General features: G+C 48.2%; 1 protein-coding gene, 2 long non-coding RNA genes and 2 pseudogenes across 5 annotated transcripts; 3 read left to right on the top strand and 2 right to left on the bottom strand.

Moving 5' to 3' along the window:
- The first annotated feature begins 19,886 nt into the window (after positions 1–19,886).
- LOC119236619 (60S ribosomal protein L12-like) lies at positions 19,887–20,419 on the top strand (annotated as a pseudogene).
- A 5,013-nt stretch (positions 20,420–25,432) lies between these two features.
- LOC129145125 (uncharacterized) lies at positions 25,433–31,361 on the bottom strand. Its single transcript, XR_008550219.1, has 4 exons — positions 31,033–31,361; positions 30,861–30,933; positions 28,752–28,855; positions 25,433–25,587 (listed from the first exon to the last, which is right to left on the bottom strand). It is a non-coding gene; the product is annotated as an uncharacterized LOC129145125 (long non-coding RNA).
- Positions 31,362–34,784: 3,423 nt separating this feature from the next.
- On the top strand, positions 34,785–41,952 carry LOC119236095 (10 kDa heat shock protein, mitochondrial-like; annotated as a pseudogene).
- A 23,589-nt stretch (positions 41,953–65,541) lies between these two features.
- On the top strand, positions 65,542–67,418 carry LOC129145124 (uncharacterized). Its single transcript, XR_008550215.1, has 3 exons — positions 65,542–65,609; positions 66,074–66,157; positions 67,348–67,418. It is a non-coding gene; the product is annotated as an uncharacterized LOC129145124 (long non-coding RNA).
- Positions 67,419–72,952: 5,534 nt separating this feature from the next.
- On the bottom strand, positions 72,953–106,343 carry RPS6KA1 (ribosomal protein S6 kinase A1). 3 transcript variants are annotated; one of them, XM_037499030.2, is made up of 22 exons: positions 106,120–106,343; positions 100,130–100,174; positions 91,616–91,732; positions 91,279–91,360; positions 89,555–89,635; positions 89,310–89,389; positions 88,210–88,316; positions 87,500–87,537; positions 87,014–87,156; positions 86,552–86,622; positions 86,172–86,260; positions 85,140–85,204; positions 84,849–84,951; positions 83,295–83,425; positions 82,140–82,265; positions 81,885–81,974; positions 81,365–81,523; positions 75,957–76,118; positions 75,713–75,789; positions 75,339–75,456; positions 74,245–74,382; positions 72,953–73,892 (listed from the first exon to the last, which is right to left on the bottom strand). In XM_037499030.2, the coding sequence occupies exons 1-22, from the start codon at positions 106,180–106,182 to the stop codon at positions 73,770–73,772; spliced, it is 2,208 nt and encodes a 735-aa protein (XP_037354927.1). In that variant the 5' UTR covers positions 106,183–106,343; the 3' UTR covers positions 72,953–73,769. The 3 variants fall into 3 exon arrangements, with proteins under 3 accessions (XP_037354927.1, XP_037354928.1, XP_037354926.1); XM_037499031.1 differs by lacking the exons at positions 100,130–100,174; positions 106,120–106,343 and adding an exon at positions 94,352–94,510; XM_037499029.1 differs by lacking the exons at positions 100,130–100,174; positions 106,120–106,343 and adding an exon at positions 92,552–92,782.
- Between the last annotated feature and the right edge of the window lie 18,118 nt (positions 106,344–124,461).

Raw genomic sequence — 124,461 nt, 5'->3', positions numbered from 1 at the left:
TCAATAACAGCTGCCAAAAAATATAGACTCTGTCCAGCAAAAACTGGAATACATGGTTGATGTTATGCTTCCCCTTTATCCCAGCTAAAATTGAAAGTCCAAAATGTTCCTGAAAAGGATTCTAGTTGACTCCACACCTACCCTCTGTTTTTTTTTTTTTGTTTTTTTTTTTAAGTAATTGCCAGTGCTTCCAAGATGGAATTATAGAAAAGCTAACGTACCTTACCGGCTTGCCTTCAAAACCAAGATAAGATATTCTCTAAAAAGAAGCGTAGAGGTAAGGAGTTCACAACCTGATTGGCTACTGAGGAGCTTTAGTAACTCATATTATTAACACAATTTATAACTAATTATGGAGAGCATAAACAGAAATCATTTTATAAACTTAACCAAATACTGTAGACCTAAGGCATGGCATGCAGTCTCCATCTTGAATATTCACCTTTTGTGTTGAAGCAGCTTTAGCCTACACACCTGCCCTTCTTCAGCAATCCTTGAGTTGCATGTGCTGTTCTTATCCAAGTTCCATCAAAAAGGGGTTCTACTGAGGCTCAGAAATCTCTTGAGCATGTTATTCCTTCAACAATTGCTATTAGTAAGATCATTCCTAAGTCAGATCTATAAAGTTCATTAAGTATCTTGTTCCTTATTTTACCTATAACCTAGAATACTTTTTTTCCCCGAGATTTTTTTATTTATTTATGCATACAAAAACTGGGGTGTAGGCCAAAGATGGGAGGAGTGAGAGGATTCACCAGAGACAGAGTGGGGAGCAGAACAGGCAGAGCCACTGTAATACGCTGCTGAGGGGAGCAACAGGCAAGACGGGAGAGGTCCGCTGCACCATGTGGGTCAACTTCCTGGCTGGTGATCGAACTCATGCGACAGTGGCTGGTGATAACTTGATGGCGCTGAGGCTTTAACGCCAGTGCCACCAGGGAGGTCCCAGAATACTTATTAGTGCTATTTTTGGCAGTAGGCATTTCTAACGTCTCAGAATAAAATGCACAGGCTATTCCTGCAATAGCAGTAGTGTTAGGACTAAATGCAATTGCAACAGAAGCAGTAACACTGAGCTATAACCGTTCACTGACATCACCTTTTCATAGCCTTTGAGTGATTCACATCTTTAGTGATCTGATAATTGAAGATTAATTAATTTAGTAAGTCCTTCACCGCTGCACATATGTTATCTGACCTAGACTCTCTCTCACCTTTTACACACACTTAAGCACACATACACACACACATTTGACATCATGTTTTGCTGTGTGATGCCAAGATATGAGAAACAGTTAAGAGGAATGACAGGAGAAACATTTTCTAAATAGTGAAAAGGGCCTCCCTGGTGGCTTAAGGGGTTCAGTCTCAGCACTACGAAGCTATTGGCAGCCATTGCAACAAAAGTCTGATTCCTTGGAGCTGACGCACATGGCACAGTAGACCTCTCCTGTCTCACCTGCAGCTCCCCTCAGCAGCATATTTCAGTCAATCCGCCTGTTCTGCTCCCTACTCTGTCTCTGGTAAGTTCCTTTCACAAACGCATACCCCCTTCCAACCCCCACACCTCTGGCCTATACCCCAGCTCTTGTATGCATAAATAAATCTAAAAATATATATATTTTAAAAAATGAAAAAATATAGAGTGAACTTAGATAACAAGGAGTGTGTGTTTTCTATTTTTTTTTCAAGGTTTTTACTTCTTCAAACCCAGAACACATACACTCACATATAAATAAAAAAAAATTTAAGGGACCACAGATACTGGACAAGAGTATGCTTACATCAAACATGTATTCTACATTGCCTTTTTTCAAACTAAATGCAACTGAACAAAAACATGGAGAAGAAATTCACAGGGATGGAAAACTACACATAGAGATAAAATTCTGTTAAAGGTATTCTTCGAAGTGTGTGGAGATGAGGAATGAGAAAAGGGAGGCCAAGGGTTAAGGGAGGATGACCTAGCTAACCTTTCAGGGAGAAAGCTACCAAGCTACCGTTTAGAGCCAGCTCAACAGCTGAGATGCCCAGACTTTCATTTTCAGTCATGTTTCCAAGTGCCTGTTTCAATTTTTAAGCGGTAATGACCAAGATTTCAAATAGACAAAAATCTAATCATGTGGACAACATGCGTCGTGAGGCGGTAAAGCAGAGGTGTTCCCCAATGAGTCAAATGACATCTCTTTGCTTGTCACACTTCAATGTTTGAAACTGTTATGGAATTTTCCACGTTTTGCTTTCATATGTCAATTCTGTCACCCAGGTATAAGTGGGAAACCCTCTGACAATTACCCTGCAATGATATACAATGTTGTGCACAGACTACCTTCATCCTCAGGGTTACCAGAAGGTACACTTATGACTCCCCCCTCCCCAAATAGTACAGGCCTTTTTCATTAAACACTTAAGACTCAGATGAAACTCCTTCATTTCCCAAGAAAGTTGATGAACAAAGAGAAAAACAAAAAGAAACTTAAGACATGGCAATTCCCAGTCTATGGGACTTTAAAGAGATTTTGTAAGTAGAAAGAAAAGAATTAATGTTAAACCTGAGATCACTGGCATAATTATTAAAGGGATTGTGATTGTGATTGTGTGTGTAAACTATACAGCAAGGGTATATTATTATTATTATTAATGTTTATTATTATTAATGTATATTATTACTATTATTATTATTATTAATGCTTTTACTTAAGAAAATGACATTTTAGTCATCCCCCTGCCCGCCCACCTTTCCCCACCCCCAGGAGAAGAGAAAGGTAACTTCCCCTCTCATCCTGCATCCTCTCATTTTTCCTCTGGGTAACTTAGGCTGTCACATTGGGTAATGGTGCTTGGATGAAATGGCACAAAAATGCCCACAATGTTCAATTTATGCCACCCTGGTTGCTCTCAGAACTCAAGCTCTTGTACACAGCAGTGTTCCTGCCAGGGCTTCCTGTGTGGATCAGAACCCAGTGCTGTAAAGGCTGCTGTGTGGAATGGAGGTGTTTGTTCTACCTATTTGGCTGACTCTGGGTATAGAATGGTCTTTGGTCTTTGTAATAAGAGAAACGACTGTCCGCCAAAATGAATGTCAAAGATGCACCAAATTAAATAATGTCCTTAATTGGGCAAATGAGAAAGAAAAGAGCAAGTCTGACTTAAAGTCCATTTCACTGAACTCACCAACAGATTCCTGGTGCTAGGTGAAGAAACAGAATAAGGTCTTCCAGGCTTTTGGTGTTTGCTATCGAAGATTAGAATTTGATCTTTAGATCAATGTTTGGGGGGTTTCAAAATTAGTGACCTGGGAAGTCCCCACCAACCGCTAGTACTTCCTCACTTCCATGAAGGTGTGCCCTTCCTTTATAGGGGAGGGGTGTGGGTGCCTCCAATTCAACTTTTTGAGCACCTGAGCCAGGGGGACACAAAAAACCGTCAACAGAAGCAATCCTAAATATTCAAAGCTGCACTAAACAGGCGAAAGCCCTTGTTTTCTTTTTCAAAGACACACATTTGAAAATTTGTATTCACCAGAATGCTCTATAAAGCAGTTTTTTTTTTCTTTTAATGGTGTCTCCAAATCAGTTTTTTGTTATAGTACTTATAGAAGTTGGAGTGATGTTTACCTAAACTCTAAACATTTACCATTGACTGCATTAGAGACTTGTATAATTTAAAAAACAAATAGAGAAGAAAACATGTTCTTCAATCTCCCTCCTGCTTAGATCTTCATATAGGTAATGCTGAGCACACAGTGATAGTAAAGGGTGAGGAAGAGGTTAAATTTGTAAGTGTTAAAAAATAAAAAAGAGGAAGAATGATTTAACCAAAAGGAAGAAGCAAATCTTACTAGCACTGCATGCCAGGAACTTGCCAGTGACATTTAATATTTGTCACGTTTTCTTTCAGAGACCAGGGAAACCCAAGAGATAAAGTTGACCTAAAAGTGGAAAGAATATAAAAACAAAAGGATGCAAACACCTTAGGCAGACTCTTGCATCTCTGTTACATTCATACACCAGCCCGAGTATACATATATGAAGAGGAAAGCAAAGGCGCCTGGGTGCAGCCCAAGAATAATGCTGAGCCCTGGGTCTCCCCCACCCCTCCCCCGCCCTCCCACCTCGGGTGTCAGGGTGCCTAGAGGCACGAGCAGCAGCCCTCACTCCAGCCCAAGCAGTGTGCCTGTGATGTCATGTCATTTGCAGCAGCAGGAGGAATCCCTCTTCCTTGGGGAGCTATTGAGGAGCAACTCTGTTCCAAAACAGGGTTTTCCAAATTGCCTCTCTCTGTAGGCTTCCTCCAGGGCCAGGCAGTAGGAGAACTTGCCTGCTATACCTATAAAGGAAAAAGAAAACCGACCGAGAGCCATTTAATGAAATGAAATGACACCATTTGAAAAAATTTGTCAACAAAAATTAAAATTGTTGTTGTTTAATATTTCAATTTCACATTTAAGAATCAGAGAACAAAATCGCTTATTCTGAACTTTTACTTTGGATTCCTTAGTAGCAGGTCCAAATAAAAATACACACCTGTGTGTTAAAAATTATATTTCATATGGATCTTACTAGAGCTCTAAACAATGCCCTCTTCAAAAGGACAGGGAAAAAGAATCTTAGAGAAGCATCTCTTAGACAACCAAAATATCAGTGTTTTAAAGAAAATATGGAGTGATATAGACACAAAAATAAAGTGTGGTAGGTCCATGCATCTCACACAAATTTAGCAATGAGTGATTATTATGTGTGTGCCAGAGAGTCTCTAGTACTCACAAAAACACCCTAAGATAGGTATTGTTACCTCCATCCTATAAAGGAAGAAAGGGGTAGATTAAATCATGTAATGCCAAGATATACGTAAATGATAGGATTCCAGTGCAACTCTCTTACAAATTCTAAACCCTGAGCTTGTTCATAAAAAATAGACGATAAATCCCATAATGTTAGCAATGTAGTTTTTCCAAATGTCAGTATTAACTGTTGTTAGAAGCATAATAATATATATATATATACAACATATAGATGTGCAAAAGTATATATTATGCCACATGATACATAAGTCTACAGAATGCTACTGGCAAATGTGAGCGGTTCAAAACAAAAATATTTCATTGGTATATTAATTTTAGTATGAGACTGATGTAATTCTGAATATAATTTTATTGGGTCTTAGAGTGTCTCCATTCAAAATGTGATTTCAGGACTAGTGGCTTCAAGATCATCCAGAAGCTTTATAGATAAAAATGCACAATCTCAGGCCCCGCTTCAGACCCTCTGAAACTGTCTCATTTTGACCAGATCCCTACGTGATCTGTAAACCACTTAAAGTTTGAGAGGCACCATTTTAGAAATGGATGATCCAGGAAAAGGATGCCCCTCGCCGCTGTCACTGAGCCATCCACAGTCGTAGGACAGGGAGGGACAGGAATGGTGAGTATGCACTAACATTATAAACTTTTCTCTCTGATTTTTATTTTTATTTTATTTATTTATTTATTTTTTATAGAGGCATGTTATTTATTTATTTATTTGTTTGTTTGTTTTTGTTTATACAAGCACTGGGTACAGTCAGAAGCACGGGAGGGTGAGAGAATTCACCAGAGCCAGATCGGGGAGCAGAACAGGCAGAAGGACCGAAGTACACTGCTGAGGGGAGCAGCGGGCGGCAGGAGAGGTCTGCGCGCCATGCGGGACCCTCCTCTGGTGGCCGGGGAGCAGCCGGGGATCGAACCAGTGCTGCAGAGGCCGCGGGCAGCTTCGCAACCCAGCGCTCAACCGCTGCGCCACCGGGGAGGCCCTTCTCTCTGATTTTTAACCACATGTTGATGAGTCATTTTTTAAAAGATTTATTATTTATGTATACAAGAGCTGGGGTGTAGGCCAGTGATATGGGGGGTGAGAGGATTCACCAGAAACAGAGTGGGGAGCAGAACAGAGAGATCTGCTGAAATACACTGTTGAGGGGAGCAGCAGGCGAGTCAGGAGAGGTCTGCTGTGCCATGTGGGTCACCTCCCTGGCAGGGAATCGAACTCATGTTTACAGGAGCTGCAGATTGCTTCATAGTGCTGATGCTCAACCCCTTGTGCCACCAGGGAGGCTCCGATTAGTCATTTTTTAAGTAACAGCTTTACTGAGATATAATTACAATTCACCCATTGAAGTGTGCAATTCAATGTTTTTTTTAGCTTATTTGCAGCTGTGCAACCATCAACACAATCAATTTTGGAACATTTCATCACCTGCAAACGAAACCCCATATTCTTTGGCAGTCACCACCATTCTGCCCAGCCCAAGGCCTGGGCAACCGCTCATCTCTACTTTCTGTCTCTATTGAGTTGCCTATTCTGGACATTTCATAGAAATGAAATGATACAATTTATGGTCTTTTGTCATTGACTTCTTTCACTTACCTTGTTTTCAAGGTTCATCCATGAGAACCCTTCCTCCTAAGTGGCGGTATGCGTCGACAGATGTGTGGGTACCAGGCAATGTGAAGCCATCACCCACTCCTCCCAATGGAGCTCCTGAGTGCCACCGCTCCTCTAAGAGAAGCTTGTCTCCTCCCTTAACTTACTACCCTAATAAGGAGGTCTTTAACAGAATTCTCTTCTTTTCCATCTTCTCCCTGGGACTTAGCAGCTCAAGTATAGCTGGCCCTTGGCCAAGTTTCTCTCCACAACACCTGCTGATACTGCCAGTGCTGCCACCTTATGCCCATTTCTTGAAGTAGTGGACACCGGGTCAGACACTGTCGTTCTCCCCAGAGCCCTGCTCTTCGCTGCTGTCAAGAAATCGAGGTTGTGACTCATGACTGCATGTGACCAGGAGAGGTCGAGGGTGTGCTGTGTGGGAACTCAAGCCTGGTCCCTTCAAACAATCAAGAGACAGGGAGAGAAGCAAATGCAGATTGCAGTTAGGGCTAAGAAGAGCCTGGTTTTGCAACCTCTCTTTCTGGTTCTCTTAGCTGTTTCTGCAGCTCCCGTTTCTTTCTCTCCTCAGCTCACTTTCATTTCCCCATCTATTCTTCACAAAATAGAGAACCTGCACATGTCTCCTGCTCATTTCTACCTGGACTGTTTTCTCTTGGCAGGTCTCTTAGCAGCACAACAGTTGTGTACTTAGACAATTTGGGTATGCTGAGTTACTTCTGTAAAAAAAAAAAAAAAAAGGAAAGAAAAAGAGTCAGTCTAAACATTCTGCCCCAGTGAACAGCAAACGAAGGAAAAGATTTTCTTTTCTCTAAAATCAAGATGTTCTTTAATAAGTCAAACTACCCAAAACCAAATTTTTGTTATGAGACATAAATGATCTATCCCAAAGAAAAACTAAGGTTTCCATGAAGTACCCAAAATACTTTCCCAACATGCTGATGCCTGGATTTGGGACCTTGTGTGAGTCATTTGGGGGCAGGTGACTCCTTTGCAGACGATTGCTCCTACTTTGTACTCCCACCATATATCCCCCAGTCACCTCTCATTCCTAGGAAAGGCTTTCCAAATTAAGGCCACAGGTACTTCAAATTCTTCCTGACACTCAATCCTATTTATTCCAGAAATGTCTGGGTACTGCAGCGTGACAGCCCTTTGTCAGACACAAGGTAGTAGACAGTTTTAACTCTCATGGAGTTTTGCTCATGGGAGGTGGGGGGAAGAATATAAATAAATGGTCCACCACGGCCCCGATAGCTCTGTCATGGGCTCGGCTGATTCCCTCAGTGTGTCGTGATGAACCCTGGTCCTCCTGAGTGAGGTGGAAAGGAAGACCTTGCCATCTTAACATGGAAGAAAAATCAGATAGACTTGTGTTTGTCTTGGGTGGTAGCCTTGCAGGACATTCTGCCTTCAACTTACTTTGACCGTTGGCATACCCTCTGAGAGCCACAGGGATACCAGGCTGAGCACCACAGCATTAGTGGACTTTATGACATTATCAAATTCTTAAATAATTGTGTATGTGTATAGTAGGCACTGCTTAGAAATTGTTCTTTTTTTTTTTAAAGATTTATTTATTTATGCAAACATGAAATGGGGAAAAGGCCAGGAGTGCAGGGGGTGAGAGGATTCACCAGAGACAGAGCAGGGAACAGAACAGGCAGGTTGACCAAAATACACTGCTAAGGGGAGCAGCGGGCGAGGCAGGAGAGGTCTTCTGCACCATGTGGGTAGCTCCCTGGCCAGGGATAGAACTCGTGCTGCAGAGGCTGCGGATAGTTTCACAGTGCTGTGCTTAACCCCTTGCGCCACCAGGGAGGCCCTCGAAATTATTCTTGTACACAATCTTTGTTAATTTAGATAGCTCTGTATTACTTAGCTGTATAAATAATTCACATTGTGAGTTTGTCTATAATCATCCTTTAATCCAAAGGAACTCAGAACAAGGTGTTACCTACCTTTCCTATTTTCTTCTCTTTTTGTCTTCACAAGGCTGAGTATACCAATGGGAACTTGTTAAACTTTCACTGTTAGTCAGTTTGTAGAGGAATGTATTATTTATCCTTTCTTGCTTGGGGGTCAGAGCAACCAACCAACAGATCTAAAGACACGCTTAGAAGACCTGTCAATATAAACAGGTGTGTATTTACTCTGACATTGCTATTACAATTTAATCGAGCTTCATTTATCTAACACCTTTGGAGAATGTGAAAAGTCTGAATTAGTTTTCTAAATAATTGAACCTAATTCCTTTAAGAATAAACTGTTTAAAATCTGCCTTTAATGAAACATTATTTAAAATAAAATAGATTCCTCACTTCTTGAAATGTATAGCAATTATATTTTCTTACTCATTATTAGCTTACCAAAACTTGATTGCAAAGTAATGCATCTCTCTTTAATATTAAAATATGCTAGACTCTATGCTTTACCCAAAAAGATACAAGGCTAGTGTGCTTTTTAGTTCTTCTATGTCCTTCTAATAATTGTCTTTCTGTTTGTTTTTCCCTCCTTTGTCAAGCTATTAGACAGTAACTCTCACTATTTCTTAGGTAGCTGACTTTAGCAGTCCTTGTCTTAATTTCTGTCTTGGGAAAAAGGAGAGCCCAGTGTATTAGCACTGTGTATAAAATAAGAGCAAATAGGTTTTGAATGTGAGTCTCTCCGAGAAGTGAGTAGTACTGGTTTTTCAAAGGCAGTTCAATGTTCTTTTTCACTTGTTGCAGTATGCTCTATTTCCCTACAGATGCCCCAGATTGTTGGATAAATTACTTTCTGTAGAAAGCTGAGATGTTACCATAGTACTTTTTTTTTAAGATTTTTTTATTTATTTATACAAGAACTGGGGTACAGGCCAGATGTTCGGGAGGGTGAGAGGATTCACCAGAGACAGAGCTGGGAGCAGAACAGGCAGATGGACTGAAGACACTGCTGAGGGGAGCAGCGGACAACATAGGAGAGGTCTGCCACGCCATATGGGTTTCTCCCTGGCCAGCCGGGAATCGAACCCATGCTGCAGAGGCTGCGGAGAGCTTCACAGTGCGGCACTCAACCCGCTGCTCCACTGGGGAGGCCCATTACCATAGTACTTTTCTTTTCTTTTCAAAGATTTAGTTTATGTATTTATGCATACAAGAGCTGGGGTGTAGGCCAGAGTTCCAGGGGTGAGGAGGTGAGAGGATTCACAAGAGACAGTGGGGAGAACAGGCAGATCTACTGAAATGCATTGCTGAGGGGAACAGCAGGTGATTCAGGAGAGGTCTGCTGTGCCATGTGGGTTAGCTCCCTGGCCTGGGATTGAACTCATGTCCACAGTGGCTGGGGATAATTTGATAGACCTGAGACTTAACCCTTGCACCACCAGGGAGGTCCTACATCCTATCTTTTTTTTTTTTTTTAAGATTTGTTTATTTATATAAGAGCTGGGCACAGGCCAGAGGTGTAGGAGGGTGAGAGACCTCACCAGAGAGAGCGGAGAGCAGAACAGGCAGATGGACCGAAGACAGTGCTGAGGGGAGCAGCAGGCGAGGCAGAAGAGGTCTGCCATGCCATGTGGATTTCTCCCTGACCAGCTGGGAATCAAACCAGCACTGCAGAGGCTGTGGACAGCTTCACAGCGCTGCGCTCAACCCACTGCGCCACCGGGGAGGCCCCCTACAGCCTATCTTTAAGTCAAATTGCCCCCCTTACACTATTGTTGAGAGGTAAGAGGGTGTTCAGCATACATTCTGGTAATTGTGGGCAACTTGACCTAAGGGTAATAAATGTAGCCAACCAGCTGTGTCTATGATGCAATTATTATTAGAGCAGTTCTTCCTTGCTATTAGAATCTCCCGCTGAGGAAGCGGGTGCGAGTGACTTGGATTAACTCAGATGGGGCCAAAGGCCAAATGATTTAAAGGCCAGGAATAAGTTCCATAAGAGAAGATCTGAAGTCATCTGATGAAAACCAAATATTAGGCCATCCGGGGTATGAACACCCCCATCCAGAATGTAAGGCATTAGGTTGACAGAATATGGAGTGTAGACTTTGGTGAGAACAAGTACAGAATAGTTCAATAAGAAGTCTTAGGCAATTTCCTAAAATGATTGAAAGCTATGTAGAGGGGTCAAACTGACTTAAAGAGGACAGGGTCTGGGCCTCCCCGGTGGTGCAGCAGTTGAGTGCTGGGTTGTGAAGCTGCCCGCAGCCTTTGCAGTGCCAGTTCGATCCCCGGCCACCGGCGAGAGTCCCACATGGCGCACAGACCTCTCCTGCCTCACCCACTGCTCCCCTCAGCAGTGTATTTCACCAGTCTGCCTGTTCTGTTCCCCGCTCTGGCTCTGGTGAATTCTCTCACCCTCCCGCGCTTCTGACTGTACCCAGTGCTTGTATGAATAAATAAATAAATCTTTAAAAAATAAAAAAAAAAGGACAGGGTCTTCTGTGAAGATGCATGAAATGACCTCAGTCATAGGATCCATTCACAAGTTCCACTAGTCAGTGACATGGTCGCCCAATAAATAAATGACAATGAAAATTACACTTTTCTGAGTTCTTATTTTGTATATATGGTAGCCTTTCAGATTTTCTTACTTTTTCCCTTTAATTGTGACAAACATTAATTCTGGTTTGTTTCAATCACTTCATGTTCTTTCTACCACTTTCTGCTTCTACTTTAGATTAGCTTGTGCTATAGTTAGAGAGAGAGATAATAAATATATGTAGAAATATATAGATAACAAATATAGAGAGATATATATGCTTATATATATATACACACACACACACACACACACACACACACACACACACATACATACATATATTAGAGTTTCGGTGCAAATTTCTACCCAGTTAGCTATACTCATCCACAATTCTCTGGCCAACTCCATCTTTCATGGTTTCTTTATGGCTCTTTTTTATTTAGATTTTCAGGTTTACGGTTTTGTCACTTGGTCTGTGCACCTACTAACTTTTTACCTAGAAGATAGGAAACATCTAATTTTTCTTGAAAACAAGTTGAAATTCTAACGGTTCTTCTTTCTTCAGAACTTCTACTCCACCAAAGTTGTGGTCAAAACCCAGTTTCAGGGCCTCCCTGGTGGGGCAAGGGGTTAAGCACAGCACTGTGAAGCAATCCGCAGCCACAGCAGCATGAGTTCAATCCCTGCCAGGCAGGGAACAACCCACATGGCGCAGCAGACCTCTCCTATCTCGCTGCTGCTCCCCTCAGCAGTGTATTTCAGTAGATCTGCCTGTTCTGCTCCCCACTCTCTCTGGTGAATCCTCTCACCCTCCCACACCTCTGGCTTACACCCCAGTTCTTGTGTGCATAAATAAATCTTTTAAAATGAATGAATGAATGAATGAATGAATAAATAAATAAATAAATAAAGAGGAAGGCACAATAATGCCAGTGACGAACCACATCCACCTTTAAAGAGGCCCGCCTCACAAAGTCAGAGCAGTCTTCAACGCACATGTCGTGTTTGAGTGGAACACTGAAGCACAATGTCTATGACAGGGCTATTTATATGATGGTGATATAGAGAGCACCTCAGCTCCACCTGTGGCTGACTCACCACGGGTCTTTCACTGCAATGATCATGAGGGAAGCAGCTCCATTAACTGATAATGCAGACAAAGCTATTAATTAATAGTTCCTAAGAACTCACCATGAAGGCCTGAATTCTAACTTTCACAAAAGTAGCCAATTTTACTATTTCCCAGTTTAAGGTATCCAATTTCATTATAAATTCTCAAGCTATAATAGCAATCATTCATTCAGTATATATATATATATATATATATATATATATATATATATATACACACACACACACACACACCAAACCCTATAATTCTCCTGGTACTATTTTAGGTGTTAGGGATACAGAGGTAAACAAAGTGGACAAAGGTCATTTCATTTAAAAGCTTACATTTCAGTGGTGGGAGACAGACCAAAAATAATTAAAAGATGGGTAGAATTTTATGTCAGATGATTCTCTCGAGAATCATCATCATCCCTGGTGGCTCAAGGTGTTAAATCTCAGCACTATGAAGCTATTGGCAGCCACTGCAGCATGATTTTGATCTCCAGCCAGGGAGATACCCACATGACACAGCCAACCTTTCCTGCTTCGCCCACTGCTCCCCTCAGCAGTGTATTTCAGTGGGCGTGCCTGTTCTGCTCCCCACTCTGTCTCTGGTGATTCCTCTCCCTCCCCCAGCACCTGTAGCCTATACCCCAGTTCTTCTATACAATAATAAATGAGTAAAATCTTAAAAAAAATTAAAACTCTTTGCTGCAAATACTATCAAGAAATGGAAAAGACAGTTTATGATACAGAAGAAATTATTTACACATCTGAAAAAGGACTTGTATTAGAAGATATATTTTTTAAATTCTTATAATTCAACAATAAAAAAGCAAATAACCTAATATTTTCAAATATGGAAAGGACTTAAATAGACATTTACCCAAAGAAGACATGTAAATGGACAATAAGCACATGAAAAGATGCTTGATAACATTAGCATTAGAGAAAAGCAAATCAAAACCACAATGACATATCACTTTATCCCCACTGAGATGGCTATAATAATAAGTTTTTATGAGGCTGTGGGGAAATTGGAACCCCCACATATTGCTGGTGAGAATAGAAAATGGTACAGCATATTGGGAAACAATTTGGTAGCTCCTCAAAATGTTAAACATTAGGGTTACTTATGACTTAGCAATTCCACTTCTAGGTCTATATCCAAGAGAGAGGAAAATATATGTCCACACAAAAACTGTGTGTAAAAAGGTTTACTTGAATGGTCACAGCAGCATTATTCGTAGCAGACAAAAAGTAGAAACAATTACAATGTTTATCAACTAATGAATGCATAAATGAAAGTGATATATTCTGTCCTGGATGAGAGGAATTAGAAGGCTAACATGCAGCAGCTACAACAAAAAACTGAGCTCACTTAATAAATGGTGCTAAATTAAAAAAGATAGGAAAAATTAGTATATCCAAACAATGGAATTATTATTCAGCAGAAAATAGGAATCAAGTACTGATCTAAACTACAACTCAGATGAAAGAATCCAGTCACTAAAAAACCACATGTTGTATGATTCCATTATATGGAAAAGCCCAGAATAGATAAATCCATCAAGACAAAAAGTTAAGTGATTGTGTAGGGTTCCATAGAATGGGGAGTGACTAATGGTTGTGGGGTGGGGGAGATCACATTTGAGGGTGAAGGAAATATTCAAAATTGATTGTGGTGATGCTTACATAACTGTGAATCTTACTAAATTTTTCACTTTATTTTTTAAAATTTATTTATTTATGGGCCTCCCCGGTGGCGCAGCAATTGAGCGCTGGGTTGTGAAGCTGCCCGCAGCCTCTGCAGTGCCGGTTCGATCCCCGGCTGCTCCCCGGCCACCGGAGGAGGGTCCCACATGGCGCACAGACCTCTCCTCTCCTGCCGCCCGCTGCTCCCCTCAGCAGTGTACTTCGGTCCTTCTGCCTGTTCTGCTCCCCGATCTGGCTCTGGTGAATTCTCTCACCCTCCTGCGCTTCTGACTATACCCAGTGCTTGTATAAATAAAAATAAATCTTAAAAAAAATTATTTATTTATGCATACAAGAACTGGGATACAGGCCAGAGGTGGAGGGGGGATGAGAGGATTCACCAGAGACAGAGTGGGAAACAGAACCGGCAGATTGACTGAAATACCTGCTGAGGGGAACAGCTGGCAATGCAGGAGAAGTTTGCTGCACCATGTGGGTCACCTCCCTGGCCTGGCATCAAACTTGTGCTGCAGTACAGGTAGCTTCATAGTTCTGACACTTAACCCCTTGCACCACCAGGGAGGCCCCAAATGGTTCGCTTTTTTTAAATTTTTTAGAAAGATTTATTTATTTATGCATATAAGAACTGGGGTACAGGCCAGAGGTGTTGGGGGGTGAAAGGATTCACCAGAGACAGAGTGGGGAACAGAACAGGCAGATTGGCTGAAGTACACTGATGGGAGCAGCGGGCGAACCAGGAGAGGTCTGCTGCACCAAGTGGGTGGCTCCCTGGCCGGGAATCAAACTCATGCTGTAGTGGCTATGGATAGCTTCATAGGTTATGCCTAACTCCTTGCGCCACCAGGGAGGCCCCAAATGGTTTCACTTTAAATGAGTGAATTTTAGGTATGTGAATTGTATCCTAATGATGTTTCTTAAAAATTGCATAGTGATGACTTAAGGGGCAGAGAAATTAAACATTAGTATATACTTTTTCAGCATCTGAGTAAGTTTGGGATTCAATGCTAAGTAAGTCTGACTTCAAAGCCTGTATGTTCTTAACCACTCTGCTATACTGCCTCCTAAGAATTATTTCTTTAAGTTAGATTCCCAGAAGTGGAATTAATTACTGAGACAAAGGATGTGAACAATTGACTGGAAAGATGAAAAAGACCATGCAGCCATCTGGGCTTGCCAGGTACATGGACCCCTTCTAGGCAAAGTGATCCAAACTGTTCTTTCTGCTATGACTCATACAACCTGTTCTGAATGAAACAAACTCTGCCTATCACAGCTGATTAACCAGGAGTTAAGACACAAGCCAGCGGAAACTACATGCAAGTTAGCCAAACGCCACCAAGGCAGGAGCAGCAGCTTGCTTAGTGCTCAAAAGCAGCACTCAGTAGTGAATAATGGCAAATCAACCCAACCAAATGCTCTTTTGAGACATATAAATACCAGAAGAACAAAGAGAAGGCAAGTAACTCAAGCCCTTGTTGAACTTTCAGCAGCTGTGTGGTAAGTATAGAAAATGAATTATTTATGGAGAAGCTTTTGATTGTCATCCAAAGAGTCATCCAAACACCTTGAAAACAAGTTCATCCTTCTAGGAACTCATGTATAGTACATGGAGGCCGAGTCCTTTATACTCATCTATTCTAATAAGTTCTGATCATATGACACATTTTCCAAGGATAAAGGCATTTTCAAAGGGTATCCAAGGCATTGCTTGATCTAATTATCAGATCTAATCATTATAGCAATAAAATTTTAAAATAAATTATTTTCTGTTCCTAGAAGGGGAAAACAAACAGAAGTTAGACCATCTTATCCAACAAGATCTCTAAATCTTCATTTCTCCTCAAACCTTAATACCCTCCTTCCAGTCTTATGCTCAGATAATGAATTTGTTTTTTCCATCACTGGAAAAATAAAGGCAATCAGGTAAGGTTTTTATCCTCTCACCACCAAATCTACCAACCTATCCGCATCAGCATCCATGCTGCTTTCTTTCTTGTGATAAAGGGAGATGTATCCCTGTTTCTATTAAAGATCAGTCATGCCTTCCATGCTCTGTGTCTCACCCTATAGCCTGATGATGGGTTTGCTCCTGAAATTTCCCCTTATCTCTCTTGAATCATCAGTTCTCCCTTTCTATTGAAAACATGTAAGCGTGGTCTAGTATCTCCTTCCTCATACTTAAAGAAAATTCTGGGAAATTTAAAAAATAATTTCTAAGTAGAGGAAATTTTTTGTATCTTTTTTTTTCCTTTGGTATCTTCTGGAGTGAAGAAAGGTTTTTTTAAGTGTGACACAAAATTCTGATCAATTCAACCATGTAAAAATTTTAAATTTCTGTAGGAAAAAAATAACCCAAAAAACAAAGTGAAAAGACATATTTGCAACTTATTTTACAGAGGGCAACTATGCCTGATATAGTAAAATTCCTACAAGTAAATAAGGGAAAGACCAATAACCCATTAGAAAAATGAGCAAAAGATGGCCTCCTCTGGTGGCACAGCGGTTGAATGCTGGGCTGCGAGACTGCTCACAGCCTCTGTAGCACCAGTTCGTTCCCTGACAACCCCAGCAAGGGTCCCACACACACAAAAAAAAGAGCAAAAGACAGCAAGAGATAATTCAAAGAAAAAAAATATAAATTTTAAGGTTTTGAGAATATATTCACTATTACTCAAAAGAAATTAAAATTAAAAGGACATCAGACAACCATTTTTAATTTTCTAGAATGGCAAAGATTAAAAACTCTGAAAGCTGGGCCTCCCCAGTGGCACAGTGGTTGAGTGCTGGGTTGCAAAGCTGCCCACAGCCTCTGCGGCGCTGGTTTGATCCCGGCTGCTCCCCGGCCACTGGAGGAGGGTCCCCACCCGCTGCTCCCCTCAGCAGTGTACTTTGGTCCTCCTGCCTGCTCTGCTCCCTGCTCTGGCTCTGGTGAATTCTCTCACCCTCCCGCGCTTCTGACTGTACCCAGTGCATGTACAAACAAATAAATAAATAATACATGCCTCTTTAAAAAAAAATAAATAAAAACTCTGAAAGCACACTGTATGGGGAAACAGATATTTTCATCCTTGCTAGTGGGAGAGATATTGGTACAAATTATACAGAAGCATTTTGGCACCAGACCAATGAAACTCACAAAGGTACTAACCTTTTACTCAGCAACTCTTTTTTCCCTCCTCCTCCCTCCCTTCTTCCCCTACTCGGAAATTCTTTTAAATAACTTTATCCTACAGTTATATTGCCATACATATGAAAAGACCTATGTACAAAATTATTCATAGTAGTTTTGCTTGTAATAGGAAAAGATTGGAACCAACCTAAATATTCATCAATAGAGATCACTAGGGGATTGAGTGAAGAAATTACAGCAAACCAACACAATACAGCCATAAATAAAGAACACGGAAAACCTTTCTGTACACCTGTATCAAACAATGTCCAGGATATGTTAATAAACGGAAAAGCAAAGGGGAGAAACAGTGTGTATAGTGAGATACTGTTTGTGTATTTGTTTAGAAGGAAAGATGGAAGGATGTAGGTATAGAAATATTTCCAGAAGGATCCATAAAAGCCTGAAAATATTGAAATGGGGGAGAAAAAATACTGTGGCTAGGGGAGGGCATGGGAATGAGGTTTTTCATTGAATACCTTTTTGCATCTTTACAGCTTTGTACCATGCAATGGTACAAAAAAAATATTCAAAACTTTGTTTTTATTAAAAAACACATTTAATGTTTTCCCTGAACTCCCTCCTCTTCCAGCTATCTTCCTATATCTTTATAAAACTACTCAAAAGCTTTGTCTCTATTTGTTGTCTCTACTTTCTCATCTCCAATCTCTTTTGAACCCAACCCATTCAAACCTAGTTTTAGTATATGTGCTGCCGAAGCGAGCACCATTCAAACCTAGTTTTGTCCCCATCTTTCTACTGAAATTGTCTTGTCCAGGTCATTCTATACTTTATCTTGCCAAATCCATATCTCTACCTTCATTTTAACCTCTCAGTAGTATATGACACTCAGTAATATTTTACTATTTTCTTCTCCTTTTTTTGTAAAGATTTATTTATTCATACATACAAAACCTGGGGTACAGGCCAGAGTTGGGGGGTGAGAGGATTCACCAGAGACAGAGTGGGGAACAAAACAGGCAGACTAACTGAAACACACTGCTGAGGGGAGCAGTGGGCGAGACAGGGGAGGTCTCCTGCACCACGTGGGTAGCTCCCTGGGCGGGGATCGAACTCCTGCCACTGTGGCTGTGGACAGCTTCATAGGTTGCATCTTAACCCCTTGGACCACCAGGAGGCCCCTTGATTACTTCCTTCTTTTTTTTTTTTTTTAATAGAGGCATGTTTTATTTATTTATTTATTTGTTTGTTTGTTTGTTTTTGTTTATACATGCACTGGGTACAGTCAGAAGCGCGGGAGGGTGAGAGAATTCACCAGAGCCAGAGCGGGGAGCAGAGCAGGCAGAAGGACCGAAGTACACTGCTGAGGGGAGCAGCGGGCGGCAGGAGAGGTCTGTGCGCCATGTGGGACCCTCCTCTGGTGGCAGGGGAGCAGCCGGGGATGGAACCAGCGCCGCAGAGGCCGCGGGCAGCTTCGCAACCCAGCGCTCAACCGCTGCGCCACCGGGGAGGCCGAACTACTTCCTTCTTGAGGTAATTTCTTTTCTTGGCTTCTCAGACACTTAATTCTGATAGTTCTTCTTGACTTCTTGGCCACTTGGCAATCCTGTGGCTATCTTGGTTGGCTCCACCTCTCCCTCTACCTAACTTCTAAAGATTGGCTCCTTCCCCCGCCCCCAAATATTCACTTTTTTTTCCTATTTTATTATAATTATTTTTAAAATTTTATATATTTTTTACATCATTTTTCATTTTTGCACAATGTATGCATTTTCATCTTGGTTATAGTCCCCATACAATTCCCACCCCTCCCCTTGTTTTGATCCTACTCCCTCTCCCCACCCCCCATAGTGTGTCTCTGGTTTGTAGTTGCTTGTTGATTTTGATTTTTACTTTATTATAATTAGTCTTTTTCCTGATCCCTTATTTAGGTTTTCTAAATTCCTGCTATGAGTGAGACCAAATATTCACACTTTGACCTGGGTGAGCCCATAACTTTACTGCCACTAAGTACCTAACTTACAGTCCAGCTCACATCTCTTCCCTGAGTTTCCAGTCTCATCTGTTAAATATGAACTTGACAAGTCCATTGAGATATCTAGCAGGCATCTCAAATTTAACATTTCTAAAATAGAATTCTTGATTTTGCTCCCTCCAACCTCTGTCTACCTCAGTCTTCTGCAGCTCAATAAGATTCTTCTGGAACCTCCCTGGTGGCGTAGGGTTAAGTCTCAGCACTATAACAGCTGCTGCCTGAGTATGATCCCCAGTCAGGGAGCTGACCCACATGGTGCAGCAGACCTCTCCTGTCTCACCCACTGCTCCCCTTAGCAGTATATTTCAGTAGATCCACCTGTTCTGCTCCCTACTCTGGTGGGCCTACACCCCAGCTCTTCTATGCAAAAATAAGTATTTTTTAAAAAACACTCTTCTGTATATTCACAGTTGATCAGGTCAAATTCTCATAATCATCATTTTTATTATCTTTTTTTATTATAACCAAGATCTCCCATTGGTTTTGAGGCTGAATTGGAAAATAGTCAGGTAGCTACTCTCTTTGCATCTTTCTCTTCTTGGGATCATATGCCTTCTTATCTCTTTTCTTCTCTGTATTTCTTCTTGAACATGCAGGTGGATCAACAAGGTCACCGGAGTTGAGTCTTTTCTGATCTTACAAATTTCAGTGCTTACCATTTTCTTAATCTAGAATTTATATTCTGCTCATTTGCAAATTGGCTATTTCTTTTACCACATTTCTTTCTTTCTTTATGTCACTTTTTATAATTTCTAGCTCTCTGCCAAACTTTTCAAGTTGGTTTTACTTCCTCAAACACAGTACACAGAATTGTTTTATAGTCTGTTCCAAACATTGCACACATGTCCTATGGACCTGTTTTTGGTTATCTTATTTTTCCTCTATACTCATGGTGTCTTCTCTTCTCATATGCCTGGTTATCTTTGTGCCGGGCACTGTATTTTTTATAGAAATTTTTATATAAATAATTTCAGGCAGCTTTTGGCTTTTAGCTTGGAGGAGGCCAAGGTACAACTTCCCTTGGTCGTCCTAAGTCCAGGTTCATCCAACGGCAGCTGCCTTCACCATGCCGCCTAAGTTCAATCCCAGTGAGGTTAAAGTCATATGCCTGAGGTACACTGGTGGGGAAGCTGATGCCATGTCTGCCCTGGGTCCCCTGGGCCTGCCTCCCCAAAAAGTTGGCGATGGCATTGCCAAGGCAACTGATGATTGGAAGGGTCTGAAGATTACAGTGAAACTGACCATTCCAAACAGACAGGCCCAGAGTGAGGTGGTAGCTTCAGCCTCTGACCTCATCATTAAAGCCCTCAAGGAACCACCAAGAGACCAAAAGATGTAGACAAACATTAAGTACAGTGGAAATATCACTTTTGATGAGATTGTCAGCATAGCCCAACAGATGCGGCACTGATCTTTAGCTAGAGAACTCTCTGGCACCATTAAAGAGATCCTGGGTACTGCTCAGTTGGTGGACTGCAATGTTCATGACATCATAGATGACATCAGCATGGTGTGGTGGAGTGCCTAGCCAGTTAAGAGCTGCAAAGGAAAATTCCAATAAAGGATCATTTGACAATGGAAATAATAATAATAATTTCAGGCAAAAGAGGATGCTATTTTCTCCAAAGGGGATTTTTATTTGTTCTTGCCACTAGTAATTAGGGTTAATTTAATACACATTCAAGCCTTGAGCTCTTTCTGGGTCACTTAGATGATATGATGTCAGCCTGCAGTCTGAATGAGGGTTAGTTACTTTTAGAGCTCCATTACACCTACAGTGCAGTGTTTTAAAATCCTGGGCCAAAGTAGGAGGTGATGTGTCAGGATTACAGCTTTTATAAGTCCTGGATTCCAACATATCCCCATCAACTCTTAAAGCTGCCAAGTAACTTCTGAAGCTTCTGAAGCTTCCCAGTCATTTCTGAATCAGTCAATTCCTTCTGACAAAAGTAGCCTCTGTGTCAGGTTCATCACTCCAAATTCCTTACCTATCCAAGATCTTGCTCCAGTAATTCCTCACTATCTTGACAGTCATCACATGATTTCAGAGGACGCTTTTTATTTTACCCAGCTTGTTGAGCTTTCTTCAGTAGGAGGGTTGACTTGAATTATAAAATCTACTAACAATAAAAGTTCATTACGTTATTCCTGAAAGAAAATCTCATTAGCTCCAGTGAAGGGCCCATTCCTGGTCTTGTGGTCAGGGGTACAGGGTCATTCAATAGAGTACTCAATATATATTAACTTTGAGAAGGGCAGGTTCTAAGACAGGAATGTGCACATAGGAGAAATGATTGACATCTCTAATATACCAAGTTACTTTCTGTTCTCTAAAGGTACCCTGTGCTTCATATATCATACACTTGTGCTTTTTCATATGCTATCTTTTTAGCCAGGATTTCTTCTCTTCCTGTTCACTGGGAAACTCCTTGTTTCTTTGTCAAGACTTAAATCAAACTAATGTTATCTCAAAAAAAAAAAAAGTTAAAAAAATTTTTTTAAACCAAAACTCAAGTATTGTTACTTCATCTAAAAATTAGCAAGTAAGCAAGCAAACAAAAAACCAAACATTTCTTCTTTTGTATGCTCTTTGTAACATGCATGATGCTTTCCATAACAATTACTCTATGCTTTGGGATAGGATTTTTTTTCACCTTTGTGACCTGACATTGTACCAGGCACATTCAACAAATATTTGCTGAATAAATAAATGAATGCAAATAAAGAACAATTCTCTCTAATTTTCCTTGGGTCTTATGTTTCACAATTGTATACCATTGAGACTTCAAAAAAATACCTCCCTTCAGAGGTTTTTCATATAATGGATCTTTACACTTGCAAAAAACTTTCCTTCTTCCTTCTAAGAATATATAATTCAGGTATGTTTGAGGAAGAGTAGACAATGATATCATGTTAGAGGTAGTTTTCTAACTTCCTGTACTCTATATGATTTGGTACCAATTCCAACTCTTTATTTTCATGCCTGAAAGACAAACACATTAGTGTTCTAACTCATTAGTAGGCTTTCTGGCTACTTCTCCCTTTCCCTCCTCTCTTTCCATACCCATAAACCATTTTTCCCCCTCCCACATTTTCATCCCTCTCCTTTCTAATTTTCCATTTCTTCTTCATACAAAGAATCAAATGCAGGGCCTCCCCTGGTGGCGCAGCGGTTGAGCGCTGGGTTGCGAGGCTGCCCGCAGCCTCTGCAGCGCCGGTTCAATCCCTGGCCACCGGCGAGGGTCCCACCAAAAAACAAAAACAAAGAATCAAATGCAACAACAGAAACACACAACTTAACATCTACACAGTTCTGTAACTTTTTTGAAAAGCAGAAACCTAAACCATATGTGAAAGTTAATCAAGAATTAAAACTAGGCCTCCCTGGTTAGGACACAACCTATGAAGAGATCCGCTCCCAGGGTTGACTATGTTTGACTTAAACCTAGTACAGCCTATCTCCATGGGCAGGTGGCCTTCATTCAGACCAATGAGATATGTAAAGACTTTTCTGGGGCTTCTGGACAAGATGCTTCCTTGCCATTCTGAAGGAGATTCCTTGAGAGATGTTCTCTTCCTACTAGAAATGAGGGAAGCACATGTCACCTCTTAGAAACTATGTAGTCACACTGAGATCACAAAGGAACAAACTTTAGAAAATGAAATATTTTAGAAGAAATGGAAAGAAACTGGTAATGAGTTTGTCATATTTCAACTTTACTATATAAATGTGAATTAAATAAATAATGAAATTAATACTAATTAATTTCAGCTCTGCCTACCAGGAACAATTAATAGTTGGAAAAAAGTCCACAAGTCCAAGATAATAAAATCAGAGAAATTAAGGGTTATTACTTTATTAAGACAAAAATCATTAAATCTCTAAAACTCGGGCCTCACCCCTGGTGGCGCAGCAGTTGAGCGCTGGGTTGCAAAGCTGCCCACAGCCTCTGCAGTGCCGGTTCGATCCCCGGCTTCTTCCTGGCCACCAGAGGAGGGTCCCACATGGCGCGCAGACCTCTTCTGCTGCTCATTCGGTCCTTCTGCCTGCTCTGGTCCCCGCTCTGGCTCTGGTGAATTCTCTCACCCTCCCGCGCTTCTGACTGTACCCAGTGCTCATATAAATAAATGGATAATAAATAAATAAATAAATAAATAAATAAATAAATAAATCTTTAAAAAAAATCTCTAAAACTCATTTACAATTTTTTTAAAGATTTATTTATGCATACAAGCTGGAGTACAGGCCAGAGATGTGGGGGGTGAGAGGATTCACCAGAGACAGAGTGGGGAACAGAAAAGGCAGACTGACCGAAGTACACTGCTTAAAACTCATTTACAATTGATGGTAGTTCCATTTACTCAAAATAAAGAGGTTTTTCTCTTCTATGTCTTTTCCAAATCAAGTCTATGAATAGCAGGACAATTAAAGTTTGAAAAGGCAGAGAGACCAGAAACACATGTATATCTATCTTTCATTTTCCCAAGAAAATTATACAACTTTACCATTAACTGTTTTCAATAATACTAAGTTTGCACATAAAAAGATGGTGAGGAAGGGCCTTCCCGGTGGTGCATCAGTTGAGCACTGGGCTGCGTGTGAAGCTGCCACTGCCTCTGCAGCACCAGTTTGATCAGCTAGGGTCCCACATGGCTCGCAGACCTCTCCTGCCACGCCTGCTGCTCCTATCAGCAATGCACTCGTCCGTCTGCCTGCTCTCTCCCCGCTCTGGCTCTGGTGAATTCTCTTACCCTCCCATGCTTCTGACTGTACACAGTGCTTGTATAAACACATAAATCCTAAAAAAAAAAAAAAAAAAAAGATGGTAGGGAAGTGGGGGTGGAAGGCAAACTAATGAAAGAAACCCAAAGGCAATTTCCAGAAAAATAACATGATAAAAGGAAGAAGACAGAAAAAGATAAGGGGAGGAAAGAGGTTGACCCATATTGGGCTACAGAAAATATAAGGTCCAGATAGAACATGGATGCCAAGATAGAAAGACTATTGTAGTGGGTCATGATGTTACATTCTTGCCACATGTCTGAGATATCAGCTTTATGATGCTAGATGGTTTCTCAATCTGAAGTATAAGGAGATTGAACAAATTGCCTCTGATACTCCATTTCTAATTTTCTTTTTTTATATATACAATTTTTTTTTAAAGATTTATTTGTTTATTTATTTATACAAGCACTGGGTACAGTCAGACACGCAGGAGGGTGAGAGAATTCACCAGAGCCAGAGAGGGGAACAGAACAGGCAGAAGGACGAAATACTCTGCGGAGGGGAGCACTGGGCGCGGCAGGAGAGGTCTGCGCGTCATGTGGGACCCTAGTCAGTGACTGGGGAGATCGAACCGGTGCTGTAGAGGCTGCAGGCAGCTTCGCAACCCAGCGCTCAACCGCTGCGCCACCAGGGAGGCCCACCATTTCTAATTTTCTGATACTTAGAAGATGCTAGGTAGAGAAGCTAATAAAAGCCAAGATGGAAATCTGGAGGAATGTAAAATCTAAGCAAGAATCTCACAGTGATTATCAGGACAGAGTAAAAGCTGGGGTAGGAAAAGAAAACTGAGAAGGTGAAGAGTCAAAAGCAGTTGCCATATCGACTATTTCCATTTTTCTACCATTACCATAAGAAAGATATATATCGGGGCCTCCCCTGGTGGCGCAGCGGTTGAGTGCTGGGCTGCGAAGCTGCGCGCAACCTCAGCAGCACCGGTTCGATCCCCGGCCGCCGGGCAAGGGTCCCACATGGTGTGCAGACCTCTCCTGCCGCCCGCTGCCCCCTTCAGCAGTGTACTTCGTCACTCTGCCTGTTCTGCTCCCCGCTCTGGCTCTGGTGAATTTTCTCACCCTCCTGCGCTTCTGACTGTACCCAGTGCTTGTATGAATAAATAAATAAATCTTTAAAAAAAAAAAAAAAAAAAAAAAAAAAGAAAGATATATATCACTACCTGATAATATTCTTATTGCTATTAGGTTAAACCATATGAAGTTATTGAAATTCAATTGTTACGATAACAGCAATTTCATACAGTTTGACAAAATATTTTACATTATATGATTTGGAGACAAGGAGTCTTCACACTGGACAATTAGCTATTAGTGGATTTATATGGAAAATGATGGGTTTGATTTCTTAAATTTTTTATACAGCTGATATCACTCAGTAACTAACTAGTAAAATTAATGGCTCCTATTCTCTATTACTGTGATTAGATTATTTCCATTACTTTAATACTACAATTCTGAAATGCTTTATTCCTCTTTTCCCCCAGTATATTATGCCTTAATTTTTCACCAGGTAAAGAAACTGAGTCCTAGGACCACAGAAATGCAAACATAGTTTTCTTTAGAGTAGAAATACCAAAAAGTCTAATAACTGATGTCATTAATTCATAATACTGAAATGGAGTGGCTTAAAGAAAGAAGTTTAGGGCCTCCCCGGTGGCGCAGCGGTTGAGCGCTGGGTTGCGAAGCTGCCCGCAGCCTCTGAAGAGCCGGTTCAGTCCCCGGCTGCTCCCCGGCCACCAGGGGAGGGTCCCACATGGCGCGCGGACCTCTCCTGCCGCCCGCTGCTCCCCTCGGCAGTGTAGTTCGGTCCTTCTGCCTGCTCTGCTCCCCGGTCTGGCTCTGGTGAATTCTCTCACCCTCCTGTGCTTCTGACTGTATCCAGTGCTTGTATGTATAAATAAATAAATCTTTAAAAAGAAAAAAGAAAGAAGTTTAAACAATATCATATCATCATCAGGAAAAGGTTGGCAATTAGAAAGATGTTGAAAAAAAGAAAAAGATGTTGAATCTGGGGCCTCCTTAGTGGCACAAGGGGTTGGGATGCAACCTATGAAGCTGTCTGCAGCCTCTGCAGCATGAGTTCGATTCCCTGGCCTTGCCAGGGAGCAGCCCACATGGTGCAGCAGACCTCTCCTGACTCACCCGCTGCTCTCCTCAGCAGTGTACTTCAGTCAATCTGCCTGTTCTGTTCCCCACTCTGTCTCTGGTGAATCCTCTCACCATCCCCTGCACCTCTGGCCTGTACCCCAGCACTTGTGTGCATAAATGAATGATTTTTTTTTTTTTTTTTTTTTTTTTTGTGGAACCCTCACGGGCGGCCAGGGAACAAACTGGCGCTGCAGAGGCTGTGGTCCGTCCCGCAGCCCAGCGCTCAACCGCTGCGCCACCAGGGGAGGCCCAAATGAATGAATTTTTTTTTTTTTTTTAATTTTTTTTTTATAGAGGCATGTTTTTATTTATTTATTTGTTTGTTTGTTTGTTCGTTTTTGTTTATACATGCACTGGGTACAGTCAGAAGCGCGGGAGGGTGAGAGAATTCACCAGAGCCAGAGCAGGGAGCAGAGCAGGCAGAAGGACTGAAGTACACTGCTGAGGGGAGCAGCGGGCGGCAGGAGAGGTCTGCGCGCCATGTGGGACCCTCCTCCGGTGGCCGGGGAGCAGCCGGGGATCGAACCGGCGCCGCAGAGGTCGCCGGCAGCTTTGCAACCCAGCGCTCAACCGCTGCGCCACCGGGGAGGCCCTGAATTTTTTTTTTTTTTTTTTTTTTTTTTTAAAAAAAGGAAAGATGTTGAATCTGCAAGAGGAAAGGATATCCTTCCACTGTACAACTCAAAAACTTCAAATTCATCCTTACCTAACTACGAAGGAACTGAAAGAGGCATTTAGTTATGTTACTCTGATTCTCTATTAAAAGGAACTAGCCCTAAGGAACCAAGAAACTAAAAAGAGAAGTAAAAATGGTGGCTCAACCTTTGCCATCCAACACAAACACTGACAGATTCCACTGGTATTATTAAAAAATGACCAATAGGACCTCCCTAGTAACGCAAGGGGTTAAGCACATCACTGTGAAGCTATCCACAGCCTCTGCAGCACGAGTTTGGTCCCCAGCAGCCAGGGAGCAACCCACATGGCACAGCAGACCTCTCCTGTCTCACCCACTGCTCCCTCAGCAGTGTATTTCAGTCAGTCTGCCTGTTCTGTTCCCCACTCTGTCTTGAGTAGATCCTCTCACCCCCTCGCACCTCTGGCCTGTACTCCAGTTCTTATATGAATAAATAAATCTTTTTTATAAAAAAATGACCAACATCTGGAGATCTAAGTTTGACCCTAATTTGTCACTAACTTGTGTGATCTTGAGCAAATCTTCATCTTCCAAAATCTGAATTTTCACCTCTTCAAGGTGAGGAGGAGGAACAAATGATGTAAATGAACAAATGATCTAAAGCAATATAACTTCAAACTTAGAGAAAATTTAAAGAACAGTACAAGGAACTCTTTTTTTTTTTTTTTGAAGATTTTATTTATTTTTGTGTAGAAGAGCTGGGGTGTAGGCCAGAGGTATGGTGCAGGGGGCATGGAGAGAGGATTCACCAGAGTAGGGAGCAGTACAGGCAGATCGACTGAAATACACTGCTGAGGGGAGCAGCGGGCGAGACAGGAGAGGTCTGCTGCGCCATGTGGGTTAGGTCCCTGACTGGGGATCCAACTCAGGCTATAGCAGGGATAGCCCTGAGACTTAACCCCTAGGCCACCAACTCTTGTTAAGGCTTTCATTTGAATTTAAAAATTATTTATATTTTGCTCCACTTGCTTTTTTATTTTCTTTATATATATGTGTGTATGTGTTCATGTGTGTATGTGTGTGTATATATATATGTATGTATGTATATATATATACTTTCAAACATGTACACATTTTTTTCTGAACCATTTGAGACTTAAAAATACCATACTCTTTTACCCCTATTTCAGTGTGTCATTTACTAAGAACAAGACAATTATCTTACATAACCACAATATAGATATAAAAATTAAGACCTAATTCACAATTCATATCAAATTGTGTCAATTGTTCTGAAAACATTACTAGGGCTATTTTTTCTCCTTGTCCAGGATTAAGTCTAAGATCATACACTACATTTAGCTGTGATGTTTCTTTTGCCTCTTCAATCTAGATCAGCTGCTTGGACTTCCTTTCTGTCTCCTGACTTTGACACTTTTGACAAGTACAGGCGAGTTAGTTTATAAAATGGCTCTCATTTTTAATTTGCCTGACATTTTCTCACGATTAGATTCAGTTTGTGCACTTTGGGCAGGATTACCATTAAAGTGATAATGTGTCCTCAGTTTCACATTAGGAGGTACATAGTGTCGGGCCTCCCTGGTGGCCTGAGTTAGAAGCCAGGCCAGGGAGCTGACCCACATGGCACAGCAGACCTCTCCTGTCTCACCTGCTGCTCCCCTCAGCAGTGTATTTCAGTAGATCTGCCTGTTGTGTTCCCCACTCTGTCTCTGGTGAATCCCATTACCCCCTGCTCCTCTGGCCTGCACCCCAGTTCTTCTATGCAAAAATAAGTAAAGATTTTTCAAAATCTTAAAAAAAAAAAGAAAAGAAAACATTCTTGGATCCTTACAATTTAACTTCTGAATTTAAATGTTAGAGGTAAAATAGGAAAAAAAGGGCCTCCCCGGTGGCGCAGCGGTTGAGCGCTGGGTTGCGAAGCTGCCCGCAGCCTCTGCAGCACCGGTTCAATCCCCGGCTGCTCCCCTGCAGCACCGGTTCAATCCCCGGCTGCTCCCCTGCCACCGGAGGAGGGTCCCACATGGCGCGCAGACCTCTCCTGCCACCCGCTGCTCCCCTCAGCAGTGGACTTTGGTCCTTCTGCCTCTTCTGCTCCCTGCTCTGGCTCTGGTGAATTCTCTCACCCTCCCGTGCTTCTGACTGTACCCAGTGCTTGTATAAATAAATAAAATTAAATCTTTAAATAAATAAATAAAATAGGAAAAAAAAAAAGAAGTAAAATAGGATTGCGCTAAAAATCTCGTTACATTATCTAATAGCACCAACCTCATAAGAGGCATCACTTTGCAGACCAGGTTGTAACAGCAAGGTTGAAGTTGCAATGAACTCTGGAAGCAGAAGCAGGAGCCTAATAGAAACATTTAGAAAAGCTGAAAGAAGCAGAGTTTATAATTTGAATAATACAGTTCAAATGCAATGCATTCTAAATTGGCCAAAAATATTTAGATGTAAGTTAGGTGTTCAGAATCACTGTTTTTCATTTTCTAATTTTTTTTTAAGATTTATTTTCATTTATTTATACATACAAGAACTGGGATCTAGGCCAGAGGAAGGGAGGGAGGTGAGAGGATTCACCAGAAACGGAATGGAGAGCTGAACAGGCAGATCTATTGAAATATACTGTGGCTGGCAAAAGCTTGATAGCACTGAGACTTTAACCCCTACGCCACCAGGGAGGCCCAATAAGTGATTTTCTTAAGAATTTTGGGTCTGGGGGCCTCCCTGGTGATGCAGGGGTTAAAGACAGCACTATCAAGCTACTGCTAGCCACTATAACACAAGTTGGAGAGTTGTTCCCTAGCCTGGGAGCTGACCCACATAGCATAGCAGACCTCTCCTGTCTTGCCCACTTCTCCCCTCAGCAGTGTATTTCAGTAAATCTGCCCGTTCAGCTCCCCACTCTGTCTCTGGTGAATCCTCTCTGCCCCTGCACCTCTGGCTTATATGCATAAATAAATCTTTTTAAAAAAAACAACAGGGCCTCCCCTGGAGCCACAGGCAGTTGAATGCTGCGCTGTGAAGCTGTCCACAGCCTCTGCAGCACCTGTTAGATCCCAGCCAGCCCAAGAGGGTCCCACTTGGCACTGCAGACCTCTCCTGTAATGCCATTTGCTCCCCTCAGCAGTGTATTTCATCAGTCTGCCTGTTCTGTTCCCCACTCTGTCTCTGGTGACTCCTCTCACCCTCCCGCGCATTTGGCCTGTACCCCGATTCTTGTATAAATAAATAAATAAATCTTTAAAAAAAAAAGAATTTTGGGTGTGTATAGCCTAAATCAAGGGTTTCTCTCCTCCTCCTACCTTAGGAAATTTGAATTCCACTGCAAACTAGATTCTACCACTGGTCCTCCTTCAATTCCTCACCATTTCTATGTATGGAGGCAAGCGCTTAAATACAAGACTACTTCATCCTTCCTGAAATAAAAGCTGTTTGTGAATACTCACGGAAAGTTACATAGTGCTAAATAGTGCATAATTCTTAAGACTTTGCCATCTTTTTAAAATCTGAAGATCTGAACATCTGTACACTTAAATTTCTCTTTCCTGCCATTCCTACAGCCTAATTTTTCAATATTAGACTGTGTCATCATTCATTTCGCCATTCAATCACTGCCCACTTCTTCTTTCTGTTAATATGCTTAGCTATTCACTGCTCCCCTCTCTTAATCAACATGTTCAGAATCTGAGAAATGCACATGAAAAAGGGAGAAAAACATTTTGGAAATTAATATACAACTAAGCGATAAAAAAGAATCTAGAAATGACAGAATATTTTACTGTGGTGGCAGTGGTGAGTAACAGATTGCTGCTTAAAAAGAGAGCCCTGTCTTGTTCAGCTTTATGTCCCACAAAAGATCGAACATAACGCTATGTACATAGAAAACATTCATTCACTGAACCAACCAATGCTCAGAAAGTGTTAGTACGCAACATTCTCAGGGTACTTAACAAAAAAATTGTAACAAATCATAACTAGTTCTTCACACCAGTAGGTTTATAGAGGACATCAGCCCAATAAGTAATTCGAAATATTTGCATAGAAGGAAATTAAAAACGGTCACTTCGAACAAAACTGAGATGAGCAGATCCATATTTACAATAGAGGGAATGAGACTAAAAATTGTGAATCCGAAATTATGAATCCCTAAAAAACATAAAATTACGTCTTCTATTTCCTTTAATTCCCTATAGCTTTTAAATTCGTACTCCGCAGTTTATAGAGGCAATGTTTCAAGATTCTGTTACCTCTTGCAAGCCTCTAATGGACTCGAGACAACTTTAATCAGAGCTGAATCCCAAACTGACTCTGGGGTGAGGATGGGAGTGGGGAATTTAGGATAATACTACCAACTATATTAACAAAAAGGAAAAGTACCTTTTGAAATAAAATGGCAGCGTTTTGAGTTGAGGGGAAAAATTCCATCAAAATATTTTGAGAACCGAATGATCTGGAATGGGGGGAAATTTAAGAAAATTGTAAAATCTAAGACAAAACACCACACATCCTGTTAAAGAAACTTTACATAAAACAAAATAAGCTGCATCACCGCTAAAAGCCTCTGTGCCTGCTAAGCTCGCAAAGTGGCCCTTCTAGTAATCGCTGCAGTTGAGTTGTATAAATTGTTCCCAGGGCTTTTTTGCTAAGTGGGCTGGTTTGGCCGGCAGGACTGAGGGTCCCAACAGGAAAGGCTTGGGCACCGGCTTCCCCAGGTTGCTTAACTTGTAGGAAGCCGAGGGTTGACCTTCCCAGGACCGGTTAGGGTGCTGGACTTAGGCAACCACTCGAGGAGCCTTTTAGGGTCTGGCCGGGCCGCGACCTGCCCCTTAACTTCCCCGTCTGTAAAATGGAGCAGCTTATCGCTCCACCGAGGGCGGCACAATACAGGACTGCAACTCGAGGCCCCGCCAACGCGGAACAGCCAACCAGTTCGGGCGAGGAGGCCGCGGCCGCTGAAAGGAGAGAACAGGGCAGTTTGCAGGAAGTGCTTTAGGGTTGGGAGGGGAGATGCAGGGCGGAGGCGGGAATGTGAAAGCCGAGCCCAAGCTGCGGAGTTTGTACCGAAGCTCGGGAGGGCGGGGCGAAGCTGGGGTGAAGGGGTTAGTCAGTGGATGGGCCAGCCGGGCCACCTCCCCCGAAAGGGGAGGGCTGGGTGCGGGGGAGGCTCTGAGGTGGCGGCCGGAAACGTGGGGGAGGGGGACGCGCTCAGGAAAGGGGCGGGAAGCGCGCGCGCTCACCGCGCATGCGCGCGCCCAGCTCCTCCAGCTCCCGCCTGGGCTTCTGATCGCGCGCCCAGCGCCGACGGTGCGGACGTTCCGGGAGGAGCCACGCGGCCCCGCCCGCCCCGCCCCGCCGGGATCAGAGCGTCCTGCCCCGCGTGCCTCGAGGTGGCGGGTCGCCACTTGTTTCTTCAGTGGGGAGCTGGGCAGCAGGGAAAGGGAACACGTTTCCATCCCTTGCTCTTGTCTTTCCCCTCCCCCGCGAAGAATGGGGCGGGAGGGGCTGGCGTGTCCGGGAGAGTCCGCTCCGGGTTTTCCCGCCCACTTTAACTCTGTGAGCGCTTCGACCGCGCGGCGCTTCACTCCACCGGGCGCGCCCGAACCCCTCCGCCGGAACTCGTGCCGCCTCCCCTCCGCCCTTCTCCACGAATGAAAAGTGGGAGCTCAGGCCTCTTCCCCTGAGCGCCGCGGGCCGCGTTGCCACTCCCTGCCTCTCTGGGGCCCAACTCCCGCCATCCCTGGCAGCTAGAATTCTCTCATGAGGGCGCTCTGAGGGACTACTTGATGTCTCCGTGCGCTCGGTGGTGCGGCCGCGCGTTGAGCTCTTCCTGGAAACTCCCGCCTGGGGGAGCCAGGAGAGCCCGGCCGGGGGGAGGGGAGCGGGCCGCGCGCACACGCCCCCTGTCCCGGGGGAGGGCTCCGCGCCCCCGCCCTCCTCCCCGCGGGGAGGGAGAGAAGGCGCGATGGGGGGAGGGGTGGAGGGAGTGGGGCGCGGAAACGGGGTGGGGGGCGCTTCCCGCCCCACCCCCCACCTCGAGAACAACGGGTTCCCGCTGCTGCCCCCTGCCGCCCACAGCGCCCCGCACCCCGCGGCCCGGAGAGGGGCGTCGGGGGCGCAGCAGCCGCTGGGGCCGTGGGAACCGGAGCCGAGACTTAGAAGAACTGACGGGTTTCCTGTCAGAAAACTTCCAATTACTTCAGAGGAGCCCGTTGGGCCAAGTTGGTCCCAGGCGCAGTTGGCCACATTTCACTGCAGCCTAGTGACCTCCCTTCTACTTTAAAACAACGGGGAATAATCTTAGGGGAAGCAGTCGGTTGATAAAACCAAGAGCAACACCATGTCGCCCCGCTCTGACTCAAAGGAATTAAACAGAATACTGATTGTGGCGGATTTTTAAAGGGCTCCCCACAGAAGGAACTCGAGTTTTTCAAGTAAAAAAGCTTTTTCCCCCCCCGTATGTACACAAAGATTTAAGTCATGAGAGTTTATTACAGCAGTACATCTGCTTGTAAGCTCACTTGAGCTTGTGGTTTAAAAAAACCCCCGTGAACTTTTTAAAAGAGGCATTTGTTTCTGAATCCAACTGGAAAAAAAACAATTCGAAAGAGCCTGAAAAAGTTCAATTAGAATAGCAGCCACATTTCAACATTTCCCAGATTTTGCAATATTAAACTGTGAGGGTTTGTGCCAGATTTTAAGGCAAGAATTCTTACTGCCAAATTACAAATTTCTCAAAATGAGGGGTGTTCAACCAAATTGCTGCCAGACCCCATAAACAGGCACTAACAGCACTGCTATAATTACACCTTATTATCTCCCTCGCAGCCTTATTTGATTCACTGCCGGATAAAATCCTCTTCCCGGGTGTCACTAGCTGGCCTTTTTCTGGGGCTGAACAATCACACACCTCCCAAGCCAGTCTCGGTTCCTCCAGCCCCTCTTGTGTAGAACCAACCGATCGCCCTCTATTCCATGATTCACAGCCCGTCTCGTCCTAAAATCCAACCGAATCAGTTAAGTTTTCACCTCAACTTTCCTAGGGGCTAAGAAATGAAGACGATGACAACAAATTGATCAGAATCACAAGAAATATTTCTTCTCTGGGGGAAAAAAAAAAGGAATTAGAACAAGAAGCCAAATTTGTTGTTTAACTCGAGCCCCCTACGGGGATTTAGCAAAGAGAGTTGAATGCAGTTAAACCAGCTTAATCACTTTCTTTGTTCTGGACTCTGCATTTATTTAATGTTGTATTTTAACACGATTTGACACAACCTAAACTAATTTCCTCTGTTAGTGTAGAGTCTACACTGTAGACTATACAACATAACCAAACATAAGTTTCTCCGGACCCCTTGACATTTTGTGGAATTATGTACTAAATTGTTATGTAGAACCAAGAAGGGGTGGGGGGCGGGCAAAGAAAAAAAATTTTAATTCACAGATTTTGAAAGCACAAAAGATTGGTCATTGTAGACTACCAATTCTTGGAAAGATTTGTGGCTTCATAGCCATCACCAAGGAACATTTACTCATTTTTACCTGAAAGTTGTTGTTGTTTTTTCAGTAAGGGAGAAAAGGAAGAAATAATGTTGGATCATATACCCCATGGTTTCTAATTCTTTCAGTCTTTACTCCCCCTTCCTAAAGAGTTCTACTCTGCTCCTTTCAGTCCCAGATTGAGAGGCGGCATTCATTCACAAATGACTCTTAGGCTTCCTTCTGAATGTCTGCTTCCTTACAAAGCCAAAACCACAACATTAAGGCTCAATGAACTAAGACTTGTAAAGATGCAGACAGGAAACCTAAGTGCCTGGGAGAAATCATCTCTTTTCCATTATACCTTTAAATTCTCTTCCGATGTTCAGGAATAATAAAGATGATAATAATAGTAATAATAACAACAAGGTCTATCATTTAGTATTGGTGAGGCAGACACTGTTCTAAGTTCTTTATATGAATCAGTTCTTCACAACAGACCTAAGAAGCAGGTACAATTGTTGCCAGTAGTTTACAGATGAGGAAATAAAAATGCAGAGATGTTATATAACTGTATAAGATCACCCAGGCTGGACCCTACAGAGCCAGGATTTGAACCTAGGTCGTTTCTATTCTGCTTCTTGAAAGGTTCGGCACGGTAAAGAAAAGGAGGGCCAGGCTACATTTCTTAAAGGGAGGGAAAGTTTATTGCGCCCCGGGCGGACCTCACAGACCCAAGGCGGGGGTCAGTGGAGTCGCGCACGTTGTTAGGGGGAAGCAGGGTTTTACAGGGCGAGGAGAGGTCAGGTGGGTAGTTGGGCTCCTATGGCGGGAAAAGTTTGGCATTCCGGCCTGCTGCATGGACCTTTCACTTCTCACCATCCAAACTGGTTATCACCCTAAATGCCCATAGAGTGAAGTGTCACCATTAGTTTACCACCTTTTGCATTCAGAATGTCCCCTGTATGACCAAGTGCTAGGCCATGTTCCCCCCATCCCACCCCCCCTCCGCTGGAACTCCAGTACAGTGAAATCTGTTGAGATCTGCTTAGGAAAAGCATTCTTAAATCAGATTACTCTCTTGGAAACCAGCCTTGAGCTGTTAACATATGCTTTGTAAGCGCTAACCAGGATAGATCCAACCAAATTCAGAGCATTAGGATAGATCCAACCAAATTCAGAGCCTTCCTACCTCACATTATAGGGAAGCAAGATCATTAAAAAGCAATTTGGAGTCTCTGATGTTCAACAAGGTAGAAACCAGGTGAAGTGGGAAGAGATAAGTGATGGAAATTGAGAGAAAATAAATATGACATTTGTGCACATAGAGAAATCAGTACTATACTGCAAAGATTGAGGATCAAGGTCATGTGCAAGTGAAGCGTGTGGGCATGGTATGCCAGAACTAGAAAAGAAACATAAACATGGGCCTCCCAGGTGGCGCAGCGGTTGAGCGCTGGGCTGTGAAGCTGCCCGCAGCCTCCGCGGCGCCGGTTCGATCCCCGGCTGCTCCCTGGCCACCAGAGGAGGGTCCCACATGGCGCGCAGACCTCTCCTGCCGCCCGCTGCTCCCCTCAGCAGTGTACTTCGGTCCTTCTGCCTGCTCTGCTCCCCGCTCTGGCTCTGGTGAATTCTCTCACCCTCCCGCGCTTCTGACTGTACCCAGTGCTTGTATAAATAAATAAATAAAAATAAATCTTTAAAAAAAAAAAAAAAAAGAAACATAAACATGAAAACCAAGTACATGGCAAGGGAGGTGGTGGCCAGTCAAGTGGGTATACCCTCCCAACCTCCCATAAGGAGCTTCAAATACATTAAATACAATTTTAGGCTACGTTAATAGAAACCGCGTATGGAACAAGGAAAGAAAGAACTCCGCTTAATTCTACTGAAAGTAACGTGTTCACTTTTAGAAGGATATAATAAAGGGAGCGATCAACCAAGATGGTAAAGAGACTAGAAATGCTGCTTTATAAGAAAGAATTCATGAGCCATCTTGAAATACCTGAAGGGCTGTTGTGTAAAAAAGGAATTAAACTTGTCCTGAGGAGCTTTAAGACTCTAGAACTGGGCCTCCCCGGTGGCGCAGCGGTTGAGCGCTGGGTTGCGAAGCTGCCTGCAGCCTCTGCAGCACCGGTTCGATCCCCAGCTGCTCCCCGGCCACTGGAGGAGGGTCCCACATGGTGCGCAGACCCTTCCTGCTGCCCGCTGCTCCCCTCAGCAGTGTACTTTGGTCCTTCTGCCTGCTCTGCTCCCCGCTCTGGCTCTGGTGAATTCTCTCACCCTCCTGCGCTTCTGACTGTACCCAGTGCTTGTATGTATAAATAAATAAATAAATCTTTAAAAAAAAAAAAAAAGACTCTAGAACTGATGGTTAGAAGCTTCAGAGACCACATACGTGTTATCTCAGCTATGGAAGAAATCGTGTAAATATGAAATTGTCTTAGAATGTAACAAACTCCACATATGTCACTGGAACCATTCAAAATACACATGGTAGCTGGACTGTTTGCTTCAGGTGCCTTTCATATTCGCTGTACTTCAGGAGTTCTCTTGATCAGCTGGATTTTGTAAAAAGGGGGAAACAATATAACCTGTCTCATTAGATTGTTGAAAAACTAAAAGTCTACTGATAATAACATGTTTTAATTTTCAGTATTTCTAAATTGATCGATGAATAAAATTATCCTGTGTTTTTTTAAAAATATTTATTTGTTTATGCATACAAGAACTGGGGTGTAGGCCAGAGGTGCAGCAGGTGAGGGGATCTACCAGAGACAGTGGAGAGCAGAACAGGCAGATCTACTAAAATACACTGCTGAGGGGAGCAGCGGGCGAGACAGGAGAGGTCTGCTGTGCCATGTGGGTCATCTCCCTGGCTGGGATGGAACTAGTGCTGCAGTGGCTGGTGACAGCTTGATAGCCCTGTGTCTTTAACCTCTGCGCCACCAGGGAGTTCCTATCTTGTGTTTTAGGTCACTTGTGAGCATTATCAAAATCTTGAATGGTGGCTTGGCATCCTGAGGCTATCCTGGTGCAACTAAAACTTTAGTAGCACCCAGAACAAGCAACTTTAGAAATCTATCCCACCAACCAGCTTCTTAATCTATACCACATTGCAATTCCAAAGACAAACAACACGGTAAAATGGTGTGCAGTGAGTATAGACAGGATGAAGAAAGTAAACAATAAAATCCAGCTGCTGATCAAGGGTCTCCCTGGTGGTGCAAAGGGTTAAGATGCAACCTATGAAGCTATCTGCAGCCATTGCAGCATGAGTTTGATCCCTGGCCAGGGAGCTACCCACATGGTGCAGCAGACCTCTCCAGTCTCACCCACTACTCCCCTCAGCAGTGTATTCCGGTTAATTTGCCTGTTCTGTTCCCCACTCTGTCTCTGGTGAATCCTCTCACCCCCTGCACCTCTGGCCTGTACCCCAGTTCTTATATGCATAAATAAATCTTAAAAAAAAAAAATCCAGCTGATCAAGAGAACTCCTGAAGTACAGCTTCATGTTGGTGGTTGAAGAGCAACCACATACAAGGTTCAGATGTGGTGGCTCATAAGCAAAAGGCGTCTTGAAGCTCATGAAACCAATGGGGAAAGTTGGGAATGGAGACAAAGACAAGCTAACCAGGGCCTCCCTGGTGGCGCAGCGGTTGAGCGCTGGGTTGCGAAGCTGCCCGCGGCCTCTGCGGCGCTGGTTCGATCCCCGGCTGCTCCCCGGCCACCGGAGGAGGGTCCCACATGGCGCGCAGACCTCTCCTGCCGCCCGCTGCTCCCCTCAGCAGTGTACTTCGGTCCTTCTGCCTGCTCTGCTCCCCGCTCTGGCTCTGGTGAATTCTCTCACTCTCCTGCACCTCTGACTGTACCCAGTGCTTGTATAAACAAACAAAACAAACAAACAAACAAATAAATAAATAAACAAACATGCCTCTATAAAAAAAAAAAAAAAAAGACAAGCTAACCAGTGAGCTGGTTACTTGCTCACCAGAGAAACTAGTTCTGTAAAGACTTGGCTATTTCATGGAGAATAAGGCTGACCTCAGCAGCATCTTAAACAAAAAGAAAGCAGGGATGACTGTTCAAAGGGACACTGAAGTTGTTATAGCAGTCAGACTTACTTAAACTCTTGGTTTCCCCAACCTAAAACAGAAAATGGAAAGGAGGCAGTGGGTTGTGGAATAGATCAAACCTGGGACTAAGTTTGATCCTCCTGCTAGATGAGTGACTAGAACAAATGACATTACCTCTTCGAGCTTCAATTTTTTCACCTGTGGAATGGAAATTATAATAACGTCCTCCTCGTAGCATTTTTACAGGAATAGAAAATCTATTGTTACGTGTAAAGTATAACCTAGAGCACAGTCTAACACAATACCAAATAGATCATCAGAGTAAAGTTTTCCTAGGGAAGAGGGGAAGGAAGTATGGCCATATTAGTACTAGGAACATATTAGGATAGAGATTCTGCCACATAGAAATAGCAACAGGGCCTCCCTGGTGGCACAAGTCTTAGCACTATGAAGATATCGGCAGCCACTGCAGCACGAGTTCGATCCCCAGCCAGGGAGGTGACCCACATGGCGCAGCAGACCTCTCCTGTCTCGCCCACTGCTCCTCTCAGCAGTGTATTTCAGTCCGTCCACCTGTTCTGCTCCCCACTCTGTATCTGGTGAATCCTTTCACCACCACCCCCCCGCACCTCTGGCCTGTACCCCAGTTCTTGTATGCATATTTAAAAATTATATAGGGCCTCCCTGGTGGCACAAGGGGTTAAGATGCAACCTATGAAGCTATCCACAGCCACTGCAGCACGAGTTCGATCCCCAGCCAGGGAGGTGACCCACATGGCGCAGCAGACCTCTCCTGACTCACCTGCTGCTCCCCTCAGCAGTGTATTTCAGTCAATCCACCTGTTCTGTTCCCCATTCTGTCTCTGGTGAATCCTCTCACCCACCCCCTGCACCTCTGGCCTGTACCCCAGTTCTTTTTTATTTTTTAAAAAAGATTTATTTCACTTATTCATACAAGAGCTTTATATAAAGTGATAGCGACAGTATATAATGGGAATGGAGAGCCATGACCACCACACAAGCCTCTCATCTTGGGTGGTCACTAAAGGGCCTAAAGCTTAGACCCTCCAAACTTACAGGAAGAGAGCCAGCTGAAACGGAACTTCCAGTGTCCTTTCTCCAAAGGCAAGGTAAATGATTTCCCTTCTCTCTCCTTTGGTTCTGTTTTTCTCTTCATGCTTTAATCATTTTGACACCAAGCTGTACAAAAGTAATTTAAAATTAACATGTCTGACACTTGGTAGCTAGCAGAACCTGATTCTGAACCCTGCCCCCTCTCCAGGGCAGTCAAAAGTCTTCTTTGATTGGCTACTGGTCCTGCAGCAGCTGATGAAGGGCCCAGGAAAACACATCCAACAATTAATTTGCTAATTTAGTTTTCTGTTTAATTTGAAACCAGAAAATCCTCAATCGCCCAGGAGCTTGGCTTTCGGGCTCAGCATTGGCTTCTGAAACTTCCTGTTCAGTAGTGAGCAGAGAAGCAGAAGAGAAAGGGAGAAAGCCAAAATTCTTAGGAAATACCATACTCATTTCCCTTCTATCCTCAAAATGGTTTTCTTCAGGATCATAGTTCACAAGTCTTTGCACCAAGATAATTGGGAACAAAACTTTCATATTCACCATAGGTAAACTACTTCCTGACTTATGGGAATTTCCAGACCATGTGTGTTTGGGATTTAGAAAACGACTTAGGGTTAAAGGTTTCTAGTCCTGAAATAGGCATTGCTCTAAATTGTAAAGTAGTTTCAGGGTCTCAAGGAACTTTTCTGCTGATTTTAAAAGGAAAAGGCAAAGGGAATTTGTGTCCGAGTCAGAAAAGATTTGTATTAGAAAGGTGGACGAGAGGATACACACAATTGTCTTCCCACTGGGCCTTCTGATAGTTCCCTTGCTGGATAGTTTCAGAATTTAAGAGAAGTGGGTAGACCTGACCCTAAAGTGTGCATCAGACCCCTGCCTTTTTAGCTGTTCTGAGTGGCTTTTGCTTAGTTAATATTATTTTACTCCCCGTTTTCTTATCTGAGTCAGGTTAAACTCTTCCACCTGACTTCTAAGACCTTCTATAATTTGGCCCCAAAATTTGGCCCAAACTTATTATCAATCCCAATTCCTAACTCTTCATCAAATTATATATTGTAACTTGACCAGACTGTTGTAGAGAACACACTGCTATGTTTCTCCTTCCTGTTTCAGAACTTTGTTCGTTTCCCTGATTTCCCCCTACATGTGTCTCTCATCTTTATTCAAATCCTATCTGCACCTCGGTGCCCACCAACATCTGATCTTCCCCATTGACTTTCCCCCTCTGTCTTTGAATTGGTAACGTTTATGAATGCATGTCATGTTGACCGCTGTGATGAAACCATGTTCTTTATTGCCTTTCCTGCTTTCTTTCCCTTTCTTTCTTTCTTTCTTTCTTTCTTTCTTTCTTTCTTTCTTTCTTTTCTTCTTTCTTCTTTCTTTCTTTCTTTCTTTCTTCTTTCTTTCTTTCTTTCTTTCTTTTCTTCTTTCTTTTTCTTCTTTCTTCTTTCTTTCTTTTCTTTCTTTTTTTTCTTTTTCTTCTTTCTTTCTTTCTCTTTCTTCTTTCTTTCTTTCTTTCTTTCTTTCTTTCTTTCTTTTCTTTCTTTTCTTTCTCTCTTTCTCTCTTCTCTCTTTCTCTCTCTCTCTCTCTCTCTTTCTCTCTCTTTTCTCTCTCTCTCTCTCTCTCTCTCTTTCTCTCTCTCTCTCTCTCTCTCTCTCTCTCTCTCTCTCTCTTTCTGATTTATTTATTTATTTATTCAAGCACTGGGTACACTCAGAAGCGCAGGAGGGTGAGAGAATTCACCAGAGCCAGAGCGGGGAGCAGAGCAGGCAGAAGGACCGAAGTACACTGCTGAGGGGAGCAGCGGGCGGCAGGAGAGGTCTGTGCGCCATGTGGGATCCTTGCCGGCACCCAGGGATCAAACCATCGCTGCAGAGGCTGCAGGCAGCTTCGTAGCCCAGCGCTCAACCGCTGCACCACCAGAGGAGATCCTCTTTCCTTCCTTCCTTCCTTCCTTCCTTCCTTCCTTCCTTCCTTCCTTCCTTCCTTCTTCCTTCCTTCCTTCTTCCTTCCTCCCTCCCTCCCTCCCTCCTCCCTTCCTTCCTTCTTCCTTCCTTCCTTCCTTCTTTCTTTCATATATTTAAAGGGCAAGTTTATTAGGGAAAGGGACAAAACGGTAAAAGACACTTGCATAGACACAAATGGGCAGGAAGAACTGCCCTGAAAGGGACAGGTTTGCTAAGAGAGGCCTGCATGGTGCAGGCGGGAGGCCTTGAGGAGAGCTGCCTCCACTGAGAGAGGTCAGTGAGAAGTCCCAGCATGGTAGAGGTCGCGGGTAGCCAGAAAGCAGCTACCCTGCAGAGGGAGAGAGTTGGTGAAAAGAGGCACCTACATAGGCACAGGTGGGCAGACAGAGTGCTGCCCATGTGCATTATTTCTCATCTCAATTCTAACTTGCCAAGTAAACGATAAAGAGTTCCTACAGTTAGTGTCCGGTATCTTACACTTCCTGTGGTGGTCCTCACAGGGGCTCCCCAACCCGACCACTCATGGTAATCACGGTGCTTGTTATTCAGCTCATCTAGCAGAGCACCAGCTTCGGCAGCAGGCAGCAAGGGTCATGGCAGAAGACATTTAGAAAGTTTCGTCCCCTCCCTGACTGAGTTGAACGGAGTGCAGCTGAAACTGTAACCAAAGGGGGTATTATGCTTCCAGAAAAATCTCAAGGAAAAGTATTGGAAGCAATAGTAACAGCTGTTGAATCAGGCTCGAAAGGGTGGTCAACCAGTTAGTGTGAAAATTGGAGATTGAAGATCTCCTAGAATATGGAGCTCTAGAAAACAAGGATTAATTCTTATTTAGAGATGGTGACACCCTTGGAAAGTATGCAGGCTGAAATAAACCACGATTGAAATGGTATCATGTGAAGCTGCCATTTCCACTGAAATTCTGAAATATCTCATCGTGTAAATAATTTCCTTGTCTCTTCTAGAATAAATGAGTGCTATCTAAATCACAAAACAGGGCCTCCCCTGGTGGTGCAGCGTTGAGCGCTGGGTTGTGAGGCTGCCTGCAGCCTCTGCAGCACCAGTTCAATCCCCGGCCAACAGTGAGGGTCCCACCAAAAAAAAAAAAAAAACACAAAAAAACAACAGTCCACACACACACACAAAAAAAAACACAGATTATCAGGCTGTACCTTCCTTGGGATTCTGTTTTGGTAGTGCTAAGATGGAACACAAGCATCTGTATTTTTTGCAAGCGCCCCAGGTGTAGCCCCAGGATCTGGAAAATCACTGCTCAAAGCAGTGGCAGCGTGGGAACCATTCAAACTGAGTAAGAACATTTGGGTATAAACTGCAATATAATATACTTATTTAGAATCACCCAGTAACCTCATCAGTGGGCACCACCACTCTGAAATCTATACCTCAGGACACAAGTTGGGAGGCAAATAACCTGGTTTACCTTTTGTTGCAACAGTTTGGTATGTTTGGAATCCAAATCGCTCTACCTCATGGTCTCTTTGTAATTACAATTGCAGAGATTTGATGGAATTCTTTTTCCTTCTATCAGTGGCAATTCATAGAAGTTGTGGGGGGAATGATATTTAGAGGATAGGGGACTTTGGCTTGTGAAAAAAAATTGGTAATAGGTAAAGTGTGTCTTCCTGGTCAGTCTTCACCCCATATCCTAAATCCAACTCAAGTGTTAAGTGAAGGCTTAAGCTGTGATTCCTCTCTTGGGGTAGCTGTGTTTCAGAGCCAATCCTCTGGAAGTGAGAGGAGAGGATTATCTTAATGACTTCCAACCTTACATGATAGGCAGGCTGCCAGAGCCCAAAATTTGGGAAACATTCTCTTAGATGACCCTTAGGCACCTCTCTGCTTCTTCCTGTATTCTACCCTCCGCAGAAAACAGTGACCAAAAATTTCCATTGTTCTCAGAACCTAGAGAATGGTACCCTCTCAGTCGAAATGTGGTTATGTTTTTCTATTGTGGCTGGTGTTAGAAGCAGCTGAGTCACAGTTCCATCATTGCTTTGAGAAATGCCATATTCTGGATTTTCCATGTGAATACCCTACTAAATTCAAAGAGAAAACGCATGAAAGTATTTGAGTGTTTATTACTTCCCAATTACCACCCTGTATGCTAGAGGTGTAACGAGGAACAGATACACTTCATCGATTACTTCCATTACAGTAATTCCTACATTACAATGGGGAGCGTAACAAAATAAAATAAATAATTATATAACATGTTATAAGCGTATTCTATGATATGCTAAATGTAAGTATTGTGGAGAAAAAAAAAAAAGCAGAACGGAAATGAGGAGGAGAGAGAGAAGATTTTACATTTAAAAGTGAATGGGCAGGGCTTCCCCCGTGGCGCAGCGGTTGAGCGCTGGGTTGCGAAGCTGCCCACAGCCTCTGCAGCGCCGGTTTGATCCCCGGCTGCTCCCCGGCCACCGGAGGAGGGTCCCACATGGCGCGCAGACCTCTCCTGCCGCCCGCTGCTCCCCTCAGCAGTGTACTTCGGTCCTTCTGCCTGCTCTGCTCCCCGCTCTGGCTCTGGTGAATTCTCTCACCCTCCTGCGCTTCTGACTGTACCCAGTGCTTGCATAAACAAATAAATCTTTAAAAATAAATAAATAAATAAATAAAACTGAATGGGCAGGAAGATCTTACAGAGAAGGTGTCACTGAATAAGGATGAAGAAGGTATGGAAGCAAGCATTCTATGTAGTTATCTGTCTGGGGAAAGAGAATTCCTGATAATTGGTGTAATACCTCTCAGATCAGGGGCCTCCCAGGTGCTGCAAGGGGTTAAGTGTCAGCACTATGAGGGCCTCCCTGGTGGCTCAGGTGGTTGAGCCTAGTGCTGTGAAGCTGTCCGCAGCCTCTGCAGTGCCGGTTCTATCCCCACTGGCCTTGGAGCAACCCACATGGCGAGCAGACCTCTCCTGTCTCGCCTGCTGCTCCCCTCAGCAGTGTATTTCATCAGTCTGCCTGTTCTGTTCCCCACTTTGTCTCTGGTGAATCCTCTCACCCTCCCGCGCACCTGACCTGTACCCCAGTTCTTGTACAAATAAAATAAATCATTAAAAAAAAAAAAAAAGCATGTGCACTATGAAGCTTTCCACAGTCACTACCAAACGAGTTCCATCCCTGGTCAGGGAAGAGCCCCATATGGAGTAGCAGACCTCTCCTGTCTCGCCTGCTGCTCTCCTTAGCAATGTATTTCAGTGCCTGTTCTGTTCCCCACTCTGTCTCTGGTGAATCCTCTTACCCCCCGCACCTCTGGCCTGTACCCCAGCTCTTGTATGCATAAATAAATAAATCTTGAAAAAAAAAGTTTAGCTGAACATTTTATATCCAAATGCAAATCTTATCTTTCCGCTTGAAAGCCAAATAGCACTACCATAGTCATTTAGAGTTATGAAAGTCTACCCCCACCAGACCAAGTAAATAAAATTTCTTATAGTTTTCAACTGTAAGATAGTCATTTATGTTAAGCAATTACTTTACAAATTTTATTCACAGGAATAATTAGACATTGAATTTTCAACAAACTATTTGTTTAAATAATGAGAAATAGTGTCTCTCATTTGGTTCTCAGGTTGTGAAATATGCAAAGCTGGTATTACATTCAGTTTATACACAAGGATGCCAAGGCTCAGGAGATTAAGTGCCTTGCTTTAGGTCACACAACTAATCAGTGGTTGAGCTGGTGTTAAAACTCAGATCTTTTGACTCTAAATCCATGTCTCCCCTCTATCATAGCTGCCATTTTATTTCCCAGATTAGGAAAACAGCTATACCACAGTTTTACTTATAGAATTTAAGCAACCTCTAGATGCCCTGTGAAACCACATGTTATCTAGAAAAGAGAAATACTAACAGTATACTGGAAAAGCTAGTTGTGAAGTTAAATTTAAAACCAAAAGGACAGACAGCTGGCATCAGTTCCTAAGCCCAAGTTTTAAAAGCTGGATCTAAATCACAACAGAAAAATTATACCTTTCTGGGCTCTGATACAAGGAATGCTTTCTACCTCAGGCAGAGTAGATGCTGAGAAGTAACACAATGATCCATTAAGTACAAAAATTTATCAATACCCAGTTTAGGCAAAAGTAGACATAGACAAAAAGAAGTGGTTATATTCCTGGAATCTGGTTCTTTCCTCCTGTTTCCAAAACTACTCTAGTCAGGGTTTTTGACATTTATTTCTCATGTTTCTGCAAAAATCAACTATCTGGTTCTCCTAACTCTATTTCTCCCCCTTTCCTGATGTCTTTCCCAAACCCTTATTGTACATTCTCCAGACTAACCTTCCTGAATTGCTGTTACTATTTTACATAAAAATCTTTAATGACTTCAAAAGGCAGCTCATTTTAAGAAAATGAGTTTCAAACTAGCATTCAATACCTTATCTAATACAACATACTAAAACTGACACAAGATGAAGTAGAAAATGTGAATTGTCCTATATCTATTAGAGAAATTAAAATTGTTATCAAAAATTTTCCCTAAATTGGTCCTCCCTGGTGGTGCTGGGGTTAAAGTCTCAGCACTCTCAAGCCAATGTGGTGTGAGTTAGATCCCCAGCCAAGGAGCTAGCCCACATGGTACAGCAGACCTCTCCTGTCTTGCCTGCTGCTCCCCTCAACAGTGTATTTCAGTAGATCCACCTGTCCTGCTCCCCACTGTGTCTCTGGTGAATCTTCTCACACACACACACCCACATCCCTGGCCTAGACCCCAGTTATTCTACAAATAAATATAAATCTTTTTTTTTTTTTTTTTAAATAGAGGCATGTTTTATTTATTTATTTGTTTGTTTGTTTGTTTTGTTTATACATGCACTGGGTACAGTCAGAAGCGCGGGAGGGTGAGAGAATTCACCAGAGCCAGAGCGGGGAGCAGAGCAGGCAGAAGGACCGAAGTACACTGCTGAGGGGAGCAGCGGGCGGCAGGAGAGGTCTGTGCGCCATGTGGGACCCTCCTCTGGTGGCCGGGAAGCAGCTGGGGATCGAACCGGCGCCGCAGAGGCCGCGGGCAGCTTCGCAACCCAGCGCTCAACCGCTGCGCCACCGGGGAGGCCCCAAATAAATATAAATCTTAAAAAAAAGTCTTTCCTAAAGAAAGTTATAGACTCATATAGTTTCCCTGGTAAGTGCTATCAAGTATTCAGAGAAGTAAATCTAATCTTACACAAATTCTTTTAGAAAATTGAGGAGGGAACATTTACAATTCATTAGACCTTATCTAGCCAACCGGGTCTTTGATACTCTTTCCCCAACTGCCAAAAACAATACATGTTTCCTAATTATCCCCCATACAACATTGCTGCATGCCTTTGCTGACACTTTCTCCTTTCAAGTACTTTGTGTTTTATTTTATTTTATTTATTTTTAAAAAAGATTTATTTATTTATGTATACAAGAGCTGGGATACAGGCTAGAGGTGCGGGGTGGGAGGGTGAGAGGATTCACCAGAGACAGAGTGGGAACAGAACAGGCAGGTCCACTGAAATACACTGCCGAGGGGAGCAGCAGGTGAGACAAGAGAGGTCTGGTACACCATGTGGGTCAGCTCCCTGGCGGGGGATCAAACTCGTTCAGTAGTTGCTGCGGACAGCTTGATAGTGCTGAGATTTTAACCCCTGTGCCACCAGGAAGACCCCACCTTTCAAGTACTTTGGATGAATAAGAGTAAGAATTCTTAAATGATCTAAGCTTAGGTTCCACTCACCTGTATCTAAAGACAAGAACAGTCCTGAGATGCGAACACTAAAAATAGAAGAAATCAGTGTACTTAGTGTACAAGGAAAGTAAATCCAACATAGGGTACACAAAAGAAGAATCAAGGGCTTTTCTGATTGAACAGAGAGAAGTGTTTCCATTTAGCAATGAAATGCAATATGAATTGTAAAAGCTCCAGTGTGAAAGTGCAATTAAGAAAGAAAAAGAGGGGCCTCCCTGGTGGTGCAAGGGATAAAGATGCAACCTATGAAGCTATTCGCAGCCACTGCAGCATGAGTTCGATCCCTGGCCAGGTAGCTACCCACATGGCGCAGCAAACCTCTCCTGACTCGCCCGCTGCTCCCCTCAGCAGTGTATTTCACTCAGTCTGCCTGTTCTGCTCCCCACTCTGTTTCTGGTGACTCCTCTCACCCCCTACACCTCTGGCTTGTACCCCAGTTCTTGTATGAATAAATGAATAAATAAATATTTAAAAAAATAAAGTATACAAAAGAAAAGAAAAAGAACAGCAGCAGAATACTAATAAGAGCCTTATATGTCACTCAGCCTTTCAACAAACATTTATTAATGATCTACTCTGAGACAAGCACTGTGCCAGGCATTGAGTATAAACTTGGTGGTCCATGTCATCATGGAATCTAGAACCTTGTGGAAGACACAGACAGGTGAATGAATAGAATTATAAGTTGTTATTAACTGGTAGAAACCAACTTTATTTATTTATTATTATATTTTAAAAAAGATTTATTTATTTATGTATTTATTTATCCAAGGACTGGGTACAGTCAGAAGCACGGGAGGGTGAGAGAATTCACCAGAGCCAGAGCGGGGAGCAGAGCAGGCAGAAGGACCAAAGTACACTGCTGAGGGGAGCAGCGGGCGGCAGGAGAGGTCTGCGCGCCATGTGGGACCCTCCTGCGGTGGCTGGGGAGCAGCCGGGGATCGAACCGGCACTGCAAAGGCTGCGGGCAGCTTCGCAACCGAGCACTCAACTGCTGCGCCACCGCGAAGGCCTAACTTTATTTATTTTTAAAGATTTATTTATTTATGCATGGAAGAGCTGGGATACAGGCCAGAGATGTGGGGGGTGAGAGGATTCACCAGAGGGGAACAGAACAGGCAGGTTGACCTAAATACACTGCTGAGGGGAGCAGCGGGCGAGACAGGAGAGGTCTGCTATGCCATGTGGGTCACCTCCCTGGCTGGGGATCAAATTCCTTCTGCAGTGGCTGCTGACAGCTTCATAATGCGGAGACTTAACCCCTTGTGCCACCAAGGAGGCCCTCAGGGTGTCTTTCTTACCTCTTTTTTACAAACTAAAAAACTGCCCAAACCATAATCTCCATTTCCTTTAATTCTGTTCTGTGATTCTGCATAAGCCTATTATTATCATTTGATTCACTATGTTTACTTATGTGTTCATTGTTTAAAATGTAAGTCCTGGACCCTCCCTGGGTTAAGTCTCAGCACTATGAAGCTATCAGCAGCCAGTGCAGCAGGAGTTAGAGCCGAGGCCAGGGAGCTACCCACATGGTGCAGCAGACCTCTCCTGTCTGGCCCGCTGCTCCCCTCAGCAGTGTATTTCAGTACATCTGTCTGTCTTGCTCCTCACTCTGTCTCTGGTGAATCTTCTCACCCCCCACACCTCTGGCCTACACCCCAGTTCTTGTATGCAGAAATAAATAAAAAACAAATGGTTAAAAACAAATAAATAAAATAAACAAAAATCTTATGATAAAGGAATAATTTAAAAAAAATATAAGTTCCCTGAGGACAGGAACTTTATTTTTATGTTCTTAGAACACTGTTTTCAGCTCCTAGAACACTGCCTGGCATGTAGTAGGTGCTTAATGAATAGAAAACAGGTGACTGAAGAACAGAGCCTATTTGTTCAATGACTGAATGAACAGAAAGATAAAGTCATTCTGAGGATGGGAAAGCGTTTTGTAACTAGGAAGTGGTGGAGAGGTTTTTTTTTTTTTTTTTTCCAGTTGGTTCTTTGGTTTCTACACCTTAAGAACCACTTCTGAACATCTTAACTAAATTGAGTAGATCTAAATGATCTGGGTTTACGCAGTGCTGACTTTAGTAGGCCACCAACTACATAACTGGGTATTGCCAAAGAACCCAGTCTTTCCATACTTGCCTTCTCCAGTTCATTGTCAAAGCCAGTGAGGACCCCTTCTCTTTTCTAAGGAATCCTTGCATGGCTCTGAAATGAAATCCTTATCATTTTTTATTCGGGGCAATGAAAGTGATGGTGGGTGCCCGATCTGTGGTTGGGATTCTATACAGGGAAAATCATTCCATTAAATCAAGCAGTATTGAATTCTTAATTGACACAAATGAGACAGACAGACAGCTGGGGGAGTGGGGGGGAGACAGGGAGCAGGTGCTCTGCATAATGGAGAAAGAAGAGGGGCAGAATGTAAATTCAAACTGACGGTGGAGAAGAGCCCTCGTAAGTCTAGGTCTGTACCACAGAACGGGTGAGCTTTGCCACCGCTTACATACAGTGGGAAGGATCCAGCGCTGCCTTTGCCAAAGATAAGGCAACAGGTTCCAAAAGCTTGTGCCATTTTGGCTGCCCTTATGGCCAAGTCTGCCTCTTTCCAAGTACTGTCATTTGTGAGAATCATTTTGTGAGGTCCAGGTTTTTCAAGATAACCTTATCAGATAAGCTTTGAATAAAAGAAGGCACTTCTAAAATTCCATTTCTCAAACAAAAGGATTCTTAACACAAAAGTGAGGAAGGTGAAGGAAAGTATATTTCCAGATCTCCAAATGCCAGATACAGGGGCCATGCCTATGGAGAAGGCATGTCCTTGACAACTCAGGAATTTCCTCTGAGAATGTTGGGACATTTTTCCTCGCTGCCCCCTCCTGATCTGAGCTTCGACTCCCCAGCTCAGACAATTCTTCTCTGTATCCATGGGAATTGCTCCCATAATTAGCAGTGTCTCCTGCCTGGAACACAGACGAGTAAATGTTCAAACCTGGCAGCTGATCCTGGGAAGGAGAGCTGATTAAATCTTTCCTGTTGAGAAGCACCTCTTTGATTTGAATGTGACACCTACATACTCCACCTCAGGTCTGTCTGAGAGAAGCGGTCTCACCCATGCCTTCACAGGAAGCCCTAAGATTTAAGGCCATGTTGAATCTTAAGTCCACTGGGGTCCTGAGTCCAATGACTTAGAAGCACGGGCTTCGCCCCTTGTCTCCTGCCCTCTTCTCCAGTAAACACTGCCCTGCACTTGGTGTGGCAAAAGCTCCTGGGGCACAGGTATCATCAATGCCAGAGACCTTGAGAAATAAAGGCATTCAAACAGCACTAAGTACACATATGTATTAACTACCCTTGGAGCAGTTAAAGAGCAGCAAACCTTTTCTTTAGAAACTGCGATAAGACAAGCTGGAACCATCAATCCCCAAAGTGAAAATATTTGGTGATATTCCATTCCAGGAAAGCTTTCTATGGGAGGAGGTGTATTCTTATCTGGATATTCCTGGGATTAGGTACTACCATTCAAACACATTTGGGAGAGACAATATCCGTTTTCCCTCTGACATCAAGGCAGTCTTTTTAAGTTGATCCAGATTTATTTTGGTTAGCGAAACAGAAAAATCAGGTTGGAGAATTATGTCTAACAAAAATAAAGCCATTGTAAGCCTAAAGTTTCTCATTGAAAGCCTGTCTGGGGCCTTCCTGATGGTGCAAGAGGTTAAGTCGCAGCACTGTGAAGCTACCCACAGCCACTGCAGCATAAGTTCGATCCCCGGCCAGGGAGGAGCCTCACATGGCATGACAGACCTCTCCTGGCTCGCCTGCTGCTACCCTCAGCAGTGTATTTCAGTCAATCCACTTGTTCTGCTCCCCACTCTGTCTCTGTCTCTCTCACCCCCCGCACTTCTGGCCGGTACCCCAGTTCTTGTATGCATAAATAAATAAATCTTTAAAAAAAAAAAATCTGCCTGGGCCTCCCCGGTGGCTCAGCGGTTGAGCGCTGGGTTGCGAAGCTGCCCGCAGTCTCTGCAGTGCCGGTTCGATCCCCGGCTGCTCCCGGGCCACCAGAGGAGGATCCCACATGGCGCGCGGACCTCTCCTGCCGCCCGCTGCCCAGTGCATGTATAAACAAAACAAATAAATAAATAAAAAATGCCTCTATTTAAAAAAAAAAAAAATCTGCCTGTAAGGCAGTTTCCTCTCTTTGGGCACCTCACGATACTTGCAGGCAGGCAGGTTGCCTGTGAACAAAGCAAATTTGCTTTACACACAAGTAACAGCCCTAAATCTACACCCTCAGCATGAAAGTTTCCTTTAGCCATGTTTTCTACATGGCTCTGGTTAAGGGCCATTCACTTACCTCCAACCTTTCTCTTGGGAAACAAAGGCACCTTTGGGCTGAAGTGACAAGAGAGAGTTACAATCAGATTTGTTATCGACATTGCAGCCTTCAATTTCAGTAAGAGGCTAAATCTGTCTATTCCAGCTACAGGAAGGCAGTCTTTATAACCCCTGGAGCACTTGGCCAATTATGCACCTGCAAATATACCATACAGGACATTTCAGACTTCTAAGCACTTTGAAAACCGATACTTAAACAGTCTCGAGGGATCCTATCACCCACCTCGGATAATAGCTGCTTTGGAATTTGTTGTTGGCACCAGAAAAAGAAAGAGTCCTCTGAAGTCATTCTAAAGCCATTTTTATTGTACGTTTTCAAACAAAGAACCCCACCAAAAGAACTTGTTACAAAATCAGGGTAGAAAGTCAAACTCATCTCATCCAAGAGTCAATTACCCTGGCAATTTTGTGAAGGGATGGGAATAGGGGTGGGGGGCTGGGGTGGGGGAGGGCTTTGGGGAGCGGTGGGATTGGCTTTTAAAATCCCCTGGGTGAGGAGGGTGTTCTCACTGACTCTGACTGCTAACAATACAACAGAAGGGCCTCTGTGACTTTCTGGCTATAAACTTTATGATTATTAACTGGGGAAATCTAGAATATGTGGCATTTTCACAATTGGCTTTCAATCTCCATTTGCTTCTTTCTGAAAAATTTGTTTTTGCACTATGTTAACCTAAGATTCAATTTACGTTGGTTACCTTGCCGAAAAGCCACCTTCTTGCATATCTTACTTCCAATAAAGAGGCAGATGCCCTACATGCTGTTTATCACACTAAGGAAATACATGTGGGAAAAGAAGCAATTTTCTTCTCATTGCAATTAAATTAAGTCATGACCACCTGTTGTGGGATTATCCTGCCATCTGCTGTTCAAAGGAGGAACTACATCAGAATAACCTGACGGAAGTGGTGAAATGTTGGAAAGCGGAACTCAGGCTAGTCCCCTAGTTGAAGAAGGGTTTTGGTACAGTTAAAATCTTCATTCTTTTAAGGGTCTCTCTCTCTCTCTCTTTATTAAAGTGAGGTAGAGCAAATGTGATTAAAGACCAAGAGTGCTGCTCGAGTATCCAAGTAATGTGGGTACAATATTTTTTGAAAAAAATTGGCAATATTTCATCAAAAGTCAGGGAATGTTCTTTGCCTTGACCTAGTCATTCTACTCCTGGAAACTTGATTAATGAATGCATTAAAATTTTAGAAAAAGCGGGCCTCCATAGTGGCTGAGGGGTTAAAGACACAGCACTATCAAGCTATCACCAGCCACTGTGGCATGAGTTCAATCCCTGGCCAGGGAGCTGACCCACATGGCAAAACAGACCTCTCCTGTCTTGCCCTATGCTCCCCTCAGCAGTGTATTTCAGTGGATCTGCCTGTTCTGTTCCCCACTGTCTCTGGTGAATCTTCTCACCCCCCCCCATACCTCTGGCTTACACCCCAGTTCTTGTATGCATAATAAATGTTTTAAAAAAATTTTAGAAAAAACTACATGTGCGAAAATGTTCTTCGTAATAATCATCTTCTGTTAAAAAATTTGAAAGAAGCAACTCAAATGTCCACCAATTAGTAAATGGTCAAAACCAACTACTTAGTAGAATATTCTCAAACTATTAAAAAATAATCATATTAAAATTTTGTGACTACAAGATGAAATGTTTACATTATAATGCTACCTGAAAATTAAATAAATTGAAAGAGCAGATTAAAATCTAAGCATAGGCCCTCCCTGGTGGCAAGGCACTTGAGTGCAGCTCTGTGAAGCTGTCCGTAGCCTCTGCAGTTTCGGTTCAATCCCCACTGGCTGTAGAGCAACCCACATGGTGAGAGAGACCTCTCCTGACTCTCCCACTGCTCCCCTCAGCAGTGTATTTCGGCCAGTCTGCCTGTTCTGTTCCCCACTCTGTCTCTGGTGAATCCTCTCACCCCACCCCCTGCACCTCTGGCCTGTATCCCAGTTCTTGTATGCATAAATAAATAAATCTTTAAAAAAAAACCCTAAGCATAGAAAACAAACAAAAGCCCTACAAAATATTACTAGTAGTTCCTTTGTGAGGCTATGAAACGTTTTTTCCTAGTTTGTTTTTTTTTTAAGATTTATTTATTTATACAAGAGCTGGAGTATAGGCCAGAGGTGTGGGAGGGTGAGAGGATTCACCAGAGACAGAGCGGGGAGCAGAACAGGCAGACTGATTGAAAACACTGCTGAGGGGAGCAGCAGGCGAGACAGGAAAGGTCTGCCGTGCCATGTGGGACCCTCACCGGCAGGCCGGAATTGAACCCATGCTGCAGAGGCTGTGGCCAGCTTCACTGTGCTGTGCTCAACCGCCTGAGCCAATGGGGAGGCCCTTTTCCTACTTTTTTAGTCCCGTTTCAAATCGTCTCTACAAGCATATGTTAACTGTGTAATGGAGGAAAAACATATTTCCCTTAAAAGATGCCTGGATTCTAATTCCCTATATGTCAAAACAAACAAACAAAAAGACAAGAAAAACCCCCACCAAAACAAAAACAAAAACACATCAAAAAAACAAATCACTTCAGCTCTCTGGGGTTTAAGCCTTTCATCCATCAGTTGCTCCCCTCTGCCACCCAGGGTTGGTGAGGAGCAAGTCAATAATGGCTGTGAAAATGCTTTGAAAACTTATTACATATGACTTATTTATCATTTCTTTTGCCCATGGGTCTCCCCAGTCTTAGTCCCATCTCTGGTTTCTTGCCTGAATCAATGGAAAATATAAAAACTTTTATTTCTCCTCTCTTTTGGCAAAATGCTAATTTATAATTTTGGTAGAAGATTCTACTTCTATTCGGTAATCCAAGTGTTATGGGTGCCTCCTTTGAGCTTTTTTTTTTTTTAAAGATATGTTTTATTTATTTATGCATACAAGAGCCGTGGTACAGGCCAAGGGAGGGGTGGTGGTGAGAGGACTCACCAGAGACAGAGAGGGGAGCAGAACAGACGGATCTACTGAAATACACTGCTGAGGGGAGCAGCAGCGAGACAGGAGAGGTCTGCTGTGCCATACCAGTCCGCTCCCTGGCTAGGGATTGAACTCGTGCTGCGACATAACCCCTTGTACCACTAAGGAGGCCCTCCTTTGAGCTTTTGATTGGCCACTCTAATTCTCTCCCGACTGGACTCTCCCTAGGGCATTGACTCCACTCCTGCCAGCCGCAGCATCACTGGTGCCCGTGATGGTTCTCACATGCTGGCTGGCCTGGCCGTTCTCCCGCCCAGACCCTTTCGATGACTCCAACTGTTTGATGGGAGTCTGGGCACCTGGTCTTGCCACCAAGGTCTCTGTGCTGACCTTTCAGGCCCCCTGGGGTCAGGCTGTTGCACACCTCTGTAATTTTGCTCCTGTGTTTCCTCTGCCGGCACTGCCTTTTCTGACAGTCTGCTGGCAAAGCCCGCCCCATCTTTTGACACTCAGTTTAGGTGTCAGGTGCTCTTGAAACCTTCCCTGACCCCCTGCTCCTTGATAAGACTGGACAATCTCTTCCGTGTCACTGCTGCCCGCCACCCCCGCCCCCACTTTAACAATATCGCATTTATCACTCAGGACAGTAATTTTCTATTTCCTTATCTGACTCCTGCACTAGATTAAAAGTCCCTTAACAGTTTAGAATTTGCCTTAAGGTGTGTCTCCCATCACCTAGTACCGTGCCCAGTGTATCAGTCTAGAAACGCGGTAAATGCTTGTTGAACAAAGAAAAGAATTTATCGGACATTTTAACTTCCAGAAGGCTTTTGTTCTATTGTTCCATAGGATCCTGGTAAAGTGTGGACTCAGCTTTTCTAAGAGGGAAAAAACCTAAACCCTGTAGCAGATACTATTTTTGCCTGGCCCAGATTCTCTCAGATCTACCAGTTCCTTCTGCCTTTCCTTGGTGACTGTTTGTTTCCAATAACCAGGACCTGAGGCTCTCTGAGGAGGATGGTCCTCAGGCTACCAGAGTGGCTTTGATCCTTCCCACTTTTCTAGTCTCCAGCAAATGCCTAATTGGATGTGGGAGTTTGAGCGCCTCATTTACTTGTCTACTATTATGGTAAAATTTGCTCTCCTGCGTTCCCTTTGAGATTGAGATACTCTCTCTGGGACTGCCTGAAATCTCAGTTTTTTGGTTTTTTTTTTAAATTTTTTTTATAATGCTAGCTTTAAAAAAATTTTATTTATTTATACAAGCACTGGGTACAGTCAGAAGCGCAGGAGGGTGAGAGAATCCACCAGAGACAGAGCAGGGAACAGAAAAGGCAGACTGACGAAACACACTGCTGAGGGGAGCAGCGGGCACGGCAGGAGAGGTCTGTCACGCCATGTGGGACCCTTGCCGGTGGCCGGGGATCGAACCGGTGCTGCAGATGCTGCAGGCAGCCTCGCAGCCCAGTGCTCAACCGCTGCGCCACCAGGGGAGGCCCAAGATTTTTTTTTTAAGATTTATTTATTCATTTACACAAGAACCAGGGTACAAGCCAGATGTGCAGGAGGGTGAGAGGATTCACCAGAGCCAGAGTGGGGAACAGAACAGGCAGACTGACGATATACACTGCTGAGGGGAGCAGCGGGCGTGACAGGAGAGGTCTGATGCACCATGTGGATCAGCTCCCTGACTGGGATCGAACTCATGCAGTAGTGGCTAGTGATAGCTTGATAGCACCATGATTTTAATTCCTGTACCACCAGGGAGGCCCATCTCTTCTAATTCTAAATCCAGTGTTTTTCTCTTTGTAAAGATTGCATGATAGGCTGGCTAAGGTAAAGTCATTTGGTGGGAGCTATCGTTTTTTGGTGTTTATCTACATATTTGGTTGGCTCATTTCCAAGTTTATGCAACTTTTAGTAATGTCAGATGAAGTGGCAAAAATGTAAGAAACAAAAAGAAACCTTCACCAAAGTAGATTCTTTTCTTTTTCTTCCACTTTAGGATTCCTCTAGATTAATCACAAATCACTCTAAAAAGTGTGATGTCTGGCAAGTTTCCTAAAGAATCTAGGCTTCAATTTTCTTATCTTTAAAGTGGGGGAAATAAGACAAAACTACCCTATAGATAGATTAATGAAAAACACTTAGAATAATGCCTGACACAAAGTGTGCACTCAAAAAAATGTTGGCTGTGGGGCCTCCCTAGTGGCACAGGGGTTAAAGTCTCAGCACTATGAAGCTATCCGCAGCCACTGCAGCAGGAGTTTGATCCCCGGACAGGGAGGTGACCCACATGGCACAGCAGACCTCTCCTGTCTTGCCTGCTGCTTCCCTCAGAAGTATATTTCAGTAGATTCTCCTGTTTTGCTCCCCACTCTCTCTCTGGTAAAACCTCTCACATACACCCCCAACTCTGGCCTAACCCCGGCTCTTGTATGCATTAATAAATAAAATAAATCTTTAAAAAATGTCAGCTGTTATTATTACTACTACAGCTGTCATTTATGAACAGGTTATTCTCCAAAAGGCTGTTCGTAAATCCTTTTGTTTCTATTATCACTACAGTATAGTGCTCAGCCACAGAGACTCAGGATGAAGGAAACATTAGAAATGAATCACTCACATAAGCCTTGTGTGTGACAAACTAAAAGGAGCTGGTTGCTCAGATATCAATATTGTTATTTCCAAGTGGATGGATGAAAAATATTATTACGCTCACGAACTACCAGTAAATTCCCATCCCCCCTTGTGGTGACTCCTGGAATTACCATGACCACTTAAATCATAGACAGGATAGCACCAAGCACACAAGACTTCTGAGAGCTCATATTTCATTCCAAGCTTCCCAAGCTGGAATCCCAAACCCCTGCAATGTCAAAGAAGATGCTAATGAGTATTTTCAAAATTTCAAAAAGTCTAGCTAAAACCATTCAATACCTTTCATAATACTTTCACATGCATTAATTCTTTCTTTTAATCCTCATAATAATCGTTTGATGCAGGCACCACAATTATCATTCCCATTTTACAGATGGAGAAATTGATTCATAAAGACATTGAATAACTTGCCCAGGAGAGCAAACAGCACAGATGGATTTGAACGCAGACTACCAGCTTCAGGGTCTGTCCTCAGCTACCCTGCCACATGGTTTCAGTACTACTACCGCTGTTGCCCCAGTGCCTGCTGTGGGTCGGATCCAAGCTAAGCTCCCACCATACACTGTCACAACCAAGCTGCATTTTGCAGATGGCAAAGATCAGAGTCCAAGGGGCAGGAGGAAGTTTTGGGGGTAAGGGTTGGAGAGTACATCTTTTTTTTTAAAGATTTATTTTATTTATTTATGCATGCAAGAGCTGGGGTACAGGCCAGAGGTGCAGGGCGGTGAGAGGATTCACCAGAGACAGAGGGGAACAGAACAGGCGGATCTACTGAAATACACTGCTGAGGGGAGCAGCAGGTGAGACAGGAGAGGTCTGCTGTGCCACATGGGTTAGACTTGTGCTGCGGTGGCTGGTGATAGCTTGATAGCGCTGTCTTTAACCCCTGCACCACCAGGGAGGCCCAGGACACCACTTTTAAAAATGAAGAGTGAACTAGGTGGATTAAACAGTCATATCAATTAGTCACTTTTTTCTCTTAGCTAATTATAAAATATTAATGATGGTGATGAAAAAAATAAAGTGGTGATTATGTGTCAAACACTCCAAAAAAAAAAAAAAAAGAGTGAAGGGCCTCCCTGGTGGCGCAAGGGGTTAAGCACCGTACTATGAAGAAATCCGCAGCCTCTGCAGCACGAGTTTGATCCCTGGCCTGCCAGGGGGCAACCCACATGGCACAGCAGCCCTCTCCTGACTCACTCGCTGCTTCCCTCAGTAGTGTGCTTCGGTCAATCTGCCTGTTCTGTTCCCCACTCTGTCTCTGGTGAATCCTCTTGCCCCCCCCACCCGCATCTCTGGACTGTACCCCAGTTTTTGTACGCATAAATAAATCTTTAAAAAAAAATGAAGAGTGAAGCCACAGACTGGAAGAAATTATTTATAATAGGTATTTCTCTTTTTTAAAGAAATATTTATTTATTTAGCAGCAGGTGAGACAGGAGTGGTCTGCTGCACCATGTGGGTTAGACTTGTGCTGCACTGGCTGGTGATAGTTTGATAGCTCTGTCTTTAACCCCTGCACCACCAGGGAGACCCAGGACACCAATTTTAAAAATGAAGAGTGAAGCCACAGACTGGAAGAAATTATTTATAATAGGTATTTCTTTTTTTTTTAAGAAATATTTATTTATGCACACAAGAACTGGGGTACAGGCCAGAAGTGTGTGTGGGGGTGAGAAAATCACCAGAGACAGAGTGGGGAGCAGAACAGGTGGATTGACTGAAATACACTGCTGAGGGGAGCAGTGGGCGATATAGGAGAGGTCTGCTACGCCATGTGGGTTAGCTCTCTGGGCAGGTATTGAACTTGTGCTCAGAAGCTGTGGACAGCTTCACAGTGCTGTGCTTAACTCCTTGTGCCACCAGGGAGGCCCTATAATAGGTATTTCTGACAAAGTAACTGTGTCCAGAAGATGTAAAGAATTCACCTAATCAGGGGCCTCCCTGGTGGCACCAAGAGTTAATACACAACCTATGAAGCAATCTGGAGCCACTGAAGCACAAGTTTGAGTCCCAGCCAGCCAGGGAACAACCCACATGGTGCAGCAGACCTCTCCTGTCCCACCTGCTGCTCCCCTCAGCAGTGTACTTTGGTCAACCTGCCTGTTCTTGTCCCCACTCTGTCTCTGGTGAATCCTCTCACCCCCCCACATCTCTAGCCTGTACCCCAGCTCTTGTATGCATAAATAAATAAATCTTTTTTAAAAAAAGAATTCACCTAATCAGTAAAAAATTATGCAAAGAAAAAGAAATGATTTGTACAGATGATTTGTACAAAAAATGATTTGTACAAATTCCTTCTCAAAGATAGAAGAATATGGAGAGATGTTTGACATCAATTAGATACAAGGTGTGCAACCACCCCAGGCCGGGTAGGTTCACCATCAGTTCTAGCAGTTTGAAAGAGAATGTTGGAGCCTTTGGAAACATCTTCACAGGTGTCAATAGTAAGCAGGGGAAGCCAGCCAGCAGAGAGAGAGCAGCTTGAGCTCCCCTCCCCCAGGTGACACCACCTTTTTATCCCCTCCCTCCTAATCGCAGGTGTGCACACTTGCACATGTGCACACACCATGCTGTAGGTGGCTACAATGAGGCACATGTGTTCCACACCCACTCACTTTCTGCATGAACTCAAGGCCACAGGTGATAGCCAGAGGCTAGTGGCGTAAAAAACCTGATTAATTCATTTTCCCTACATCAGGGAAATGCAAATTTAAACCACATTGAAATATCTATAGACATTCACTGGAATAACTATAATTTACCAGACTGATAATACTGATGAGGTAATGAGCAACTAGAACCCCACATGCTGCCATTTTGAAGGAGTTTGATAATTTCTTATACAGTTAAACATGCACTCAACTTATGACCCAGCAATTACACGCCTAGATATTCACTCAAGATAAATAACCACAAAACACATAACTACAAAAGTCCTGGATATAAATGTTTGTAGCAGCTCTATTCATAATAGTTCCAAACTGGAAATGACCCAAATGTCCAACAGGTAAATGAATAAATGAATTGTGCTATCATAGGATGGAATACTGCTCGGCTATAAAAAGGAGTAACTACTGATAGTATATGCGGGGAATCTCAAAGATATGCTAATGAAGGAAGCTAGACCAAAAAGAGGACACGCTGTATGATTCCATTTACATGAAATTGTAGAACACGCAAAGTTCCCATAACAGAAAGCATATTTGTGATTTTCTTCAGTTAGAGAGGTCACCAACAAAGGGAGATGAGAGAATAGGTGTGGGGGGCTAATGTAAATGTTCAATGTGTTGCTTGGGATATTTTTGCATGGGTGTATGTCAAAATTCATCCAACTGTATATTTTAAATGAGTGCATTTTATAGCACGAAAATTATAATAGTACCCTTGATTTTGAATGAAAAAGGAAGACAACAGTGAGCAAGAGTAGAAGTTAGGGGAAGAGGAAAGAGAGGGAGGGAGAGATGCTGCGGGCTCAGAAAGGGGCAATAATTAACCTGAGGCCACACAGCTGTGAACTGTGAGCTGCGATCCCAATCTAGGTCTGACTTCAAATCTCCGTGTCTTCCCATTGTGTCCATTGGCAGATGTGGTTTGACTATAGACACAGGATGAGTGAAGGAAAAATAACAAAAAGGGGGCCTTGGTGGTTTTTAAACCAACAGAGCCATTAGTTGGGTCTTAATCCCTCATTTTACAGATGGGAACCCTGACATTCAGAGAGGGAAATGACTTGCCCAAGGTCACACAGCTTGCAAAAAACACCACCATTCACCTTCCATGTTCTGCTGATTTCTCTGTGAGACAGCTTTTCTCCCACCACACTCCTTCATTTCTCTCTGTCTCATAGTTAAGAGAAGTACCTCATTAAATGAGTTAAAGCATTTAAAACCCTTAGTAAAGTGCCCAGGGTGTGGTAAATGGGAAGAAGAACAGAGATTGCTTTTTAACAAACATGAAACCAAAGTTAGAATTCTTCCCTCCAAAACATTAGATGCTGGGTGGGAGCCCAGGAAATGTTTGTTGACTGACAAGCAGATGCCAACATCACTGCAATGTATGGTGTAATACATACATTTCATCTTTCTAAAATATGTTGCTTCTGAGGCAGTCAAAACAATCACCTGTCCCTCATCAGAATCGCCCCTTTTCTTCAATTCTTAGGACACACACTTGGGGCAAGAAATGTGAAAACACATACGTGCACATACTTTTTTAATGTATGAGTTTGTGGCTTTTTTATTCCTCTAAATCCACAGCTTCGGGCCTCCCCGGTGGCGCAGCGGTTGAGCGCTGGGTTGCGAACCTGCCCGCGGCCTCTGCGGCCCCTGTTCGATCCCCGGCTGCTCCCCGGCCACCAGAGGAGGGTCCCACATGGTGAGCAGACCTCTCCTGCTGCCCGCTGCTCCCCTCAGCAGTGTACTTCGGTCCTTCTGCCTGCTCTGCTCCCCGCTCTGGCTCTGGTGAATTCTCTCACCCTCCCGCGCTTCTGACTGTACCCAGTGCATGTATAAACAAAACAAACAAACAAATAAATAAATAAACATGCCTCTGTAAAATAAAAAAAAAAAAAGAAATGAGGAATTTAAAAAATAACTTTAAAAAAAAATTAAAAAAATAAATCCACAGCTTCATTTTAGAACATTTTTCAAGAATAAAAAAAGGCACAAAGAAGAAATCATTGTTAGTATTTTGTTGTCTGTCATTTTTTTCTATACATACAGCACGTGAAAAATAAATTGACCTCATACTACACATATACTTGCTTTTTTTGATATATGATAGCATTAATAATTTTCCATAACAAGATTTTATTCATCTTCATAATATATCACATTATTACCATAATGAACCTGTCACTTCATTGGTATTTAATTAAGTTTGGCCGATTTCTCATCAGTAAAATAACACTGTGGCATACACCAGCACATAATTTTTTATAATCATTCCTAATTCTCTCCTTAACATAAATTCGGGGTCTACTGGAACCTATATGTACTGGCTCAAGAGAACCAATTGTGCTGTCTCTTCCCAACTACACATTCATGTTGAATTGAAATTGGCTGTCGTGGGAACATTTACATGGCAGAATCAGCAAAGGCTACGAATCAGCACTTCCTCTTCCTGCCCCTGCCAGTTGTTAAACATTTTCCAGCGTGCCGCTGTATAAGCTCCTCAAAGTGGTCTTTAAGAAGCAAAGAGTAAGTGCATTTTACACACATTTTAAAGATTTTGTTATTGCCACATTGCTCTCCAGAAAGTTGAGTCCCTTCTAACAACTTAAGAGAATGAGGCCTGGCAGAGTTGGCATTTTAATCAGCTTGGAATGGAGGGGCTAAGATAAACCTTGCAGGTTTTAAGAGCAGAAATCAATGAAATAGACAATAGAAAATACAAAAAATAGAGCAAGCCAAAGCTACTTCTTTGAGAATATTAATAGAATTGATAAACCTCTAGCCACACAAATCAGGAAAAAAAGAGAGAAGATACTAACTGTACAACCGAGGCATATGCAGTGTTGGTTTAACATCTGAAGTTAACCAATGTAATTCACCACATTAACAGACTAAAAAACAAAACACCACCTCAATAATCACCAAAAAATTTGACAAAATCCAACATCCATTCATGATGAAAACTCTCAGCAAACTGGGAAGAGAAGGAACTTCAGTTTGATAAAGGACTTTTGGAAAAACCCACAGATAATATCATACTTAGTGGTGAAAGACTGAATGCTTTTCCCCTAAGACTGAGAACAAAGCAAGGTGTTTGTTTTTTTAATTTAATAGTGTACCAAAGATTCTAGTAAATGCAGTAAGCAACGAAAGTAAACAAAGGACATTCAGATGAGAAAGAAATAGGTAAAACTATCAATTAGCAACACGATTGAAAATTGGAATTTAAGAAACCATGTCATTGACAAAGTTATTTCAAAGTTTCAAATACTTACCGGTAAATTCCCCAAAGGAGATGCAGGGACCGAACACGGCAGTCTAAGCAAAACGTAGCTGAGAGAAATGGAAGGAAACCCATGTAGATGAAAACAGGCTGAATTTGTGAGCCGGAAGACTCAATAGTAAGGTGTTTCTTCTCAAATTAACCTACAAATACAGTGCAATCCCAAGAAAAATTTTGTAGGGCTTTAAAATTCCTAGACTATCATCTGGTCTTAAAATTACAGAGGCAGCAAAACAGAGATGCGAAAAGTGGGGAATTCCTGAATTTAATCCTAACACTGTCCCTTACCAGCTGTGTGCCCTTGAGCAGGTTATTTAACCTCTTACTGTTTTGGTTTCTTCACCTTCTAAGTGGATATGATGATTTTCCTCTGTGCAGTCACTCTGATTAAGTTAATTAATTTGTTTTTTTAAAGATTTATTTAATTATGCATACCAGAACTGGGGTATGTATAGGCCAGAGGTATGGGGGGGAAGGCGGGTTTGGTAAGAGGATTCACCAGCGACAGAGTGTGGAACAGAACAGGCAGACTGACTGAAATACACTGCTGAGGGGAGCAGCAGGCGAGTCAGGAGAGGTCTGCTGCTCCATGTGGGTAGCTCCTTGGCCGGGGATTGGACTTGTCCTGCAGTGGCTGCTGATAACTTCATAGGTTGCATCTTAACCCCTTGTGCTACCAGCGAGGTCCTGATTAAGTTAATTTAGCACAGTGCTTGTGCTAAGGCTCAGTAGTTGTTAGTATAATTTTCATTAAAATTATGGATTTCCCTCAGAAGGAAAATTTTATAACTATTAGAGAGGTAAAGCACTTGTTAGATTGGGTGGTGGGGAGAAAAAGGAAACAAAAATTAAATTTTGAGAAATACATGAGACTATGTCAATATCAGAAACTTCTCTTCAAATGAGATGGTAAGTCACAGAGTGGGAGAAAATATTCACAATATATTTGACAGAGGTTTTGCATCCAGAATAGACAAAGAATCCTTTATCATCTGTAAGATAATTAACCTAATTTTAAAAATGGGACAAAAAGATTTGAATAGACAAAAGAATGTGTAGGAACAGCCAATGAGCGCATGAAAAGATACTCAGCATCATTAGAGAAATGCAAATTAAAACCACAAAGGAAAACCACTTTTTACCCACTAGAATGACTAAAGTTAGAAGGATTAATACCAAAGATTGGCAAGGCTGTGAAGCAGCTAGAACTTTCATGTGTTGCTAGTCAGAGTATAAGATATACTCTGGAAAAGAGTTTGGTAATTCTTTTTTTTTTTAAAAAAAGATTTATTTATTTATGCACACAAGACCTGGGATATAGACCAGAGATGCGGAGGGTGAGAAGATCCACCAGAAACAGAGTGGGGAGCAGAACAGGCAGATCTACTGAAATACACTGCTGAGGGGAGCAGCGGGCGAGACAGGAGAGGTCTGCTGTGCCATGTAGATCAGCTCCCCGGCTGGGGATCAAACCCATGCCACAGTGGCTGGTGATAGCTTGATAGTGCTGTATCTTTAACCCCTGTACCACCAGGGATGCCCAAGTTCAGTAATTCTTTAAATAGTTAAACATACATTCTGTGATACAGCAGTGCCACTCATGATATTAACCCAAGAGAAATAAAACCACATGTCCACACCAAACTCCTACATGAACATTCACATTAGTTGAAAACTAGGGGGAAAGCCCTCCCCTAGTGGTGCAGGTGGTTGAGCACCACGCTATGAAGATGTCCGCAGCCTCTGCAGCGCCGGTTGGATTCCGGCAGGTCCCACATGGCACGGCAGACCTCTCCTGTCTCTCCCGCTGCTCCCCTCAGCAGTGCCTTCAGTCAGTCTGCCTGTTCTGTTCCCTGCTCTGTCTCTGGTGAATCCTCTCACCCTCCCGACATCTGGCCTGTACCCCGGTTCTTGTATAAATAAATAAATAAATAAATCTTTGGAAAAAACAAACAAACTAGGGGGGAAATGCCCAGCCACAGATGAATGTATTAAACAAATGGTGGAATGGAATATTACTTACTCAGGAACAAAAGGGAATAAACTACTGATATGTGCAAAACTGGATAAATCTTCCCAGACATTATGTTGAATAAAGGAAATCTGACATAAATCATATATACAGTGTAGTTCCATTCATACAAGTTCTAGAAAAGGCAACACAAATTTATGCTAACAGAAAGCAGAATAGTGACTGCCTTTCATGTTTTGGGGATGGAGAAAGAGCTCAAGGGAAACCTCTGAGAGATAAAATCTGTCAGAGAGTGGCATGGGCATCGCAGGTGAACACATTTGTTGAAACTCATCCAACTGCACATGTGAAATCTACACATTTTATTGTATGTAAGCGACATCTCAGTGTAGTTGATGGAAATGTGAATGCGAATTCCCTCACGGTCTGCCAGCCTGTGCTAGGGTTTAGAAAGGGAGACCCCTCCCCGAGTCCATCCAGAACAGGGCTGGTCACAGCAGATAACCTGCCACTGGCAGGCAGTACATCAGCGTGGCCAGGAGGGGTACCCCTCACTCAAATCTGCTCCTTCATTGTGACTCCAGGGCCTTTCTTGAGCAATGCTGGCCTTGGCCAACAGAGGGAACTTGAGTGAACCACAGACCAGGGCGGGTCCCTCTATGGAGACGCAAGGTGGTCAGCTCTGTAACCAAAGACAAAGATGTAGGACTCTGTTCCCAGCAGTCAGCTTCCTTCAGAAGTGTGCGACCTTGGCTAAATCATGTACCCTCTCAAAAGCTCAGTGCTCAGAAGGGCAAGAAGATTCCATCTCCCTATCTTCATTGCCTGGAAGATGACGTCTGCTGGATGAACAGAACACAAATCTAGGACAGACAGGTTGTTCTTCATACTTGTTAGTTATCCGCTCCCCCAGGAGAAAAGATTTTGAATATTTTGGGGGATCACCACCTCCTTTGAGAATCTGATGAAAATCCTATACCCTTTCCTCCCAGAAAAATACACACATATACTCAATTTTACCTTTAATTTCCATGTTCCTGGGAAGCCATGGAGCCTGACTTCATTCACATCTCCTGGTTCTGGAAGATCGTGCTCAGTTCTGAAGTTTCTGTCCTTGCAACCCAACTGCTACTTGCTTTACACCTAATCTCTGCCAGAACCCTGAATCCCATTATTTCTTTCACCCCCTCCACAACCCTCTGAGCATGGTGTGCAGATGATGGAAATGAGGTTCAGAGAGACCAAGTGATTTATCCAAGACCACACCGTTAGTCATGGCTGGCTTTCTGGTGTCGATTTCATGCCTTCTGATTCCAGCTCTCCACATTCATCCCCTTCAGACACTCTCGGAAACCCATGCAAAGAGCCTGGTAACGAAAGCTCTGCAGGGATAGCAGGAGCGGCTTGGCCCACATTCAGCCCTGGTAAGATCCTGCCATGGGTGAGTGACTCCAGGCCCATCCCAGGTACAGGTCACATGCTCAGCTCAAACATGTGTCATCTGCCCCTTGATTTCTCAATTCTGCCCACAGCCTGGGGGGTGGGTGTGGAGCGGAAGAAAGGACGAGAAACAGAGGAAATTACTTATAAAAAGAAGTTTCAGATTGAGTCACAAACATGAGTTACAACTCAGAGAGGTTCTGGGGTAGGAGGAATGAGAAAGAAGGAGCCTATGAGAGGGTTTCCTTTTCTCCCCGTGGGGCAAAGATGCTCAGACGAGTAGGCCTCTCTCCAGGGTCTGGCCGCCGTGCCCTCTGATTAAAACAGGGAGAGAGCTAGAGAAGGATGAGAGAGAGAGAACTGAAAATTTGGAGGTTGCTCTGCAAAGAAGTGGGTAACAGCCAGCACATGTTAAGCACTTTTTTGGGGAAAGAGAAAAATACAAAAGAAAGTTTAATTATTCCATGCATATCTTTTGTATATGTGGGAGAGATCTAGAAAAACTGAGTAACTCACAAGATATGCTGTTAAGACCTTATCGTGTCAGGCTTGTGCAATGTGCTTCTGATGCAATTCCTTACTGCACCTACACCAAAGAGTAGACACTACATTAACTCCCGCTTTAAAGAGAGGGAAATTAGATAGGTGAAATGACTTGCCCAAGGTCATACAGGCAATTAGTCAAAGTTGGATTCTAACCTAGTACTGCTTATACTCCAAAGAAAATACTAAACAACAAAACCAGGCCAGTCTAACCCAGAGTCTGCATCGACCACACAGCTCTAGGCTGCTTCCTATGTCTTGGCCGCGGCTTGCTTTTCACCGGGCAGCTCTGCGGATACTTCACACAACTTTTCCTTTAGTCTTGCAGTAGCCCTGTTTGACAGTGGAGGAAACCTCAGAGCAATGAAGTGACTCGCCCAAGGTCAAACAGCAGGCCAGCATTGGGGCTGGGCTATGGTGACAGATCTGTCTGACCCCATGGCCAGCGCCCATTACGTGCTCAGAGGAGCTGGACAGGAGCAGGTTTTGGGGGAGGGGGGTGATAGCCCATGAGGCCTCCTGTTCAGGCTCTTTAATCCCACACCTGAGCCTGCCATGCAGAGCCCCTCCCTGGGGGTTGGTGCTCATTTAGATTTCCTGCCTCCTACTATTGAGTCATTTCTCCTTCCAGTCCCGAGGAGTTGGTGGGAACCCCCCAAGAAATGGAAGCTACTCAGAAGACCTCAATTCAAAGTGGAGGAACTTTCCAGCTGTGTAAGGGACAGTCTTGTGATGTGGTGGATTCTCCAGTGCTGGTGGTATTTGAGCTGAAACTGGATCGGTGGGAGAGTCCCGTCGTGGGTGGAAGTTTGGCCTACGAGCCCCTGACTGTGAGATGTGATGAGTCACCGTGGGGTGAAGTTTAGCCCAAGTGGCAGTGTGGCACAGTATGAGACCTGGGTTCACATTCTGACTCAGCCACCTCCTTGCTGGGGGACTGTGGGTAAGTTTCCTCTATCAGCCTCGGTTTCCTGGTCGTAAATAGACATTTAAGTTTTTTATTTTAATATTTTTTCCCACCCTCCCTAATACAGATGAAAATTTAATATGGGGGCCTCCCTGGTGGTGCAAGGGGTTAAGTCTCAGCACTATGAAACAATCCACAACCCCTGCAGCACGTTTGATCTCCAGCCAGGGAGCTACCCACATGGCGCAGCAGACCTCTCCTGTCTCGCCTGCTGCTCCCCTCAGCGGTGTATTTCAGTAGATCCACCTGTTCTGCTCCCCACTCTGTCTCTGGTAAATCCTTTCTCACACACATACCCCCACACCTCTGGCCTACATCCCAGCTCTTGTATGCATAAATAAATAAAATAAATCTTTAAAAGAAAAAAAAAAGAAATAGGAGGAAAAAAAAGAAATAGGAGATTGCTTTGAGTATTAGGTACGATGTATATGTCTGTTTGTCTGTCTCTGTCTGTCACTACACACACACACACAAACACACATCACTTCAAACACATGTATCATACTTAGTGTGAAGCAGGAACACAATAAATTGTGGCCATTCAATAATAGCCAAATTGCAAATTGGCAGGTTCTTTGGTGACCTTTTATTATAGGGTTGAGTGAGAGAATTAAATCCATGTGTTAACCAAAGTGCCAAATGTTTGGATATTTAACATATGTAGGAAGCCAGTCTTGTCTCTGAGGGCGCCTGTCTTGGAGATAATCATGGAAAGCACGATGCCTGAGTGGGGAAAATGCCAGAAATGCTCAGGGACTTTGGTGCCTGTGCCAACAACCCAAGTCTCTGACTCAAGGGGGACATGTGAGATCATTTAAACAGTCCCCAACCGGGAACAGGAATTCCTCTAAGACCTTGACAAGCCTCCTCAGTCCTCTCCGTGTGCAGCTCAGGGGCTGGGGAACTCCCTGCCTTCTGAGTCCAAGCATAACAAACTACCCAGATTCCCAGCCTGTTCCCTATTGTTTGGGAACTGGGAAATAGAACTTTTTAACAAGTACCAGTAATGACCAAACCCTAGTGTTACAGATCCCTCGAGGACCACATGGCTGGCTGGGGGGAGAGTGAACCAGACACATCTGTCGCCCACACACGCGTTCTCGGGGGCAGAGAGCTGGGACAGCAGGTGAGAGCGAGCTTCGGAATCACTCAGACTTTGAGCTCTGCTCTGCATTTACCTGTGTGCTTGGGCGAATTACTTAACCTCCAAGCCTCAATTTGCTCATGTGTGAAATGAAATTAGTCATATGTCTACGAGATCAACTGAAATAAGGCAAGGAAAACACTTGGCATCCAGCACATATGCCATGTTCTGCCATAGATGGGAGCCAAGACTTTTTTAAAAATATTTTTTATTTCTGCATACAAGAGCTGGGGTGTAGGTCAGAGGTGGGGGGTGTGTGAGAGGATTCACCAGAGACAGAGTAGGGAGCAGAACAGGCGGATCTACTGAAATACACTGCTGAGGGGAGCAGCAGGTGAAAAAGGAGAGGTCTGCTGTGCCATATGGGTAGCTCCCTGGCTGGGGATCGAACTCTTGCAGCAGTGGCTGCCAATAGCTTCATAGTGCTGTGACTTAACCCCTGTGCCACCAGGGAGGTCCAAGGAGCCAAGACTTCATGGGAAGGCTCACCCTACTGGGCGGGGTCTCGGGGAAGGATAGTTGTTACTTGAACATGAAAGGGAGGAGTGACTGGAATTTGGGGACATCTAGATTGACCATTTATTACCATGGGTTATTTCTATCAGTGGGTTTTGCTCAGGGAGTCAGCACCCAGAGGGGTTAAGTTCCTGGCTGAGATGCTGGTAGCGAGGAACTGAGTTTTGGGAGTCCATTGAATTCTTGGGGGGCTGCCTGACCTTGTGAAAATGATAGCGAGCTTATCGCACAAGCAGTGCTTTCCACCTGCTAATCATGTTCATGTGCTCAAGTGACTGAAATGGGCATAAAACAAGATCCCCATTTGGCAGGTGGGGAGCCTAAAGCTCAGGGTGCTGAAGGTGTTGGGGTTTAGAAACCACCTATGGACTCCCACCACGCCTGTTGCCATTTCCTGGTTCTTGAATCTTTCCTGTGGTGCCTGGGCAGGACATTAACTGCCCTGTGCCTCAGAGCACCAGCTTCCCTTCCCCTCCCGGAGGTCCCTCCAGGCTCCAGCAAGTCTGCAGGGAGTTTCTGTGCTCCCCCCAGCATGAGCAGGTCCGCTGTTGCTGCCTTCTCTCACTCACCCACTCAACACTAGCTGAGGACCAAGATGTTATGTGCCAGGCCTGGTGTTGTTCTTAGGATACAGAAATGAACAAACCATAGTCATACTCTCGAGTTCACAGATAGGTGGGGGAAAAACTGTTACCTCCAAAGCAGTGTGATGTGCTGAGATGGGGCATGCAGGTGCCTGGGGGGGGTCTCAAAGGAGGGTGGCAAACCCTGGCTCCGTTGTCTTAATTGGCTTCCTGGAGACGTCATTTGAATTTTCTGCAAGGATGAGAACTTAGCGAGGTGTCATAGGAGGGGAATCCAGTGGAGGCCAGAACATGGCAAATTCAGGCTTTTAAGTTTGGGGATAAGTTATAAGAGCTGATATAGGGGCCTAGCAGGAGGCCAGACCACGCAGGACAGAGGCAAGCAAGCCTGGGCTGTCTGGTGCGAGTGAAGAGCCTCTCCAAGGCAGATGCTGGGTCGGAGTTGATTATAAATGGAAGCTGCTGGGGAACTAAAGATAAGGGAACTGGTAGGCTTTGGCAAAGGACAAAAATGAAGAGGCCTGGGAAGGTGGACAGAGATGGACTATTTAGGAAACAGAATTAATGGGGCCAGGAAGCAGATAGGCTGTGGGAAGTAGGGGGAGGCAGGGATGAGGCTTAGGGTTCCAGCTGGGGTAACGGGTCCTGGGTGGACAACCTTAGGTAGCAGGGGAACAGGAAAGGTTGGCTTTACTGCATAGATGGGGAAACTGAGTCTCAGAGAAATGGGACACATCCAGGTCAGGGGCTCAGTACTATGAGTTCAGTGGGTATTCAGGAGGGCGCCTCGGCTCCTGGTGCTCTGACACAGCCTTCTCTGCTCCAGGGGGAGCTGCTAGCTCGGATCCTGCATGCACAGGCCAGCTCTGAAGCCCACCTGCAAGCGTCATGATGGGGCGTATTCACCTCTCAGGCCCTGGCTTTCTTACCTGTGCAGTGGGGAGGCTGAGAAGAAACAGGAGCAAAGGCCCTAGTTCACAGGGCTTTGAACCTTGTCAGACTGGCAGGTCCCCTGCTCACTGGTTATCTCAGTCTCCGCCAGCCCCTCCCCCCTCCTCCAGGCTCTCTTTCAATGCTGGTAAAGCGCTGGGGCTCAGCCACAGTCCCCCTTTTTTCCATGCTCTCAGTACCTAGAATAGCACCTCTCAAACCACGATGAGCACCCCGATCACGTTCGGGTCCTGTTAAAAGCAGAATTGGAGCAGTTCTGGGATGGGCCTGAGAGGCTGCATTTCTAACAAGCGCCCAGATAACGCGGATGCTGCCAGACTCTGGACCACGTATGCACGAGCCCAGGCTCTTGGCTCTCTGCAAACTCTCTCCAGGCTAATGACTCGCAAATTTGTACTTCTAATCCAGACCTCGCTCCAGAACTCCAGCTTCTAATTACAACTCTTATCTGATATCTCAATTTGGATATTTAAAAGGCATCTCCCACAGAGCCCTCAAACCTGTTCTCTCCAACTTTCCCCTCAACTGCTTGAGTCAAAAATCGAGAAGAGGGCCTCCCCGGTGGCGCAGCGGTTGAGCGCTGGGTTGCGAAGCTGCCCGCGGCCTCTGTGGCGCCGGTTCGATCCCCGGCTGCTCCCCGGCCACCGGAGGAGGGTCCCACATGGCGCGCAGACCTCTCCTGCCGCCCGCTGCTCCCCTCAGCAGTGTACTTCGGTCCTTCTGCCTGCTCTGCTCCCCGCTCTGGCTCTGGTGAATTCTCTCACCCTCCCCGCACTTCTGACTGTACCCAGTGCATGTATAAACAAAACAAACAAACAAATAAATAAATAAATAAAATGCCTCTATAAAAAAAAAAAATCGAGAAGAAATCCATGAGTCTTCTTTTTCTCTTAGCCTCTACATCCAAACTGCCGGCAAGTGCTGTCTACTTGACCTGCAAAGCAAATAGCAAATCCTCACCCTGTCCGCTCCCACCCACCTCCTCTCCCGCCACCCTAGTCCAGGCCACCTCATGTATCGCCTGGGCCACTGCAGTAGCCACCAACCCGGTCACCCTGCCTCCTGCCCACCTTCTCCTCTGCTTCCAGTGAATTCTCTACAGTCTTTAGTCGGGGTATAGGCCAGAGGTGCGGGGGGTGAGAGGATTCACCAGAGACAGAGTAGGGAGCAGCATAGGTGGATCTACTGAAATACACTGCTGAGGGGAGCAGTGAGTGAGACAGAAGAGGTCTGCTGCGCCATGTGGGTAGCTCCCTAGCTGGGGACCAAATTCGTGCTGCAGTAGTTGTGGATAGCTTCACAGTGCTGATGCTTAACCCCTTGCACCACCAGGGAGGCCCCTTAGTGAAGTTCTTTTTGGAGCTTACATCTCACTTAGAAGAATCCCTGACTGCACCCTAACCTGCCATGCCTTGCATGACTGGCCCCTGTACTCCTTTCCAACATCACCTTGAGCAAACCTCTGGCCTGACATGACAGCCACATCTGCCTTCTCCCTGGAGCAAGCACCCCCAACCTGTTTCCCTCTCGGGGCCTTGGTCCCAGCTCTGCCATCTGCCTCCTTGTCTTAGCTAGCTTCTCATACTTCCTATCTCAGGTCCCCTGATCACCCCATCTCTCGCCCCAATTTAACTGCACACGTGTGATCAGTAGCTGGGCCTTGGTTTGTTAACTGACTGTTTCCCCTATCGTGAGGTTAAGACTCATGATGACAATGACCTTGGTTCACAGCACTTGGTGCAGGACCAGGATGGGGGCTGCACGTCACTGTGTGAGACGTCATTCCTCAGTGCCCCACCTGTAGAACAGGGCTAGCAGCATCCACCTCACAGGGTGGCTAAGAATAAATACACCTACAAGGCCCATCACCACGGCTAATAACGCCACTACTGTTAGTAGCATCGCGGCGGAATCCCCTGACAGGGATGCGTGGGCAGGGCCCACAGCTCCCCAAGTGACCTGCGCTCCAAGCAGCTGGACGAATTGGCCCTGGTCCATCTCTTCTGCTGCCAAAGAGCTTGGCACCCGACAGCAGGAAGCAGGCAGATGGGACGACAAGTGCAGGCGAGAGGGCTTCAACTCAACTGCAAATTTATTAGAAAGGCCATAGAAGATAACCCTGAGTTACCAGCTGAGGAAGAAATGAACAAAAGCCCAGCCCACAGGCCGCCTGCGAGCTCTGTCCTGTGGCCGACGCCAGCAGAAGTCGGCCAGAAAGTGCATCCGGGGCCCTCCTCCAGGACTGTCCAACCTGACTGCAGGGGACCCGCAGGGGCCCAGGTGGATACTGGTGCCTGGAGCTGGGAGCCACAGGGCCTTGTCCTCTCCCCCAGCAGGGAGTGGTAGCAGACCCCCAGCAGAACAGAGGCAGAAGGAGCAGCGCGTGGGCAGAGGAGTCCCGCGGAACAGCCAAGCGCTCTGGACAGCAGCGCGGTGGCACCTCGCCTCGGAGGAGTGTGTGGGTGGCTCCAGATGGCTAGTTGTGGGGGGGTCCCCAGGGCAGGGCCACAAAGCTGTTCTAGGAGTCTCTGCCCCAAAGAGTCCTTGGGTGACTCAGTGCCCCTCCTGGGGCTACACTGGCTATTTCTGTTCCCAGAAAGGCAAAATGGATCTTGTCAAAATCCACGGTGGTTGATACCATTTTTCTCTTGGAAAAGACAAGAGGTTGTACAGTGAATCGATTTCAACCAGCAGAGCCTGAGCCGAGAAGAGTCCATCCTGGGGAAGGAGAAGGCACTTCTCACACCCATGCTGGGGTGGCCTGGGCCGGCTGTGCAAGGAGCCCCTCGGGGCTCCAGATCCCGCTGGTCCTGCGACTCAGACCTGCTGCCTCAAGGAAGTCAGCTGCCTCCATCGAGCTAGCGCCGCCCTGCGGCCCGGGCACCGGCCTCTCACAGGGTGGTAGATGGCAGCTTCCTCACCCGCCGCTGGGCCAGGATAGATGATTCAATGGGCTTCAGCTGGGGGGTGGGCTTGGAGCTGTTTAGCGCAGAGTATGTGGCCGCCATGGCTCCCTAAGAGAGAAGGTGGGAGGTGAGTCTGACTGTGAAGAGGGACAGGGGAGAGAGGGATCCATTCCAGGGCCAGGCCAGCCCCTCCCAGTGTTTCACAGCCCACCCGACCCTGCTAATCCGGCCTGGGCGGTCCCTCATGGTTCTATGTCCTGCTTCCCCCATCAGACTGGAGGTTTCAGAACCAGGGGCTGTGTCTCCCAGAGGACTGAGGGCCCAAGAGTGCACTGTTGACACCCCCGATGACAGACTAGGGCTCCCTGAGGACAATACACATGGTATCTCCTGGCTCTGCCACCCCAATGCATGCCCATGGGCCTTGGCCTGAGTCCCTGGATGCCCAGGGTGGCCGAACCTTCACAAGCTGCAGATCCTGGTGGGACAGCTGGCTCTGGGGAAGCTTGTCTTTCTGGGTGATCCACGGGTGCTGCAAGACTTGCTTAGCTGTGAGGCGCTGGTGGGGGTCCACGTGTAGCATCTTGGACACCAGGTCCTGGGGGCACAGCAGGCAAGGGGTTGGTGGGAGGGACCAGCAGGGAAGCAGATAGGTGCATCCACTGAAGGGGAACGGGCCAGGCCACCATCTCCCAACATCCAGGCATCAGCTCTACGCAGCCTCACACCCATTCCCCACACTGCTCCAGGGCCTTCCGGGGCACAGCCAAGGCACGCCCTTCTTTGGAGCTTCTTCTTGGAATGCCCTTTCCTTTCTCTTTCACCTTCTAGAAGCCAAGCAGGAAGATGGGAAGAACCTAAGGTTGGGGTTGGGCAGACTCAGGTTCCAAACTTGACTCTTTTGCTCATCAACTGAACACCCTGAGGAAGTTACTCCAACTCTCCGAGCCTCGATGAGACAGGGATAACAATGCCTGCCCCGGGAGGCTGCGTGAGGAGGTCCTGTTCATGAAGATCTCAATCCAGTGCCTGCACAGAGGCCCCATACTGGGAACCACCACTACTATTGAAAGTTCAAGAGCTCCACGCTCTGGGGCGACCTTTCTGCTTGGTGAGGTCAGATGCTCTGTTCTGCAACTCCACTGCCCAGGGCCAGGAGCACCCAGCTCTCTCCGTGGCCTCCGTTCCTTGTGTGCAACCTTGAATTTCCCCCAATTAGTTCCCACAAAGCAGGGTCTTGATTATACAGCCTGTGGTTCCCTGCAAGGCCCTGTACACAGACTGGGCCTGCACGTGATCCCCAAATTGCCCAACAGGCTGCGTATAGGGAGGGCACCTAATTATCAACAAGGCTCAGATCTCTGGCCCCAGTGCAGAACTTTCTGGGCTCAGAGAGCTGGGAACATTGCACCTGGATAAACAGCAACAGGGGCTTGGGGAGCACTGCCCTGGGGGAATGAGGCTGCAGGTCACCTGCTCAAGAAGAGCCGGAAAGCCCTGGGATCTCCCCCCTTGCCACCCCAACAGCGCAAGGCCCAGGCCTCCCAGACCCACCTTGGCTGTCTCTGAAACCGTGTTCCAGTTTCCCCCACTGAGGGTGAACTTCCCGCTGCCGATCCGGGTCAGGATCTCCTCGGGTGTGTCGCTGGGTCCGTTGGCGAATGGAGTGTATCTGGAGAAAAGACCCCCAGTCTGGTATAGCCTCGGGCCTCACCCTGGGGCTAGGGGTGGACGAGTGACTGTGTCTCCCCCTTCAGCCTGGGGGCCAACAAGGACGGCATCTTCCTCCTCATGGGGGCCTCCCACGTGCCACAGGGCATGTCCCTATCTTTAGACCCTTCTGAGGCAGGGCTCTGCCATCACACAAGCACCAGGGTTGGAAGGAGGGGCAGGGAGACAGGCGGGACCCGGGCCAGTGGGGCGCTCACCCTGCCAGCATGGTATACAGCAGGATGCCCAGGCTCCAGATGTCGCAGCCTTCATCGTAGCCCTGGCGTTTCAACACCTGGCAGGAAGGAAGGTTGGGAGGGGGTGGGTGCCAGGGACAGTGCACGTGCCCCATGTTGGCCTGCTGCTCCCTAAAGGGTAAGACAAGAGTCCCGGCCTTGGACTGGAGCCTCCCTTGCTACTTGGTCCCCCCACCCTCGCAGCCAAAGGCGGCAGAGCACGCACCTCGGGCGCCACGAAGTTGGCAGTGTAGCAGGGCGTCATGAGCAGCCCATTCTCAGCCCGCAGCTGCTTGGCAAAGCCAAAGTCACAGATACGGAGGCACTCAGGGTTTCCGGACTCGTCCACATACAGGATGTTGCTGGGCTTGAGGTCCCTGTGCACGACCTGGGGGCAGAGGCTGGGGGGTCAGCTCTCCATGGGCGGTGGCCACTAGTGGCCCAGGTCAACAGCCAGGAGTGGGAGAGTTAGGAAGACAGAGGGAGGGACAGAAAGATCCAGAATCTGAAAGGAGGGGAAGGGGCTGAGATTGGCCTTAGTGCTGCTGGAACCGCCAACATGAAATCTCTGTGCCAGTGTCTAAGAGGCAGCTCTGTCTTCACCTGGACAGCTGAACCCCTCCTTTCTCCCTCCAACCTGCTTGTCACGCAAGCTTACCTCCTGGCAACTCCACCTTCCCGCTGCTTAGGTCAAAGCTTAAGAGTCAATTGCTCCATCAATCCAGCAGCGAGCTCCGCCGTCCCTCCCATCCAGATGTCCAGGCCAAGCACTTCTCGGCATTCAGACCCCATTCAGCAGCACTCTGACCCCAGCCCCTGGGACTCTCCCTGGGTCCCTGCAGCCTCCTCCTCACTGGTCTCCCTGCTTCTGCCTCACCTCCTGGTCTGCTCAAACACAGCAGTCACAGGGAGCCTACTGAATGTAAGTCAGACTGGGATGCTCCAGTTTCTCCTCTTAAGACGGCCTACTTGTGGCCTCCTTTGATCTCTCCCCGGCTCCTCACCCTGTCTCTTGCACTCTCTCTTCTTCCACAACTCTCCTCCTTGACAATCAGCTTTAGTCACACCAGCCTTCCTGCTCTTCCATCAACATGCTGGCACATTCTTGCCTCAGGGCCTTTGCACTTACACTCCATCTTTCCAGACCACCCTTCCCTCAGACATCTGCCTGGCTCATTCTCGTTTTGTTCAGGTATCAAATGTCTTTCAGGTCTCAAATGTCAAATACCTATAGTATTGCAATCTCTGGCCAGTACTCCTTAGTCTTCTCACCCTGCTTTCACCCTCTGCTCCTCCTTCCAGGTGAAACACCTGCTCCCCTACAGCACCCACACAGAGCAGGGGCTCAGTAAGCTTTATGCAGCAAATGACAATCACCCCTCTGCAACACACAGAGACCTTGCAGGTTAGTTTGACTGAGGCTGCAGATTAGTCAACTTTATCAGGATGGTTCTTCCATAATCCCAGTGAGCCCGGACCCCTCCAGCAGAGCCCAGCCCCTTAGGTGCTCTCCTTCCAAACACAACCACATGGCCTGGGGACAAGCGCAGGCCCTCAAAAATACAGATTCATCTCCCCCTGCCGAGGACCAGCTAATCTGCTCAGCATGGCTGAGGATACCAACTATCCTGTTACCCTGGTTTACAAGGTGCTTCCCTGGCCACAGGGCACTGGGTCTGTTAGAGTTCAACCCTCATCTCTGCATCTTACAAGAGCAACTTATGGCCTCATAATTCTATGGCCATTATAGTTCAGTGTGGCACAGATGACAGTTTCAGGCAATAGCAGTATGGAGGTTTTCTAACCTTACCCCACCTTAACAACATAAAGAGACAACAAACTCCTACTCACCATGACAGGAAGCCCCCCAGTTGTTCTGATACCTGTCCCCCAGGTGAGAGGGGCGAACATCATCTCAGCTCTCACTGCACTGGGAAGTGAAACAGGCTGGGCAGGCCATGAGTGCGACCAGGCCAAGCGGGTGCCCTGCCAATCTGTTTGAAGGGGCAGCTGCTGCTCACTCCACTCACAAGCACTATGCGCTAACTCAGGCCCAAGTTTCAAAAGCAGTCAAATTACCAAACCAAACCAAATCCAAAACAACAACAACAAAAAACACCCCACATTTTGCAGGCCAAACAAAATATGAGTGTGGGCCAAAAGCAGCCACAGTCAGTAGGTCGTGGCCTCTGGGAGCCTGGAGGCTTCAGTCAGGAGTCAGGCAGCCAGTGCATGAATGCTGGCTTTGCCAGAGGTCGCTGTGTTATCTTAGGATGCCAGTTAACCTCTCTGGCCCTCACTTTTCTCACCTGTAAAATGGAGCTGATAGAGCTCAGCTCCCAGGTTGCAGGGAGGTATACATATGAGTTATGTGCCAGAAATGATCTGCCCAGGGCTTGGGAAATGACAGCCTTGGTCCTAGGAACCCCAACATTCACTAGGACTGAACCCCACCATCACACTGGATGTTAAGAAGCACTTAAAGGCTAAAGGTCAGGAAGGACAAGGCAACCGGAGGATAAGCTGTCCAAAGCAGTGAATGGTCACACACCAGCCTGAAGCACAGACCATGGAGCCAGATTAGCTGTGATCTTTTTTCTTTCTTTTTTTTTTCCCAAAGATTTATTTATTTAATTTTTTAAAGATTTATTTATTTTTATACAAGAGCTGGGGTACAGGCCGGAGGCACAGGAGGGTGAGAGGATTCACCAGAGACAAAGTGGGGAACAGAACAGGCAGATTGACCCAAATACACTGCTGAGGGGAGAAGTGGGCGCGACAAGAGAGGTCTGCCGCGCCATGTGGGAATCTCCCTGTCTGGCTGGGAATCGAACCCACGCTGCAGAGGCTGTGGACAGCTACACAGCGCTGCGCTCAACCTGCTGTGCCACCGGGGAGGCCCAAGATTTATTTATTTATACAAGAACTGGGGTACAGTCAGAGGCATAGGAGGGTGTGAGAGGATTCATCAGAGACAGAGTGGGGAGCAGCACAGGCAGACGGACCAAAGGCACTGCTGAAGGGAGCAGCGGGCGAGACAGAGAGGTCTGCTGCACCATGTGGGAATCTCCCTGGCTGGCAGGGGATCAAACCCATGCAGAGGCTGCAGACAGCTTCATAGCGCTGCACTCAACCTGCTGCGCCAACAGGGGAAGCCCGATTTTTTTTCCTAAAGCAGGAACTTTACTTATAAAATGGGCCAGGGAGAGGACCTTCCTCACAGGTTCACTGAAACAGCTAAGGGAGTTGACATGTAAAATGCCCAGGACTCTAGCCAGGTAGTGACGGCTGCCATCAGTGGCAGCACCTTTATTGTCACATGCCAGGGCTGTGAGGGACAAAAAAGGGGTGAGGACACCCCCCAAACAGTCCTGGCATGAGGGGGACTCTGTAGAGACACAGGAGGCTGGACACCCAAAGGGTTTCCAGATAAATGAAGAACTTGCAGGGCCTCCCTGGTGGCACAGGGGTTAAGCACCACACTATGAAGCAATCTGCAGCCTCTGCAGCACAAGTTCAATCCCTGGCCAGCCAGGGAGAAACCCACATGCAAGGCAGACCTCTCCTGTCTCACCCGCTGCTCGCCTCAGCAGTGTATTTCAGTCAGTCTGCCTGTTCTGCTCCCCGCTCTGTCTCTGGGAGTCCTCTCACCCCCCGCATCTCTGGCCTGTGCCCTAGCTCTTGTGTGCATAAATAAATAAATCATTTTTTTTTTTTAAAAAAAGAAAGTTCTTTCTTATGCTTAGCTTCAGATGACCCTCTGGAAATGCACTGATTCAGCTCTGTCTTCTAAAATACTTCTTGGGGTAATTTGAACTAGTAGTCACTTGAGAACAACACAGGAAAAGGAAACACATTTACTGCCTGACCTGGTCTACTACTCTATTTGCACTGGCCATTTCAAAAACCAAAGCCACTTCAAACCTGGCCATTAAAAGTACCTGTGGTAACCACTGAAGCTCTGGTTGCGAGGTCAAGTTCCTTTTTTTTTTTCCCACTAATAGGGCCTCCCTGGTGGCGCAGGGGTTAAAGTCTCAGCACTATCAAGCTATCACCAGCCACTGCAAAATGAGTTTGATCCCTGGCCAGAGAGCTAACCCACATGGCGCAGCAGACCTCTCCTGTCTCGCCCACTGCTCCCCTCAGCAGTGTATTTCAGTCGATCCGCCTGTTCTGTTCCCCACTCTGTCTCTGGTGAATCCTCTCATCCCCTACAGCTCTGGCCTTTACCCCAGTTCTTGTCCGCATAAAAAAAAAAAAAGAAAAAAAGAAGCCCCACTAATGAATTAGAATCAGATATTAGCATTTTTGCAAATGAAATAACTGATTCAGGCAAAGGTTCTAGAAAGATGAAACCATTATGTGGAAGGCTGGTGAGCACATTTACAATATTCTATCAGGTCCACCACCCCCACCTCCCCACCCTACCACCCCCAGAAGGTACCTACTGGCAGGGGTGCACAGTCTGTGTGCTCGGATTTGGGGCCACAGGAAGCACACTGCACCTCCCATTCTGGGACTCCCTGCTCCCCCAAAGAATATGATGTAGAATCTAATAAAGGCTCTGCAGCACCTGGCAGTTTACAGGAAATATAGGCCACAGAGAAACAATTTAGATGATGTCATGAGGAAGCAAACAGGCAAATTCCAAAAGGGGGATATTCCACAGAACTGACCTCTTCAAGTCAGTGGCATTAAAAAGGAAGGCTTTACGAGCCTCCCCAGTGGCACAGGGGTTAAGTCTCAGTGCTATCAAACTATCGCCTGCCACTGCAACATAAGTTTGATCCCCAGCCAGGGAGTTGACCCACATGGCACAGCAGACCTCTCCTGTCTTGCCCGCTGCTCCCCTCAGCAGTGTATTTCAGTCAGTCTGCTTGTTCTGCTCCACACTCTGTCTCTAGTGAATCCTCCCCAGTCCTTTTTTTTTTTTTAAAGATTTATTTATTTATTTATACAAGCACTGGGTACAGTCAGAAGCGCAGGAGGGCGAGAGAATTTTCCAGTGCCAGAGCGGGGAGAAGAACAGGCAGAAGGACAGAAGTACACTGCTGAGGGGAGCAGCGGGCGGCAGGAGAGGTCTGCGTGCCATGTGGGACCCTCGCCGGCGGCCGAGGATCGAACCGGCACTGCAGAGGCTGCGGGCAGCTTCATAGCCCAGCGCTCAACCACTGCGCCACCAGTGGAGGCCCCCGCACCCCAGTTCTTATATGCATAAATAAAAATAAATCTATATATTAAAAAAAAAAGCATCACTCTCCATCTGCAGCTCCCTGGCCAAAAATTTCAGTCTGATATTCTGGCTCCCTTCATCCCTGGCTGCATGACTTTGGACAAGTGATACCACATCTCTGTGCCTCAGTCTTCTGACCTGTAAAGTGGGCCAATAATAGCACCTACCTCAGAGGCTTGTGAAAATCAATAGGGTAATGTAAGGAAAGAACTTGCCTTGTTCTGGTATCTAGCAGGTACTGAAAAAATGTTCCTTTTCACAAGTGGCCTCAATGCCTCCCTCTCTCCCTCCCTTACCTCCTTCTATCCACTCACCCTAGTCTCCCACACCTGGCTGGTTGGGATGGCCACTGCCTAGGCCAGCCTGGGGGTCATGCCCTTGGTAACCTCCTCCAGACTCACCCCCTGGGAGTGCAGGTACTCCACGGTCTTGCTGATGGTGTGCAAGACGAAGCTGGCCTCCCGTTCGGAGAAGAATTTCTGCCGCAGAATCTTGTCCAGCAGCTCCCCACCTCGCATCAGCTCTGTCACCAGGTACACGTGTTTGCCATCATCATACACCTGCCAGAGACCTCACCATCAGGTCCCTCCATTCAGGCCAGGCCTGGGCCCCTCAGTCACCAGCTCACAGGCCAGGCAGAAAGACACGAGCCTGGAGCGTGCATTCTGCTTGTGGTGGGTGGCCCCGGCAGGGCTTGCATCTCTCTGGGCCCATCCTCCCTAGACAGGAGGATGCTGGCACTGATGGAGGAGATTCCGAGGCTGAAGTGGAGGGCCCGGGGGGCGCAGTCGGGCAGGAGGAGCTGAGAGCCACCCCTCCCCATGAGCAGGGAGCGAGGGTCAGTGTGGAAGAAATGGCGGCCCTGAGCCAGTTCCTACACTGCAGTACCCAGTCCTCACCCCAGTCAAGAAGCCCACTCACATCTTTCAGAGTGATGATGTTGGGGTGCTGCCCGTACCGCAAAAGAATTTCAATCTCTTCTGAGGGGTCCCGCTTGCTCTTGTCAATGACCTGAGGGAATAGGGTGCATGTGGCTGTCAGGGGGACAGACAGTAGAAGCGATCCCTGTCCCGGAGTCCATACCACAGGGCCTGGTCACACTCTTCACCCACCCAGAACCTCAGGCACCTCCCCTCCCCGCCAGCAGCCTCAGCCGAGCCACACTCAGAGGCCCACCTTGACAGCATACTCCATGTTGGTGGCCTTGTGGACACAGCGCTTGCACACAGAGTAGGAGCCCACACCGATAGTCTCCTTTACCACATAGCCATCGCTGAAAACCAGGTTCTTCCCGTGGAGTTGCTGCGGGAAACCAAGAGGTAGAGCTGAGCCCCTGCTCCAGCACCCAGGGGTCCATGGTTGTCCCCCTGGCTCAGTGGAGACCAGGCAAGGACCAGAGGGCCTGGGGGAGTGTTGGCTGTGTCTCCTCAGGCAAAAATCTGCATCTCTCTGGACCCATTCGCTGACCCCGTTCTCTGCTCCCAGCCTGCCCGCAGCAGCCAGAGGGTGGCAGGGGAGACAGGTGATGGTCACAGCACGAAGTCCGGCAGGCCTGAGAGGGACACCGTGACCTAGAGTGTGCTGGCTGCCCTCCTGGGGTGTCACAGCCCACCTGAGGGGGTACCGCAGGCTTTGAGGCCCTAACAACTGAAAATGCTCCCGTGGGCCTGGTGTACAGCAGGCACCCCTCACTTTCCACCAGGGGGACACACGTCCTGTGGACGGTGCTGGTCCACACCTGCTGTCCTTGCATCCCATCTGGTTTAGCATTTGTCCTGGACTAAGAAGTCCCAGTTGGACATTAACTTACACAGTCGCCTTAACTTACACATATTAACAAATCTAATCCTCACGAGAACTCTATGGAGAAAGGTTCTATCAGCACCTCCATTTGTATGGGGTACCAGAAAAGTCAGTCCCCTCCTTATCTTGTGAACTCAGAACCCACATAACCAGCTCTAGAGTCTACATTCTTGCCTCTCAGTTCCAGTTTCCCAAGGAGCCAGGAAAGTGCACAAATGGCCGACAAGTGTGAGTGCCACTCGTCCCTGGCAGCAGTGCGACACCCCAGCACCACCACCCTGGGCACCCCCGGCACTTCTCCAGGCCCTACAATGTCCTGCTTCTGCACTGGTAAACTAATACCCAAGCTGTCATCTATTTTACAAATGGGGAAACTGAGGCACAGGGTGGTTGGAGGCTTAAAGGGCTTCATCCGGCATCAAGGTTTGAACCCAGTGCTGTCCAACTCCAAGCCTGTGTTCTAGACATTCTGCCCTGTGGCTCTTAGGAGGAAAAGAACAACCAAGCAGCAGCCTCCTGCCTCCTCACCTGTACCACTGAGTTCAGTGGTGCCTGAGTGGTCCGAGGCTTGCCATCGTCCTCCATCAGGCCGGTGGCCACGAAGCTGAAGCCACGGAACAGCTGATGGGCGCCAGCGCTGGGGGGGATGCCCGGGGAGTCTGTAGGGGTGAGAGGGGGATGTGAGCCTGAGGAGGCCCCCTTGACCCCACGGTAGTCCAGCAAAGGGTGGCCACAGGGCTTTGAGACTCCTCCTAGTGGTAGGAGTGTAAGAAAGGTTGCTCCACCCCCAGGCCTCAGTTTGTCCATCTGTTCAGTGTTTAGACCAGCCCACTCTGACATGCGGAGAACTTAAGACTCCCACATCCAGTATCTGGCTCAGGTCAAGACACTTTACTCCTTCCCTATAAGGCCTCACATCCACCCCTTCAGGTCCAACTTCAGTGGAGCAGCCAGAGGAATGGTTCTCGTCTCAAACCCACCATCCTGCCCGTGCCCCCCAAATGCTCCTCTCTGCCCTCAGGACAAAGCCCAACTCCCTCGCCTGGCAACTGAGGTTCTTGTGATCTTTGCTCTCTCTCTCCCCACTCCACAGCTCAGTAACAAGCAGACTTTTCAGAGCCTTTTTAAAGGGGTCTCTGAGCCACCACATATGCTGTTCCCCCTGACTAGGTGATCACGCTTTGTCCATCCTTGGAGGCCTGGCGTATGCCATCTCCTGAGAAGCCTTGCCTGTAGCTGCTCCCCAGGCCCCACCACTATTAGGTTGCACTTGTCACACAACCCAGGAGCTATTTTCATGTCCCACTACAACCAGGACCCCATGAAGGAGCCCCGGGTCCATTTTGTTCACCGTCAATCCCCCAGTAGCTGGCACACAGCAGGGCCCTGGTACATTTTTGGCAGGTAAATGAATAAAGATTGGACGCACAGCGGGAGAAGTGCTGAGCTCCCCACCCTCAGAGGTGTGCAAGCCACTGTGGGAGAAGCACCCGCTCTGCTGCGACCTGCCTCTCCAGGGGGCATTCCAGAATTAACATGCCCCCCAGTAATCTGGTCAAAATTTTAGGATCTACCAAGCTCTCGCCCAGGAGCCCCTCCCCTTGGGTTCTCACTGAAAACCCAGAGTGATCTGTGACTCGGCCACGTTCCAGATGAGAACCCTGAGGCCCTGTGGTCAGAGAGGCCAGAGCTGGTGCCCACAAGTGCCCCTGACCTGTGGGCTCTGTCGCCTCTGCTCTGCCAGGCTGGCTCCACTTCGTGTTTGTGCTGGGTCAGATTCTTTAGCCCTGATGTAAGGGAGAACCTGACTGATGTATGTGGTATTCCCAGTGGGCTGGAAGTTGCCTGGGGCCAGGGTCCTGACTCTTCTATTGTGGCCTTAATCTCCCACTCCCCCACCCTCTCACCCACACACAAAGAAGCCCTTAGAGCTCTGGAACAGGAGAATCAGGCAAAGCAATAGACAGAGACCCACCCTTGGCTGCCCACACACCTGGGGCCACCCTGGTCGCCTCTGGGGTGCCCCACTGCCCAGCTTCCCTCCAGTACCAGCCCAAGACAAATCAGACAAGGGGTGTGCACCTTTGGGTGTGCGGGATGTGAACTCAGTGTCAAAGTAGAAGGTGTCATCAGGTTGAGCCACAGCCGGCTTAAAGGGTGGCTTGATCTCACGACGGTACAGCTTCTGCAAGGCGAAGTGGGCACTCTGGTCACCACGACACCCCCGACAGCCCGCAGGAGCTCCACGCAGGAGAAGGTAAGAAGAGCTGGCACTTAGGCAGACCAGGCAGAACCCAACCAAAGCCCTGGAGAGGACTAGCTGCCCCCAACGCCTCTGAGCCCTGGGTAGGCCCGGGGTAGACCAACACTCACATTCCAGTCGATGGTGGAGTAGAAGACGTGCCGTTTTATTTCCTCTGCCCCATCAGGGCCCGAGCCTAGAAGGATGCAGACAGGGTTGGCCCTGGATGCTCCCACACACTCGTCCTGTCTGCCAAGCGGCCCCCCCCATGTCTGGGCCCAGCAGCTAGAGCAGTCCACTCAGAACGAGGAGGAAGAGGTTGGACTCAGGTGCCCCAAAGCCACCCAGCCATCACCCCAAAGCCTACTGTCCATTCAGCATTTTCCACTTGCTGGAGCCCCTTATGCTCAAGTGCCAGTGTCCTCATGGGAGAAGGTGAGGCCATCTACCAAAGCCACGTGGTCAGGACAGGGGAAGACCTGTTCTGAGACTTGTAAGGTACCCCCTACCCCCAACCTGTGTCTCATCTCTGCTGTCTTATCCCCTTGCCCTTGACACCACGAACAGGCTCTCACTTCACTGGATCCCGGGGACCTGGACTGGACCTTACAAAGCTGGTCACGGTCCCGGTGCCCCTGGGGGCCCAGAGCCAATACATACTGAGCAGACTCATGTACTAGGCTCATGTGACTTCACCTACTCCACATGCCCTGCGAGCTAGCTGGAAATCCTCACCTCGTGTGTTGCCGGAGGTGAGGCTCACTGTCACTCAGCTCACCGTGCACTCATCCATCCGACAAGTATTCATGGGGGGACCTCTGGGTGCCAGGCCACGGGGACCTGACACGGGGTGGGGACTGGGACCTGAGGCTTGTGACTCCAGAGCTCACGCTCTCTCATGCCAGCAGCCTTGGCAGTGGAGCTGTGTGGGGGCCTCTGTCCTTGTCCCCAGGGGGAGTAGGAATGACTCAGTTCCTGCCTTCCCCCTCCACACACAGGTCACCCCCCTGCCCCAAACACCACACATGGAGCCAGAAATCAGGGTGGCCGGCGGCATTGTCTGCCCACACAAAGGACAACAGCCCCTTTCAGTCCCAGATGTGGCCTCATGGCCTAGGCTGCAGCTGTACCCCACTCCCCGCCCCTGGGCTGGGGCTGCTTACCGAGCCGGTTGGCAGGATTCCGCTTGAACAGGGCCCGCAGGAGGCTCTGGGCTTCCGTGCTCAGAAACTGGGGCATGCCTAGCTTTGCCCTGAAACAGCCCGCGGGTCTCATGAGGGCTGAGCCCCACCCCAGAGGCCCATCTCCCCTCCTCCCTCACCCAGTCTAGCTTCCAGCTCAGTCCAGACAAGTCATCTACTCACTCACCTCCCAAAGACTTCAGGGGTCCCTCCCACAGCCCTGGGGGATGAAAGGGAGCCCTGGAAGGCATAATACATTAATGGAGGCATCTGAGGCAGGTACAGGGTATTACTCTGGCCCCCAAACTGAGATTGTGGACAGAAGGGAGGCCCTGAGGTGTCAGGGCAGGGCTGGTGCTTACTTCAGAATCATTGTCATGGTCTCCTTCCGGTCCTTCCCCTGGAAGGGCAGGGAGCCCGTCAGCATCTCAAACTGCAGAGGACAAGGGTCTATTCAGGCTCTGGTCCCTGACTCCCACGCTCCCTGCCTCCTCCTGCTCAGGCTGCTCGGCTCCATTCCCAGGACTTTTGCAGGCCTGCTGGAGGTCCAAGTCCACCTGGAGCAAGACTTGTGCCTGTCTCTCGCCTCTGTCAACAACACCCCTCAGAGCAGCACTAGGGATCAGAGGCTGGGAGAGGCTGGGTCCCTACCTTCCCCCTCAGGTGGAGCCAGCCATGGGGCCCTTCCAAGGAAGGGTCTGAGCTGAGTGGATGGTGAAGTCAGTTCAGCTGCGAGAGGGGAGGAGGGAAGCCCCACTCACTGTACACATGAAACTGAGGCCAAAGGCCTGGCCCTGATACTTTACCCTGGCCTGGGCGCTTACCATCAACACCCCATAGGACCACCAGTCCGCACTGTGGGTATGGCCCTGGCGGTTGACGACTTCAGGGGCCATGTACTCCACCGTCCCGCAGAAGGAATAAGCCTTCTTCTCGTGGTCAATGGCCTCCTTGCTCAAACCGAAATCTGTGGCAGGGAGGGTAAGAGGACACTTCAGGATGCCCTGCCTCGCTCACCACCAACCCCTGCAGCTCCACCCCACCCCCAGCCCAGAGGCCTGAGGGCATCACCTCCAAGAAACTTAAGAACAAGCTGAGGCCCAGGGAGATTAACTTAGTCACCCAAGGCTACAGAGTGGGGAGCTGGGATTCAAACCTAGGCCAGTCCAAGTCTGGGGCCTGGGCTTTTGACCACTTTCAAGGGCCTGGCACAAACTCTCAAGAAGAACAATCTGAGGTACTCAGCCCCAACAGTTAAGAGCCCGACCTGCCCTCCCCTGTGACCAAAGGGACAGGTGTCTCCCACTCACCAGTGAGTTTGATGTGGCCCTCCTCATCCAGAAGGATGCTGTAATAGAGAGGTAGGAGTCAGGGTCCCCCAGCTGTGGCCCCTTGGTGAGTTCTGGTGACACCACGGGGTTGGGCCTGGCCCAAAGAAGGTGCTCTGCCCAGGTCCATCGGATGCCTGAGTGGGTGAGGTGAGGCAGGGCTGGTGCCACATGGGTGCTGCCTGTCCTTTTTGCTAAACCTTAAAACAACTGTGTGTGGTTGGTACTATTATGGCCCTATTTAACAATGGGGAAACTAAAGCTCAGGGAGGCTGAAGTAACTCCCCCTGGTCACAGAGCTAGCAGGTAGTGGGGAAAAGATCTGAACTTGGATCTAACTCTAAAGTCAGATCTCATCCCACCCCAGTACCTGCCCTGGTTCCCGGGTTACATCTGAGATTATTTAGATGTTAAGGAAAATTCTAGAGGAATGACTTTCAGTGATAGTATTTCAGATATCATATCAAGTTAGCCCACAAGGTAGGCACTGCACCTGTATGGAGGCACTAGTGATCAGACAGCCCCACGGCAAGCCTGCTGCCACCCACCCTCCCATTCATGGGACAGTTCAAGAAGGGGCTTTTAGGGGAGTCATGCCCACATCTGTCAGGGTGGCCCTGTCCTAGAAGAGACTCAGGGTCTGCCTCTGTACCCCCTTGGCAGGCTGGAGTGGGGCTGAGGACTTCACTCACTTCTCAGGCTTGAGGTCTCTGTAAATGATGCCCAGGCTGTGCAGGTGGTCCAGGCCTAAAGCCAGCTCAGCCAAGTAAAACTTTACGTCCTCTTCCGTGAACATAACCTGCAACAGGTGGGAGTGGTGTCGCCGGGGCACTGGGCAGTCAGCAGCAACTTCCTGGTCCAGAGGGCCCACCTTGGGGAACAGCCTTAGAGATCCCGTACCAATGCCCTTCTCTTTACAAAGGGATTTAAAATACAAAGTGACTAAAATACAAGTCACTCACTGTGGTATTGTTGGGAAATAGCAAAAAGCTGGAAACAGCTCAAAGCATCAAACAGCAGATAACCAGAATCCACTGCCTCTCCCCAAACAACAATAACAGAATATTACACAGCCATGACCTTCAACAAGGAGGTCTCCAGGTTCTGAGATGGATCCATCTTTAAGATAACCTATCTTGCAAAAAGCAAGGTACAGAACAGTATATATAAAATCCTACTTTTTATGTAAGAAGGTGGGGAGATTAGTTTGTATCTGCAAAATATGGGAAGTTTAGACAAGAAACCAGTACTGGGGGTGGAGGGGGTTGGGGTAGGAGGAAAACTTCTCAATGACTATTTTTCTTTTCAATCATGTAAATGTATGACCTATTCAAAATTGAAATAACATTTTAAAGATTTCTAAAAATTGGTGCTCTTTTAAAATTTGGCTTGTACTACCAAACAGTCCCATTTGTATATCTGACTCAAATCCTTTGCAACATGATGTTAAAGCATCTAGCTTTCTGGGTGGCCCTGGGCTTCTCCCCATCCTCATGGCCCTGCCTAGGGCCGTGCTGGAAGAACAGAGATGTCAGAGCCACCCTCAGCTCCTGGAATCAAGCTGGCATCAGACCCAGGACCTGGTCCTCTGTGGCCCATCATGGGGACACACTCAGGGGCTTTGCTAGGGTGTGGGCTGTGACCAGGGTGGGTTTATTTCCTGGGTCAGGACTGCAAGGCTAGCTCGTGGTTGAAGGTCCAGGACACACTGAACATGCTCTTCATAGAATGGTATACCTCATTGTCCCCCCAGTTCCATCCAGGGGCTCCTGGCACTGGGGTGTCAGCTTACCTCTTTAGATAGCCGTGTGAAGAGGTCCCCACCTCGCAGAAAGTCCAGAATAAGATAGAGTTTGCCTTCTGTCTGGAAGGCTGGGGGAAGGGGAAAAGGCCATAATGCAGCCAGTTGGGCCCGAAGCCCTGCCCCGCTGCCCCCAGCAACCCTAACCTGCCAGGTGGGTGGTGGGGCAACGGCCCCCACCAGGGAGAAGCAAAGGCTGGCAGGGAGTGGGCGCTTAGGGAGGGTCTGTGTCTCACCATAGTGCAGTTTCACCACAAATGGGTGGTTTACATCGGCCAGAATGTCTCTCTCCATCTTGGTCCGCACGCGGTCACGCACTGGCCAGAGGAGAAAGGTGGTCACCCACCCAACACAGACACCCCGGGGCCTGGCTGAGCAGGGCTCTCTGTCCACTTTCTCCTCACCCCTCATGGCAGTGCCCAGGGCTGGACCCTCAGCACACTGCCCATCTTCCTAGCCCTGTCTCCCACAAGCCCCATGGAGGGTCATTCAGTCTTGCCAGCGCGAGCAGCCTGTTCCTCGCCCATGCTCAGCCTTTGCCCCTGGGGCTGCCCTAGGAGGTCGACACCCGCCCACCCTCCATTTGCAGAAACATCCCCAATCCAGAGTGGTGAGGGCAGTGACCCGGGGTGCTCGTCAGAAAGGCAGATTCCTTGGCTCTAAAATTCACTCATGCGTCTGAGCAAGCACTGCCTCCCCCCCCCCCCCCCCCCCCCCCCGCCCTACCCACTTTTATCTTTTTTAAAGAAAAAAAGTCCCTAGGTCATTCTGATCACAGCAGGTTCTCCTTTGACTCATTTCAGGCTCCACCTCCCCTGAGAGTCCTCTCTAACCTGCTAGGTTGAGTTAGGCCACGGACAGGGCTTTCCTCCTTTAGACACATTTTTCCCTTTATTTAAATTTCTGATTCCCTTCCCAGACCCAGCAGGGGCCAAACTGAAGTTAACAATCCTAGTCCTGCTTCCCAAGTGCACTTCATCTTTCCAAACCACCCCCACACTTTTGCTTAGGCAGGCAATTCCTCCTTGCTGGGGAGCTTTCCTCCACTCATCCTTGAAAGCACCGCTCAAATGGTGACACCCTGTGCTGCCGCAGGCCATGCTCCCTGGGGTCCTGTCACACACTGACTGCTCTACTCTGTGGGTCTGCTCAGCCTCTCCACAAACCCCCATCCCCCAGGCCTTCCCAGCAGGACTGAGTCTTTCTAGCCTCTCTCCATCCCTCCCTGGGCCAACCTACCAGGCCAACCTCAGGGCACTAGTTATGTCACCCCACAGACAGTTCATGGGCCACAGATGCCTCACACCCCCAAGGCTGACACTGCTGACTCCCACCTCACCCCAGCCAGGGTCTGCTCCACCTGGCAGTGGCTGCACTGGTTCCCAAGCCGATCAAAGAGTTGCCCAAAGCCCACCACCAAGCACCTTCACACCCTTGATGAGTACAGAAATTCCAGGCCTGGGCTCATCCTCCCTCGGGACCTCTCTGCCATCCATCCCTGTGGCTGTCTAGTCACCTTCTCCCCCTGTCCAGCTGCCTCCTGGGTTCCCTGCCTCTTCCTTCACACCATCCTCCCTGAGGTTTCCCTCAGACTCCTCCACATCAGGAAAGTCTGCTGACAGAGCATCCACCCAACCAAGCGGCTGCCTAATACTCAAGGACCCCCAGGACCAACACTGTGCCTACCACCTCCTTCCAGAAATTTATTTTCAACTATGGTTGGCATTTGCTTGGGAGTTGGGTGGGTGGGCTTAATCCTTGGACTGGACCTTGCTGTCACCATCATGCAGGGTGGGGGGTAAGGGGCAGCTCAGAACAGGCCTGTTTCTCTACCTTGAGACCAGGTGCCCCTGGAGATGAGGCTACTGCCTCCACAGACCCCAGACCCTTAAGAGCTGGGCTGACTCCCTCAATCCCATGCCCAGCCTGCGTTCTGTGCGGGGAGGGGCCCCCTACTCACCTTTCAGTGTTGCCTTCTTCAGTACCTTCATGGCATACAGGTGCCCATTGTCAGGCCGGGTGACCTTCCGTACCAGGAAGACCTGGGAAGGCAGCAGGGGAGGGAAAATGGGGAGAAGCTGGGGAGTGCGCTGAGCCTACTGGCTGTCATCCTTAGTCCCAGGCCAACCTCTAACTTCCCTGAGCCCTGAGTTGACCTTGTGCCATTTCTGTGTGCCAAGCTGACCTCCCCTCCTCCCACAGACCCATCAACCCTTGCCCTCTGATCCTTCAGGTCCCAAGATTGCCCTTCACCCCCACTTGTATGCTGCCTGTCCAGCTGTGGGCTCAGGACTTACTTTGCCAAAGGATCCTTGACCCAGAACCTTGAGGAGCTCAAAATGGGATGGGTCAGCCTTCTCAGAGCCAGCCTTGACGTGGTGCGTGATGGAGATCTCCTTGAGGACACCCTCATCCTAGGGAGGGATAGAGCTGGTGGGCATGGAGGACCCCAACCAGGCCAGCAAGGGGCAAGTCCCTCCACCTAAGTCCACTCCCACCAGACCTCTGCAGACAGGCCCAACAGACAGCTACCCTGACAGGCCAGCCTCCAAGGTCAATACCAAAAGGGCCTCAGAGGTCAGGGATGGCGCTGCTCCCTTTGCTCTTCCTGCTCCTGCCTGGTCAGGCACAGAGGGATGAGCAAGCAGGACAAGGCCGAGCCAAGCCCAGGTTGGGGCTGATACCCACAGACCTACCCCAGGCTACTCTGTGGGGCTCCCCTCCCCCGCTGCAAAGGGTTTAGTTTTGCCACAATAGGAAGTAGAGTCTGTTCTTATTCTGGGGAGATAAAGTTCGGCTTTTGTTTTTCATCAGGATGGATGACGGGATCTTTCTTGCCAGGAGATGGAGCTCAGTCACACAGGGACACAAGAGTCACCGGGGACTCCCCCACCAACCCAGCCAACGCCGGGTCTGGGTGGGTAGGAGCTAAGGTCAGACTCTGAGCCACCCTCCAAAGTTCCCTCATACATGTCTACTAGAAGCTCCTTGCAGGCCCTAGTTGTCGAGAACCCCTCTGTCCTCCCTCCTGTCTGCCTGTCTCGGTGCCCTGGAGCCTGTGACTGAGAAGTGTCTCCTCACTTCCCTGGGAAGCCAGTCTGGGCAGGGTCCAGTCACCCAGCATGGCTGGTCCAGGCTAGCAGAGTCCAGTGCTAGCCCAGGCCAACTGGTTGCCCAGGCACCTGCTTCAAGGGCCACTGCATAGCCAGGACCCGACATCTGGGCACACTCACCGAGTCCTGCCTGGGGCCAGAGCCAAGGCCAGGGGGAGTCAGGGTGGTCTGGCCGATCCTGGGCCTCTGCTTCCTGGGTAGCCAGGGGAGCAGGGCCCAGAGCCGCAGACGGGGCGGCTTTGGATTCTGCTCCATCCGCCCGGCAGGGCCAAGGCACCATGGCAGGAGCAGGCAGCGTCCAGGGCTGCTGCGGAGGTGGCCAGGCCCAAGGCGGATGTGCAGGGTAAGGGAGGGGGCAGGGCCCAGCCCGGGGCCACCAATCACTCAGGGCCTGTGGTTTCCCAGCTTCAGGCCTACACCCTCACCTCTGTTCCCTTCCTCTCTCTCCCCCCCCACAGTTGCCTGAGGGCTGCCCTCAGGCCCTCCCCCAACCCTCCGCAGGCTACAAAGGGAAAGTCCCTTGCCACCCCAGCTGCTGAGGAGTAGATAGGTGCCCGGCAGGGGAGAGGGGAGCCTAACATGTTGAGGCAGATAAAGAAGGACACCCAACATGCTGGGGCAGGCGCCCAACAGGTGAAGACAGATAAAGGGGGACATCCAACAGGCAGAGGCAGGAGGGTGTACAGACCCAACAGGCAGAGACAGCTGAGGACATACACCCAAAAATGGAGGCAGGAGTGGACACAAAGCTAACAGGCAGAGTGGTCAGACTCATACCCAACAGGCAGAGGCAGGTGGGGGCCCAACAGTCAGAGGCAGATGGGGGTTGCATCCAACAGGCAGAAGCAGATGGGGACCCAACAGGCAGAGGCAGATGGGGACACATACTCAACAGGCAGAGACAGAAGGTGACATGAACCCAACAGACACTCAGCGCATGACAAGCACCCGATAGGTGAAGGCAGACATTCGTGACGTGAAGACAGAGGCAGGAGCCCGACAACACAGGCCGGTGGTCAGAAGAAAACCAGCGTCAGCAAGGCCCCAGGAGGCTGGCAGGTATCCAGGCAGACACACGGGCAGGAAAGGGGGTCAGGCCTGGACTTGTGGGCAGAATTCTGGGTTCCTGCTGGCCTGCCTGAGGCTGGGAAAGAGGTGAGGGGACATTGCCTGTGAAACCTCAGTCCCTGGGAGGGCAGCCCAGTGTCTGCAGCAGACCTGTCTCTGAGGTCTGCCAATATTCTGGGATTTTCTTCCTCTGCAAGGGCCTGAGGGGGCCCAGGTAAGAGGCTAGGTTGAGAGGGACATCTCCTGAGTGCAATCTGCGGGCTTTGCCTCTGGTTCAAACGTCTCAAAAGTTGTTATCCCCATTTCGAGAACAGGAAACTGAGGCCAGAGGACAGTGAAAAGAAAACCAGTGGACTGGAACCCAAGTCCTTTCCCTGGTTACTGCCTGGCCTGGGTCAGCAAGCCTCAAGTGCAGGAAAGGGTGGGCAAGCAAGTCAGCCGGAGCCATTTCCTGTCCACCTAGCACGCCCCCTCCCTCAGTAGTAGCATCAGTCCGGAGACTTCCCACTCCAAGTTTGACCCTCAGAGACACAGTCCCAACTTCAGGGGACCCTGCCTGACAGGTAAAGGGCTGCATGTAACAGCCACAAAATGCTCAGGCCCCTGAGCACGACCCCTGGGTGGGACAGGCAGAAAGCCGGGCTGCAAGAGGGGCTGGGGTGGGCTGTGGCCACACAGCAATCCTACCCACTACACTCTGAGGTCTGACACTCTGTCTGCCTCTGACAACAAGCAACTCCCTGGAGACAGAAGTAGTCGCCCGGAAACCCCAGGGGACAGAGCCACCCCCAAGCCCATGCCGTGCCCAGAGTCCTGCTGACAGACCTGGAGGCAGGCCAGCCCTCTGCTCACCTTTCTGGGACGGGGGGCCAAGTCTCTCTCAACCCTGGGGAGATCTGGCGGGGTCTGCATGGTGGGGCTCACGGTGGTGGCCAGAGGGCCCCGCTACTCCCCTTACTTCTGCTTTTTTGGGGCTTACTGGCCAGAAGGCAGGGTCCCTAACCCCCACCCTTCTCACTTCCCTCTCTGCAGGGAGGAGGGACAGAAGATGGGTCCAGTGATGAGGAGGGGACAGTGTAGACCCCAACATCATGACTCCAGGAGGGTGCCTAGGGATAGAGCCCTCCTTGTCTCCTCTGATCCTCCTCTGGAGACTGGAACACAGACAGAAGTCACAAAGCGATGAGACAGTGGCAGTGTGGACCTCCCAGCACCTGTAAAGACCCCCCTCCGAGAGAATGGGGGGCAGAAGGTAGGGAGGTCACAGTCTCTGGCTGCCCTGGCCCAGAGCACAGACCTCGCTCACTGTCACCTTCTGGGGCTGGGCCCACCCAAAATGGCGGCCCATAGAGCAGGCACCACCAAGCTCAGTTCTGCCCTGAATAAGTCTGCCCATCCAGGACCCTGAGAGGGTGAGGGGGGCAAGAATCTAGCAAGGCCCTCACTGAGGTCTGAGAGGAGCAGGATCTGGGGCTGGGGTTCCTGACCAGGCCCAACCCCTTTCCACGTGGCCTCAGCTTATCGCTCACACCAGCACACCCACAGGAACTGACACACAGACGAAAACACATAGCCAGTGATCGGAAACCCTGTCCACAGACATCCCCTGTGTGGAAACACACCCCCCATGTGCACACGGACTTCCCCTTCCCGTCCTCACAGGCCTCTTGGAGCAGTGTGGTGATGGCTACAGGGAGTGTGAAAGGTACTCTTTAGTCAGAGGCCTCTTACCATACCCCTACTTCCACAAGCAGGGTCTAGAGGCTGGGGCAGCCCCAGGAATCCTAAAATTCTTAGGTCCAGGGTCAGATCAGTCCCCCAGTCTTTGAGTCCCTCAGGAGAGGAAGACTCTGTGGCAAGCAGGGTACAGGAAGGAAACAGTCTCAGAAATGCCCTCACTGGAGGGTGTGTGGAGGCCTCCTCTGGCGGCAGGAGGGGGGAGCACAGGCACCAGCCCACATCCCTCAGTCCCTGCCCTATTCCCCTATAGATACTTCCTCTTTTTTTACTTCCTCCCAAAGGCAGCTGGGAGAGAAGCCCTGAGACCCCCACCTACCCAACCAAGACTAATCCCTGGCCCCAGGGTCCCCACCCCCACCTCCTTCTACCAGCTGCAACCAAACCCACCTGCCAAATCCCTAACAGACCAGGTCAGCAACTTCCCCTTCTCCAGCGGGCAGCATCTGCAGGGTCCCTCAGGCACTGCCCCCTCTAGTGGAACAGATGTCCCCAGAAGGGTCTCCCAGCATGCCTCTGGGCAGGTGAGGAGGGGTCCACAGTCCTTCGACACCCTGGAGGGGGTCACTAGGCCTGGACAGGCATGAGTGATAACGTTGTGTCTCCTGAACTTCGCGCACAGAACCATCTGTTCCTTCAACCTTGGCTGATGTGGATTCTGCTGGGCCCTGTGCTTCAGCTCCAAGGAAGGAGATATCGCCCCATTTTCAGATATGTGGAAAGCGAGAAAATGACTTGCCCAAGGCCACCCAGCTAGAAGAGGAAAGAGCCACTCCATTTGTGTCCAAAGCCTACATTCTTGAGCATTTCATTCTCGCCTTCCCTGCAAGGACTTTGGACATCGCGCATAGCCACCAGCTCCCTGCTGTGCCCCCAGTCCAGGAAGCAGGCACGGGAGGCGCACATGTTAAGGCTAGCTCTGGTCTAGACCCCCACCAAATAAGTCCACACTAACTAAACACCACTGTCCCTCCTCAATCATGGATGCCCAGAGAAGGTCATATCTGCCCCGTGGGCTCAAGAAGACCTTCCAGAGAGGGGCCATGCAAATGGACCCTAAAGATGAAAAGGAGTCAGCAGAGAGGAGGCAAAAAAGAGTTCGTGGAGAGCCACCAATGTGAGCAAGAGGCTGAGGCAGGGAAAGATCCAGGGTAGAAAGTTAAGAACCGTCCACTTACTAAGTTGAGTGTTCCCAGGCAAATCTCCTACCTGAGCCTTAGTTTTCTCCTCTGTAAAACTGAGGTTAAAACCAGATACTCCACCCTCAAAAGGTTGTTTCTAGAAGCAAAATGGGCCACAGAGACAAGGGAACATTGTAAACAGAACTTCTCCTTGGATTAGCTGGGAAGACTTACTGTCCAGGGGTCTCCTCTGGGCAGGCAGAAGGGACAGAGCCCGACCACGGGGGCCCAGGTGCTGGGAGGGTGGGTTGGCCTACCCTGGCCAAGGGCCACTCCCCCAACACCTGAGATGCCCAAGGCTCCCCAAAGTCCAAAGTCACATCCTGCCTGAGCTCCAGCCAGGGGAGCATGAGGGATCCGGAGGGATCAGGGTTTCATAAACAGGAAGAGAGGAGGGGAGGGGGCAGACACTCAGCTCTCAAAATAGACCTGCAGGCGCTTCAAAGGGGTCCAGCTCCGGAGATAGCTGGGGGAGGGGTGCCTGGGGTGCCCAGTCCACCCCAGGAAGGGAGGGAGGGTGAATGAGCCCCAGTGTGCCTAAGGGTCCCAGGTGGCTTGGGGCTGAGAGGGTCCAGGCAGCTCTGGACCGGCTCCCCACGCCATGGCTGCTAAAGCCCACTCCCCCTTCTGCCCGAAATGAGTAAAATAAACATGCATTAAACACCAATCTTGCAGGAGTCTTTGCTTTCTAGGCATCACATTCCCTCATCTGGGTGGCCTTGAGAGGTGGACGCTGTTCTAATGCAAGAAAGAATCTGAGGGCCTTCTCAGTGGCGCAGCGGTTGAGCACTGGGCTGCGAGGCTTCCCGCAGCCTCTGCAGCGCCAGTTCGATCCCTGGGCGCTGGCGAGGGTCCCACATGGCGCACAGACCTCTCCTGCCGCCCGCTGCTCCCCTCAGCAGTGTACTTTGTCAGTCTGCCTGCTCTGCTCCCCGCTCTGGCTCTGGTGAATTCTCTCACCCTCCCGCACTTCTGACTGTACCCAGTGCTTGTATAAATAAATAAATAAATTTTAAAAAGAAAGAAAAGAAAGAAAGAAAGAAAAGAAAGGAAGGAAAGGAAGGAAAGGAAGGAAAAGAAGGAAAGGAAGGAAAGAAAGGAAAGGAAGGAAAGGAAGGAAAGGAAGGAAAGGAAGGAAAGGAAGGAAAGGAAGGAAAGGAAGGAAAGGAAGGAAAGGAAGGAAAGGAAGGAAAGAAAGGAAAGAAGGAAAAGGAAAGGAAGGAAGGAAGGAAGGAAAGAAGGAAGGAAGGAAGGAAGGAGGAAGGAAGGAAGGAAGGAAGGAAGGAAGGAAGGAAGGAAGGAAGGAAGAAAGGAAGGAAGGAAGGAAGGAAGGAAGGAAGGAAGGAAGAGGAAAGAAAGAAAGAAAAGAAAGAAAGAAAGAAAAGAGAAGAAAGAAAGAAAGAAAGAAAAGAAAGAAAGAAAGAAAGAAAGAAAGAAAGAAAGAAAGAAAGAAAGAATCTGAGCCTCAGAGGGGCAAAGCACTGGTCCAGGCAAGAAGGCCAAGAAGAAAAAGGGGTTGATTCCAAACCTAGAACAGCTGACTCCCCAGTTCCCCTTCCTGCCCCTTCTCCACCTGGAAGGGCCACTTCCCTTTCTGTTCACAACCTGCCCGCTGAGGCCCAGCCAAATGCCCACTCTGCAGGGGAGAAGGCCTGGTGCCCCAAAGCCCACCCTGACTCTTCTGACCCCCGGAACATTCAGCGGCGGCCATCCGTCTGTCCACTTCAGCCCTGCGCTCAGATGCCACTGAGAAATGCGGGCACCTGGAAGGTGGTGTATTTCTCTGTCCAACGTGGGACCCGGCGCAGAGTGGCAGTTCTACGTGCCCACAGCTGCATTCTCCCCCATCACGGCACCCACCACACAGCTTTCCTGTTTCCACTCTCTCCCCAAGACTGAGGGTGGGGATGCTACCTTTATTCTGGGCTCTCCCAGACCCCAGCAGGGTGTACAGAAAGTCTGCTGGAGCCCAGGGCCCGCAGGCAGCTTATCCCACTGCACTCCATGATGCTGTGCTGACCTCAGGCTGTGTACCCTCTGGGGTGCTGAGCCCAGAAGTGGATTCTGGGATTTTGGTGGCACTGCGGGGGTCACAGGGCCACAAAACTCCTCCTTTTCAGCATTCCATGTTCCCTGGGCTGTGAGGAGTGTGGGTTCTGGGCCAAGCAAAAGCTGCCCCCATTGCCCACTAGCTATGAGACAAATGAGTGTCCTCATTTGTCAGCTGAGGTCGATACCAATCTCTCCCTCCAAGGGGGGCAGTAAGAACCAAATGCCAAGCTCTGATGTGGTGCCAGGTAAGGGTTAAGCCCTTTCTCTTCCTTAGTGTGGCATTTGAGGCTCTCCCTCACCACCCATCTCCAGCCCTGTCTCCTTTCTCACCCCAGGACCCTCTACCCGAGAGCAGGAGTCATAGAGTGGGGACCCAATGTTGGTTACCTGCCTGGGTGAGCTCCGGTCCTGTCCCAAGCATCCCCTCCAGTGCTTTAGGTGAGAAACGTAATCATTACCAACTCCCCCAGAGCTGCAAGCTCCCTGGCAGGCCCCCAGAACCTCAGCCCCAAGATCTGAATATCCCAGTTCTTTCGTGGAAGCCTACAGCCCTTCACTGTGTTCCGAGGCAGCCAAGGCAGCTACTTGCGAGAGAAGATTCTCCAGACATGGGCCAAGACACACCGAGGGCCCAGTCCACACCACTGAGCCTGCTGGCCCACGGTTGCCAGGGTAACCAACAGAGGAGGGAACAGGAGTGACCCCCTTATCCAAGGAGGCTGAGTCCAGGTAAACAACAGGACCAGACCTGGGTGTATTTCAAAGGTCGAGTTTATGGCAGCCCTGGCGCCCAGGAGGACCCCAGCCTGGAGGGTGAGGCCCCGGAAGGAAGTGGAGCTGAGCAGTTCACACTGCTGGTGCTGAAGTGCTACATGCCAGGCCGCTACTACCTCATCTGTCCTCACATCACTCCTGTAAGGCCGGCACGATCTCCCTGCCTTTCACATAAGGCAAGACTCAAGCTTGAAAAGCTTCAAGTTCGATGGGCAGGGAGAGCCGGGACTTGACCCAGGTCTGCGCCACAGTCAGAGCCCGGCTCTGTCCTGCCCAGGCAGCCTCCAAAGCCCCAGGCAGCAGCTCTGTGACCTAAGGTTCTCAAGAACTGAACTGGGTGTCATCCTTCTCCACCTAGAGATGAGCCAGTCCTGAACCGGGGGAACCAGGATGCACCGAAGCTTGTAACAGTCAGTCAGGCACTTTCGTCAACGCACAAAACCAGCCATGGGGAGGAAAGGGACCACAGGGAGGAGCCCGGGGAGGCAGAGAGAGCCCCTCTTCAGGCCCAGTCCTGCAGAGGAGAGCAGCATGGCCGACCTGAGCTCTCCCTCACTCCTTCAGCCTCTCTTTGCACCGGCCTACAGGAGCAGATAGACCAGGAGCACGGTCTGGCGTGGGAGACCGGCAACCACAGTTCCAGCCTGGATTTTGCTCCTGACCCTTTGTGGGCCACAGTGTCCTCACCTGATAAACAGGAAGGTTGGGGGAAGCGATCTCTATGCATAGGATTGCCTTGAGGATGAAAGGGGACCAGGGCAGGAAGGCTGAGCTGGGCAAAAGGCCAAGAGGCCAGGGCCTTTACACTCAGACCTCCTTCTTCCTTCATGGCCACGCAAATTGTCCCGCCCCATTCTTAGCTCAAGAAGGCAGTCCTGGGTCTCACCTTGGATGGCTGAAGTCCAGCTTCTTCGCCTGAGGCCTGTCCATTCTGGAAAAGAGAAGGTAGATTGGGGAACATTGTCAGAACTTACCAGTGTGGGACAAAGCAAAGCCAGACCCTGAGGGAACCCTTCCCATCCCTCACCCCCCAGCCGTGGTTGCCCCCAACAACTTGGGGTCCATGGAGGTGGGAGTTCTGGGTGAGTCCCCTCAACTTTCACAGTGAAGGTACAAATATGGAGCCTCCTGCATAGCCCCTCAAAACCCCAGCAGAGCATTTCCTGACCCTCCCTCTCTCCTGCTCTGTCCGGCAAACAGCATCTCCCAGGAAGAAGAAAAGGACTAGAGACAAACTGTGACTCTGAGCCAACTGACCAACAAGAGGCCTGTTTCCCAATGGGCAACACGGGGGTCATCACACCCACCTCCCAGAGTTGCTGTGAGGATGGAAGGAGACCAAGTCTGGGCAAGTGTCCAGCCCAGACATGGCGGAGGCCCTGCCCTGGCCCTCCCTCACCCTTGCCAGGCAGAATCACCACCATGCCCCTTCACTGTGCCGCTTGTCACACTGCAGGGACTATCTACACACAGGCCTGTCCTTCCTGAGAGGGCAGAGGCCAGGGCTTCGTGCTAACCGCTGTTTTCTCCCGCGCCCCTGCCACATGTCAGGCATGGGCTCAGTGACTCACATCTGTGGCACCATTAAATCCTTAGGACCTGGGTGGGGGGCAACCAGTCCCCATTTGTCAGAGGGAGAGACTGAGGGGGCCTGGTGATGGCACCTAAGGTCATACAACTGATCAGTGGGATTCAAAATCTGGCCTCTGACGAGCAGGAGCTCTCTGAAAAGGCCAGCTGAAGAGCTGCCCCCACCACAGCCGAGGAGTTACATGCAGGGGAGGGGCCGGGAGCCCACCTCTGGGCAGTGCTGCCTCTTCCAGCTCAAGACTGCGCCTCAGATGGGCACTGTTCAAACGCACCCCTTTCCTGAGTGGCCTACTCGTCTGGGCTTTGGGAAGCTGGAAGGAGCTGGACCCACCCGGCTGCTGGTGTGTGGGGCAGCAGACGGTCCCTGACAGCCACGCAAGCCCAGCCTAGATGGCTCAGGGCTCTGGAGCCAGGGGCTGGGTCCATGGGACAGCTGTGCCATTGCTTGCAGCAGCAGGCACAGCTGTGCTCTACCCATTACATAATCTCCCTGCCCGAGCAGGCACCCCACCTCGCCCCCGCACCCCCAGGACACCCTGCACCCAGGCCCCTCCAACATCCCGAATCCTCCCCAGGAGCCAGTGTCCTGCAGTCCCCTCACCACACACACAGCTACTCAATCATCTCCCAGCAGCCTGGGGAAAGGCTGCCGTATTAGGGCCAGGTTGGGGGGAGATGCGATGCAATTGTAGATTTGAGTTCTGCCTCACCCAGCGTTCTAGACTCTTGCTCTTATTCCCACAGGTGACAACAGCCTACACGACCGCCCCCTGCCGAAGCCAGCCCACGAGAAGCCTCACCCCTCCTAAACCCAACTGTGATCCTTGCTCTTGAGTGACCCACTGTCTCCTCCACTCGCCCCTCAGCGAGAACCTTCCATGCCCAAGCCCCAAGCACTGCCATGGCTTTAGATAAAAGTCACCCCCTGGTGACACAATGGGGTTGAGTCTCAGCACTATGAAGCCATCAGTAGCCACTGTAGCACGAGTTCAATGCCCAGCCAGGGAGCTACCCACATGGCGCAGCAGACCTCTCCTGTCTCACCCACTGCTCCCCTCAGCAGTGTATTTCAGTAGATCTGCCTGTTCTGTTCCCCACTCTGTCTCTGGTGAACCCTCTCACCCCCCCCCACATCTCTGGCCTGTACCCCAGCTCTTGCATGCATAAATAAATAAATCTTTTTTTAAAAAGTTTAAGAGAAGTTGCGCTCCCCTGCTGGAACCTCCAAGACAAGAATGTGGGTTCTGGAAGCTGACCTCACAGGTTCCCATTCTGGCTTCTACCACCACCTGAATGACCCTGAGAAGGTGACTTCATTTCTTAGGGTCCCAGTTTCCTCATCTGTGAAGTGGGATAAAAGTAACGTACCTCATCAGGTGGCTGCAAGAAGCAAATAAAACGGTGCCTATAAAGACATTCACCTGAGACGTAACTGATCCACAACCAACGAGGCCCTATCTGGAGCTAACCTGAGCAACCTGAGCCCCTGAACAGCGTCACGTCCCCGGGAATTTGCACGGCGTCCTTCTACTAACAAAATCCTTCCAGTTGCTGACAAACTCCTGGTCTTCTTGCACGACTCCATTCCAATGTCACCTCCTTTGTCCAAACAGCCTCAAGGTCTTTCCTCCCTCTTCTGCCTCCCACAGTGCCCAGCAACCCGCAGGCTGACTCTGGAAGGAGACACGCTTGTCCACACCCTCTCCTTGGGACCCAGCTCACAGTGTAACACGGTTATGAAGTGAAAGCCAACTCAGCAGAGAGCAAGGAGGCCAGAGCAGGTTCTATAACATTCATTTTCAGACAAGGCTCAGAAAATTAAGGGACTCACCTGAGGTCCCTCAGACTAGCAGGTGACAGACATGGGGCCAGAACACAAGTTACAAGGCTGCAGGTTAAATCCCTGCTGAGGGAGGGGATGAGGAGGTGCATGTACCCAGAGGTATGGGTTTACTGAGCAGAGGTCTGGATGATTCACGGGACCCCACGGTCCCCGTTTGACTGCCTCAAGTCTGGGTGCCAACCTCACAGAAACCCAAGTCTGCAAAAGCTGAAGCACAAAGTCTCCAGTGAGGAGTGGGCAGCCCTGAGCAAAGGCCTGGGAGTACACAGATGGCCACAAGTGACCTCCCCCAGAGTCTGGGTCTGGGAAGGCAGTGCTCATCCGCCCCCGGTGCCTGGCTGCTGCATGGATGACAGAAAGAACACAGCTCTGTAGCCATGAGACATGGCTGCTCAGCCAGGCTCCCAGACACCCACTCCGACCTTGGGTTCGTCACCTCACTTCTCTGGACCCAGTTTTCTCATCAGTACCATGCAGGCAGGTCTGTCTTATTCACAGTTACACCCTGTTTCTTGGAATAGTACTTGTCCCATAAGTGCTCAATAAATATTTACTGAGTGAATAAATGAATGAATGATTAACTGCAGGACACTGAATGAAGGACTCAACTCAATCTGTCTAAAAAGTCTGGCACAGAAGGGGTCCTTTGTGTTAAGAGCACAGAGACCTGCTCTCCTTCTTTCCTCAAGCTCTCCTCACAGGGCAGCTGCTCAGGGGCACCAGGCCTCTGCCCCTCCCCAAAGGTCAGGTCCTAACAGGCGACCCGACTTCCCACACAAGCAGCTCGTCTTGGGAAGGGCAGCAGATGGACAAAGCCAGCACAGGCCCCACAGGCAGGAAGCAGCCCCAGGAGCTGGGTTCAGAGCCCAGCACTGGCAGTCATCACACTGCTGGAGGCTGGGGGCCAGGTGCCAGGGCCGGCTGGCACCACCAGCCCTCGGGAAGGGCTGGACAGGGGCCCCGTGGGACGAGGAGAGTGTGCCAACATCCGGAGCCTCTCTTGGAGCACCTTGCACCTGAGCCAGTTTGCTCCCAGCCCTTACCCCTTCTGCAGCCTCCCCCCATATGGCGGAAGACAGCACAGTGAGAGGTCTGGGTTCCAATCCTGGCTTTCACATTAAACTCACAGGCCGGCACCCTCTGAGTTCAGTTGTCCCATCTGAAAATGGGGGTACTAATCCCTAAGTTGAGAGGTTGTTTTAAGAATTATTTTAATAGGTGACATAGGAGAAACCGGGTGGTGGCACAGAACAAAGCTCTGTACACAGTAGGGCTAGGCCCGGGGACAAGGCAGTGCTCCAGCAGTGCCAGGAGGAAGGCTCAGCAGAGTCCTCACCCTCACTTTCAATGGTTTTACTCCACCTGGGCCACACCCTGGGCCAAGCCCTGCCTCCCAGCAGCCCATTTTCAGAAGCGTCATGGGGAGGGCACAGCAGTCCAGATCCCAGGCCTCTGCCAAAGGCCCCACCAGTCCCTTGCGTGCCTCCTTCCCAGTCAGGAGCCAGCAGCAGCGCCTATACCTGCAGGTCAGGCTGCTGTATCGCTTACATGTCACCTGGGCTAAGAACAGCGAGGCCCTGTTCTCCAGTGAGAGCAGCCCAACCTGCCTGCCCCATGGTTCCTGTTACCCAAACAATAACACCCAGTCACCTGGCACCTCCGAGGAGTGGGGGTGGGGGATGGGCAGCATGTGCCCAGGGTTTTGAACTCTTACGGCCCCAGGAAGCAGAGATTGAAAGCCAGCCCTGGCCACTATAGAAACAGAGGTCTAAAGAGGCTAAGGACTAACTGAGGGTCGCACAAGGTTTCTGGGGTGAAGCTCATGGAGAAATCACAGTCCCCCTTAATGCTGGAAAATAAGCCAGTTTTCTCCTTTCAGTTCCGGTGCAGTAGTGTTCAAAACTGAGCTGAGTTTCCCATTTAAACCTGGCCCTTTGGTTAAGCTAGTCCCTACCCCCAGGACACCCCAAAGGGAAGCAGGAAGAACTAGTGCCCTGCCCTGGACTGTGCATTGAGCCCTCCCTATTAATATAACCCAAGGTGAGTCCTTCGGTTAGGTCCCTCCCTGGCCTCTCCCAGTCAACCTTCCTCCAGGGAGGCCTAAGTGGCAGAGGCGTGCCAGGCAAAGGAAATCACCTCTGAGCCACCCCCACCCCCACCTCTGGCCCTTCTGCCCCAATCCTAAGGGGGAAGGGGAGACAGGGGCTGCAGAGGGCAGTGTTCCTCACCTCAGAGGGTGAGTCAGCGAGAGAACCTCCTCCGAAGGCGAAGCTAGCAGGGCCCGTAAAAACCCCATGGCAAGGATCCCAGAGCAATTTACTCCAAATTGCGCCTTCAGGTTGGTTACCTAATCCTGCCGCGCCCACCCTCCAATAGCCAGTGTTGCCACGACCGTCCCTTTAAAGGGGCAGCACACCCCAGGTGCTGGGGATCCGAGGTCCTCCCTCTGATCTCAGCCTATGGCCCAGAAAGGCAGGGCTCTTCATGGCTGCCCCTGGCAGGAGAAGGCAGAGGAGGAGACCTAGGCAGGAGAAAACCACCCCGGTGCCCAGGCTCACTGAGGGCTCCATACCCTCCCTGCACAGAGCCCCTCCCCCTGGAAAGGGAGTACCACCTGCCTCCTTCCCAGCAAGAAGCTACGGGGAAAGTTTGGGACCTGCCCATCCACGGGCTTGACCTTGACCCTGAGGATCAAAGTGCACAGGAAGAGCTGGCCTACTGCGCGCTGGGACCCGCCGGAGGCGGAGAGGAGCTGCTCTAGGGAGAAGCTTGGCTGGCAGAGGCCAAACTCCTCAGGGGCCCAGCCCATCCTTTGGGAGTGGGGACAAGAAGGGAGGCAGAAACCAAGGTCCTCCCCTCTTTCCACACCCCTAATAATAATCTTCACAGTCTGAGGGGCTTTCCCCCCACTCTTTCCACAGCCTAGGAGGAGGGGACACAGGTTTCTGGCACTAGCCTTGGGGCAAAGAAAATCAAGCGTTATGGCCCCAGACAGGCAGTGTCACCCCATGTTCCACAACCGCCAAGAGGGTCAGTCCTCCCGGGGTGGACAGCGGGGAAGGGGGGAGCTTTCGGAGTAGGGCCCTGGGGGGGGGGGTCAAGAAGTGGGGGCCCGGGACCCGTCCTGCCTCTTGCAGCAGGCATCTAGCCCCGGCCCTGCCTGTCCGGCCGATGGCGACGCTCCGACAGCTCCCGGCACAGTCCTGTGCGCATGGACAAAAGGGGTCCTCTCTCGGCGCCCCGCGGGACCCCGCTCCCGGCTGGGGGCTCCTGGGGCCGGCAGGCTGTCCCCGGCGCACGCACTCGGGGCGCGGGGGGTGCTGCCCGAGAGGGCACGAGATCGGGGGGCACCCGCGCCCTCGAGGGCGCCGCCGGGCTGCCGCAGGGCCCGCCCCGGGGGCCAGGACGGTCCAGGGCCGGCGCCGCTCCCGCCCGCCGCTCACCTCCGGGTCCAGCGGCACCAGCTCCATGAGCGGCCAGGGCTCCTTGAGCTGGGCGAGCGGCATCGCGCCGCCGCCGGGCCTCCCGCGCTCCTCCCGCGGCCCGGGTCGCGCCGCCTCCCGGGTCCCGGGGTCCCGGCTCCGCGCGCCCGCGCCCCACGCCCCCCGGAGACCCTCGCGCTCCGGCTGGGCCGCCCGCGCCGCCGCCGCCGGGGCACTCGCACTTCGGCTCGCTCCGTCACCCGGCGCCGCCGCGCCCATTGGCTACCTGGGCGAGGGGCGGGCCCGCCGAAGCCCCGCCCGCCCGCCGAAGCCCCGCCCCGCCCCGCCCCCGGCGCGCGGCGTTCCCGGCGCGGACCCCCGACCCCGCGCAGCGCGGGCGCTGGCCCCGCCCCCCCCGGAGCCCCTGGCTGCCCTTCGGCCCGCCCAGAGGAGGCCCTCCTGCTCCTGCCTCCCAAACCTGGCTCCCCTCCCCCGCCCCTCGCCCCCGCGCCGCTGTACCCCTTAAGCTTGTTTGGAATCGCTGCCCAGTTGCGCCTTCTCCATCAAGTAGGAGGGAAGCCCCAGTTCTCTCGACCCAGCGCCCTCCCACCCCACAACATGCCCCCACACTGAACGTCCCGGGTCTGACCTGATTGAGACTTGAATGGAGCCTGGGCCCACTCCCCTCCGGCCCTCACCTCTTGAGACCCTAGAGATCACCATAAAGAAATCAACAGTGGGGGGCCTCCCTGGTGGCGCAAGGGGTTAAGATGCAACCTCAGCAGGAGGAGTTCAATCCCGGCCAGGGAGCTACCCACAGGACGCAGCAGGCCTCTCCTGACTCGCCGCTGCTCCCCTCAGCAGTATATTTCAGTTAATCTGCCTGTTCTGCTCCCCACTCTGTCTCTGGTGAATCCTCTCACCCCTTGCACCTCTGGCCCGCACCCCAGCTCTTGTATGCATAAATAATCTTTTTTTTAAAAAAAAGAGAAATCAACGGTGGGACCCCAAGGGGATCTCAGCATCGCAGTCCCAGGTAGCTTCCAACTCAGTCACAGTCCTCAGAACCCACAGCGCCCCCAGGAATTTCTTAATATGGGGGTACATAGTCTGGGTGGTTTCCTTCCGAGCCAGTGCCTCATCTCTCCAGCTACAGACCCAGCTTTGGGCAGCGCTGTGCTTGTGCCTTCTATCTATGGAGGGCAGACTGAGGACCATGTTCCAAGGGTACACAGATGCTTGGGCTGCACTTGGGACGACAGGCCAGGGAGAGGGACTCCCCCTGGGAGACATTCAGCCTCTACCAAAAGAGACCTTAGGGGTCCAGGTGTGGTGAGATTTACTCACACCTGGTGGAGTGGAGGGATGGGCTGGTGGGTTTCGGGGAAGAAGGGCCAGTTATTTGCAAAGCTGTTCTAAGGCAGGGAAATGGAAAGTATTGTTTATCAAAAAACTTCTAAGATTCCACCAACATGGGATTTCTTTGAATCCTGACCACCAGGATTCAAATCAGCCTCCCTCGTGGCACAAGAGGTTAAGACTCAACACTGTGAAGCTATCCACAGCCACTGCAGCACAAGTTCCATCCCCGCCCAGGGAGGTGACCCACATGGCGCAGCAGACCTCTCTTGACTTGCCCACTGCTTCCCTCGCAGTGTACTTCAGTCAGTCTGCCTGTTCTGTTCCCCACTCTGTTTCTGGTGAGTCCTCTCACCGCCCCCCCATGCCTCTGGCCTGTACCCCAGTTCTTGTATACATAAATAAATAACTCTTTAAAAAAAGAAAAGAAAGATGAGATGACTTACTCAAGGTCACTCAGTAGAGAGAGAACAGATTAGGACTTTAAAGAATCAAAGAGGGTGAGGATTCCCCCTAAGTCTGGATATTCCCCTTATTCTCTGACTTTCCCAGGGCAGCACCTCAGCTACTGAACTGAATTGAATTTTGAGTGGGAAAGGCTTAAGACTTCAGAACCGGGGCCTCCCCGGTGGCGCAGCGGTTGAGCGCTGGGTTGTGAAGCTGCCCGCGGCCTCCGCGGCGCTGGTTCGATTCCCGGCTGCTCCCCGGCCACCAGAGGAGGGTCCCACATGGCGCGCAGACCTCCCCTGTGGAGGAGTGCCGGTTGAATCTCCGGTTGCTCCCTGGCCTGCAGAGGGACAAGTCGCAGACCTCTCCTGCGGAGGAGGGTCCTGCATGGCATGCTAGACCCCTCCTGCCACCCGCTGCTCCCTGCAGCAGTGTGCTTTGCTCCCTCTGTCTGCTCTGTTCCCCGCTCTGGCTCTGGTGAGTTCTCTCACCCTCCCGCACTTCTGACTGTACCCAGTGCTTGTATAAACAAAAACAAACAAACAAAAAAAAAAAAGACTTCAGAACCGGGCCTCCCTGGTGGCGCAGCGGTTGAGCGCTGGGTTGCGAGGCTGCCCGCAGCCTCTGCGGCGCCGGTTCCATCCCTGGCTGCTCCTCGGCCACCGGGTGAGGGTCCCACATGGCGCGCCCGCTGCTCCCCTCAGCAGTGTGCTTCGGTCCTTCTGCCTGCTCTGCTCCCCGCTCTGGCTCTGGTGAATTCTCTCACCCTCCCGCGCTTCTGACTGTACCCAGTGCTTGTATAAATAAATAAATAAATCTTAAATAAATATAAATAAATTAAAAAAAAAAAAGACTTCAGAACCCAACAAATCTGGATTTGAATCCCAGCTCTGCCACTTCCTTAACAAGGGGAAATGCATTTAATGTCTTTAAACCTCAGTTTCCTCTTCTGTAAAAGTGGAATTATAATCCAAATAATTCAGGTATATATTGGAGACTAAGTTCATTTTAATTCAATAAATATTTATGGTTATATATTATATGTCAGGGCCTCTACCTGAGCCCACCTTGTAAACCAGACCTATAAGTTAGAGGCTGAGCAATGAATAGAAACAAAGTTCCTGCTTTCACAGAGTTAACCTTCAGTCTGCTGTGATTAAATAATTAGGTAACACTAACGTAAGGCTAAGGACTGGCTGTTCTAAGCACCTTACTTGTATAAACTCATTTAATCCTCACAACCACCTTATGAGGTAGGTACCGTCATTATCTCCAGTGTACGTGTGAGGAAACCAAGGACAGAGAGGTTAAGCATCTCTGGGTTCCTCTAAGGTCACACATCTGCTAACGGGAAGAGCTGGCAGACTGGGACTGGACTTTGTTATTTGGTTCATGTGCTCACTCTATACCTCCCTGATGAGGGCTGAACCAAGGGCTTAGCGTAGGACTGCCTAGTTGGCAGCCATAAATTTTTTTTTCAGATTTTTTATTTATTCATACAAGAACTGGGGTACAGGCCAGAGGTGTGGGGGGTGAGAGGATTCATCAGAGACAAAGTGGGGAGCAGAAAAGGCAGACTAACTGAAATACACTGCTGAGGGGAGCAGCGGGTGAGACAGGAGAGGTCTGCTGCACCATGTGGGTATCTCCCTGGCTGGCCGGGAATCGAACCCAAGCTGCAGAGGCTGCGGACAGCTTCACAGCACTGCGCTCAACCTGCTGGGTAGGTGGCAGCCACTATTAACATCAGTGTTAGAATCATCTAGTTCATTTGCTTTGAATCACTTTGCAATCCTCCTGCTCCTCAGGGCTAGCCTTTAGATATTTGGACATAGACTGGAAATGTGTTGTTTATCTGAAATTTAAATTTAACTGGGTAACCTGTATTTTGATCTGCTAAATCTAGTGATCCTGAAAAACAAAATCTAGTGGTCCTACTCAGGGCTCAGCATCCATCCACATAGGTGTAAGTCGGATTTAAGTTAGACTTAGAAAGAGCCCTGGGGGCCTCCCAGGTGGCGCAGCGGTAGAGCGCTGGGTTGCGAAGCTGCCCGCGGCCTCTGAGGCGCCGGTTCAATCCCCGGCTGCTCCCCGGCCACCGGAGGAGGGTCCCACATGGCGCACAGACCTCTCCTGCCGCCTGCTGCTCCCCTCAGCAGTGTACTTCGTCAGTCTGCCTGCTCTGCTCCCCGCTCTGGCTCTGGTGAATTCTCTCACCCTCCCGTGCTTCTGACTGTACCCAGTGCTTGTATAAACAAAACAAACAAACAAATAAATAAATAAAAACATGCCTCTATTAAAAAAAAAATCTTTAAAAAAAAAAACAAAAAAAAAAAAAAAAAAAGAAAAGAAAGAGCCCCTGGGATCCAGAGAGTGAAGGCAAAGGACTTGGGATGGGGTAGGTGGGCGGGAGTGGAAGAGGTGAGCGAGCAGGAGTGATTTTGCCTTCAGTCTGTCCCCTTCCTGGCGCCCCTGTCCTCTTCTTTACCCTCCCAGGAAAGGATTCCTCCCAGGAAAGGATTCTCCATGAAGTGCATCGTCTCAGCCTCAGGACTGTGTAGTGATTGGTGACTGTGATTGTGCTTTCCTATGAATGCCTCACTTCCCGTGTCCCCTCTCCCAAAAGTATTGGAGAGGCACTGGGTCGTGCTGGAAAGGGGGTGGGGAACAGATACTTGGGCCCTACCTGGCATCTTGACGAGCCAGCTTGCCCATCTGTGCTGTAGGGACAGCAGTCATTCAACAGAGAGCTAGAGACCAAACTGTAGCCTACAAAGCCCTGACCCTGCCATAGCCTCAGCTCACAATTTTTCCATTTCTCTCCAGACTCCAGCCACAGTGACCTTTCTCCAGTTCTGCTGCCACAGGCCCTTTGGACATGCCATTCCTTATGCTTGAAACTGTCTTCCCTCCCTCTCAAGCCAGCTTATCTCCACAATCACTTCTCCCACGACATGTTCCCTTACCTCCCTACTACACACACTCATAACTTGTATGCTTCTCCTTAGCCCTTCTCAAGGGTGTGCCTTTACTTGTGTTTATGTGATTATTTGATTAGCTGATCAGCTCCGAGAGGCCAGCATTTGGATCTTTTTGTTCTTGTCTTCTGGGTACCTGACACACTGCAGGAGCACAGTGGGCACTCTTAGAGCTAAGTGACATGTCCAGCATCACCGGGCTGTGAAATAGAACATCTAGGACTCAGACCCCCACAATCTAATCTCATACTCTAATGTTACATTCTGAAGCAGTGGATAAATGCTAGCTGTTATTATTAGTAATAATAGCGAGGTTAGAACAGGCTGTGCTGGGTGATCACTTGAGGTGTTTGTTAAATGAATGACTCATGAGTATGAAAGGCTTTGCTGGACATAGTCAGGTTATTATTTCAGACCCTATTGAAGAGATTATTCTGGCACAGAACAGGGGCCAGACTGACAGGGGCTGAGGGCTTGGTTTGGGGTCCCTTACTGCAGCCTGGGCACATGCTTGCAATGATGTTCAAGAGCACAGGTTCTGGATGGGCCCTGCCCCAGGGAGAGGGTCCATCATTATTCTTCCTTGGCTTTCAGTAGAGGAAGGTGTTGGCACACGTGTCTCCTGGCAGCAGGTGGAATGAGGATGGATGAGTAGAATAATCATAGCGGCAGCAACCTTTACAAGTGATTACAAAGTGCCAGGAATTGGCTAAGCATTTAAATAGTAATAATCACCGACTATGAAGGCCTAGTGAGAGAGCACTATTGGCCTGCCTGGTGCTGGGTGTTTTACAGGCAAGAGCTTACCCCAGCAACACCATGAGAGAGAAATGATTGTCCACCTTTCCAGGGAGTGCGGGGTCTGCTGTGATCAGTCCAGTAAGTACTGCAGCTGGGTTGGGAACCTCGTTCTCTCAGCCTCCAAGTCAGTGCCGTTAATCACTTCACGACAAACCCAGAAGAGGATCAGGGGCCCTGGGTGCAGACTGAGTAGTGGTGAGGGTTGGAGTCTCTTGTCTGCTCATCCTGGTCTGAGGGTTGGGGTGGTGTAATTTCCTTGCTTGAAACCCTCCTGGGGCTCCCCATCAGGACTTCACATAAGCCCAAAGAGTTGTCACAGTCCCACAGGGCCTGGCCCCCAGCTCTCCCTCTTACCACCCTTCCCCCCAGCCCCACTGGGCATTCCTGCTGCTCCCTCCACAGACCTTTGCTCCTGCTGCACCGGCCATCTGGAAATGCACTTTTCCCAGCTCTGAGAGTTCATTCCCTTACTTCTTCCCCCTCTGCCACATGTCACCTCCAGAGAGGACTGTTGTCTTTCTTTTTGCCATGCTTCCTATCAGCAATCACACTGTCTATTTACCTCTTCGTTTATTGTTTGTTTCTCCCGCTAGAACAAAGCTCCAAGCAGGACTTGATTCTTTTATTTACTGCTGTATCTAAGGATACATCTGACATATTGCAAACAGATCCTCGAAATATTCTTGTGGCTGGAACCACACCAACCTGGATGCTAGCCCCAGTTCTGCCACTTCCTGGCTGTGTGACTCAGAGGCTTCCAGAGAATGCCCCCAGCCTCAGTTTCTGCATCTGTAAAATAGGGGTGGATATGTGTATTAAATAAGATTAGACATCAAGATACCTGTGCAGTGTCTGGCCCATGGTAAGTTCTTGATGAAGTTGGCAGGTAACAAGCATAGATTCTCTTCCCTCCAAATTCTTGCCTTCGGCCTCCTCTGGTGGCGCAGCGGTTGAGCACTGGGTTGTGAAGCTGCCCACAGCATCTGCAGCGCCAGTTCGATCCCCAGCTGCCAGTGAGGGTCCCACATGGAGCGACAGACCTCTCCTGCTGCGCCCCCCCAAAAAACAAATTCTTGCCTTGCAAAGGAGGTGGCAGGCAAGAGACTGGGGTTAGGGGTTCACTGGGTGTCTTCTCTTTTGGTGTTGAGATGAAGATGCACAAAAGGGCGGCAGGTTGAAGGGACTCCCGTGACTGATCACTAGGCTGGTGAAGAATGAGGCCAAAGAGGAATTAAAAAAAAAAAAAGAATGAGGCCAAAGAGGGCGCCATCAGAGGGGAAGAGGGGGAGCAGGAGGATGCCGGGTGTGGGGGTGGGGGGGGTGGTGGGGGGGTTGGGGGGGGTAGGGGATGTCAGCATTAGGGCTGCCAGAGAACAGGGCCCCTCACCAGCGGCCTGGCCTGTGGTGAGGCAGGCTCCTGCGATTGCTACCAATTAAGAAGCTGAGAGGCAGCAGTTGAGGCGAATACAGTAGCAGCAAGAGAAGGGAATGAGACTGGAGGTAGAGGGCAGAACAGGAAGCCTTTGGTCGCCAACTGATACTTATGGGCACCATCTATGTGCCCGCGAGCACTGTTCTGGGTGCTGGGGACACAGCGGAGGATGTCCTCTGAGGCAGGGGCCACGAACTTTGGCCTGGGGCCACATCTGGCAGATGACTTTTGTACTGAGCCTGCAAGCTCAGAATGGTTTTTCCATTTTTAAATAATTGAAAAAAAGTCAAAAGAATATTTCATGACATGTGAAAATCTGATGAAATTCAAATTTCAGTCTCCATAAATAAAGTTTTATGGGAACACAGCCACGCTCTGTGTACGTATGGTCTAGGGCTGCTTTCCCACTACAACAGTTGAGTAGTTGCAACAGAGACCATATGGTCTGGAAAGCCTAAAATGTTTACTAACTGGCTCTTTAGGAAAAACGTTTGTCAACCCTGCTCTAAGAACTGACATTCTCTTTGGGGAACACAGTTAAACAAGCAGGTAAGTTCATTTCAGGGTGCTTCCCAGGACAGGCGCCAGCTAGCATCAGCCCTTCCTCACCCCCGGACCACCTTCCCCTGAAAGGCAGTGCTCCATCCAGCTGGCCCCACACTGCAGTGGGAGGAGGGGGTGTCACTGTGATCAGTCCCCTGCCTTTGAATGAGAGGATGGCGTCTTTTTGCAAGTCAAAATTCACAGTGAAATGCAAAGTCCAGCACCCACTGGATTCTCTCCCCCTTTCCTTTTCCTCCACCCAGGAACGGTTTCTGTGTGATTCAGAAGAAAATCATCACTGTTGTCATCAAGGCCCACCACCAGTGTACCTACCCCCTGCCTGTGTGCAGGGCCACCCTCATTACAGAGTCTTCTCCCACACTACCTGGTGGAACGTTATGGGGTAAGGCCTGGTTTGGGGTTATTGTTCCCATTTCACAGATGAGGAAACAGACTTAGAGAAATAACCTGATTTACCCAGGTCACACAGTTTGAAATAGCTTGCAAGGCCAGAATTAGAAAGAAGGGAATGTCAGCTTTGTTTTTTTGTTTTGTTTTGTTTTGTTTTGTTTTTAAAGATTTACCTATCTATTTATACAAGCACTGGGTACAGTCAGAAGCGCGGGAGGGTGAGAGAATTCACCAGAGCCAGAGCGGGTTGCAGAACAGGCAGACTGATGAAGTACACTGCTGAGAGAAGCAGTGGGCGCAGCAGGAGAGGTCTGTCGCACCATGTGGGACCTTCGCCCAGCGGCCGGGGATCGAACCGGCGCTGCAGAGGCTGCGGACAGCTTTGCAGCCCAGTGCTCAACCACTGCGCCACCGGGGAGGCCCAGGAATGTCAGCTTTGGAAGGGCCTTTGGGACTGTCTTAATCAGAGACCCAAACTGGTGGCCTGAGGCAGAGGTGAATCAGTTGAAGTTGGTGGTGAGTCTTCTGTGTGCAAGATGTAAGGCATTCAAGGTCTGCAGAGAATTTTGAAACATTAATTAAACTGGTTAGGTCTGCTTTATAATATTACCATGTCCTGGAAATTCTAAGCTATGTCAGTGATAAAAGCCTCCCTCCCAAATCTTTGTGTTGGTCTAGGTTCTAAATAATTGCTGTGATTATTATGAATTTTAAGCATGTAACATATATGTAAGCTTCAAATTAGTACATTTTATCACCTAATTTTCAAAATATAATATATTCTGCATGGATGCTGGTTTGGAGAACTCCTAGTTACATAACTGCACCCCAATATATACCTTCTATTTGAGGTTCATAGCAGGTCAGAATCATTGGAACTCCTTTCTGGAGAGTTCATGTCCCTCTATCCCTGCATTTAAATAGCAGAATTGAAATCAACAATAGCACAGTGATGGTAAAAACGAAGAAATGAATGTTGAGTTTACATAATTCTGTCATTCTCTGAACCCTACAAAATTGCCTCTTTTGGAGGTTTTCTTTGTGTGTGTATGTTCCTTTTTGTACAAAATGCATTAATGTAACTAAAAACTGTCAGTATGATGCTTTTTCCCCTTTTGTACTGTAAATTTTATTTTAAAAACTTTTGTTGCATTGGGTGTATGTATGAAATCCAATAAAAGAAAATTGCACTGTGTTTCTTTTCTGGCAATTATTATTTCATTTCATGATTGTTATTGAGGATAATTCTATCATGTTGAGTTTTTTGGTTTTTTTTTAAAGATTTATTTATTTATTTATTTATGCAAGCACTGGGTACAGTCAGAAGCACGGGAGGGTGAGAGAATTCACCAGAGTCAGAGCGGGGAGCAGAGCAGGCAGAAGGACCGAAGTACACTGCCGAGGGGAGCAGCGGGCGGCAGGAGAGGTCTGCGCGCCATGTGGGACCCTCCTCCAGCGGGGAGCAGCCGGGGATCGAACCGGCACCGCAGAGGCTGCGGGCAGCTTCACAACCCAGCGCTCAACCTCTGCGCCACTGGGGAGGCCCTATCATGTTGTGTTTTAATGATCCACTTTGGATTCACCATTGGCCTGAAGACAGACTAGAACCCACAGACAGTGACATCATTATCTTCGCACATCATAATAGTTTATTGAGCAACTACTTGGTACCAGGCGCTGTTTTAAGATTTGACACATATCATCTCATTTTAAGTTTTAAATAAAGGCAGGATCCCCCAGGGTCAGGATTAGGGTGAGGTGAATGAGGCCAAGTCATGCAAGTACAAGATCAGATTCTGTCTTTAAAAAATGTTGACATTTTGTTCATAATTTGTTATTGTAAAGAATAATACATGATAATACTCTCTTGATTAATGAGTCTTTTTGGTGCCCCTTTATATTTTGTACCCAAGACAATGCCTCATTAGCATAAACCTAAGCCTATCCTTGCTCATCTAAGCCTTATGCAGTAGGTGAAATAATTACCCCCATTTACAGGTGAAATAATTACCCCCATTTGTGCAAAGACACACAGTTCCTAAGTGTTAGAGCTGGCCCATGAATGGATATCCCATCAAGGAAGGGGCTTACCCAATTCACATAGTACCTTTGTGACAAAACTAGCTTTCAAGCTAGGCCTGGCACTGGCCCTCAATGACAGGTGACAGCAGAGAGTGACCCTACAGAGGATGGGGGCACAGAAAGGTTCACAGACTCATATCCAAGCTAAGTCCCATTTCCCGATCACCTTGTGGCCACAAGGTGGGCATTCCACAGGGTGACTGTGTGGTCCTCCCAACAACCTGGGCCGGTCACCTTGACAACTCCGTGTTACTCGGTCTCCCTGGGAACCCCTCTTCTCACTCTTGCGGGGATTCTTTTGAACTAATGGCTAAATTTACTCACCCCTGGCTAAATTTACTCTCTTCCAGGAGGATGCTCCTGAGAGCTAAACTGGAGTTGTCAAAAAATACCTACAATAACCAGGCATGTGCTAAATGCTTTTCACCAAACTTATATTCTCTATTTTGTGTTTATCTGCATCCGCCAGATTTCCCACAATCAATACAGTTTACTTCCTGTCCAAGGAATTGCTATATCTAGAATCTGGAAATGACTCTATTGAAGGTTTGGGGAAGTTGCAGCTCAGTTACCCCGATCTGCAATTAAGGAAACTGGGGGCCAGAGCGATTGTCCAAGGTCACACAGCTGATAAGTTACGGTACCAGGATTCTGTCTGAGCCCAGGGCCTATGCCCTGTCCATGCCACTACTCAGCCTCCCTTGTTGTTTGTTTATTACATTTAAAAGGACAGGTTTATTAGGAAAAGGAAAGGAAAAGACGCTAACACAGTTGGTGCAAGGGGTTAAGACGCAACCTATGAAGTCCGCAGCCTCTGCAGCACGAGTTCGATCCCCGGCCAAGGAGCTACCCACATGGTGCAGCAGACCTCTCCTGACTCACCTCCTGCTCCCCTCAGCAGTGCATTTTGGTCAATCTGCCTGTTCTGTTCCCCACTCTGTCTCTGGTGAATCCTCTCACCCCCTGCACTTTTGGCCTGTACCCCAACTCTTGTATGGATAAATAAATAAATCTTTAAAAAAAAATAAACATATATGTTGTTCCATGAAGGAGCTCAGCTGAATTATTAAAAAACAAGTAAGAGGAGGGCCTCCCTTGAGCGCTGCGCTGCGAGTCTGCCCGCAGCCTCTGCAGCACCGGTTCATTCCCCTGCCACCGGTGAGGGTCCCACAAAAAAAAAAAAAAAAAGTAAAAGCAATCAAGCATTTGTCCTGTCTTTTTGAATAAACTGAATTTCAGGAAAATAAAATAATTGATGCAGAAAATTTCTTCTTTATGGAACAAATCTCATTATGAATGGAAATGGAATGATAGAAATAAAAAATCATCATTTTGTGACACCTAATGAAACAATGAACTGTTGATAAAAGGTGGATGGCGGATTTTATACTGAAGAGAGCTAGCCAAGAGTCCAGAACCCACAGATCAGTCTGTAAAAATGTTTCAATTAAGTAGTATGTGACATGGGCCTCCCTGGTGGCGCAGCGGTTGAGCGCTGGGTTACAAAGCTGCCCGCAGCCTCTGCAGCGCCAGTTCGATCCCCGGCTGCTCCCCGGCCACTGGAGGAGGGTCCCACATGGCACGCAGACCTCTCCTGCCGCCCGCTGCTCCCCTCAGCAGTGTACTTCGGTCCTTCTGCCAGTTCTGCTCCCTGCTCTGGCTTTGGTGAATTCTCTCACCCTCCCGCGCTTCTGACTGTACCCAGTGCTTGTATAAATAAATAAATATTTAAAAATAAATAAATAAATAAATAAATAAATAAATAAATAAATAGTATGTGACATATTAAAAAGAATACAGCAATCCTGCCAAAAAATATTAAACTTGAATTTGATCTAACTTTCAGTTTACTGGAAAGACAAGGGGCAGAAGAACAAGTGAAGCTACACTACCAGCATTAATAGAATAAATGCTCTGGTTCTTTTACAAATAAATGACATGAGAAAAGAAAGCAAAAAAAAGAAAACGAGAAAGAAAGGAAAGAGGAACTGGTACAGATTAAAAGTCATTTAAGAGCTATGTCAATCAAATGATCTTATCTGAATCCTGATTGGAACAAACCAACTATTAAAGAAATTTGAACATGAAAAGAAATTAAGTGACTTTAGGGAACTTGTGTTAAGTTTATTAGTGTCATTGTGGTTTGCAAAAGTCCTAACTGTTAGAGATGTAGGCTGATATGATTTGCTTTATAATACTCCAGAGGGAGGACCAAGTCAGGACACAAAATGGGCAAAATGGTGATCCCTGAAGATGGGTGGTAGGGACATGGCAATTTATTACATTCTCTCTACTCTTATGTATCTTTGAAAGTTTCTACAATAAAGCTTCTAAGGCTAAAAGGAAATAATTGGAAAAATTAGAAAAAGTAAAAAATTGGGACAAAGAGAAAATACAAATCAAGAAATAGAAAAGTTTTGAGATTCTTAGTAGCCAAAGCAAAGAGGGAAACCGGTCATTCTAGCCAAGTGCTGAAAAAGGCAATCTCTTTTGACCCCCTCACTCAGCTAAATAAGGATGGAACCCAGGCCTGGAACACTCCCTAACCAAGAGCTAAAGAGCCTGTGCCAGCCTTGTTACCATCTTTTCTTGTTTCAGGCCCAGTGAGTTCTCTTTGTCTCTGCTTAAAGCATGTGTGTTGTAAGCCATCTGGCCCACCCAATTCCTCCAGGGGAGATGGTATATTTTCACTGGGGCAAGAGAAGGGTGAGCACAGGCAAACTGTCCTGCACTGGCCACTGGGACAAATGGACTGGCCCCGAGGGAGCCACACGCACTGGTGGAGCTATCTTACTGTCTTTTCTGTGTTAGGAATGTCTTGTTCCATCCAGTGCTTGACTATAGCTGTTTTCTCTAGTAACTCAGATTCTGGGATGCTATGGGTAGACATGTTTAAGAGTCCCCCCACCCACCTCCCCACCCCAGGACCAGTAACCCGTGCAAGGTGCTCTATTCCCTTGGGGTTGAGAATTGGCACACAGTACTCTGATCGACACCAAGAGATTTTTAAAACCAACAGCACAGTTTCTCACAAAGCAATCCCCATGGCCATGGTAACAATATTTTACCTACCAGGTCACAGTAAGGGGGTTGGGGGTCACCTGTCCCGATCTGGGCTATAATGAGGGGCTTGCAAAGAGTTGGGACCAAGAGGAGGGGAAAGAGAAAGATGGGAGTAATGGAGAAGGACAGGGGAGAGGCAGGCATTCTAGGTGGTGGGGACCTACTCAGCCAGGGCAAAGAGGTGACCATTTTCATAAAAGAAAAATTATATAACATTTATATGAACCCAAATAAAGCCAGTCTTTTTTGTTCCCTCCTTGTCCAAAAGAACCAATCCAACTCCAAAAAGCACCGGCAGGAAATAAGTCTTACCACCGGTCTCTGGAGGACCCCACGAAGGGGTTACATTGCAAAACGTCCTTTCAAAACCCTCCTAAATTTTCCCTCTTCCTCAAAGTTTCGCACTGTCAGTGTAGCTCCCCAAATCTCTCCTTTCTTTCTCTTTTTGTCCAAACACCTGACCACCTAACCTCTGCCAGCTCCTGCTCTCCTTTCACCTAGTAGCAAATTCTCCTGAGTGGGACAGGGAGGAAATCCTTCCAGGTCCTTCCACGCTTTTGCTTAGTCCTATCCTCTCCCTCTGCCCTCTTTACAAAGACTCCTTAGAACTAAGTCTGGGGAGGAGGAAAAGCTATGAATATTTACATGTGAGTATTTTTGTCCTGCTGCATAGAAAAAAAGATGGGAAGGAAATGCTCCCAAGTGGTAACAGCAGAGCTTTGGCCTATGAGTTGGGCCCAACTGGCTCTGCCTCTTTCTAGCTTTGTGACCTTGGGCAAATCTCAGACTGCTGTTCTTTCAATAACTTAGCATGGCATATAGTAAGCATTCCATACAGCATAGCTTACAAAATAAAGATGTTATCTCTAACTGGTAGGAATGTGGTAGACTTTGTCTTTATCAATATTCTATTTAAAATTTTAACAGTAAACAACTACTTGTCATTTAAAGCAAAAACACCCACAAAAAAGATTAAAAACACAGGCAAAAACAAAATCGCTGAGATTATCAAATGTTTATCAGTAGAGGACTAAATGAATTATGAGATTCCCATATTCTGGAATATGACTTGTTAAAAATCAGGTATCTCATGACATGAAAAGATGCTGAAAGCTGTAAAGCTATGTGTCACCCTTCTATATACATACAGATTGATAATCTTGTGTGTAAGTAAACAGAAAAAGAGTTGGAACTAACGCCCTATTTCAGAAGTGAAATGAGTGTTCTGCATTGAAAAAAATCTGTATTTCGGGCCTCCCGGGTGGTGCAGCGGTTGAGCACTGGGTTGCGAAGCTGCCCGCAGCCTCTGCTGCGCCAGTTCGATCCCCCGCCGCTGGAGAGAATCCCACATGGCGCAACAGACCTCTCCTGCCACCAGCTGCTCCCCTCAGCAGTGTATTTCGTCGGTCTGCCTGTTCTGCTCGCTGCTCTGGCTCTGGTGAATTCTCTCACCCTTCCATGCTTCTGACTGTACCCAGTGCTTGTATAAATAAATAAACAAACAAACAAACAAATAAATCTGTTTAAAAAAAAAATCTGTATTTCACAAAAACCAACTCAAAATGGATTAAAGAACTAGACATAAGACCTGAAAACATAAAATACATAGAAGGAAATATAGGCAAAACACTACATGACATGCACCTCAAAGACATCTTTAGACACATCACCCAAAGCAGTGATAGTGAAGGCAAAGATAAACAGCTGGGACTACATCAAATTAAAGAGCTTCTGCACAGCAAAAGAGACAATAACCAAAACAAAGAGAAATCCAACCGACTGGGAGAACATTTTTGTGCACAACACTAATAATGAAGGACTAATCACAAAAATCTACAAAGAGCTGATGAGACTCAACAAAAACAAAGAAAATAATCCAGTCAAAAAATGGGCAGAAGAGCTAAAAAGAAACTTATCCAAAGAGGAAATGCAAATGGCCAACAGGCATATGAAAAAATGTTCAACATCACTTGTAATCAGGGAAATGCAAATCAAAACATGAGATACCATCTTACACCAGTGAGAATGGCACATATTAAAAAAACTAGCAACAACAAATGTTGGCGAGAATGTGGAGAGAAAGGAACTCTCCTGCACTGTTGGTGGGAGTGCAAACTGGTCCAATCACTATGGAGAGCTGTGTGGAGATTCCTCAACCTACTAAAGATAGAGCTTCCATATGATCCAGCAATTCCACTCCTAGGTATTCACCCAAAGGACACAGAAACATTAATTCCAAAGAGCACCTGCACCCCTATGTTTATAGCAGCACAATTTACAATAGCTAAGTTTTGGAAACAACCCCAATGCCCAAAAACAGATGACTGGATCAAGAAGATGTGGTACATATACACCATGGAATATTACTCAGCCTTCAAAAAAGATAAACACATGCAATTTGCAGCAACATGGATGGAGCTGGAAGGGATCATGCTCAGCGAAATAAGCCAGAAAGAAAAAGAAAAATACCAAAAAGAAATAGAAAAAGAATAAGAAAGAAAAAGAAAAAATGCTATGGTCTCACTCATAGCAGGAATCTAGAAAACCTAAATAAGGGACCAGGAAAAAGAATAACTATAAGAAAGAAAATATCAAAATCAACAAATAACTATGAACGAGAGACACACTATGGGGGGGAGAGATGGAGGGATTGGGGTCAAAATAAGGGGGTTGCAATTGTATGGGGAATATAAAAATAAAAAAATTTAAAATTCATAAATCAAAAAATTTAAAAATCTGTACTTTTGTAAGGTTTAATTTTTTTTTTTTTCAATAAGAGGCAGGAGCTACTTTTACCTCAAACAAAACATTGAGGTGGGGGGTTATGGGAGGACAGGCAGGGAAGGTTTCCTGGTGTGTCCAGGTCAGACAGCAAAACAGAGCATGGCACAGAGCACAGGACTCAGAGGCGCTGCTCCCCAACCCTACATGCAGTTTAAATTCCAGCCCCGTATCGGCTTGGAGGCTAAGGGTTAACAGCCGCACCCCATCTTTAGCACTCAAGGTCCCCCCATTCCCTCTGTCCTCTTCTGCAGAAAAAGCAACTCAGAAAGGTACCAGTCGCAGCTGCTCCCGCCCGCCCCCGGGGGGGCTCCACTAAGGAGTTTAGGGCTTGCCAGAACCGCGCCGAGGGCAGGGAGAGCAGGCCCTGGGGCCCAGAGATTTTTCTAGTGGCGTGCGGCCCCAAGATTGCCTGCCTCCCCCAATCTTGAAACTGTGGAGGAGGAACAGCAGCGCCAGGCCAGTTCACAGGGCCGGCCCACTCGCAGTAGGTGGAGGGAGACAGGCGTTGAGCCCCCAAACACTTGGGGGGCCAGCCCAAGCAGTTCCTGAAATGTGGGGGAATTGAGTGCGAGGACACAGTGGGAACCCCTATCAATCTATCTCTAGAAAAACCATCGCCTCCAGATCGAGCCCCCAGATTGCGTCCCAGGATTTCCTGGCGGGTTCCAAGAACCCGGCCCGGAGAGTGGGCGGGCACTGATGCCGAGTTCTCCCACCACCCCTCTGAACCCCGAATGCCAAGCACAAGGCAGCCCTCCCGCTGCCAGGTGTCGCGGCCCAGCTCCCTCCAGCTCCCCACCCTGCCGCCCGTCCCGCCGGACCCCAGCCTCGGCCCCGCCGCGCACCCCGCTTCCGCAGAGCCCCGCTCCCGGCACCCCGCGCGCGCCCGCGCCCCCGCCCCTCGAGGCCCCGCCCCACCCGCGAGGCCCCGCCCCGCCCCGCGAGGCCCCGCCCCCGCCCCGGCACGTGCCCGCGCGTGCTCCGTTCGCCTCCGGGGCCCCCGGCCCCCCCTCCGAGGGTCTCCCCGGGCCCCGTCCGCCCCGGGGCCGTCGGCAGGCCGTCGGCAGGTCCGGACGCGGAGGCTGCGGCGCGCCCGGGCGGGGGTGATGGCCGCGGGGCCCGCGCCGCCCCCGTCCTCCGCGAGGGGCGGGCCGCGGCCGCTGCTCCGAGCCCGAGTCCGGCCGGGCGGCGCGGGGCCCCGGGGCGGCGGTCGGGGGAGGCCGGGGCCCGGCGGGAGCCCGAGCTGGCCCCGGGGCCGGCCGAGCCCAGGCGGGTGCGTGGCCCGCCCTGGCAGGTGGCGGGAGCCGGCCCGGCCCGGCCGCCGCGCGCTGCCGCCCAGGGGGGCGCGGGCTCGGCTCTGCGCCGCCGCCGTGTGGCCGGAGGGAGCGGCGCGCGCCGGCGTCCGAGACTCGCGGCGGGGCGGGCCCCGGGACTCCGAGATCGCCTCTCTGGCCACACCGGCTCGCGGGGTGCGTGGAGGTTGCCATGGAGACCGCGGACCCGGCCTTGCCCGGCCGCTGTGACTCCTGTTAAGGGGCGCGGGTAGCGGGCAGGGACACCCAGCGTCGCCCCGTCCTGCCCCCAGAATAACGTTAAGAATGATCATCTCGGGCCTCCCTGGTGGCGCAAGGGGTTAAGCACCGCACTATGAAGCAATCTGAAGCCTCTGCAGCACGAGTTCGATCCCCGGAAGGCCAGGGAGCTACCCTCTTGGCGCAGGAGCCCTCCCTACCTCGCCCACTGCTCCCCTCAGCAGTGCATTTCAGTCAGTCTGCCTGTTCTGCTCCCGCTCTGTCTCTGGTGGATCCTCTCACCCCCCCACCCCAGCATTTCTGGCCTGTACCCAGCTTTTGTATGCATAAATAAATAAATCTGGGCCTCCCCGGTGGCGCAGCGGTTGAGCGCTGGGTTGCGAAGCTGCCTGCAGCCTCTGCGGCGCCGGTTCGATCCCCGGCTGCTCCCCGGCCACCGGAGGAGGGTCCCACATGGCGCGCAGACCTCTCCTGCCGCCCGCTGCTCCCCTCAGCAGTGTACTTCGGTCCTTCTGCCTGCCTGCTCTGCTCCCCACTCTGGCTCTGGTGAATTCTCTCACCCTCCCGCGCTTCTGACTGTACCCAGTGCATGTATAAACAAAAAAAACAAAAAACAAACAAATAAATAAATAAATAAACAAAAATGCCTCTATAAAAAAAAAAAAATAAATAAAAATAAATAAATCTTTAAAAAAAAAAAAAGTATGATAATCTCGGGCCTCCTTGGTGGCGCAAGGGGTTAGGTCGCAGCACTATGAAGCTAAGCGCAGCCACGGCAGCACCCCAGGAGTTACATCCGGGCCAGGGAGCTGACCCACATGGCGAGCAGACCTCTCCTGTCTCGCCCGCTGCTCCCCTCAGCAGTGTATTTCAGTAGATCCGCCTGTTCTGTTCCCCACTCTGTCTCTGGTGAACCCTCTCATCCTCCACA

This window comes from Talpa occidentalis, unplaced genomic scaffold (genome assembly GCF_014898055.3).
Source record: "Talpa occidentalis isolate TD23 unplaced genomic scaffold, MPIMG_talOcc4v2.1 talOcc4.9, whole genome shotgun sequence".
Lineage (NCBI taxonomy): Eukaryota > Metazoa > Chordata > Mammalia > Eulipotyphla > Talpidae > Talpa > Talpa occidentalis.
Note: the sequence above shows the minus strand (reverse complement) of the source record. Positions and strands in the feature narration are given on the sequence as shown.

What these genes read in the sequence shown, in the direction of transcription:
- RPS6KA1 (XM_037499029.1), bottom strand. Translation starts at nt 92,686, where the DNA reads ATGGAGCAGAATCCAAAGCCGCCCCGTCTGCGGCTCTGGGCCCTGCTC. An exon ending in GAAGAAGGCAACACTGAAAG is followed by an intron (nt 89,636 to 91,278) that starts GTGAGTAGGGGG and finishes TCCTCTGGCCAG; the next exon opens with TGCGTGACCGCGTGCGGACC. An exon ending in ACTCCACCATCGACTGGAAT is followed by an intron (nt 84,952 to 85,139) that starts GTGAGTGTTGGT and finishes TTCGCCTTGCAG; the next exon opens with AAGCTGTACCGTCGTGAGAT.